At 40.2% G+C, this 116876-nt stretch overlaps 10 protein-coding genes and 1 long non-coding RNA gene across 21 annotated transcripts; 8 read left to right on the top strand and 3 right to left on the bottom strand.

Annotated features, from left to right (window-relative positions):
• The first annotated feature begins 17946 nt into the window (after positions 1-17946).
• Positions 17947-22127, top strand: LOC129762835 (uncharacterized). The gene is made up of 3 exons (XR_008740721.1): positions 17947-18223; positions 18290-18415; positions 18481-22127. It is a non-coding gene; the product is annotated as an uncharacterized LOC129762835 (long non-coding RNA).
• A 4911-nt stretch (positions 22128-27038) lies between these two features.
• Positions 27039-31460, top strand: LOC129762086 (dnaJ homolog dnj-5). 2 transcript variants are annotated; one of them, XM_055760072.1, is made up of 5 exons: positions 27039-28958; positions 29049-29859; positions 29922-30024; positions 30086-30351; positions 30407-31460. In XM_055760072.1, exons 1-5 carry the CDS (start codon positions 27473-27475, stop codon positions 30525-30527), a joined length of 2787 nt encoding a protein of 928 aa, XP_055616047.1. In that variant the 5' UTR covers positions 27039-27472; the 3' UTR covers positions 30528-31460. The 2 variants fall into 2 exon arrangements, with proteins under 2 accessions (XP_055616047.1, XP_055616046.1); XM_055760071.1 differs by having other exon boundaries at positions 27039-29859.
• An 887-nt stretch (positions 31461-32347) lies between these two features.
• On the bottom strand, positions 32348-32869 carry LOC129779980 (transposable element Tcb1 transposase). Its single transcript, XM_055787805.1, has 2 exons — positions 32612-32869; positions 32348-32557 (listed from the first exon to the last, which is right to left on the bottom strand). Exons 1-2 carry the CDS (start codon positions 32867-32869, stop codon positions 32348-32350), a joined length of 468 nt encoding a protein of 155 aa, XP_055643780.1.
• Positions 32870-36220: 3351 nt separating this feature from the next.
• On the top strand, positions 36221-42634 carry LOC129779977 (uncharacterized). Its single transcript, XM_055787796.1, has 4 exons — positions 36221-36430; positions 36488-36547; positions 36602-41369; positions 41424-42634. The coding sequence occupies exons 3-4, from the start codon at positions 36704-36706 to the stop codon at positions 42632-42634; spliced, it is 5877 nt and encodes a 1958-aa protein (XP_055643771.1). The 5' UTR covers positions 36221-36430; positions 36488-36547; positions 36602-36703.
• Positions 42635-43948: 1314 nt separating this feature from the next.
• Positions 43949-44734, top strand: LOC129770627 (trafficking protein particle complex subunit 6b). 2 transcript variants are annotated; one of them, XM_055773588.1, is made up of 3 exons: positions 43949-44179; positions 44237-44500; positions 44552-44734. In XM_055773588.1, the coding sequence occupies exons 1-3, from the start codon at positions 44105-44107 to the stop codon at positions 44693-44695; spliced, it is 483 nt and encodes a 160-aa protein (XP_055629563.1). In that variant the 5' UTR covers positions 43949-44104; the 3' UTR covers positions 44696-44734. The 2 variants fall into 2 exon arrangements, with proteins under 2 accessions (XP_055629563.1, XP_055629570.1); XM_055773595.1 differs by having other exon boundaries at positions 43956-44179; positions 44570-44734.
• Positions 44735-44828: 94 nt separating this feature from the next.
• Positions 44829-46625, top strand: LOC129770620 (tRNA (guanine(10)-N2)-methyltransferase homolog). Its single transcript, XM_055773575.1, has 4 exons — positions 44829-44929; positions 44984-45845; positions 45901-46099; positions 46159-46625. Exons 1-4 carry the CDS (start codon positions 44864-44866, stop codon positions 46502-46504), a joined length of 1473 nt encoding a protein of 490 aa, XP_055629550.1. The 5' UTR covers positions 44829-44863; the 3' UTR covers positions 46505-46625.
• Positions 46515-51164, bottom strand: LOC129770558 (ADAM 17-like protease). 2 transcript variants are annotated; one of them, XM_055773475.1, is made up of 7 exons: positions 50958-51164; positions 50120-50889; positions 49871-50065; positions 49614-49752; positions 48632-49537; positions 48404-48563; positions 46515-46635 (listed from the first exon to the last, which is right to left on the bottom strand). In XM_055773475.1, the coding sequence occupies exons 1-7, from the start codon at positions 51016-51018 to the stop codon at positions 46599-46601; spliced, it is 2268 nt and encodes a 755-aa protein (XP_055629450.1). In that variant the 5' UTR covers positions 51019-51164; the 3' UTR covers positions 46515-46598. The 2 variants fall into 2 exon arrangements, with proteins under 2 accessions (XP_055629450.1, XP_055629459.1); XM_055773484.1 differs by lacking the exons at positions 46515-46635; positions 48404-48563; positions 49614-49752 and having other exon boundaries at positions 49346-49537.
• A 14-nt stretch (positions 51165-51178) lies between these two features.
• On the top strand, positions 51179-55288 carry LOC129770571 (methionine--tRNA ligase, mitochondrial). The gene is made up of 4 exons (XM_055773495.1): positions 51179-51430; positions 53340-54320; positions 54384-54578; positions 54636-55288. Exons 1-4 carry the CDS (start codon positions 51337-51339, stop codon positions 55043-55045), a joined length of 1680 nt encoding a protein of 559 aa, XP_055629470.1. The 5' UTR covers positions 51179-51336; the 3' UTR covers positions 55046-55288.
• Positions 55289-57778: 2490 nt separating this feature from the next.
• On the bottom strand, positions 57779-93497 carry LOC129770580 (Y+L amino acid transporter 2). Of its 8 annotated transcripts, none has more exons than XM_055773540.1 (7): positions 93413-93497; positions 92200-92631; positions 82706-82901; positions 59853-60223; positions 59465-59789; positions 59279-59403; positions 57779-59215 (listed from the first exon to the last, which is right to left on the bottom strand). In XM_055773540.1, the coding sequence occupies exons 2-7, from the start codon at positions 92373-92375 to the stop codon at positions 58879-58881; spliced, it is 1530 nt and encodes a 509-aa protein (XP_055629515.1). In that variant the 5' UTR covers positions 92376-92631; positions 93413-93497; the 3' UTR covers positions 57779-58878. The 8 variants fall into 8 exon arrangements, with proteins under 8 accessions (XP_055629515.1, XP_055629523.1, XP_055629481.1 ...); XM_055773548.1 differs by having other exon boundaries at positions 93417-93459; XM_055773506.1 differs by having other exon boundaries at positions 93321-93452.
• Positions 93498-101473: 7976 nt separating this feature from the next.
• LOC129762308 (uncharacterized) lies at positions 101474-102079 on the top strand. Its single transcript, XM_055760474.1, has one exon. It carries the CDS (start codon positions 101667-101669, stop codon positions 102036-102038), a length of 372 nt encoding a protein of 123 aa, XP_055616449.1. The 5' UTR covers positions 101474-101666; the 3' UTR covers positions 102039-102079.
• A 4386-nt stretch (positions 102080-106465) lies between these two features.
• Positions 106466-108687, top strand: LOC129772354 (hydroxylysine kinase). Its single transcript, XM_055776202.1, has 4 exons — positions 106466-106598; positions 106666-107055; positions 107485-107809; positions 107868-108687. Exons 2-4 carry the CDS (start codon positions 106805-106807, stop codon positions 108489-108491), a joined length of 1200 nt encoding a protein of 399 aa, XP_055632177.1. The 5' UTR covers positions 106466-106598; positions 106666-106804; the 3' UTR covers positions 108492-108687.
• The last annotated feature ends 8189 nt before the right edge of the window (positions 108688-116876 follow it).

The raw sequence follows: 116876 nt of genomic DNA, 5'->3' as shown, positions 1-116876 counted from the left end.
CAATACAAAACGGCTCTAACTGAGTGCAGCAGAGAACTGAGACGATCCCAACGAAAATCCTGGGTGTATAACTGCGAAAGCATTGAAAATACTCCAACCGTTGCTAGACTCAATAAGACTCTGGCAAAAGACCACTCAAACGGGCTAGGTTCCCTTAAAAAAGGACGATGGTTCGTTTACAAAAACTCCCTCAGAAGTACTAGACATACTGATGAAGACTCACTTTCCGGGATCTACATCTACTCGAATACAAATCCTGGCTATAATAGCGACACAAAAAGTTCCCGAAGGTACCTCACAAGACCTGAAAGTGCAAAGGATGTCGCTAACATAGTGGCTGGGTTAGTCTTCATGAGGGCCAGAGTAGTAAACGCGGTGAGATCCTTTCTGCCTTACAAATCTGCAGGTGCAGATGGGATTTTTCCAGCCCTGATTTAAAATGGATAATCAAAACTAATTCCACCTCTAATCGAGATTTTTAAGGCAAGTCTGATACTAGAGCACATTCCTTCATAATGGAGACTTATTGAAGTAGTTTTCATTCCAGAAGCGGGGAAACGTGACAAATCACTCCCAAAGGCATTCAGACCAATTAGTTTATCATCAATATTGCTGAAAACAATGGAAAAAGTATTATACGAATACATAAAGTCAGTATTCATGTCCAAATGTTTGCCTACCAATCAGGCAAATCCACAGTAACAGCGCTACACACGCTTGTAAGAAAAATTAAAAAAATCTCTCTCTTCAAAAGAAACCGCTCTATGCGCGTTTCTTGACATCGAAGGTGCTTCATAATGCTTCTTATCTAACAATGGCACAAGCTATGAGAAAAAGACATGCCCTATGGGCATGTTCTAAAATGATAGGAAGAACATTAACCTTAAACCAAAAATGGTTATGTGGGTCTACACTGCAATTGTGCGGCCTAGGATAACCTATGTCTCACTTGTATGGTGGCCAAAGACTAAGGAGACTGTAGCTACAAAAAAGCTAAACAAACTCCAACGACTAGCATGCGTTGCAATTACTGGAGCAATGCGAAGCACTCCTTCAAATGCATTGGAGGCTGTCCAATTATCTAGTATTCAAACCAGACTTCATGAGTGACCGTTTTCAACTGATTTTATTGTTCCATTTATTTCTTCGCGCACCCATGGTTAGCGATCGTTGCTTATCTTAGTAAGCTAAACAAAAGATAGCATGCTAACGCGGATTCCGCATTTGTTATTGTTACAGATCGTATTTCGATCTCGGTCTGATCGTTCTATTGCGGATGTTTGTAATGCTTTTATGTTAGCTACCGTAGGGTGGCGTTATATTGATATTCGGTACATTATAATTTGTAAATACAAATCTAAAGATGTATGTGTGTGATATACAGTGTAGGGATACATATGTATGTGTAATCTATAGGTGTGTGTGAACTCCGCCTGCGAATGACGGATCTCAATAATAGCATGTCCGAATAAGAACCTGAAATTATTGAGAAACCAGAGCAGTGGGTCCAAAGCCCCAGAAAAGGAGGATGGTTGTAATAGCTGTTATCCATGGTTATTATGGAAAGGAAGTAATGGATAAACCCCTAAACCAAGGTGTGAAGCGACCCGTGCCGAGGGATGAATGGTAGGGGGGGTTTTAAACCTTGCCGTTAACGGAGCCCGTGGAGCACCAGGGCTCCCTCCACAGTATCGTCTGCCTTTGCTGCATTAAGCCGGTCACTGATGCAGTGGACCTTCTTTACCGCGAGACTCGTGGGACTTCTATGAATAATCCACATCCAAATGAACAAAACGAGCGGTCGAAAATAACGCAGAACACTAAGGTTCTGCAAATAAATCTCCATCACGCTAAAGCAGCATCTAGCGTGCTGTCTAGGAGGTTTATTGAAGACGCTATGGATTTAGCTTTAATTCAAGAGCCTTGGGTCCACAAAGGAAGAATACTTGGTATTCATACTGGTTCATGCAAGTTATTCTACGACGACAAGCATGACTCCCCAAGAACTGCTGTTCTAGTAAAAGCAAATATTAAATGCTTTCCTATAACAGAGTTCATTCAAAGGGACATCGTCGCGATCAGAGTTGAGATACCAACCGCCAAGGGAAGATCCGACATAATAATTGCGTCGGCGTATTTCCCTGGTGACGTACCTGAGGCACCTCCCCAAGAGGTTGCGGCGTTCGTAAATTATTGCAGAGAAATCAAAAAAGACTTTATCATCGGCTGTGATGCCAATGCTCATCACACTTTGTGGGGTAGTACTGACATAAACAGTCGAGGTGACTGTCTTTTAGAATTTCTCTCTTCAAACAACATTGACATTGCCAATATAGGCAATGAACCAACGTTTATAAACGCTATCAGACAAGAAGTCCTGGACCTAACACTGTGCAGTCCGGTAATTTCTTCAAAAATACACAACTGGCACGTTTCGGAAGAGGCGTCTTTGTCTGATCACAGACACATTATCTTCGAATGGGATGGTGGCTTGACAGTACAGAGAGAATATCGTGATCCAAGAAAAACCAACTGGGAACGATATTCACTTGAACTCGAGTCAGAAACTCTTAACACAAGAATAAGGTCGATTCAACAGCTCGAATCAACTTCAAAAGAATTAAATGATACGATAGTTTCTGTCTACAACAGTAATTGTCCACTTAAGAGAGTTTCTTCGACAAGAAACGTTCCATGGTGGAACAAAAGGCTCGAGCGGCTACGTAAAACAGCGCGGAAGCTGTTCAACAGAGCTAAAATTAATTCGGATTGGTCTCAATATAGGAGCGCCCTAACCGAATATAATAGAGAACTAAGACGATCTAAACGAAAATCTTGGGTAAATAACTGCGAAAGCATTGAAAGTACCCCAATCGTTGCAAGACTAAGTAAGACTCTTGCAAAAGACCACTCGAACGGGCTAGGTTCCCTCAAAAAGGACGACGGTTCGTTCACAAAATCTCCCTCAGAAGTATTAGACTTACTGATGAAAACTCACTTCCCGGGATCTACATCGGTTCATTCTGATACCAGTCCTAACTACAACCGCGACATGAAATGCTCTCGAAGGAATTCTCAAAGTGCAAAGGATGTCGCAAAGATAGTTGCTGGAATGGTTTTCACGAGGGCCAGAGTAGAAAGCGCGGTGAGATCCTTTCAACCGTACAAATCCGCAGGTGCAGATGGAATTTTTCCAGCCCTGATTCAAAAAGGAGAATCTAAGCTGATTCCATCACTAATCGAGATTTTTAAGGCAAGTCTGATACTAGAGCACATTCCTTCCACATGGAGACTCGTTAAAGTGGTCTTCATTCCAAAAGCTGGGAAACGTGATAAATCACTCCCAAAATCATTCAGACCAATTAGTTTATCATCAATACTGCTGAAAACTATGGAAAAAGTATTATATGAATACATAAAGCCTGTATTCATGTCCAAATGCCCTTTATCTAAATACCAGTTTGCCTATCAATCAGGCAAATCCACAGTCACAGCGTTACACACGCTTGTGACTAAAATTGAAAAATCTCTTGCGTCAAAAGAAACTGCATTATGTGCGTTTCTTGATATCGAAGGGGCTTTCGACAATGCTTCCTATGTATCAATGGCACAGGCTATGAGAAGAAGACATTTCGATGACTGCATAGTCGAATGGATCAAAGGCATGCTCACAAATAGACAAATCACCTCGGAGCTGGGTGGGTCATCGACATCTGTGATTGCAACGAAAGGTTGCCCACAAGGAGGGGTTCTATCACCACTACTTTGGTCACTGGTGGTTGACGACCTTCTGATTAGTTTGGAGGCGAATGGTTTCGAAACCGTGGGTTTTGCTGATGATTTAGTCATAATGGTACGTGGCAAATTCGACGATGTGATATCGAGTAGGATGCAGATGGCCTTAAACCTTACACAATCATGGTGTATCAAAGAAGGTCTGAGCATAAATCCCTCAAAAACAACAATTGTTCCTTTCACCAAAAAGAAGAAACTGCATCTGCAGACTCTAAATCTTGGAGGAGAGGAAATAAAATTCAGCGTTTCAGTGAAATATCTAGGCGTAATCCTAGATGCTAAACTAAACTGGAACGCACACTTAGATGCAATTATCAGTAAGGCCAACATTGCCCTATGGGCATGTTCTAAAATGATAGGTAGAACATGGGGCTTGAAACCAAAAATGGTTATGTGGGTCTATACAGCAATTGTGCGGCCTAGGATAACCTATGCCTCATTAGTATGGTGGCCAAAGACTAAGGAGACTGTAGCTACAAAAAAGCTAAACAAACTCCAACGACTGGCATGCGTTGCTGTAACAGGAGCAATGCGAAGCACACCCTCAAAGGCATTGGAGGCTATCCTTCACTTGTTACCTTTGGGTCAACATGTTCAGCTGGAGGCCAATAGAAGCGCTCTAAAGCTAAAAAGATATAAAAAAATATTAGACGGGGACAAAACTGGTCATTTGAGCATCCTGAATCTCTTACCCGTTGGACCAACCTCAGAGATGAACAGCGATTGGATGGAGCCAAGGACCAATTATGACATTCCATACACAGTGATCGAACTTTCTCGTTCAGTATGGGATGAGGGTGGTCCCGATGTTCGTAATGGTTCAATCCTGTTCTATACCGATGGGTCGAAAATGGGTAACAGAACAGGTGCTGGAGTGTATGGTCCCAGAATAAAAATTTCTGTAGCTATGGGGAACTGGCCAACAGTTTTCCAGGCAGAAGTAGCTGCAATATTAGAATGTATAAATGTCTGCCTTAAAAGAAATTATAGACATGCTAACATTTGTATCTTCTCAGACAGTCAAGCAGCACTTAAAGCCCTCAATGCTTTCAAGTGCTATTCAAAAATTGTCTGGGAATGCATTTGCCTTTTACGACAACTGTGTCAGAGAAGTTCGGTACAACTGTACTGGATTCCTGGCCATTGCGGTATAGAGGGAAATGAACAAGCAGATGAACTCGCAAGACGCGGCTCAAGCTCACCCTTCACTGGTCCAGAACCATTCTGTGGAATTTCTGAATGTGTGTTGAAGAGTGAGCTGAAGAAATGGGAAGACCGGGAAGTAATGGCCAACTGGATGGCTGTACAACTCAACCAGTCAAAAAAATTTATCACGCCGAGTATTAAAATTACTCAACAATTGCTGAGTCTTAATAAGAAAGACTTCAGCACATTCACTGGTCTTATAACAGGACACTGTCCGAGTAAATACCATCTCAAAAACATAGGTTTAGTGCAAGATGATATTTGTCGCTTTTGTAATGCCGAAAGCGAAACCTCGGAACATTTGCTCTGCAAATGCGGAGCACTAACAAGACGCAGACTTCAACACCTCGATAAGGCTATTCTGGAGCCCAAGGAAGTTTGGTCTGTGTCGCCGATCAGGACTATAAATTTTATCAAACAGATTATTCCTGATTGGCACCTATCTCGCTATAGCTTTCAGTCTACTTCTTCATCAATAAGCAGTAGATAAGCTTGAAGCGTAGTACAAAAAATGGGGCATACCACAATAGTTCAAACTAATGGACGCAGTGGTTCACACCCAACAAGGGAAAAAAAAAATAGGTGTGTGTGTGTGTGTGTGTTCTAACTCCTCCCCATTTAGATTGGCGAATCCTCCTGGCATTCGTCTATTCCTCTTATTCGTCTAATTTTTGTATTTAGATCTTTCAGTTTTATAGTAGTCTCTATTTTTGTGCGTCCAAATTTTATTTTAATTATAATAATTGTGACGATTAGACACACTATTATGGTTGTCAAACTAAATGATACGATGTGAAATTTAAAATGAAGGCTCTCTTTTTTAGTTTAATATAATTTAGTTTCTCTCTTTCAATTTCTTTTTCATTGATTATTTTGTTATAGGTTGTGTTTTTGTTCGATTGTATTATTTTAAATTGATATTGTGCCTCGTGTACGATAAATGTCTTGTTTTCAATACACATTTCTTCTGTTATTTTCAGTATTTTAGGTGGAAAAATTGTAATTTGACCTTGAATGGTTGTAATGTTTGTAGGTTTTCTTATAATAATCAATGTGTCAGTATAAATATTTTCATTGATTTCTTCGTCCTCAGTACATTTAGGGGCTAGTAAATATTGGTTACATTCATATTTTTCCTGTGGTGTACAACTATTCCATAGTGTACCATTTTTGTCAATCAATCTGTACTCTCTTTTCATATTTTCGATAGGTAAAATTCTATAAAGTTGAACTTTATTTATTTCCCTTGGAACTTTGTTTATAAAGAGCATATTTCTGTTGTTAGAAGTAATTTTGGCTGTTCCAAAGTGAATTATCTCTGAGATTGATAAATTACTCTTATTTTCTATTTTCAATAATTCATTTTTTGTAAATATGTCTGGATATATTATTTCTTGTTTTGCGAATGAAATTGCTTGTGTTATATAAACTAATTCCTGTATCAAATATTCCAGATTGTGGCTCAGCTTGAGATAAAAATATATCATGTTTTTTTCTTGTATAACTTCATCTATTTGTGTCTGTAAGCCATTTATTCTTATCGTCAATTGATCGTTGATTATAACTTGTTTAATTTCTTCTGTTATTATGTTGTTCATTGTATTATTGATGATTCTTAGGTCATTGGCATCAGGTGAACCTGATAGCCATTTCCAAACTTGTCCTAAAATTTCCCATCTTTTGAATCTGGGGGTGTATATTTTGAAAAATAAATCTTTTAATTTTGAAAGTTTATCCTGTAGTTCATAACTAAATGTTGAATTAATACCTCGTGTCATTGTTACGTATTCGTATTCCCCGATTAAATGTTTTATTTGTGTAATGTTGATTTGATGGATAAGAATAACTTCACCATTTGAGACGATACATTCCTTTTCTTTATAAAGTAGATACGCCTTATCCTTGACGTCGATTATTTCTATTCCTAGGATGGCGGTTATTAAGAATATCCACGTGAGTTTCACTGAAAAGATTTTGAATTTATTAGTCGTTTATGGATTTTACGGTTATTCGTATCAACTATATATGAGGGGTGATTTTCCTTTACATAATTAATCCTGTATCTGGGTTTATTTTTGTCTATATCGTTTGTTTTTTCCCATATTTCTTGTCCTTGATCTAAATTTGGATATTCTTCTAATACTTTCTTGTACTGCTCTTGTAGCTTTTCTAAGTCCTCTTTTGTCATGTTATTGAACCATAACTCGATCGGTTTATGTCCGGTGACTTTATGAATCGTGTGATTGTATTTTCGATAAGCTTGTGCAATTTCCATTTTACTTGGTTTATTTTCTTTCTTTGTACAGCGTAGAATCTCCCTTACTGTAGAGTGGACTCTCTCTATTTGACCGTTGGTTTCACTTCTATGCACTGGTGTTGTTGTATGATTAATTCCAAGCTCTCTGAATAGAAGTTGAACTTTTTGTGTTAAGAATGATGATTCGTTGTCTGTCATGATATGTTCAGCTTGAGGAAACTCATTTAACATTTCTATGAAAGCTACTTCAACATCCTGTGTGTTACGTGTGTTTAGAAATCTGAATGTAACATATTTTGTCAATTTATCAATTACATTCATTATAATGTTGTTGTCAATGAAGACTAAATCAGCATGTAAATGTGTTCCTTTCATTGGTACTGGTGTATTTGTAAGTTTCTCCTGTATTGGATTACGATCATATTTTTGTAGTACACATATTTTACATGTTTTTACATATTTTTCAAATAGTGTCCTCATTTTTGGGAAGTAATAGTGCTCGAGTGCCTGTTGAACATTTTCTCTTGCATTGCGATGAGCGTAATCGTGGATTTCTTTAATTTTTTTCAATTGGTCTTCTTCATCAAATATTTCTTTTACTTCCATTGGTGCGTAGTATATTTTTGTTTTGCTATTAGAGAGATGTTCCTTGTAAGTTTCTTGTAATAATCCAATAATTCTCGTAGGTGCTTTGATTCCAGTTTTTATTCTGTCTTGTATGATCATTAAAAATTCTTCCTGTATTTGTTTATCTGTTTTTCCTTCAAAATTCACATAGATGCGTGTTCTGCCATCTTGTGTTGTATACGTAGCTTTTTCACCCTCAATATACACGATTTGTAATTTATAGACATTAATAGGAGCAGTAGAACTTGGAAAAAAATATTCGTCTGAGTCTTCTGCGCTATGAGCAGTCATTGTATTAACAGAAACTCTACTCAATGCATCTGCGACTTTGTTAGTATTGCCTGGTTTGTATTTTATTTCTGTCTTATATGTTTCAATTGTCGATTTCCATCTTCTTAACTTACTGTTATCATTATTTTGTGATATTGTATAAGTTAATGGTTGATGGTCAGTGAAAACAATTATTTTTTGACCATAAATATAATTCCTTAAATTTTTCAAACTCCATTTTATTGCTAATAACTCCTTCTCTATTGTGGAATAATTTTGTTCACTAGAGCTCAATGTTCTACTGATAAATGTTATGGGCTTTTCGCCTTGCTCTGTTTTTTGTGAAAGTACAGCGCCTATAGCAATGTTGCTCGCGTCTGTCGTTAATAAGAATTCTTTCGTATAGTCTGGATATTCTAATGTAGCATCGTTAGAGATAGCGTTTTTAATTGTTTCGATAGCTTGTCTAGCTTCATGGGTGAGATCTATTCTTGTGTTATTATCTCTTCTGTTGTCAATACCTTTCAAGTAATTGGTTAGTGGTTTGCAAATATGTGCATATCTGTGGATGAATTTTCTGTAATATCCACTAAATCCTAAAAATGCTCTGAGTTCCTTAATTGTCTTTGGTTCGGGATACTCATTTAATGCTTGTAGTTTCTTTGGGTCCGGTCTAATTCCGTCAGTAGAAATAATGTGTCCTAGGAAATTTACTTCTTTCTGTAAAAATTGAGATTTGTCAATTTGAATAGTAACTTTGTGCTCAACCAAAGTTTGGAATATTTTACGTATATTTTGTATATGTTCCTCCAATGTTTTTCCATATATGATGATATCGTCAATATATGCAAAGCATATTCTATTCAGATGTTCGCCCAATATTTGGTTGATTGCGTGTTGAAAGATCGCCGGCGCACTCTTCAAGCCGAACGGCAATCTTAAAAATTCGTATTTCTCAGTTCCTGTGCTAAATGCTGTTTTTTCAATATCTCTTGTATCTAGTTTAATTTGATGAAACCCATTTTTTAGATCAATAACTGTAAAATATTTTTGTCCTTTCAACTGAGACAATATACTATTTATATCTGGCATTGGAAATTTATATTCGATTGTATTATCGTTTAACTTTCGATAGTCGATGACCATTCTATATTTTTGAATCTGACTGGTATCGATCTTCTTAGGAACGATCCATAACGGGGAATTATATGGTGATTGAGATTTTCTAATGATTCCTTTGTCTAATAGTTCTTGACTTTGTTCTTTAGCTTCGTTTCTCATATTGTGTGGTGGATTATAAGGTCTCGTATAGATAGGAAAATCGTCCTTAGTTCGAATTTTTGCTGGAATGGTTTTCATAGGTTCATTATTATCTTGAAATAATTTGAAATTTTCGCTAATTACTTCTTGCAGTTTATACTTCTCTTCCTCATTTAAATGGGAAGTTTGGATCATATGTATTGCATCAGAGTCATTTTCGTCGTATTTGAGGTATAATTTTGTTTTGGGGAGTATAATAGTGTTATTAACGGTGTTAATAATTGCACCAATTCTTTGTAAGGTTTGAATTCCTATAATCCCGTCATATTTAGTTAAAAGTGGAAGTATATAATATTTTTGATTCTCGTTAACAGAAGGTATAATATTTAAATTTGCAAATTCATTTATAACATTTACACCATTTATGGATTCAACATGAAATCTATTTCGTAGTAGAAATGTTTTATCAACAATTCCTGGTTTGATAAAATTATATTTTGATCCTGTATCAATTAGAAATTTTCTTGTTTTTATTTTTCCTTGAATTTCCAAATATGGAAGGCCCTTTTTATTTAGGGTAAATAGTTGACATGAACTTGCCTCATTTCCGTGTTCCTCGCATTCTTCTATATTATTTATTAGCTGGTTTCTGTTTTCATAATTCACATGTCGTGATCGTGTTGAACGATCGATTTCCATCGGCTCCCCTCTCGGATTATTTCTTAGCTCTCGATCACGCTGAAGTTGTTGCTGGAACTGTTGGTTCTCATGTTGCTGTTGTTGGAATGGTTGGACTTCTCGTTGTTGTTGTAATTGTTGTAAATCTCGCAGTTGATGTGGTTGAAATTCTCGTTGTTCAAAACCTCGTTGTCTTTGAAATGGTTGAAATTCTCGTTGCTCAAAACTTCGTTGTTGTCTTTGAAATGGTTGAAATTCTCGTAGCTCAAAACTGTGTTGTTGTCTTTGAAACGGTTGGAAATCTCGTTGGTGTTGTCGTTGTTGGTATAAAGTACCTTGTTGTTGATACTGAAATCTTTGATCTTGTCTTTGTTGTTGAAAATTGTTATTCGGTTGGTTGGATGATCTTCTTTGATAATTTCTTGCTGGTACTTGTGGAACGTTCGTAATTTCGTTCTTGAATCTTGTGTTAGCTTCCATTGTAATTACATGATGATATGCTTCTTCAAGTGTCTTTGGGTCATTCCCAGTAATAATTAATCCATTTATGCCATTTAATCCACGAAGATATGCCGATACAGCTTGCATTTTGTATTGTTCAATTAATGGCTTTGCATTTTGATTGCCGTATTTCAGAATTGTAGAAGATATAAGTTGGTTTAGTCGAGTCGTAATGTATTCATAAAAATCGTGATTACTTTTTCCATGTTGCTCCGCTGTAATAATATCATATAATAAATGCTCAATTTTCTTTTTTTCACCGAACGCCTCAATAAGTAACTTCTCCATTAGTGAGAAATTTGCTTCGTAATTATTTTTTGCAAGCACTTCCTGTGCAGGTCCAATAATTTTGGATTCTAGTCCAAGCAGAAATGTGTAATAATGACCCTGTTTTTGTTGAGTATCCGAATCCGTTGCAAAAAAAATTTGGTTGATCCTCCTCGCTTTATTCAGCCAATGGTTAAGGAGATTCGGGTTTCCATCGTAGTCGTTTATAGTTTTTAGAAGAGCCAACGGATCCTCGTGCGACACCTGAGCAATGTGCCCCTTCGTGGGGTTTCTAATTTCGAATGGCGCGAAATTAGCTTCCGGCGTTGGGTTAACTTGGTTATTTAGTTGTGTCACTTGTTGTGCTAGGACACTGATTGCTGCGTTCAAACTTTCAAGTGATAGTGGTGTCGACATTTTTTTTCTTTTTGAACTTACTTGTTCCTCTCAGAGTGATGTCGTTGTCGCTTTCGCTGGCTTGCTACTAATGAGACCTTCACCCGGCTTCCGATTGGGATTAGAACAATGCAGTATTTTTTTAATTGCACTGTATCTGGATTGCAGTACCTCCAGATTGCACTTAAATTTTCACACTTTCACTTTCGGGCGCCAATTATCTAGTATTCAAACCAGACTTCATGAGTGACCGTTTTCAACTGATTTTATTGTTCCATTTATTTCTTCGCGCACCCATGGTTAGCGATCGTTGCTTATCTTAGTAAGCTAAACAAAAGATAGCATGCTAACGTGGATTCCGCATTTGTTAGGGCGATTACACATTATCCGGTTTCAGCCGGACCGGTTTCAAAAAGCGCCGCTGGGTTTGGACGGATAACCGGATAACAATGAGAAAGAGACCACGCGCTACACAAAACCGTACATCTTTCACATACACATACATGCATTTATTTATATGTGGATTTGACAGATAAACATTGCTGTAAAAATTCCTGTTACACACAACGAATTTACGGAAAACCTTGAGAAAATACGAGAGCCGAATTATATTCCGGACAATAATGTCGATTTTGTGAGCAGTAAACTTCCAGTCATGCACGAAACGGTCGAGCTAGTGAAAAAACTTGCCTTTCGTAGCATCCGTAGCGAAGTGAGTTCCCTTCCTGGCGGCAGTGGTAACAGTGATGGTGGAGTGGTACCATGGTTCAAATCGATTGGAAAAGCTAGATAACGGAAGACGAAACGTATCAAATCGATGAGCGAATGAACAATATACAAGGCCTCGAATGAATGTAGGATAATTAATCTGAATCAAGGAGCGGTGTCACCGTATATGTACGTCGAAATCATGTGAATTGATTTGGTAGACGATCGGGATAAGGATATCGTGGGTTTCTGTGTTTGGAAAGGTGGTTTGCCTTCGAGATGTAGAAAGATTTTGGATAGAATTGAAAAACCGAGAGAAATACCTTTGTTTTTTACAGCGCCAAAGATGCTTCAAAAAATAACAAGAATTGGCGATGAGGAACTCTTCACTGATTTTGTTCTGGACAAACACTTGCGAGGCTTGATTGAGGAGTGGTAAAAGTATAAAAAGTCTTTGAAAATGGTCCGTTGCAAACATTTATATGGGTTTCTTTCTATGTTCCAGCAAAGTGATCTGTATTCGAAAGATGAGCTCCAGACAGAAAGTAACCAAGATAAAGCGAATAATGGACATCCAGCCACCGGACCAAACCCTAATCATATTCAAACCAATACAAGCGTTCTATTGGTTCTTGAAACCACAGCTGCTGCGGCAACCACGAGCCTTCTCAAGTTTGCGTCCCTTGGAGAATACATACGGCCAAGTGATGGAGTGTGGAACTGAAGATGCTACTAAAATTCCAGAAAAACTGTTTTCATCATTTACCTTGTTGAATTGATTACGACGTTGAAAATGAATTGGAATTTGTTCCTAAGACTGTGTGTATTTCACTGTTGCAGTAATAATTTTTACGATTAAAATAACATCGTAGTTTTCCTTCAAACACTATCTCATTTATGCTTCCGCAGATCCTTGTTCAGAAACGCGATTAGCATAATCCGCAGCAGAGCAGCTTGTCAAGCGCCTTTCGTATCAACGCACAGCTGTTAATACGCGGATCCTGAGCGAAGAATACCGAATCTGATATGCCAACCGCTGGGTGTCGAAGAGCCGGTGCCGGTGCTTCGGCGTCGGACAGGGGAATTCTTGATCACTGGGCACAGATCGGACAGTTTGTACTTGAGCTCCTCGAGCTGAGCCTCCACTACCCCGTAGTCGATAGCGTCCCGGGTCAGGTCGAACTGTGTGGAATACTGAATAAGAATATTAGGAGAGAGCTATTTTTGTTCAAAATAACATAATCTGACCTTCACATTCAGCTCGATATAGTTGCTCAAAATCTGCCCCGTTGGGCAGCGGAACATCTTGACCACCGAGTACCGAACCGAACAGTTTGGTCTTGAATTCCTCGAGCCGAGCCTTGACTACCTCTTCGTTGATCGCGTTCCGGGTGAACTGTGTGGAATATAGAATAAGAATATTATGAGGGAGAGCTATTTTTAATGTGTTCAAATTAACAAAAACTGACCTTCACATTCAGCTCGATAAAGTCTCTCAAAATTTATCCCTTGATGAACCAGTTGGAGATTTGATTGACATCATCGAACTCATTTAGTAGCAATTTCAAATAAGGGATCTTATCTATGAACAAAACAAAAACAGAAGTTAGTTAATCCCGGTCAATTTGTCGAAACACTACCCACCGTTCACCCACAGTCCACGACAATATGCTCCATAATGCCCTCGTGCGCCTTTGCAGAAACTTTTATCACTGAACTTGTTCCACAGCAGCTGAATAAAGAAGCGAAATAAAAATTTCGGTATCCATATCACCTGCAAATTCTGATTGATTTCAAAATCAACAAACAAACGTCAATAGTACTCACATATTAATACATGGGGCGAAAAATTGCCTGAATTGTACTAATACTAACAGACATGATAAAAAACTGTCAATTCGCTTTCATGGCATGGAGCTTCGTGCTCCGCTTTTGGGAAATGATAGTGATAATGGATTTTCAGGTGTATTAAACACATATCTTAAAATAAAAATTATGAATGAAAATTAACTTCTTCTTCTAAAATGTGTTCTTTGTGTAATAGAGTAATACGTTCTTTTGCAAGTTGGGAAACCTTCCGAACAATAATTGTGTTTGATATTGATTGTATATTACAATGATGAGTTTTAGTGAAAAAATGGTTAAGGAAGAATCAGTACCTCGAGTTTTAATCAATCAAATAACATGAAGTAAAAATTTTCATTCAAAATTTTAACAACTTAAAACTGTCTTGAGGTGTGATAATCTTATAGAGAATGATTTGCCTTCCCAAACCGATGTCTCCACCAGACGTCGATACAATACTACTGTGATCGCTTATAATGCTTGTCCGGTCACCGGACATTGTAGTCGCAGTAGACGGCTGCATCACGGCGCCGTAAAGAGGTTGGTACGGTCGAAATTTGCCATTTGGGTTTCAGACCGGTCCGGCAGAAACCGGATAATGTGTAATCGGCCTTATTGTTACAGATCGTATTTCGATCTCGGTCTGACCGTTCTATTGCGGATGTTTGTAATGCTTTTATGTTAGCTACCGTAGGGTGGCGTTATATTGATATTCGGTACATTATAATTTGTAAATACAAATCTAAAGATGTATGTGTGTGATATACAGTGTAGGGATTCATATGTATGTGTAATCTATAGGTGTGTGTGTGTGTGTTCTAACTGTCCTTCACCTGGTACCTTTGAACCAATATGTTCAGCTAGAGGCTAGAAAAAGCGCTCTAAAGCTTAAAAGATGAAAAAAAAATACTAGACGGGGACAAAACTGGTCACTTGAGTATCCTGAATCTCTTACCCATTGGACCAGCCTCAGAGATGAATAGTGATTGGATGGAACCAAGGACTAATTATGACATTCCATACAGAGCGATCGAAAATTCTCCTTCAGTATGGGATGAAGGTGGCCCCAACGTTTGTAATGGTTCAATCATGTTCAGTGATGGGTCGAAAATGGGAATCAGAGCAGGTGCCGGAGTGTATGTGTAGGGTTCATCATTATATACATTCTTTTCATATCCACACAGTTTCTATGAATCTTGATAATCGATTAGATTCATACCTGCGAGTGTTGACTCTTGGTTTAAGGGGCTTGAGAAATACGGGAGGATGGAGAAAAATGGAAGACTGAATAAGGAGCCGTAAATAGCCGTTAGAGAACTAGGATGGCTAGGATTGATTGAGAAATAGCTACGATAAACTCTACAGTATGGTCCCAGAACAAAAATCTCTGTGGCTATTGGAAACTGGCAGACAGTTTTTCAGGCAGAAATAACTGTAATAATAGAATGTTTAAATGTCTGCCTCGAAAGAAAATATAGACATGCTAACATCTGCATATTCTCAGACTGTCAGGCGGAACTTAAAGCTCTAAATGCTTTTGAATGCTCTTTAAAAATTGTCTGGGAATGCATTCCCCTTTTACGGCAATTAAGTCAGAAGTTCGATACAATTGTACTGGATTCCTGGCCATTGCGGTATAGAACGCAACGAGCGAGCAGATGAACTTGCCAGGAACGGCTCAATTCGCGGCCCATTCGCTAATCCAGAACCATTCTGTGGACTTTCTGACTGTGTGTTGAAAGCTGAGATGAATAAATGGGAAGACCGGGAAGTGACAGCCAATTGGATGGCTGCAAAACTTAAACAGGTGAAAAAAATATTAGGCCGAGTATTAAAATTACTCAGCAGCTGCTAAGCCTTGATAAGAAAGACTGCCCGAGTAAATACCATTTAAAAACGTAGGTTCTGCACAAGATAATATTTGTCGCTTTTATAATGCCGAAAGCGAAACCTCGGAACATTTGCTCTGTAACTGCGCAGCTCTAATTAGACGCAGATTTCAACACCTTGATAAAGCTATTCTGGAGCCCAAAGAAAATTTGGTCTGCGTCGACGATCAGGATTATAAATTTTATCAAACAGATTATTCCTGATTGGCACCTATCTCACTATAGCTTTCAGTCTACTCCTTCATCAATAAGTAGTAGATAAGCTAGAAGTGTAGTATAAAAAAGGGGTATACCACAATAGTTCAAAATAATGGACGCAGTGGTTCACTCCCAACAGGGGAAAAAAGACCCCAGACGAACTGTCTCTGCATGAAAAAATACTGTTATAACCATCAATTTTGTACAACGCAGAGTTTCCTTCTTTCATCCACGTTTCTCCTGAACGATCACATCAATAGGAACCACCAACTGATCAATTGATATTAAAATATCGTCAAATTTGTGTAAATCATTCAGGGTGTCAACTCAAAATCCGAAAATAAATTCCCTGATATTCCCTGATTTCCCAGTATTTTTTCAGAAAAATGCCAGGTGTAGACTAGTAATTAAATTCTCTAAATGTATTTTAGCTGTAGCTCCTAAAACATTTAGTTAGCTTAAACATTGAAATTTAAGAACGTCTGTCGATATTTTCCAATAAATGAATTGTTTGTGATTTTTAATTGAGTTTAACGACGACTGATAAGTGTCGTAAAAGATTTAAAAAATGGATATACCAATACAGTTTAAAGTTATTTTGAAGGAGTCTCAAATACTAGTACAGAATGAGACATTTCCATTTTGATTCGGATCAATTTCATGAAACTGTTACGATTTTAACGAAATGCTTTATCTCGCAATCTTTCGGTCCTCTACTGTACGTTTTACCTCCAGAGATTCCACTTTTGTTTCCCGTAGCCGTTTTATCAACTTTGATTCATATGACGACAAAAAGAGCTCAACATCTTTATTGATGCTATCTTCCAAAGTGAAGTATAGCATCATAAACTTGTCGCATAGCACAACCGTTTCCTCCCACATATTTTCATAAAAACTTTCGCTAATGTAAAAGCATTCTCAACGTTGAGGTTTCTAACGAGAGACAGAAGACCATTTTGGGTAACAACTTCCCTAAACCGTAATGGTCCAGTCGTCATTTTTCGGATCATAGTGAGCAAACTTGTTTGAGTTGCTAGCAATATTCTTTCAATGATAAATCTGCTGGAGCTCCACTGATACGACCAAAATCCGTCAAATATCAAAAAGCCAATAGTCAAAAGCCTCTCAAATCGTTTTCCCTCCATTTTCTATCGGAATCAATGATGGAAACATCAAGGATACATCAACGCAGTGCTTCGCATCTCAGACGAAATTTCAAGATTTGTCGGTCGTAATTTTTTCTTAATCCTTTGATGAACCGTACCTGAATTCAAGAGCTTTTTTTTCTTCATTTTGAAAAATCAGTTGCCATCAGTGGACACAAAAAGAAGTTTGTTCAAATATATAATTCCCATGCCTTCTTCAAAAGCTGCAAGTTCATTCGTGATGCTCAAGAATTCGTGAATGTCCCAAGAACATTGACGTCATTCAACGATTCACCAAAACCAACCACTTCTTCAACCCAAAATCTGACATTCAGATCCATCTGTAGCCTCTTTGTAGTCTTGTTCAAAGACTCGCGGAAACCAACGACAATGTATAGCTTACAAAGTTTCATCGAACCAAAAATCATCATAAACCTCATTTTATCACGCCCTGGTTAGACCTTCTCAGCTTCCTGGTTGTCATTCACATTCACCATGTAACATTCTTCTCAATACAACCATGTATTTTTCAGCAGTGTGGAGTGATTTGTGCTACATAACTGTTTCCAGGCACCACAGGAGCTCAGCTTTCATAGTATGATTTTCAAGCATTAATTTATCGATAGTTTTCGAAGAAAAAAGGAAAGGAATTGGTTGAAGGTGAATGGCAGATACTGATGCCAAAAATGCCAGAAAAACATCGCGAATGTAAAAGTCGTCTACTTTTGTGCTGTTTACCCGTCGGAAGGGCTAAGTTCACCTACAAGCAAAAGCAAACTGAAAAACCTACAGAAGAGTCAAACTAGTCAAATACCAGGGGTATGACTAAAACGTCAAATCGCTCATATTGCCAGTGTACCCAATATTGCTGCGGTTCACTGACATTTTGGTTCTGTCAATTACTGTTGTTTACAGCTCGGTCCGGTTATATAGTCGAATAGTTGCTAACTTTAAACTCCATGTTAAATGTGAACACCTCCATGTGCAACCGAAATATGAAAATCGCTCATGCAGTTAGAAATAAAGCAGCGCATTTTTCTTTATTTTTACTATCTCCGTGATTTCAACGATTTCAATCCTCGCAAATGATATGTTGGTAAACAAATGACGCCATATTGATTTTGATTTTGGGTAGCCTATATTCAATTGATGTCTAACCCCTGTCAAATACAACTTCTTTGGTATCATTAACCTTCTAATTACTACAATAATCAAAATTCTAATTGACGGAATTTCATTTTTTCCAGATTGGTGACGAACTTCTCTGATATTCCCTGACATTGTTTGAATTCCCTGATTTTCAAGGTAGTCGACACCCTGTCATTGATTCCACGGACAAAACACGCAGGTGTTCGACTGATCTTTCCTCATAGGTTGTATTGAAATCATCAATGCTTTCGTGGTAATGATTTAATATTGTATCCATTTCTATACTGAGGCATTACACATCTTTCGCTTCGGTGATGGCGAGAAAGTGAGAAACTATCAGAAGAGTCAGGCGAGGCGTTTCAAGGATGGGATAATGCCCTAGCTGCGGTGGAACCAGTGTGTTTTAGTGGTCGGCATGATACTTGAGTTCTAAGAAATTCAAAGAAAAACAACACTCGAAGAGATTTATACGATTTAATCATAACATTCAATATTATTTCCAGGATGATTTATTTCACTCATCTATCTCAGCTGACTTCTGCATTAACACACTATAAATGCCATTTGTCATAAATTTTATAAACATACTCTTACAACAAGCAACGGTCATTTTGATAAAAAGTTAGACTATCAATACAATACATCGGATGCAGTAAATGTTGTCCATCATACATCAACCTCCTCGTTGTCTTCCAACTCCTCCTCCATCACGAGAGCCGACTCTAGCAGGAGCCGTCCTCCTCCGGGGGTACCACTGACCCCCGGTCATTATCCGTCGATACGCAGGTACCACTTATCATTGTGATATCCACTGCGGCGCCTTCTGTACACTGCCAACACGAGCAGCATCACGAGGATGGCTGTCGTCGCAAGGATCATAATGCTGATCATGCTGGTGGACGACCGTACGTCCGCCTCGACATAGGTTAGCGATAGGAACGACACCTGGCACTCGCGATCCCAGTTCTCCGGGATGACATCCGCGTACACTTCGAACATTCGACGGAGAGGACACCGGGTGCCACAGTTGGGTATATTCATGGCCACGGGCTCAGCGGTGGTATTTTTGTAGTATACGGAAACGTACGGATCCCCGGATGAGGGTTGACGGAGCTCCAGCATTACGCACGCAGCGAACGGTGGATTGTGGAGCTCGAAAAGACGCAATCCATTCAGAAGGCTCGCTACGGTGGTGTCATGGGCGCTGTAAACCCAAAGGACCCGATTTGGGGTTAGTTTTCGATCCAATTTCGCCTGGAAGCGCAGAAGCATATCCTTGATGAGGGGGCCTACTTTGAGTCGTGCCAGTAGAGGTGTGTTGGTTTTCGTTGTAAACGACCGCGCAGAGATTTCCCACAGGGGCTGTGGAAAAACCTGTTTGGTCCATTCAGGCAGTGTAAAATTGTTCAACCGCTCAATGTTCAGACAGCTGTAAATGTTCTGAGCTACGGTCATGGAATCAACCTTCCTACCGGTGTGGTTAGTTAGGTATCGAAAGAGTGGTTCCAGTGATTTGTTGTACGCTTGATATTCCTCCGTCTGTTTATACTGCCTGAGGGCATAGTCGAATGCAGGACAGGGTTTCTTGGCCGACAGCAGTGGATCTAACGCTTCTGGAATGGTGTGCACCGGGATTGGTTGCCACTGGATGGCGGAATCCCACACATCGCTGGCAACCGGGGGATATAGTCCCGCAAGGTTAGCTTCGGCGCTCATCAGAGTCCGATCGACGTCGGTCGAGCGAACGTAGATGTCGTTGTTTGAGTAGGTCGCACCCAGTAGAGTGCTGTAACGTTTGCGTAGCCACCGTCCCAGCTCCAGATGACGCAGTTTACCCTCCTGGAGAGCAGAAAGATGGCAGGTATTAATTTACATAACTTGTTACGCCTTTGACGATAACTATCTCGTGTTACCGAGAAATTCAATATTTATTGCTTGATTGGGCTACGGTAGCATATATTTTCAGATTTTAGAGCACCAGACAAAGACGTCACCACTCTTTAAATTATCGCTGCGCAAAGGAAGTAGCATAAGCGTGTAAACAATAATAAAAAAAATAACAACTTCAAACGCATCATGTCTGCGATAATAGCATGCTCTGAACTAAAACAAACCGGCTCCAATTGGTTATTTGAGACGCGGCTATTTGGTAGTGTAACGAAAACGCACTATAATTTCATTGTCGAGGTCAGTTTGCCGGTTGTTATGTGTCAGTTGCAATTAGTGTTATGTGCTACTTTGTGCTACGGTACTTACGTTAACCAATTGTCCCCACCCAGCGGTCCAGTGGCTCGGATCCTTCCAGGGGTCATTAGGATAGGGATCGATTGGTGTTCGATCTCCGTGACGATACAACTTTGAAACAAAACACAGATTAATTATTAGCAATAAGCCTGAAACTATCGCAAATAGCCCAACTCACCACATGTGCGAAAACTAGCTCTCCCTCTTCCTGGGTCTCCTGCTGTGCCCGAACATGGCCGGAATTGAGTAGCGTCACAATTACCACTGTAAACAGCAGCAGCCAGCTGTTGCTACTGGTGCTACCCTTACTACGGCGAGAGAAAAACATTTTCCACACCGCTTTTACTGTGTTTCTTTCCTCTTATGTATATACGTCTGTAAGACTTGTGTCCTCCCCGGAGAGCGTAAATGCACTGATGTGCTTCGCCAGCTTCTCTCGCTCAGTCTTCTCAATCTGCACAGAATCTTGACCTCATGGATGAACAAAAGCAAAAATAACTCTACTAGGCGAAAATTATTGGATGCTCCTTTTTGTTCCGTTCCGCTATTGATATTGTCCGAACAAAAGCGTGCGTCATATGAGTTCTCGCTCCTTGACTAGCTAATCTTCGGATTTGTCGAAACAATCACGATAATTCGGGAAAACACAAATACGCACAGCCTTTTTACTTTTCGTCTCCTTTATGTTGCTTTGTTCTATGATGATCTGAGCTCCCTCATCAAGCTGGTAAACGACCCGTATTTATGTAATCTCTCACAGCCGTGGGCAGAGCATTGAAATCGATGCAAAACACAAAACAAAATACATTATCCTAATGAGCTCAAGGAGGTCCATCAAGCAGCATATCACCGACCGCTTAGTGATAACACGAAATACGACAGACAACTAGTTTGGAACACAACTAAAGTTTGTTTCTCCGTTTACCATTCAGGTGTGTGCAGGGCGAGAAGACTGGTTTTGTGTTTTTCTCTAACCTCCATCTCTCTCAGGTAGTGTACGAGGGGGTACCGATAATTTCTAAGCGAAAAATATCAAAAAATATAAATAAAGAGAGATTTAAATTGAGTATAATTTTCAACGTTGAGCTTTGAGGCACCCCCAAATCATGTCTGAGGGTGCTCATACACTGTTTGACCGAAGCCAAATATTTGACTCTTTTTGACAGATAAAATTTGGTCACCGTGTACTGATCAAATATTTTCTACACAAAACACGACAAGCAAATATTCAATTATTGGATGCCTAGAATATTTTTTCAGTCTGTTCTTCGAACTTGTCGGTACATGGTTAGGTTACCTTGAATATTTCAGTTGATTTTTTCCATGTTCGGTGTTTGATATTGTTTACTACTGTTGAAAATTGAAGAGTGGCAAACTAGTGTTTGTACAATTATCAAATCAAACCTTATCTGTCAAAAAATATCAAATATTTGACCTCCGGGCAAACAGTGTACGGCCACCTTGATTGATTCGATAATAATTTTTTTACAAGCCTTTCTTGCCTCTCAGGCTGTCCCAAAAGGTCGATTTTTTTGCCAAAATTTGTTTTTCGAGATGACACCAGACGTTTCATGCATTTTTAAGTAATTTGGCATCGAAAAAAAATATCGATTTTCCAAATTTCCTTTACTTCCCCCTTGGAAGATTTTCTAGGATCCAAAAATTTAAAACTTTGAGCGCTATGAGGTACCCCTAAATAATGTCCGATTGAGCTGAAACTTTGCACAGGTCATTTTTTTAGGCCAATAAACAAAATGTACATGGTCGGTTTTTGAAATTTAACATGATTATTTTCGCTGCCACCCTAATATACACTAGACAAAAAAATTAGAGGAACAGAGTGCGAAGTAGGAAATTTTAAGTGATTTTTGACATGCTGTATCTTCGTGAAAAATCAACGCATAACGATGGAAGGTGCATCATTTTGAAGCTACAACTTTCAGGTATTAGAATATTTTTTTGTATATATTTTTATATTGGTGTGTACAGGTGTAGTGGGCAAGAATATTGGGAAGAAATGAAAAATCAATTTTTCTTTATTTTTTCAAGAATATTCTTGACTAACCCATTTTTTTGCCAACCAACTCAACAGCAAATCCAATTAACCTCATCAATCAGCTCTTTTGGTTCCAACAACGTTCCTGTAGGACCATCCCAAACAGAGATAGTTCAGTTTGAATGAAAAATCACCCCTTCGTTTTGATGATGAATAATTCAATAAGCAACCATCGCATCGCAAATCGAAAGGCAGTTTTAAAAACTCCAATAAATTTTGCACAAGGATACCCAGCAAACATTAAATTGTATAACTTTGCACATGATAAGTTACATATAATTTCGTATCAAATCACAATCGCATAAAATATGAATCAAAATATCGATCATATATATCTAAAATCGCATAAAATGCAAAAACACGATTTTCCATGTCATCGATGGATTGAGTGGTAACGTTGTCGTATCAAATCGCATATCAGTCCAAAAAGCATCGCATATCGTTATATACGGCTTTATATTCGTACAAAATATGGCATATACGTATATCGCCTCCACTTTTGTGTGTATATGCAAGCTATCTGCATCATATATCATACAAATGTGTCTTGGTTGTATGTTTATCGCCTCCAATTATGGCTATTCATACGACTTAATGTTTGCTGGGTAATTTCCCAGCAAACATTAAATCGTATAATTTTGCACGTGCCAAGTCTTACAAGAAATCCGAAAAAATCATAATCGCATATAATATCAATCAAAGTATGTATCGTGTATATTTGAAATCGCATAAAATGTGAAAACTCGATTTTATATACCATTATCAAATTAAATCGCATATCGGTATAATAAACATCAATTCTATGATGTACATTGTCGTAAAATATATTTAATCCGCATCATATGCGTATATTACGCTGATGCAGTTTGTGTGTCGTATAAGCGTATAATTTAAATTGATTCAGTACTGGAGTAAATCGGAGTTCGAACCCACATCGGAGTAGTTTTCACCAAACATCAATCTGTGCCATTTGAAACATTCATATTCCACTCCCAACACAAGTCAATCAAACAATTATTATTTCTACAAGCATAAATAACGTGTGCACAATGGCGATTCGTGAGGCTATAATAAACATTTTACGAAAATATTTTGCGCCATTTGTTTTTTTATATGTCTGTAATAAATCGTATATGAGTATGGCAAAAGTCGTATTTGGTGCTTTGACAATTCATGAATATATTCATATTTAGATCGCAATTTAATTTCAACATAATCGCTATTATAGCCGGTCAAAGTTGCATATTCATCCAAACAAATTCGGTAAGCATTTGCCATGTATGTATATAGCCTCCACTTTTGCATGCATATGCCAGTTAGGCGCATTATATGTCAACCAAATTTTGTGGTTCCATGGTTCCGCTTGTTATGCGATTTAATGTTTGCTGGGTTGTTACTTCGACGAAAAAAAAAATATTTAAATTTTTTGTATCGATTTAAAAAAAGTGTCAAAAAATGATTTTCATAGTGTTTTACAAAATTCACTGTAGTTGTGCAAATATCACAGTAAGTTCTAATGTTTGCAGGCAAATTTTTAGCCTAGTGTATTCCCTAAACATCTGTGAATGTTTCATATTGATACGTTCAGCGGTTTTTTTCTAGCCGATTTTTCAAAGTTTGGAGTTAATTAGATGACGATTCGATCGCAATCGTGTCAGAAGTACAAAATCCTACGCGACTCTCTGAACGAATGGTTCGCAACTCGCTTATTGAATCATTCATCATCAAAGACAAAAAGTTGTGTTAGTCAGGAATATTCTTGTAAAAATAAAGAAAAATCGATTTTTCATTTCTTCCCGATATTGTTGCCCACTACACGTACACACACCAAGATAAAAAAATATATACGAAGAATATTCTAATACCTGAAAGTTGTAGCTCCAAAGTGATGCGCCTTCCATCGATATGCGTTGATTTTTCACGAAGATACAGCATGTCAAAAATCACTTAAAATTTCCGACTTCGCACTCTGTTCCTCTATTTTTTTTGTCGAGTGTATATATATGAAACATATATGACGAATTTCATGCCAACTCGTCTTAGGAGTTGGCAGCACTATTTCAGATAGTACTGAAACGTTGTGGGTGTAAAGACATGAGTCATTTAGGCAACTTTGCATACTTTACATATTCGAAAAAGAATTAGACTACTTTTTGGAAAAAGCCAAATTTGTTTTCTTAATTTTTTACAAAAAATTATAACTCAAAAACTATGATACCTGCAAAGTTCTTGTCAAAGGATGAATTGTTTAAATTTTCACAAAAAAACACCAAACATTGTTTGGAAAAAAAATCGCTGACAAAAAGCTTATTTTAAAAATCAAAATTCATTTTTCTCGAAAACATTTTTTTTTAAATTCCCAAAATTATATATATGAATAGCCCTTAAAATTTCCAACACCGGAAGATGGGTACTTTTACAGGGAAAACGTTTTTCGAACAACAACTTTTTCATGTTTTCTTTGAAAAAAATACAACTTATCCTAATTTTGTTTAAAGTCAGGATGGCGATATAGTGTATTCGACACAGATTTAGATCTTGTTAAAATATGAGCTTTTGTCGAAGACATCAACTTTTTATCTTTTATAGTTTTTGGAATATAAGTCATTTTTGTATGAAGACTCCTGAAAAAAAAAGTGTTTTGCTCGTAACATTTTTGTGTGTGAATTCTCACGTTTGACAAGTTCTTGAGAGAAAAGTTAGCAGAGCATTCAGAATGCGATAATTTATACATAAAAATGTAACGAAATTGAACATTAATAGCATTTTTTAAAAGAAAAACATGATAAAGTTGTTGTTCGAAAAACTTTTTCCATGTAAATGTGCCCATCGTCCGATGTATGGACAACTTGTTGGAAATTTTAAGGGCTATTTATATCTTTTTTTTTTTATTTTAAAAGCATATTTTTTTCGAGATAAATGAATTTGAATTTTCAAATTTTTTTTTTTCAATGAACTTTTTTTTGAAAAAGAATCTTTGATAATTTTTAATGAAAACCAAAATAATTCTTTGACTAAAATTCCGTAGATCTGATAGATGTTTTTTTCAATTTTGAGTTTTTTCAACTTTTTTTCGAAAAATCTTAATTTTGTAAGTTCTGGTTAGCTCAGTGGTACTGGTTTGTATATCTACCTCAGGGTCAGCTCTTACCTAGGAACGAGGTGGACTCACGAATACAACGGAAGCTTTTGGTGATGGATATGATGAGAATATAATCGTAATAAAAACAGAATGGTAAGTATATTTTTTAAATTTATTATACATTTTTTCTTTTCTTTTCAGGTTAGTAGGTTAGATGATCGTGGCGGCCGAACAGGAACAGGTTGACTCCAGGTAAGTATGTTGGTTTTGTGGGAGAGAGAGAGAGGGGGTTTTGGTGTTATTTTTTTCTACTCACGGTGCCCGCACACGGGGATCAGTCTCATCGGTCTAAGTGACAATGAGCGAGAGCTAGGCTCGACCGGACCTCACCACACTGCGACCTCCGAAACGTTCGACCGACTCACCCGTATACGTGTTGAGCAGCGATAACGTTGGGTGCTCGCTGACCACCGACGTTTTCTCCGAGGTACCTTCCTTCGTCGTCTGATTCCTGCGAGGAGTGTGAATGTTGACCGGCTCGTGCGGTTCCTAGGACTCAGCAACTTATTTCTCCCTTAATTTTCCTCGCACTTCACCCAAAAAGCACAACTTGAATTTTGAATTTTCTCCGATCGGTCTATATTTTTTGACGGTTCGTGAGCTAAGACCGATTCGAGCCTCCCGAATCTTCCTTCACGGCTCGAATCCCTCTTTTACCTCTCTCTCTCTCTCTCTCTCTCTCTCTCTTCCATCCTATCTCTCTATCCGCTTTCTCTCTCTTCCTTATGCATCTTCTACTCTTTTTTGTCGTCTTTTAGGAAAAGGAAAAGATCCAAATTCGTTGAAAGAATTAATTGTGGTCATTGTTAGATTTTACAATAATTCTTTTTTGAATTTGCATTGGCAGCATGCATTGCCTTACAGGTAGGTAGGTGATGAGAGGATTTGGGTAAGTATTAGTAGGGTGTATGATTATGGGAGGTACACTCACTCTTCGGTACTTATCACCATATGATTTATGATTATATTTTGTCGCGGTTTTTTTTTGAACCGTAACAATTTAAAAACTATAAGCAACAGGCAACATGATTTGTTTTACTTCGTATACCAAAGCAATAATAACGCCTGACATTCTGCAAACAATCTGCTTAATGAACGAAACTTGTCAAAATATGGGCGATAAGTTGCTCTTCAACCGACATGTCGTGTTGCTAGCGATATGTGTTGCGATAGCGATATCGTATTGCGTCGGTATGCGAGATCAACAAAAATTAAATGGACAAACCCCTTGGCGATAATTTTGCTTATTGCATGTTGCTAGTTGCTTATTGCTCCGGTGTGCGAGCCGCCTAAAACATTTTTCATTGAACTTCGTTTTTAAATATTGCCATTCATCAACCAACCATTCCTTCCCCTCGAAGACCCCATTATCAATCAGGGCCATCTGGTGCCATTTATGTGAAACAGTTGCACTGTCATCCACTGCCTGCGTAAAATTCGATAGCCATCGAGGACAAACCGCAGTTCGTAGAGCGATTTTACTTCGATTTTTGCACGGCTTTTCGAATTCTAAGTAGCAAAAAAGCGGTCATAACTGCGACCGCGGTCGTTGAACAACAAGCTCTGTACCGCGCAAAGCCGCTTCCGTGGGAATAAATCTGTGAACGATTCAGGCTTGAGAGAAAAAGAACACCGAAAGTGAAGCAGAAAACTTCCACATCAAAATTCCAATAATATCGGTTCGTTTTATGTTCTGTCACTGAGTGTATAGTGGAACTGTGCATGTAGGGGTATATATTCGTTCTTACTGAATGCATGTGCATATCGGTATTGAACCGGACATAAACATTTTCTTCCGTGACGGGACTGACCTTGCCCGAAGTGTTTCGCGAGTGGATAATGTCGGGTAATGGAAATGAGCAGAATGAGGGTTTTTGGACACCGGAACAGTCTCATCCAGCTGCCCAGCAACCACAATACATCGCTCCGGATGGACCAGTTCCAGGAACTTCCAACAGTTATTTTCATCCGAATACGGGTAGCGATGCGCCACCTACCCATGGATTAAACTACGGACATCCTCCGCTGGGGGATAATTTCACCGTCCTCAGGGATGGTTATGGAAATTTCATTAAAGTTTACCATCAACCCAATGAGGATCTGAATTTGAACAATCCGGTCGGGAAGTATGAGTATGAACTGTTTTCCGGTACTAACAACTTTATGCATCCCGCCCCTGGCTTTGGACTTCTGTTCCATCAGCAGCAACCTCAGCCAGACGCATCTGCGAGTGCCCCAAAGGTTCAGCAGAGCGGCCCAGTTGGGAACGACGGAAGCAACACAAATATGTTGATTAATCAGCTGGTAGGAAATTGGGCCCCAACCATATCTGGAACATATTCTCCTTTCGGTGGAGTTGGTCCATCGCTCCTAGCCGAGGGTTTGCCTCGTTCTTCCGACATTTACGTGCAGCCTCAACAACCGCCTCAGCAGCAACAGCAGCCTCATCCGCATCAACCACAACAACAGAAATCTCCTATTCACCAACCTTTGGCGCCATCGATGAACAATTCGCCGCCAGCTGCGGTGCATCTTCCACATAGTCAGCCCCAACAGCAGAGCACGTCACCGACTGCCAGCGGCGCGGTCAGTAGCAGTGCAACTAGCTACAACCAACTAAACGACGATAACAGCGCTAAGTTGAATCAGAACGTTAAAAAACAGCGAATCGTCGCCGAGGTGAAACCAATGCGGATGTCCTATTCGGATGTGCTGAGCAAGAACGTAGCTCCGTCGGGCCTCTCGACGCCGCCACCCACTCAATCGAATGGTGGTTCCGGTAATTCTGCTGCTGCTACCATCACCACCACGAAACTCAATACTGCGCCTTCCAGTAGCTCTACTGGTGCGACTTCCAGTGGCGGTGGGAAGCAGAGTAAGGCAGAAAAAGGCCACACTAAAAAGTCTTCACAGCAGCAGCAGCAGCTTGGTGGTTCGGAGGTTGGCAGAAGAACCGAACGTGCTGCTGCCGGGTCTGGCCAGAAAAAGGGTACACCGCTCAATAGCTCCAATCCGGCAGCTCATCAAGCGAATGGGGAGATTATGAGCGGTTCGAAGCAAAACGGGAATGGTTCCGACAGGGTGGCCAAAAAATTGGACAAATCGAAAGCGAAACTCTCGAAGGATCGGTTTTTGAGTGAGGGGGGTGGGAGTGCTTCCGGGGGAAAGCGAAACCGTTCTCGTAATCTTATTGACGCGTATTCGGTGGAAGATTTGCAAGGCCCGTCGGGAAGTGAAGGTCACCAAGAAGAAATGGAAGAGTTGGAAGAAGATGATGATGAAGAAGAGGAAGAGGACGACGCTGAAGAAGAAGAAGAAGAGTATGGTGAGTACGAAGATGATTCACTGCCACAGCAACAGCAATCATTCGTGTACAATGTGAAAAAGAATAATAACCCTAACGATACTCATATAGAGAAGATTATCGTCTCGCGATCGTCGTACAAACGAGGAAATCGCACCGCCGGCGCTAACCGTTCAAAGGCGGACAAATCCTACCAGCAAGCGAACGGCAAGCGAGGTCTTCGGCCGAAGAAGAATCAGAAGTATGTTATGATTCAAAAAGTAGTCAACGCCTGGATCGAGTATACGGTAATCGCGCTGATGTGGCTGTGGTCTTTGGTCAGCGACGTGGTTTATCTCAGTCTGCGACTCGTTTGGGATTATCTGGTGGCCGCGTATCAATACTCTGAACAACACCTCGGTAATGTGAAGCGCGAACTGCAACAGAATCGTCCGGGAACATGGCTAAAGGGCATCTGGAAATCGTTCGACAGTCGATTCGCAAAAGATTCGAAGTGGGCCTTTTGGCGAGGCAAGAAAAAGACTGTCCCTACAGAAGAGCAAGCGACATCCGGCGCAAATTACTACAAAGACGGACGGTTGCCATCGACAGCTGACGAAGCGATGTCATCTCTGTTGAACTGTAAGGGAAAGGACGCGTACAGTATTCTGGGCGTCAGACTCGACTGCTCGCAGGAGCAGATTCGGAAACACTACAAGAAAATTGCTGTGCTCGTCCATCCGGACAAAAACAAGCAACCTGGCGCGGAGGAAGCCTTCAAGGTGCTGCAGCGATCGTTCGAACTCATCGGTGAACCGGAAAATCGAAAAGCATACGATCAGAGCCTGGCGGAGGCGCTGAATGCCGAGAAAGCCTGGTCGGAGATCAACGATTTGCTTACTCAGCTGCATACGAAGATTTCGGAAGCCGCTAACACTATCAGGTAAGTGAGGCGAACCGCCTTGCCCTTTCTGTGCGTTGATTATGACACACTTTACGATACAGATGCAGCAGTTGTTGTCTGAGACACCCCCGCAAGCCGACTGGTCGCCCTCAGTATGCTGCCAGAGAGTGCAACTCTTGCAAGATACGACATTCCGCCAGAGAGGTACATCATGTGAAATCACATCGAATCCAATGTTGTGACCATTTTCTTTTCTTTCCTCCAGGGTGACATCTGGGCAGAAACGACTTTCTTCGGGCTGCGTTGGAAATATCTCGCCATGATGGAGGGTAACGTCTATGATATCACCGAATGGGCTAACTGTCAGAAGGGGGCACTGTCCCACCTGCAACCAAACTCGCACATTGTTCAGTATCGCATCGTTCTCGGTGGAAACTCGCAACAACAACAACAGCAACAGCAGCAGCAGCAGGGCAATCAGTCACAGAGTGAGAAGGACGCAGCACGTATTCGCAAGGATGCACCCTCAAGGTGAATCGATGGCATATTTCCTGAGACCCCCAATTCAAATATCAATATTTTGCAGTGAGCCCAGTTTGGACGATTTTCTGAATAATATTTACGCGGGTCAGAACCAGCAACAGCACCAGCAGCAGCAGCAACAGCAATCACAGAGCGGCTCACGTCGGCGGCATCGTCGCAATTAGACATCCTTGCTCTGTGTATACATGAAATCTAGAGATTATTAATCAGTGTTTAAGCGCTTTTAGTTTGTCTGCGTTTACCGTTCTCGTCACTGACGGTAGAATATAGTAGTCGTTCGCTATTTGGTCTATTTTAACCGAACTGCTCTTCAGCTGGGTGTGCGTAAAACCCAGTCATTAATAATAAACGGCATATTCAATTTGATGTTTTGCTGTTAATAGATGTTCGAATATGATTTGAGATGTTATATAAATTGACATTTTTTTTTTCGCATGACGAAGACTTGATGAAATCGCATGCAATTTTTGTGAAAACCTTTTGTATATTCAATTTCATGAAGTTGAACGCTGAGAAAATGGTTGCTTGCACTACTTTGGGACTCCAAATTGGAACGTTCCCAAGAGTTTTTCCTCTGTGCCAATCAAACAATTCACGCTTAACTTTTCAATAGGACTTATCTGTTTCAAACGATTCTCTTTATTGACTTTCTCTTTCAATTACCACGGACTTGCAGACAAATTTTGCGCCAGTTTTGCCACATAGTTTGATAATCGAGATTCCCTTCTACACTCCTGATCATCGGACAGATCAGGAAACGCTTTTATCGCTGCGTTATTAACGACAGAGAATGTCAATGAAGAGAATCGATAAAACAGATAGGTAGTTCCCCTCAGCTTTATTTGACGTTTGCCATGTCAACCCAGTTAGCGAACAACTACTGTATATTTATCCGATGTCCTCAGCAGCAGATACGCGAGCCAAGGCCGCTGTACAAACCCCACTTGGACATAGCTTGCCAAGGCACGCATTAGAGGAAAAATTTCCCACTGAACCAGGCCGAGCACCAGGAAGAATCAATATTGTGTGAAGACGCGTTGAAATATCTCAAGCAGGAAAATAAACTCACTGACGCTGATGTAATTTGATTAGTAGAATGCCGTAACAATTATAACGAGATGAATGTTAAATTCGATGAGTTTCTTTTTTTTAAGCCGATTCCGTTTTTTCTACACTATGTATTTTATTAACGCATTCAAGCGTGGTACATAAATTACGTAACGCTAAAAATTTGGTTTTTGGGATATTCGAGATACATTAAGGAGGGAGCCCGGTCTAAAAGGTCGAAAAAATGGAATTTTTGGTTTTTCCATTTTTGGGCAGTTTATGCCCTCAGAATAGTTGTCCTACAAGGATTTTTCAATATTTGATTTTGCTGGAAAGTCACAGCCAAAAGTATGAAATCACCTCAAGGAATATAGGGCCCTTTTCCAGAAAACGAGATGAGAAGACGAGCGTTCGTCTCGTTTATTTTCATACTCCAGAAGCCGAGCTCGACTAAAAACAGACGAGTAGCACGTCTGAACTGACGGTTAGGCCGCCCTCGCTGAAGCATCAGTCAAGTCGTCGTCTGGGTTGGTTTGATGTGTTTTCACCTTGTTGATTTAATCCTTTAGCGGGCCGTGAGAACCAGGCATGGTATCAACGCCACCTGCCCGTAAAAGGGCTAGTGTTAGATGTTGGTGGCAATATACAGTCAATCGCAAAATTGATCGTACACCCATTATTCATTCTTAAATTTTGAGTTTTTCGGGGATTAACAGTAAATAAGTAAAAACAACTTTAACCCGTAAAAAATACCTCCTTTTAACTATCTAACTGTGAAAAGAAAAATACAAATTGTTTACATTTTCACTTCATGTTTTGAAAAACATAAAAAAACACCATTTCAGGCGTGGCAAAATTGATCGTACAGTACAAGTTTTTATTAAAATACCAATGAAAATCAATTCATACAAAAAACAAATAACGAAAAACAACCAAATTAGTATTTGGTATGACCGCCTTTGGCATCTAGCACTGCTTGCAAGCGTCGTGACATCGATTCGACGCGGTTTATGGTCACACTGGATGGAAAGTTCTCCCAGATCTCCTTAATCGCCATTCTGAGCTCTGCCTTGTTCTTGGGATTTTTATTTTTCAGCCGATTCTTGACCTCCCACCAGAGGTGTTCTATCAGGTTCAGATCCGGCGACTGCGGAGGCGTTTTCAGTTGTTTGGGGGTATTGTACAGCAACTACTCCCGTACGACAAAAGCGGTATGCTTGGGGTCATTATCTTTTTGGAACCAGTAATCACGAGGTAGACCCAATTTATCCACGAAAGCCTGCAGGTTATGCTTGAGGATGTTCAAATAACCCATCTTGTTCATCGTTGAATCAATAAATTCCATGGTTCCAGGTCCAGAGGCCACCATTGAACCCCACATCTGGTTGCCGCCACCGTGTTTTACGGTTGGGACCAAATTCTGTGGCTGGAGCTCCGTTCCCGATTTTCTCCACACCATTTGCCGTCCATCCGATCAAAAAAGGTTTATTTTTGTTTCGTCGGTAAATAGTACTTTGTTCCAGAACTCGTTAGGCTTATTAACATAAGCCTTAGCGAACTCCAGTCGTTTTTTCATATTTACCTTTGAGATGAAGGACTTTTTACGGGCTACACGACCTCTCAAACCGCTCCTGTGTGCTACCCTCCGGAAAGTATCTGCACTGACAGGTCTTCCGATGGTCCCAGCGACTTCAGTGGCCAATTTCAGAATTCTAGTTTTGGGATTTCTTTGTATGTCCGCTTCCTTACGTTCGTTTGCCATTTTGATCACAACTTTTTGAGTTCAGCAAATAAACAAAAACAAACACTGTCCAAGTAGCTGCTAGGTGTTGACATGCCACACTGAAAAAATTTTTAACACCAAATAAAAAAAAAAATCGATAAACCATGTGCGTACGGTCAATCTTGCGATTGACTGTAGCTGCCACCTGCCCGGCTATCGTAAAATGTTGGTGGCAATATAGATGCCACCTGCCTGTCTAGCGTAAAACACTTGATGGTAAAAATGTTGTTTTTGTATTTGAAATTTTGATGTCAGTTTCAACAAAAACAACTAATAACATTCATGATCAGACTCAGCAGGTCCTAAACAGTTCATATATATTGAAAACTTAAACAAAATGACTGTTTCTCAAAAACTTTACGGGAAATTTGCTCTTGCTGCTCTAAATTGGGAATTGTTGACACAAAAATGGCTCAAAACAAATAGTTTTTGATTTTTCCACGCTCAAAAAAATCAGGCATGTTGCTAGACATTAGAACAAGTTACCACATAAGGTTAGAAGTGATAATTTATTGTTAAAGAACAGAAAAAAATAAAATCGTTTGTGGCAATATAGATGCCGGTACCCGTTAAAGGGTTAAATCATCGGTGTAGATTTGTTCCACTTTCATCTTCACAAATTGTCTATAGCTAAACTAGAATTACATAAGCAATGTGTGTGACATCATCGAATTCTTTACATCGAGTCTCTCTTTTGGTCATAACATAGTTGCAAACTCATTCCCAGCTGTATTTGACAATGCGGAAGATAGGTCAGAACCTCATCTATCGGATTCTATAGCAAACTCAAATTGGAACGTTTTTGCAGTTGAGTTACTAACGAAGGGAGAAGTTGATGAAGAGAAATCGATCAAATCACCTGCACCCCTTTCATTCTAAGCCCCTCAAATGTAAACATTGAATGTGGGGGCACTATCCGCGTTGAGGGCATTTCGGGACATAGAAGGTACGGTGTCGCCATCTACCGGATTTCATGGTTGTATGAAGGAAATTTTTGAGTGCCGTTTTTTCATCGATTCTATTGCAGTTTATGGAACATACGAATACGTTATGGTAGAGTCGAGCTTACTGAAACAGCTCTCACCTCATAAACCATTGTTTTGTATCAGAAAACCGAAAAAACAGAACCGAAAAAGTGTACCTTCTTTGAGATTAGCATGCTCGAATGCAGTTATAAAATTTCAAACATTGAATGAAAATCCCTACTAAAAGAACTCCAGAATCTTTTCACTAGAGCTTATGAAAAGTTGGACAAATTGCTCTAACAGTAAGGAAAATTGCTTATATTTGTGAAACTGAAAACTATGAAAACTGAAAACTATGATCATAACGTTGTACATAACTGTCGCTCGATTTGTATCGTCATTCCTGATGAAAAATTAGGATATTAACCAGAAATATCGTAACCTTACATCGAAAACGGGTGAAACTCGGTACCTCGAATGGCTTCAACGCCTTAGGAAAGAGATTGAGCCGTTGATAATCAACAGTGACAGAAATCTTCATATCAACGCGTTGCATTTCCTTCCACGAAGTAAGTAAAATTACCCTCAACGACCAAACAATTTCCTTCGGCAGCGAAATTGAAAATATCTGCAAGGCCCACAATATATTACAGGTTACATTCCCTCCCAATAATGGCTCCTGAAAAAACGCGACAAAATCATTACTAGATACTATTTTCGCTCACGATTTTTTGACCACTTGTAGAAAACTCGTTACACTTTTACATAGAATATTCATTTGATACGAAAAGAAAGATTTTCATAGAAAATTTTGTTCCTGAAAATGCGTTTATTTTTCCCACCGCAGATATAGTGTCATTTTATACAGCAAAAAAACGCTTTTATGGTTGCACACTTCTATATTTCAACCTAATTATCACAAAAAAACATTCTACTTTCATTAAATGCTCACCATTATAAAAATTAAATTTATTATTCGTGCAAAACTGCTTGTTCAAATCCACTACTTTTCACTTTCCGTTTTGTTTATATTTGCTTCATATAAACTCGCTGTCAAACTCAGCTTCGATGTCCGGAATTGAACTTCGTATTACGAAATGAACACACTTTCAATATAAAAATTATGAATACCTGCGGAGGCTCTTAATTGACGAATTTACGCAAAACTAAATCAGCCCATGCGATATCTACATTAGAACTCAGAACCACAAAAGTGAGGGTGTTTGTTTATTTTACGCACTGAAAAGCAAGATTCGGTGGTGATTATTCAATTTATTTCAATTTAGATTCATTTCAGCCATTGAATGTCGTCAGTATATGGTAAGAGAGTTGGAGTTTTGTATATTTACGATGGTTTCAACACGCGATTTGACCAAAGTCATAGATAATCTTCGAAAATTTCAAGTTTGATAATGCATACCGGTTATTGATACTATGGATAATTGCGATGAATCGATATCATATCAAATTGGCTGATATCATTGATTATGTAGGGGTCGATACGAGAAGGATTTGCAGTATTGTTAGCGCAAAACACCCTATTCATCGTTTACTTAGTTGAAAAAAATTAAAGTTACAATACTTATAACAAGCCATTCCTCGTAATATACATAGCACATTGTAAAATGATGATTTTCTAACCTTTTCAGCGTGGAAAGAATACATGAAACCGGGAAATTTGAAGATAAATTCTGATTTGTTTAGAAAATTTGAACGAATTTCATACCAAAAAAACAAAACATCCTCATTTTACTCGCTGCGCCATCTGGTTGTAAATCCAACGTAAATTCGTCAATTGTAAAGGTGGCCGTACACTGTTTGCCCGGAGGTCAAATATTTCATATTTTTTGACAGATAAGGTTTGATTTGATATTTGTACAAACACTATTTTGTTTGCCACTCTTCAATTTTCAACAGTAGTAAACAATATCAAACACCGAACATGGAAAAAATCCACTGAAATATTCAAGGTAACCTAACCATGTACCGACAGGTTCGAAGAACAGACTGAAAAAATATTTTAGGCATCCAATAATTGAATATTTGCTTGTCGTGTGTTGCCACTGGGAGCACTGTTTGGGAAACGAGCGAAAAAGCTCAGCATGGAAAGCTCGAGAACCGAGAACTGTCAGCGGTACACAAACAGAAAACAAAGCGAAGGTGTATAGCAGAATAGCGGAGAAATTATTAGATTATTTGGAAAGTATAGTAGAATAGTTAGTAGAGATTGAAATTGATTTGATTAGATAGGGATTATTGAGTGACTGGCACAGTAAGTACATATAAATAAGATTTGGAAGCTGACAATAATGAATTGTAATTTGAATAGGATTGTCAGCCGAAGCATTGCCGTCACGTATTTGAATTCAAAGATAGAAGACCGAAAAATGTAAGATGAAAATGCATATTGTTATTACATGAAATAAATATTTGAAAATTGCAGTTTAAAGCTGCTTCGCAACCACAAAAAGAGTTTTTAACTCGCACTGCGATCAGCTCGGAAAATCGGCCATTGTTCTCGCTAACAAATCTTTAAAATTTTTCGATGGCGGCCAATGCAGAAAATACGTCCCGACCACTAGAAGATGCGGAAAGAGGAAACTGCGCGAATTGTTCCTTGTCGGATTCATTCGACAATTTCGTGCAATGTGACCAATGCGATGCATGGTGGCACATGCAGTGCGCGGGAGTCGATGCTTCGATTGCAAACCAGAGTTTTGTGTGCAAAAATTGCACCCCGCACAGCGTTTCATCTCACAGTTCTTCGAACCGTATTTCAGCCAGGGTGGCTCTCAAATTGAAGCTATTGGAGGAGCAAAATGCAATCGAGCTACGAGAGATTGAGATTCGGAAGGAGTTTTTGCGGCAAAAATATGCATTGATAGAGCAACAGATAGATGACATGTGTGACAATACGAGCCAACGCAGCAAGGTTAGTCGGAGGTCCAGTCGTAAACGAGTAGAGCAGTGGATTCAGGATGCCGACCAAGTAGAAGGCGCCGATGTTCGAGAGAAACCCGAGCGGGGAGCAGCCTCACTGGAGCAGCCGAAAGACACACGCATTTCGAGAACGACTGATGGGAAACCACCATACCCTGAAGGCCAACCACGTCGGACATTGCTCGAATCACAGCTACAACACGAATTTGTCGAGAGGAATCAGCAGAGCTACAGCGGCGCGATTCCTAAGGCGCATCCGAAAACACATCAGACAACAGCAGATCAGGTCTGGCCTCTGAAGCCTATTGTAGGTAACCCCTCCTTACTTACCCCTCCTGTACCGCATCAAGGTAAGCCGCTCCATGACAACAATAAAATGGATTCCGCTCATCCGAATTTTGATACTGGTCTACAAGAGTTATACAAACAATTCGGGACACTTGGCCTTGCTCAAACATCAACGAGTAAAGTGCCTTACAGTGGGACAGTTCCTGTTACATACGGACTCCCAACTATTTCTGGTGTGAATCCCGGCCTTTTTCCTACTGGGAACCACCAGCAACATTGCATTCCCCCCCTTGGAACAGTTCCTATCGTTCCGACAACTTATAATGCAAATCCCGCAAGTGATATGAACGGAAGACATCCGTTTGGGAATGCCCAAAGCGAATATGTTCCAACACCCTCACAATTAGCTGCCAGACAAGTCATGCCACGTGATTTGCCTACGTTTTCGGGCAACCCTGTCGATTGGCCTATATTTATAAGCAGCTTCATTAACACAACTCAAGTTTGTGGATATAGTAGTGCCGAGAACCTCTCCCGTATACAAAGATGTTTGAAAGGAGCCGCGTATGAAGCGGTAAAAAGCCGTTTATTATTACCTGAAACAGTTCCCCAGGTGCTAAATACACTTCAACTACTTTATGGACGGCCAGAATTACTGATCAACGCCCTTTTGGACAAAGTTCGTTCGGTTCCCGCACCGAAATCAGATAAACTAGAAACACTCATCGATTTCGGGATGGCAGTCCAGAGTCTATGTGATCACTTGGAAGCAGCGGGTCAACGGGATCACCTTTCCAATCCATCGTTGCTTATGGAGTTGGTGACCAAATTGCCAGCACACATCAAAATGGAGTGGGCGAGTTTCTCATTGCGATATCAAGTTGTAAACCTGAAGACCTTTGGAGAATTCATGACAGGTATAGTGTCATCCGTTAGTAGAGTCACCTTGTACTCCGGGAGCTACGGCGCAAATTCTATGGTGGAGAAACCCAGATCGAGTCAGAGAGGAACAATCAATGCACACGTCGATGAAAAGGAAATAAATCGAGAACCAATAAAGCTGTGCTGCATCTGCAAGAGGGGTGATCATCGTGTATATGATTGCGGACTATTCAAGTCATTTTCAGTGGATGGACGTTGGAAGAGTGTACAGCGTAATGCTCTGTGTCGAAGCTGCCTGAATGCACATGGGAGAAGAAGCTGCCGCACGGCGAGTCGTTGTGGAATTGGTGGCTGCGAGTTTCGCCATCATAAACTTCTACATTCGGATCGATCGAGTCATCCCGAGAATGAGCCATCGCTCAGAGCTACTGTGTCCGGAAATTACTCCCACGGTTCCTTCGAACAATCCTTGTTGTTTCGCATAGTTCCGGTCAAACTGTACGGTTCTCGTTCCAGTATCACTACCTTCGCATTCCTCGATGAAGGATCGTCGATCACTCTAATTGAAGAGAAATTAGTGAATGAACTCGGCGTTAAAGGCAGGAGAGCACCGCTCTGTCTCTCATGGACAGGAGACGTGACACGAATGGAATCGGAATCAAAGAAAGTGGAGTTGAAGATATCCGGTTTGAACAATGAGAGGAAGTTGCAGTTGGAAGATGCACGTACAGTAAAGAAGTTGGCCTTACATGGTCAGAGTCTATGTTTTGATGATCTCGCGGCTAGGTATGGTTACCTTCGCGGATTACCAGTGGCCAGCTATGAGAACGCAAGTCCACGACTGCTGATCGGCATCGACAACTTGAGTCTGACCGTTCCGTTAAAAATGAGAGAAGGAAAAATACATGAACCTGTTGCAGTAAAAACCAGGCTAGGATGGTGTGTCTACGGTGGCAAAGGTTCTAAGCATACCCGTTGTTCATTGAACTACCATGCCTGTGATTGTGCCTGTGATCGGCAACTACACGATGAAGTGAAGGAATACTTCGCACTGGAAGATGTCGGTACGAAGGTAATCGGAGACTTGGAGTCTGCTGAAGACAGACGAGCTCGGAACTTAATGGAACAAACCACCCGGCGAGTCAATGGGAGGTTCCAGACGGGCCTGCTATGGAGATACGATGTAATTGAGTTTCCGGACAGTTTTAATATGGCGTTACGTCGGCTTGAATGTCTTGAACGAAGAATGGCACGGGATCCGCTGCTGAAAGAAAATCTTCAGAAGCAGCTGGTGGAGTACCAAGAGAAAGGCTATGCGCATCGGGCTTGTCGAGCCGATTTAGCACGATCAGACACGAAACGAGTATGGTACCTGCCGCTTGGAGCGGTGAGAAATCCCAAGAAACCTGAGAAAATACGACTTATATGGGATGCTGCAGCAACTGTGAACGGAGTGTCACTCAACTCAATGCTTCTCAAAGGGCCTGATCAGCTAACGTCTTTGCCCGCCGTTCTATCGCGATTCCGACAATTTTCAGTTGGAGTTTCAGCAGATATAAAAGAGATGTTCCATCAGATAATCATATGTGAAGCCGATAGACATTCTCAACGATTCCTATGGCGTACGGATCCCACGTGTGCGCCAGAGATATATTTAATGAATGTAGCTACGTTTGGAGCAACTTGTTCCCCAGCATCCGCTCAGTATATTAAAAATACAAATGCGAAGGAGTTCGTCGATCGCTTTCCACGGGCAGTACAAGGTATCCTCCATAATCATTACGTCGACGACTTCCTGGACAGTTTCGAGAATGAAGAAACCGCGGCGCAAGTATCGGCGGAAGTTAGAATGATTCATAGTCAAGCTGGATTTCAATTACGGAACTGGCAGTCAAATAGTAAAAATGTTCTAGCACGTCTCGGAGAACCTGCTTCATCAGGGAGTAAAACGCTGAGCACTGACAAAACGAAGAATCACGAACGAGTACTGGGCATGCTTTGGCTGACAGAAGATGATGAACTTGGGTATTCCACTCATATGTTAGACGAGATCGAGAAATTAATCATGGAAGGTGAACGTCCAACCAAACGACAGATGTTGAAATGTCTGATGGGCTTCTTCGATCCACTGGGGTTGCTGAGTATGCTATTGGTCCATGGCAAAGTGTTACTCCAAGACGTATGGCGGGCGGGCACTCAGTGGGACCAGAAAGTAGACGGCGACATTTTTGAGCGTTGGAATAGATGGATCTGTCGTTTGCAGAGTGTCGCTGATTTTCGTGTCCCACGATGTTATTTTCTGGGAGCTACGACTCAGTGTTATAATCAGCTCCAACTACACATATTTGTGGATGCAAGTGAGGTTGCCTATTCTGCACTGGCATATTTTCGGATTATAAACGATCATGGAGTTCCTCAATGTACTTTAGTAGCTGCGAAGACGAAGGTGGCACCTCTGAAGCAGCTATCGATACCACGTCTTGAATTGCAGGCGGCGGTTCTAGGTACTCGGTTGATGCTTTTCGTAATGGAAAGCCATACAGTCGCTGTAACAAGGAAATATCTATGGAGTGACTCCGCAACAGTACTGGCATGGATACGATCAGATCATCGCAGGTATAAACAATTTGTGGCCTGCAGAATAGGAGAGATTCTGACCGCATCTAACGTTGACGAATGGAAATGGGTGCCTTCAAAACAGAATCCAGCGGATCAGGCAACAAAATGGGGGAAAAGTACTGGTCTAGATTCTGAGAGTGTTTGGTTCCGTGGGCCTGAATTCTTGAGACAATCAGAAACCAACTGGCCGCAGTTTGAAATCGGGCCAGCAGTTACGGAGGAAGAACTACGTCCTTGCCATCTTCATCGAACCATGAAGACGTGGGAACCAGTGATCGACTGCCATCGTTTTTCGAAGTGGGAGCGGTTGTTGAGAAGTACGGCATACGTTTGGCGCTTCATTGCCAACCGAAAGCGAGAGCAGAAGAAATGCGGTATCCTATCCAGTGAAGAGCTTCAGAAAGCAGAAATAACCTTGCTAAGAATGGCGCAGTGGCAGGTGTTTCCTGATGAAATAGCTCTATTGGAAGATGGTCATCAAAGTCAGAAACGGTTAGACGGTAATAGTAGTATATTCCACCTTACACCTTTTTTAGACGAAGCAGGCGTCTTACGAATGGACGGTCGAATTGGAGCGGCAATCCATGCTCCCGAAGAAATGAAGTTTCCGGTAATTTTGCCAAGGAACCACCGAATCACTTTGCTACTTGTGAACGAATTCCATCGAAGATTCCGACACGCAAACGCAGAAACCGTAGTGAACGAACTTCGTCAACGTTTCTATATACCACAAATAAGGTCAGTCGTGAGGAAGGAAACAAAAAATTGCCAGTGGTGTAAAATAAGGAATGCCACCCCAAGGATGCCTCGAATGGCTCCTCTACCATCCGCTAGATTGGCTTCATGTGTTCGACCGTTTACCTACACAGGGTTAGATTTCTTTGGACCATTAATGGTGAAGGTCGGCCGAAGTAGCGTCAAGAGATGGATTGCGTTATTCACCTGTCTCACCGTTCGTGCAGTGCACGTTGAAGTTGCCCACAGCCTTTCTACAGATTCGTGTGTGAAGGGCGTTCGACGATTCCTGTGTCGGCGGGGATTCCCCGCAGAAATTTACAGTGACAATGGGACGAACTTCCAAGGAGCGGAACGAATATTAAAAGAACAACTCCGAGCAGTGCACGAAGGATTAGCAGCCACATTTACCAGTACAACAACCAAGTGGATATTCATTCCACCCGCTGCGCCTCATATGGGTGGGGCATGGGAGAGAATGGTGAGATCCGTCAAAACCGCCATGATAACTGCTTATAATAATGATAGAAAACTCGACGAGGAATCGTTGCAAACATTCGTGATTGAAGCTGAGTCCATAGTAAACAGTCGACCGTTAACATACTTGCCGTTAGATTCCGGAGAGAGTGAAGCTCTGACTCCGAATCATTTGCTCTTGGGAAGCTCGACTGGTGTACGTCAACCTTCGATACTGCCGACAGATTCTGCAGCTGCCATTAGGAACACATGGAACCAGATTCAACATCAACTGGATATTTTTTGGAGAAGGTGGATTCGGGAGTATCTTCCCACATTGACCAAGCGAACTAAATGGTTCGGAGATACTAGACCATTGGCCGTAGGAGATCTAGTTCTTGTGGTGGATGAGGCAAAAAGGAATAGCTGGGAACGTGGGCGTGTGTTGGAGATTGTAACAGCTAGCGATGGAAGGGTACGACAGGCTACAATCCAAACATTGAGAGGGCTCTTGAGAAGACCAGTGTCCAAGCTTGCGGTTCTAGATGTTGCATGAGGTAAAACTGCACCAGTGAGCAGTGTTACGGGGGGGAGGATGTTGCCACTGGGAGCACTGTTTGGGAAACGAGCGAAAAAGCTCAGCATGGAAAGCTCGAGAACCGAGAACTGTCAGCGGTACACAAACAGAAAACAAAGCGAAGGTGTATAGCAGAATAGCGGAGAAATTATTAGATTATTTGGAAAGTATAGTAGAATAGTTAGTAGAGATTGAAATTGATTTGATTAGATAGGGATTATTGAGTGACTGGCACAGTAAGTACATATAAATAAGATTTGGAAGCTGACAATAATGAATTGTAATTTGAATAGGATTGTCAGCCGAAGCATTGCCGTCACGTATTTGAATTCAAAGATAGAAGACCGAAAAATGTAAGATGAAAATGCATATTGTTATTACATGAAATAAATATTTGAAAATTGCAGTTTAAAGCTGCTTCGCAACCACAAAAAGAGTTTTTAACTCGCACTGCGATCAGCTCGGAAAATCGGCCATTGTTCTCGCTAACATCGTGTTTTGTGTAGAATATATTTGATCAGTCCACGTTGACCAAATTTTATCTGTCAAAAAGAGTCAAATATTTGGCTTCGGTCAAACAGTGTATGAGCACCCTAAGTAGCGAAAATTTATCATACACAAATTGTGTCTGAAGATAATTCTATATTATAATGACAAGTTTTGGTGAGAATATCTGAAAATTCATACGAAATAATTTAAATTAGGGTCAGAGCAACGTACTTCTAGTAGGTAAATAACGTCAAGAAAAAAATTTCATACAAATTTTAGCAATTTAAAATTGCCTTAGGGCCGGCCAAGGCGCCTCTATATATACCAGGTGAAACAATCATATGAAATGAACTTTCAGCCATATTGGAATTGCTGTCGGTATTGTTTACAAACAACATCAGAACGCTGCCGGCGGCTCTCTAAAAGCTGCTACGACGCTTATTCGAACGTTGCCTACTATGTTCGGCATTCGCGAATTTATGTGAAAAAGAAGGGATGATTTTGTGGAATTTCATTCTCATTTCCACTACTCTCGCATGTGAAAATGCAAAAATGGTGTATCCTAGCAATGAAAAAACAAACAACCCCCGCTCCACAAACCGTAATCCCTTTCTTATTGAAGTGATGGTGTTGCTTCACCTGTTATACATTGATATAAGCGCCTTGGGGCCGGCTAATCAGATAGAGAATAGTTGGCTTCATACAAGCTAATGTAGTATCCAGATGTCGACACCATTCCGTCGTCAACGCGAATCGTGACTTTCAAAATGTTTCAATCTGGCAACTTGGTTACATTTCCAATATCAAAACAAACTTCGCCACATAGGAACATTGCGACAAATTGCAAAGCAAAAACAGAAACAAGCAGAGACAACACGGTGATAACCAGCTCAAGAGAAAATCCGTCGTAAATAAATACTGACTTATTTTCACATCATCAAAATCATTCCGGTACATCAAATGGCAGAGGAAGCAATATTTGAATATCTGCACTCAGAAATAGTTAACTACACGCTCTCCAAGGAGAACAGCAAGGTTTGTGACATCCTGCCAAGTTCTGCGATTCGTTTCTGATTTGGCATCTCTTCACAGGAGAATGACCTAACGGCCCTCGAGTACATGGGCTACTCGACCGGCTATCGGATTATAGAACGGCTAACGCGCGAGTGGCCCCGATTCAAGGACGAGCTAGACACGATGAAATTTATCTGTACCGATTTTTGGAGCTCGATCTACCGCAAGCAGATCGACAACCTTCGGACGAATCACCAGGGTGTGTACGTCCTGCAGGATAACGCCTTCCGCTTTTTGACTAAACTGTCGTCTACCTCGCAGTACCTGGAGCATGCCCCCAAGGTTCGAAGATTTGTGTTCAGACGTGTGATTTTTTTGTAACAATAATTTAAGATGATTTGTTTTCCACAGTTCGTCGCTTTTACGTGTGGATTGGTGCGGGGCAGCTTGGCGAATCTTGGCATCAACAGCACCGTGACCGCCGAGGTGCAACAGATGCCCTTCTGCAAGTTTCACATTCAAGTTAATCGCGGATAAGTTTCGGTTTCCAGTCTTTCCACGAAGTTCAATAAAGATGTATGTATTTGAAATTAGTCGTGTTTTGTTTATTTGACGTCTTTAGCTGTCAAAATGGGTTTGGTTTGTAAACATATTTGAATTCAAGGCGGCGTGCTTTCGCATTTCCATTATATAGTGCGACTAGAAATGTGTCCTCCTGAGAAAAAGTATGTTTTATGGTTCGCCCAGGAGCATGTGGACTTTCGGCAAGCTGTAAGCAGAACTGGCATTTTATTAGAATCTATATTATGAAATTGTATCTATCAGGAAATCGACTCCTTGCTACAATTGTGGAACATTCAAATGACCACCCAGGTGGGACACAAACCGGAAAATCCATTCTGGATTGTAGGATTACCAAACGATGAAGCAGCCAGGAAGCTTGCCTCCCGATCGATGTCGTTGCGGTGCATTTTCGAGCTGTGGTCCCACGCCAATCAGATCGGCACTTTCCACGAGCGACTGGAGCAGTACATTCAATCGAATCGAACCGCATTGGATCCACTGTTTGGGGCGGATCGTAGCTTCAAGGTGACGATAGAGACGTACAATAAGCATTTTTCGCAGGCGGAAAAAGTCGCCAAGATTGAAACGCTGCAGTACCTGCCGAACAAAGGTCCGGTTAATTTGAAAACACCGGATGTGCACTTTTGGTACATCGAGTTTTGGGGGCTAGACCCGATGGACGTGCCGGAGGAACCGTTGGATGTGTTGTTCGGGTGCTGGGTGGCCGACGCGCGACGGGATATGATAAATGAAATTTCGCTCAAACGGCGAAAGTTTATCGGAAATACATCGATGGATCCGCAGCTGTCGCTGCTGATGGCAAATCAGGGACTGGCGAAGGCTGGGGATCTTGTGTTTGATCCGTTCGTGGGATCTGGTTCGCTGCTGGTTGCGGCGGCCAAGTTTGGGGCGTACGTTTTGGGGGGCGACATTGATTATATGACGCTTCATGGGAAGTCGAAGCCGACGCGGGTGAATCAGAAAGTCCGGGAGGCGGACGAGAGCATTTATGCAAACTTGAAGCAATACGGGTGCGAGGGGTGCTATGTGGATGTTCTAATTTCGGACTTTTCCAGAAGTATTTGGAATGAAAGCATACAATTTGACAGCGTTATTACGGATCGTGAGTATGATTGCAAATTTTAGCCTCGATAGTAATTAATTTGAGAGTGTTATAGCCCCGTACGGTATACGGGAAGCAACCGAAAGGATTGAGTTCAAGACGCAGAAGAGAGCGACCTGTTTGAACGAGAATGCCATCCATTATCCCTCCACTTCGCCTTATCAATTTGATATGTTGTATCGAGATTTGCTGAACTTTTCCGCGCGCTATCTGAAGATGGGGGGAAGGCTTGTGTGCTGGTTTCCGATTCTTAGGTAGATGATGTTTATTGGGATATCCTCCAAAAGGTTTTACTGTTGCATTTCGTTTACAGGAAAGATGCCACTCCGGATATGTTGCCACGACACAAGTGTCTGGAGCTGGTGGCTAATTCAGAGCAGCCACTGTCCGTTTACAGCGCCCGTCGTTTGCTAACTTATGAGAAAGTATCCGATCTGGAGGAAGATATGGACTCTTACGAGTTGTCCCCAGTGATGGTTGAAAACTTCCGCCAGAGGTACATGAATACGGTGTTGAAAAACAGCGGCACACGGAAGGAGCGTCGGTCAGCTCTACGAGATGTGGGTCGCGAGGAAGCTATAAAGCGAGGGAAGCAACAGGATATCGATGGGAAGTGGAAATATATAAAGGCTGGTGATAATGAGCATTCAAAACAATAAAACGCGGATCTTCCAAGAAAACTTTAATCGTATTTATTTCAAATTCTCGCGTTGATGTGGTTTATCCTTTGTGTTTCTACAGTTTTGATCCGATTCACATACGAGCGACGGTGATTTTCTGGCGCGGAACCCTAAAATACAAACATTGTGGTTAGATTACAGTTAATACAGTGACGTCTCGATTATATCACTGGGCGTTTTTATCACGTCTCGTTTATATCACTCGAATTTATCACTGAAAATGTTTCGTTTATATCACGTTTTTCGAAACAAAATAAATAATAATAAAAAAATTTCAATTCGTCGTTGAATTTTTGAATAAAAAAAAGAGGATCAAGCGGAAAAAAATGATTTTGAAGTGTTCATACCGCCTCCAGTGATCTTACAGTGGAATTTGTAGCGAATATTGCGCATTTCTTTTGAAAGTCTCTCGTACTTTTTCCATATGCTCAGAATCAACAACTATGGATGATTCTGAACAACTTTCTCTTTGATTGTTTGGAATGCGATGTACGGCCTGTGCCATTTTCCAAGTTTGATCCGAGTAAGAATCAGTAGTACGAAATTGATGTTGTACAAATGATTCCCGTGTGCTTTCGCTCTCTTTTTGCGGGCTCAATGAAATGCGCAGCAATAACGGTACGGGGCTCGGCGTTTTAATAATGTCTGACCCATTGTTGACCGCAGATTTTCAATTAATTTCAACTTTGATAACTCTAAAGACTAATTGACACGGTTAGAAACAGCTCCAAAGTCACTGTAAGATTTTGAACCGATTCTTGGAAGTGTTCATGATGAACTGTAACACATCCAATGCAATCTAATGATTTACATCATTAGAATTAATTTCAGCGGCCTTCAAATGTCTACGGAGTCTTGGTATCTCTAGCAAAAGCTGCCTTTCCGAAACTTTGTAGTTGCCAGTTTGTCAAATCGACTATTTTAGTTCGCTGTCAGGTACTCATAACATGTGTCGAGCTTGAATTGCTTCAAAAATTTCGGGGTTTCATATGTAACTCTTAAACTGCCATTGATAGTAATTTGAAGGTCAAATAATCTTCGATGTTTCGAACACTGGTTGTACCAGCGACTTTTTGTGAATGATTTCAAAATCAAGTTGTTTCGGAAGCTTGTCAGTTTTTAACAAAAAAAAACAACCTAAACCCGTTTTATTAATAAGATGGATACCTGCTCTGTGCACATTTGAGGGGATTAAATTTTCTCTGATATGAGATTAACATGAGCTTTTTCTACAAATGCCGAATGCAGTATCTATTGCTCAACCAATGGACCAGGGAATAATTCGAAATATAGAAGTAATCTATCGAAAAAATTAAAAATCATCAATCATGTTCAATTCAGAAACACTGAATAAGGCACTAAACAACGTTGAAAGATGTATTATATTGGATTTTTTTTTAATATTCGAGTCTCGGCACCATGTTTCTGATTCCATGTCAAACATGTTAATGATTCCTGTTCCTGAGACTCGAATAGTTGTACTGGAACTCGAAGTAGAAAGAATATGTCACAGTGTCACATGTTGTCAGTATAGAGAATGACCAATTAGAAAGGATTGAAGATGTTGATTTTCAGGAAATGAAGGAGTAAGTGAATGCATTCAGATATCAACTGGAAATAACAACTCTGAAATATGTGATCATATAACATCAGCATAGACAATTTACACAGAATGACAGAAAAAACTTCGAGTTAAAAGATTGAACTCGCAGAACAAGTCATTTTTATAGTATACGAGCGTATTTGAGAAATATATTAGAAATTGATATCTGAAAAGCTTTGCAACAATAATCTCGACGTTTCCATTATATCACGCGAATTTTTTTTTGAGCCTGATATAATCGAGACGTTACTGTATAACAAATTTCCGAATCAAACCTAATGTGAATCACCCTGCGGCGATCGCTTGGGTGAATCAAATCCAGCTTCTGGCTCCACTCATACTCCTTCCAGTCCTCTTTCCGCTTTTTCCGGTCGAAATATGAAATGATGCAACTGACGGGGATCCAAAACAGGGCGGTCAACATCACCACTGCCACTAAAAAAGTTTCAAGATTTGAAGTGTGAGGGTCTGATCATAGAATTGTCGCAATTTCAAGTACTTACTGACAATATTGTCCCGCAGGAAGCGCAGCACCTTGTTGATATTAATCTCCTCGATTATATCCCAAAACCGTTCGACCACATCCTGAATCGTTTTTTCACACATTCCCTTATTGCAGAACCCCTGAATGCACGGTGTTCCATCCGGCAGGACGTCCGGGGGCTCCACAGGGAAACACGTCTCATTGATACTCTGCCGGCAGCATCTTTTGCACGCATCCGTCATTGTGTCACACATACAGCTCTGCAGACCCTGTGTCTCGCAGTACGGAATACACTTCCCGTTCCGACACTGGCCCCTTTCCTGACACATCGTGCCATCTCCCATCGGTGGACTTTTCGGACAGTCGGCATGATTGCCGGTGCATCGCGCTTCCTGCTCACAGGTCGCGTACTGCGCTTCCCGACATTTCACCCCTGCCATCATGTACTGACAATTCTGGCAACAGGGTGAATTCTTATCGCTACATACCGCTCCCTGATTCCTCCGCAACTTACAGTTCTTATCGCAGCATGCGTCGTTGTCCTCCGTTCCGAGCAGCCCGGCGTCACACTGTTCATCGCCTTCCACCCGCAGATTCCCACAGAAGGACTCCTCCGGCTCCGAGAAACACCTACCCGATTTGGCCTGCAGAACCTTGCGAATCGAGCGCAGCGAACAGGGCGAAAACTTTTTGTTGTTCACATCGTAGCCACTAACCGAGTACGTGTACATCAGAAAGCTGCCCCCTTGGGAGGCACTGGGTGAACATTCCGGAATGTCCGGATCATGCTCGGAGCCCCAGTTGTGCCCGAACTCGTGAGCCGTCACCAGATCCGCCTCCCGGGTAATCACCCGCTGACCGTAGTGATTGCGCGAGCTGCTCAGCCCCGAATTGAGGTAAAGCGTGTAACCGTTTTTAAAATACTCTGAATAAAAAGGGGGAAAGGGGGGAAATTCAATGTTAAAGCACGTGCACGAATGATAAAGGACTACGAGAAGCACCTGGCGTACAGATGCCACCGACGGAATTCCGTCGGGGCGACCCGACATACGCTAGTCCGAGAATGCCACCCTCGAACTTGAGGTCTGTGAACAAGTGTGCGAGACAAAAATCTTTGTGACTGTATTCTCGGGAAAATACCTTTCGAATGTTTTAACAAATTACCCATCATCCCGAGCAGCGTGTTAAGAATGATTTTGAAGATGATTTGGTTTGATTTGAAGTTTACGGGTGGAAAACCACAAAGTACTGTACCTACCTCGAGCAAATTCCGAACATCCCACTTCTCACGGACCATGTTGTAGTGCGCTTCTCCTCCACGAACGCGAGTCGGTTCCGAATGAACAACAATCTTCTTGATAACGAAGCCCATCCCCTTGAAACCCTCCTGATCCGAGCGATCCTGCCAAATGGTATCGTTATATATTTTATGAACACGATCGATTAAGCTTATCTGAAATATAAGATTTATTTAGCTGACATTTTGGAATTAATTCCGAAGTGTTACCAAATAATTGATAGTGGTTTTAGTATTACTTCCTCCCATCTCTTGAAAGAACCTGTAGTCCGCTACTAGAAGCAGCGGGCATCTGGTCTTTGTCGGTGTATACTCATACTGATCTGCTTGACGCCTTCGTCTCTTGGTTTTACTTTGGCTTTCGCTCTCTGTAGCCTCGGTCCAAACCGATAGCATTTCATCAAACCCCATTTTTTGCTCCTCTTTCCGGTCATCCTCATTATCATCGCCATCGTCTCCTTCCAGCTCCAGCCCCTCCTTCACATATCCGCAAGTTTTCGGCACCCCACCCATTTCCCCACCAACGGCCTCGACGTTATCCCAGCTGAACTTAATATCCGAAGCCCTGTACGCTATCATGTGCCTATCGCTCCGGTGCCCCAAATGTCTCCAGCTTGGTTCGATATGGTAGGTCTCATCCGGCAGTACCACCGATGCGGTCAGGATTCCATCCTCCAGGTGGGCATTCACCAGCGAGTTCATTTCTCCGAAAACCCGCCCCTTGAAGAAACTATCGTGATCCAGGTGGACCACCGATTCCGCTCCGCTTCCGTCCACAGAGTACGCCCGGAAGTTGCTGTGCAGGACATCTTTGTGCGGGTGCAGTATCAAGCGGAAGTTACGCCCCAAAATGCTGAACTCCACCTCTTTGATGGTGTTGAACGGATGGTTGCTGTGCTTCGCTCCACGCTTGGTGATCCGATGCGTAAGATCGTTCACGTGCAGCGTTTCATAGTGCTTTAGGTTCTTTTCGAGTTGTGCTGAAAATAAAAACGAGAGGAAAATTAGTTTTCATTGGACGCGAAAAGTGGGTGAAAAATTTCAGTACCGTTTGTCGCGTGCGAAATGAGAAAAACCGTCAGAATGATACTTATCGTGATGAAGTACATGGCGAGTAGGTAGATACGATTATAAAACTTTTGTTTTGATACAGTTTACAGCAAAAATCTGCGAGTTTTCATACATCAATGAAACACTTTTCACCATTTTCACTGAGCCGCCATCTTTGTTTTGGGATTTCCTGTTTTTCATACGAATATACGTACAACTGTCAAACGCGAACCAAATCAGTTCAATCAGCTGTTTGTTTGTCAACAACAGCTGAGTCGATGTTGATTTTCGCTGTGATTTTTTCCAAGCGCCGGTGGGCGTTTTGTTGATGTTTTCATCTGAAAGCCGTCGCAATCGTGCGTCCAACCGTAGTCGATATGTGGAAAAACCTCCACCAAATTCGAGCCTTCCGCAGCGGCAGCAATGATCGTTTTTCGTTTGTGACCACTCCGATTTTCTACGTAAATGCCGGTAAGTGGATATAATTTTCAAATGTCCCAGGAATATTCTATTAAGATTAAACAAACGAAAAGATTCGCTGGTTTTTTAGTCGTGTAAATGAGTCGTTTATCTAGTCGCCTCTAGCAATGTTCCAGCACATCCATATCTTGAACATACAGTGTATCGCAAAATTGAGTGTACAATGCTACTTGACGATACTTTCCATTTATTTGGTATAAAATATTTTGTATACATTGATTCTTTTGATACATATTTATTACTCACACATTTGACTAGCTGTACGTGCAATAAAATTCCGAGAAAAGCTTTCTGTTGATTGTTCCTAAAAATTTAAAATAATCTCTAATCTGTACGCTCGATTTTGCGATGGCTAGCAAAATCGAGCGTACACCTTAAATTTCTCCGAACAAATTAGTCTTGTAAGTAAGTTTCTTTGCGAATTAGCGTACTTTTTATCATCAGTGATAGGTGTCAACACTTAACCATTGCTTGGGCAGTATTGGTTTTTGCTTTTTATTGATGTTTGATTTTTCTTATCATATCAATGATAATAAGTATGAATTGTCGTCTAAAGACATTGCAGGAAATAGCAGCTGCTGTCGGAAGAACCCAATCTACAATAAAAAAAAAAATCATAAATAAGTGGAAATACGAAGGAACCATGGAAAATCTCCCGGTAGAGAACGCAAACGGACCCATTATCTGATGATGACTGGGTAATTATTCGAACATTGCGAAAGAATCCTAAAACAAACATTCCTAAATTGACTGCCGAAGTGGCCGGCATCATTGGGAGTCCTGTCAGCGCAGACACTGTCCGGAGAGTAGCATACTGGAACAATCTAAGAGGTCGTGTTGGCCGTAAAAAGTATTACATCTCAAAGGTGAATATGAAAAAACGATTACAGCTTGCTAAGGCATATGTAAACAGACTTAAGGAGTTCTGGAACAAGGTCTTTTTTACGGATGAGCCAAAAACCAATATCTTTGAATCGAATGGAAGACAGATGGCGTAGAGGTAATCAGGATCGGTGCTTCAGATTCAGCATTTGGTTATAACAGTAAAGCACAACGGCGGTACTCAGATGATGCATGGTACATTGGCGGCTTCTGGAACTGGAACCATGGTGTTTATCGATTCGTCGATCATCTTGTCGATGGCTTAAACGTTCTTCCTGAAACGTAACCTGCAGACTCCCGTTCAGAAATTCGGTCTTTCTCGTGATTACTACTTTCAACAGAATAATGACTCGAAACAAACTGACTTCGTGGTGCTGGAATGCCTGCTCCATTATGTCCCAATCAACTCAAAACACCTCCGGAATCACCGAACTTGAACACTATTGAGTATATATGGTGGGAAATCAAGAATCAACTACCCTTCAAAATCCAGGGAACGAAGCGAAACTCAAAACGACGATTACGGATATCTGGGAGCTACTTCCGTCTACAGTAACCAAAAATCTCGCCTTGGTGCTTGCAGGACGTGCTGGACGCCAAATACTAGGGGATTGATTTTTGTTATCTATTAACATTTCTGAACTGATTTCAATTTTCGTTCAAAGAAAAACTTGAACTGTACACTCAATTTTGCAACGTCTTAATTGGAGATTTTTTGTTTGTATTTTAAACATGAAGTAGAAATGTAACCATTTTAATTTTTTTCTTATCGCTACATGAGAGTAAAATGGATCGATTTTACGCTGAATATAAGTCGCATTTAATTATTTATTTTTTAACCCCGAAAAACTCAACAATAACAAACCAGCACGAGTTGTATACTCAATTTTGCGATTGACTGTATGTTTGTTTGATGAGTCGGTAATTGAGTATCACATTTCACGGTACCACGAAAAACCGCAACATGAATGGAGAAATCCACTTCATTCTCTTCTTCATATATATCTTACTTTTTCAGCACCACACATCGGCCACCTCTATTCTGCGATAATCGCAGACGCCATACACCGTTTCAACGTTCTCACCAGTCCGGCGGCGTCTCACTTGGAGCCCCCAATCTTTAGCACCGGCACGGACGAACATGGCACAAAGATTCAGCTGGCGGCCCAAGCGCACGCCGTCCCGGTGGCAACCTACTGCGGCCAAATTTCCGACCAGTATCGCAAGCTGTTCCGCAATTTTGGCGTCGATTACACGCGCTTCATCCGCACAACGGATCCGGACCACGTGTCGGCCGTCCAATGCTTCTGGCAAGCTTTGGAACGCAGTGGAAGCGTGTACTCGGCCAACTATGCCGGCTGGTACTGTGTGCCGGATGAGACATTCCTGACGGACAGTCAGTTGAAGGAAAACGACAGCGGAGTGAAGGTTTCCGTTGAGTCTGGCCACCCCGTTGAATGGACAGAGGAAACGAACTATATGTTCAAGCTAAATCGCCACCAGGACGATGTTTTGTACTGGATCAAACACTGTGAAGATCGAATCGTACCGCTGAAGTTCCGAAAGATTTGTCTCGACTTCCTTCAGGAGCCGCTCCCGGATATCTCGATTTCTCGTCCAAAATCACGTGTTTCGTGGGGTGTCGAGGTTCCATCTGACTCCACCCAGTCCGTGTACGTGTGGTTGGATGCGTTGGTGAATTATTTAACCGTGACAGGCTTTCCTCACATTGAGCACCAGCGATGCTGGCCCCCTACCGTGCAGGTGCTAGGGAAGGACATTCTGAAGTTCCACGGAATATATTGGCCCGCATTTTTGATCGCTGCGCGATTGGAGCCTCCGAAGCAGCTGCTCGTTCATTCACACTGGACGGTGGACAACCAGAAGATGTCCAAAAGCAAACTGAACGTGGTAGATCCAAACGAGAGAGCTGCTCTTTATACTCATGAAGGGATGCGATACTTCCTGTTGAGAGAAGGTGTTGCACATAGTGACGGAAGTAATGTATTCAATACCATTAGTCATGAATTTAATTATTCTTAATCATCCGGCGATTTTTCAGATTACAGCGATACGAAAATCATTCGTATTTTGAACGCGGAGCTAGCGGACACCCTGGGTAATCTTCTATCTCGATGCTGTGGGAAAGCTCTCAACCCGGAAGCAGTAGTCCCCTCGTTCGATCAAGAAACATTCCAAGAGCTTAAATCTTTGGATACGACAAAACGATTGCTGGACTTGTTGCAAGCGCTACCGGGTTAATTTCAATCACACACTCAAACTTTCTTCCTATTAACCGATTCTCTACCTGCAGAGAAATGTCACCTTCACTATCGAGAGTATAACTTCTACCTGGTCGTGGACAGCGTCATTCAGTTGCTCCATGCCGCGAACGGCTTCTTCGAAGGGACCACTCCCTGGACGCTGAAGAAATCGGAGGACAAACCGAGGCTCCGAACTATTCTTAACATAACGATGGAAGTTTTGCGCCAAGCGGGAATTATTTTGCAACCAATCGTTCCCGTTATGAGCGGACAACTTTTGGATAAACTGAGTGTTCCCCGGAAGCGGAGGCTTTGGAGCGATCTGAGGGTGAATTTCGCCATAACGGAGCGGTCTCTAATGGGTTCGGAAGCGATACTGTTCAGAAGGATAGTGGCACCGAAAGAGGAGAATGTCGTCAAGAAAGAACCCAAGATGAAGAAGATCAAACAAAAAAATTAGAAATTATTGTACAAAGAGTTAACAATAAATTTATTTGTACAAAAACGTAGGAGAATAATGTTAGAAAACTGGTTGAATTATCAACTAGGGGAAGACAGGGTAAGACCGCCCCCTAAGAAAACCAAATTTCAGTTAAACGTCCTTTAGGATTTCCCCTATTTGTTGTGCTACATTTAATTGAGTATATGATCATTTACTACTGAAAAAATGTGTAACTGTTGATTGTATAACTTTTTTTGGCGTTTTTTCATCAATTTTTGAAATGATAAAAAGTACTTTTTATTTTGCTGGCGGGGTAAGAAGCCACCCGCGGGGTAGACGGAGCGATACTATTTTCAAACAGTTCAGTCTAGTAAAAACAACAGATGTTGTGTTGTGTTGTCAGTGTTGTGATTTAGTACCTTAGACAGTGTTGTCTAAGGTACTGAAGACAGTGTTAGTCTAAGGTACTAAATGTTTAGGGTTGTTCATAAACTACACAAACTTCTGAAAAGGCCATCTATATTCCATTTGCAGAGTTTTCAAAAAATCGTGAAAAAATTACCGATTATCTACGTGGGACTAAAATCTCTCACAATCTATTCACATGAAGTCTTAATGACTCCGAAGTAGGTATTTCTAGTTCCGATACGATATGTTGTTTGGTTCAGCCAGCTCGAATGCCAATTCCTTGACATCTCGCATTGTGATGGCGTAGAATCGATTCTCCAGCTGCAGCAAATGCTCCACCAGTTCTTGTTCCTGAGTAGTGGTAAAAACTTGATCAATGGATCCGAGCTTCATCATCGGAGATTTATTGCCTTTGATTTGTTGGTGGTTCTAGGAATTTCAAAACTGACTGTCCATCAGGACAGACATTCCGTTATCCACTGTCGCTTTAACCATTTTCAGCTTATCCGCATCCGCGACGACTTCTTTATGTACTTTCGGGGCATATGTGTGTAAAGAGACGAGCAAAAAGATGGTATTTTATTTGATATTCAAAACATTCAATATCACAACATGTGGAGCTTTTACCCCGTCGAAAATGGTCCGTCTTCCCCCCAGAGCACCTTTTGCATTACATTAACATACCTTTTCACGCAGACAGAACCGGAACAATCTACTGAAGGACTGGGATACTGGCAACTAACGGAATATACAGTTCCTTATTTCGGTTACCTTGAAAATTAGATCGCTTGCAACCGCAATAGACGAAAACTTTGTTTTATTTACAATTTCGATATTACGAGAGCTCAATTGTTGCAAGGTGTTTCGGAATGACAAAAATATGCTCTAAATGTTTCTTGCGTCGCATATTTGCCAAAATACTGAGGATTTCTTATAAAACTAGAAGTGGTCCGCCTTACCCCGCCGGGCGGTCTGACCCTACTCACAAAAACGTCAGAGTTTATTTAATTAGGCTCAAGTGGATAAAGAGCCATCATCAAGTAGTACATTTTTAAACTAATTGAATATATTATAACTACATAATCATTAACTTAAGTCTAATTAGCTAAAAGATGTTAAATCCTCATCAATACCCGCCGTCGGAAACGGCGGTGTCTCGCACGCAAACCTGGGATCCACTGACTGCCCGGTTAGTTTAAAATATAGGATACGATCCTTTAGCAATGTCCGACCGAGTTTAAGCGAGCGTCGGACGGCATACGTCTGGCCAGGGCGATACGTTTGCCTGTTTAATTCTTGTTCTGAAATACAATACCACGCCATAATATTTCTAGCTTAATACACTTTTTCTGAGAGGTCGTTTTTTTGCAGTCGCTTTCTGCAGAGTTTTATTTAGGGAACCGTTGTACACAAAGAACAAACACGGTTTTATCGTACACGTACCGGTTCGTGCTCATGACAAATCAGTCAAATTCTCCCGACACTAAGCTTGGACGATATTAGCCGTGTGGGCCGTTGCGCCGTTCTGTTGAAAGACGTAATGATCCTTCCCGTAGAGGTCCTGAAGTGCCGGGGTACTAGTACCTTCTCCAGAACCTCGGTCTTATAGTGGGCGGCGTCGATTTTCACTGTTTTCTCTATAAACATCAGAGGGAGCTTCTCACGCCTGGATACGAACCCCCAAACCATCACTGACGCGGCCCTCTGGAACCGTGGGATGTTTATGTGGGACGGGGGTATGCTGGCCAACGCAGGCGCCCACAACCGATCATTTTGGACATTGTGCGGCTGTTGTAAGACAAAGAGTTTCTCAACAGAAAACACGAACTCCTGACCGGCGTAGAGAGTAATTTTCCTCCCAAGCACGATTGTCGCCATCAGACGTCGACACTACATTTCCCATCGCGAATATAAGCAACGCACACCAATAAATCGCCTCATTCATGAAACCGAAAACGTTTTTCTATAACAGAATCATAGCGAATACGTTTTTGTCCAGTTTCAACCCCAGTGCCAAACTAACTGCTGTCAAAACGTTTTTTTATTCACTCAGTTTCAAGTTTGGAAGGCGAGAATAATGATGGATATTCAGGTGGAATGAACATCCTTTTAAAATCAAAATTATGAATGAAAATTCACTTTAACGTATCGTTTTTTTTTATTTTATGTGATGAAATAAGAGGTTTTTTTTCCGAAATTGAAAAAACATATTGAATGAAAGCTGTGTCTGATGATGATTTTATATTATAATAGTAATTGTTTGTGGAACAAACAGAAAATGCATCAACAATAGGTTAAGTGAGTGTCAGGACTACATGTGTTAGGTAATCAAACAATATGAAGTAGAAATTTTCATTCAAACTTTTATATTTTTACACTGCTCTTGGCCCTTCTGATCTGATAGAGAATAATTTACCTCCCAACCACTAATGTCGCCACTGTACATTTTTCATCGCAAATATACACAAATCAGGCTATATAACGCACACCAACAAACCGCCGCATTCGTGAAACTGAAAACGTTTTTTATTACAGAGTCAGTTTGGGTCAGTTTTAAAAATGAATTCACTATCAGTTTGGAACTAGCCCAGGTTCAAAAACTAATTCGCTATATATATGAGGTTAAGGCTGACTCCTATACTAATACACAGAATGCACATGGTGCGCACCTAAACAACGGTGAAAGTTTTTTTCAAAAATTTTGATGCATTCTAAAATAATATCCGAAGTGAAAAACAAGTGGATTGCACAATATAATTTCGTAGTTCTACGTCGAAAATGCGGTCGCTCGTGACACAACCGCGTGTTGATAAGAGTGATGATACGATAGTTGCATCATTCCAGCCTCCTCTCAGATCTTTGAAATATCCCAGGAAATAACCTAACGAGTGGTCCTCTCCCATGTTTGCAGAGCTCGTCCGGCAATCCGTACTGGTATAATGAGATCGTAATTTTCATTTTTGTAACATTTTTCTCATAATTTCTTTGAGTGAGTAATTTTCACCTGTATCTCTTTATTCATATATGACATACATTATTTTGGCCTGTAGTGCAGAAGACATTGTATATTCATTCTGATATTTTTATCTTAAGTACACTGATATTTGTAAATCTGAGTACAGCTATGATTCATCAAATGCAACGAGCTTGAATACGCTCTTTATTTAAGAATAAGTTTATGATCAGATCTCGTATCAGTATTTTTTATCTTAAAGTACTCCTGTGATTGCTTCTCTGCATAACAAAAATATACAAAAAAAATCTCCAGACGAAAACGTCCCATCTATGCTACGCAAAAAATGTAAGCAAATGTGTTCGTTTAAATTTCCCTCGAGTTTACAGCGCAAAAACATTCATATAAATGCTACACCAGTTCTCGACGGGAAATCAATACAACCAGAGCAACAAAAAATGCACCGGCTCGAATCGCACTACAACTCGCTCTAATCGAAAACGTTCTTCTCGTCAACGATACTGGTCTGCATGTCGGACATCTCCCGCTCGCTCTTCCGATCGTGATGGCAATCTACGAAAGCCGCGTTGAACAGAATCTGGCAGCCGCGTTCGATCCATGCCATCAGGAAGTTTCGGCTGCGTTTGCCTCCTCTGCTCCACACCACGCAAATGTAGTACACGGGAACACCGGATAGAGTGATTGCGAGGCCGATGATAAGGTTCAGCGGTTCGCTGAACGATGGCAGCAGCACTAGCACTAGACAGCAGACCAGGAAGATGATTGGGACCGCCAGGTTCACCCGAATTGGCCGGGGCATGTTTGGTCTGAGCGTAGGTGTAAGATGGGTTAAGGTTTAACATTTTATTTGCAACGAAATGCGTACTTACTTGGCTACTCGAAGCCAGAGAAGTCCTGCTACGCAGGCCGCCACGGAGAGCCAAAGAATCTGACTAAAGTAATTAATTAACAAGACGACATTGGCAGACATCAGCATGATGATCGATGTTGCGCACTGAATTGAAACAATCAATTGTGAGTTAATCAAACAATGTATTCAATGTGGCTAACCATACCGTAAAAATCAGCGCTGGTATCGGAGTTTGTCGGTTCACGTGTACCAATGAAAACCAAGCCGGTAGATGTCCTTCCTGGGCTCCGGTGGAGAACAGTCGTGCCGATGTGAATAAAATACCGTTGACCCCTCCGAAACAACTAAGCGCAACGAATATGGGAATCAACCAAGCGACGGAGCCAAACATACGGTTACCGAAGTTCACCGCAACGGCGATCGATGCCAGCATGTCGTGCCGCGGAACTACGGCAAAGTAGGCCAAGTTAACGAACACGTAGATGGCGGTGACCAGCGGCATAGCGATCCAAATGGCGCGAGGAAGATTTCTGGCGAAAAAAAAATGTCGATGTTAAACAGAAGCGTTCCGAATTCTGATACAATCTACCTACTTGTATGGGTTCTCCAGCTCTTCGGTAACAAAGTTCAAATAATTCCACCCTCCGAAGGCGAACAGTCCCGAGTAAAAAGCGTACGCCAGGCTCGAAAGCGCGTAGTCCCCTTCCCATGCGTTATCGAAATTGTCCGACTTTTCAGTGGCGATGAACCAAACTCCCGCCAGGATGATCGAAATCAGCGCCGTCAGTTTGGCCAGCGTGAACACATCCTGAATCTTCATAGCCCACTTGGTAGAGATGCAGTTGACCGCCGTCAGGAAGCAGAGACAGCCGGCCGCGAGTAGTCGCACTGCGTTCGCCGGTGGGTCGCATTCGGGGAAAAACGGTTTCACGGCATACTGGGCGAAGGTCAGCGCAACGATGGCCTGGAATGAAGCAGAAATCGGGAAAGGCAGAAAGTTAGCCGAGCTCCTCATACAATAACGTGTTACGGCGATTGATTGAGCGTCGGAAAATATAGCAGTAAATTGTTCTTAATTAATGTCAGCTTGATTGCGTCTCATAAGCTGTTATAAATAATCTTCCGTAGAATTGCCACCACTTGGTAGGAACAATTTGTTTACATTTCAACGTATTGAATAATTGAGACTGGTATACAACGCCAACGAAGGCCTTCTGCCTTCGTTAGGAGCTGGTACTTGCATCAGTAATTTGTTTTTTTTCAGTTTGTATGCATAATATTATTATATATCGAGTTGGATGAAATTCGAATGTTATCTGTTCAATTCGCGTAATGGCAACAAAGTAGGTTCTTGTTACGGCTTCGCAATACAGCCGGGGAATTAAAGATACATTCAAATAACTGGTTGATGAACAAATTATCCGTTAGAATTTGTTTGGCTTAGAGTGAATACAAAGTCGTTTGGATGGAAACAAGCTGCATTTCTAATTGTTTACGGAAATGATAACACAGATAAATTCCTATGTAAAAAGCATACGTTCAGAATGTTGAGAAAGATGACACAATCTGAAAATTCAATTCTGCAGCTGTTCAGCCAAATTTACTTAGTTTCTGCGTCACATTTGCAAATAACCCAAATATCTTTGGAGTTAGTGATCAAAAGTGGTTTAGTCTGAAACGAAACAGTGCTCCAACCCATAATTCAGTCATCCACAGGAAATGGGGGCACCCGGAGGAATATGCCTATTTCATGCGTGCACATGCCGCTACAATTCCCGTTTTTTGAAGAATATTGTAGCTCAAATTATTGTTCAAGTGCTAAATGGGACAAATTTATGCGTTGTTTCTTTACCAAATTTGTTAAAATCATATTTGAAATAGTACTCCCAAGATGAACATTTTGCACATTTATGACATACTCATATATTACGTTAAATGAGCTTAAAAGTTTCATAAATGTGATATCCACCAATACCGGTACATTATTTACTCAAGCAACAGACGAGTTTGTGTAAAATATATATGTCATAGCAAAATAAGAGACACTTTGCAAATAAGCACGCCTTAAGGGGGGCCCCGGTCTGGTAAGTCGAAAAAATCTAATTTTTGTTTTTTGCAATTTTGGGAAGCTTTTATGGAAGCTTAAGCTTAAAAATGTAGTCCTAAAAGGATTTTTGATATTTGAATTCGTTGAAAAGTTACAGCCAAAAGTATGAAGTCACCTCAAGGGATATAGTATTGCTGTTCGAATTTTTAAATGCATTTTTTTCGAAACCAGGTTTATTTCAACTGGTGGTATCGATATCTCAGGATCTACTCGACCGTTTGGCTGACATTTTTTATCAGCATGTAAAATTGAATTATCTAAAGCGTTATATTGTTTTTTTTAATATCTCATTTTTTAGATTTTTTATGAGTTTCCCGGTTTTTCATAAAAAAATAACTCATTTTTAACAAAAAAGGCCGCCATTTTGGCAATTTTTCGAATTCTCAAAAACTTCTATGTAATGCTTTGGGTATTGTCCAAAATTTTCAATATATTCATTGCAATTCGTTCTGCGACACCCCGTTGCTTCAGAACCGATACCACCAGCAAGGCACCGATTTTCAGACAGCATCTACGCATCAAAAAATGAAAAATACATATTCAAATATTCCTTAAACAATAACCAAAATACCCGAACACTTCACTTTATCCGAAAAAAATCACAAAAATTCATTATTTTTCGACCTTCCAGACAGGGATTCTCCCTTAAAGGGGAAAAAAAAGTTGTTTACGCTCTCCGTTTTACTTTCAGCAGAAAAAAGCTCTCTTTCGTGCTTTTTTTTTATAAGATCCAATTTCATTTTATAAGGGGCTGTTCACATACCACGTGGACAACTTTAAGGGGGGTAGGGGTTTCGAAAACGCTCACGCTTGTCCACGGAAAGGGGTGAGCTAATGTCCACGTGGACACTCTGAATACATAATCTGTATTTAATAATACATGAAATTTATTCTGCATTTCCGAGAAATTTATCGGTATTTATCAAGAAAAGGTTGAGCTGTCTGATTGTGCTTCCCGGACGAAAATCCATATTTTTCATATCGTTGAACTTCTTTGCTAAAATGTGTATCCTGATAGTAACGTACATTAACCGAGAGCGATCAATTTATTTTCATTGGTTTAAGATGACAATGCCGAAATGACAAGATAAAGACACCGTCAAAGCATGTTCGATTGTTGTAATATTAGAAATACACGACTTTGTTTTTCTAGATGGGGTTTTCGGTTCATATTTTGAAAACACCGAAGGCGAAAATGAAATACAAATAACAAATACTTTTATGGATGCACGAACTGTCTTGCGAGAAGTGTTCTTAGCAGCGATGCTCTTCTTCGTTCTGAAATATGCATCTATTGGGTTGCCGAGAAAGTTCATGCCGTCTTGTAATGATAATCGAATCGAGACGCCGATCAAAAATAATCCTCAGTACACGACATATGAATTAGCAGCTTAATTACAGATACAGTAGAACTCCGATTATCTTCGTATTATTCTGGCAAGGTCATCGCGAATAACGAACATCGCAGATTACGAGTTAATGGACTAAAAGTGAGGTGCAAACACGGAATACAGAAATCATTAAATTATCCATCTGTAAGGTCGTGAACATCAGTGGTCAAATAAAATGAAAGCGACCAAAACAACCGGGCAAGTGCCATTCTCTCACTGACAAATCGGATCATCCGTTCGCGGATAACCGGGGTTCTACAGTTTCTATGCTCACCTGGTGAAGCCTGGTTACGTAAAACGCAAAGTCATTCTTTGTATATGAGTGATTGAAAAGAAATTCGGTATTATGAGTTCCTATCAAGTAACCAGTCGATAGATTCCAACAAGCACAGTTCGCAACTGAAACTCATGATAGGCGTCCTGTTTCATCAGAATAATGCCAAACCTCATGTATTTTTGACAGCCCGAAAGAATTCTAGGAGTCCGGCTGCGATGGGATTCTTCACCCACCCTATTTCCCAAATATTGCATCTTCAGATCATCATTTGTCTAGGTCGGAGGGAAAAATAATTAAACTACAAGAACTTCGACTTATTGGATATAATGAGAAGCACGTTGCGCAGTCTTTCGGCAAAAAAAACAGAAGTTCTGCGATGATGGAATTTGCAAGTTGCGCAAAGGACTACATCACACCACACAGCATATTATTATCTTGATCAGCGTGATTTTTTTTTATCCCATTTATTTATTTAAGGCTCATTAGCATTTTAGCTGTAACAGAGCCGAATTTTAATCGTGTACATGTCACATGGTTATCATATCTATAATTAGCACATTACACAGTTGCCATTCGCCAGTATTTCTTCTATACCATTACATATGGTACATTCACACAGTAGCCATTTAGGCGTAAGAGTATTCTTTCTGTTCTTCCATTATCCAGTTGGACCACCGGACAGCGGAGACAGTTGATTGATCATTGTTGAGTTATTTATAGAACAGCAGCCCGATGTGTCTTGCAGAGCAGAGCAGTTGTATGGATGAATCGATCTTATTTCGACCGTGGATCGATCTCCATCGCTGATGATTGTTGCGTGGGCGTAGCTATTCTGTAACAACACAAAGATGGTCAATGAGGGCCCTGAGTTTTGAACTCACGATCGATCACTTACTAAGCGAACGCGCAACCAATGTGGCTACGGAGACCCCCTGATCAGCGGGATGATGGATGTCAATTTTTTTATACCACTATACCACTCAGCTTTTCATCGATGATTTCGACTAACTGAATTCAGCTAACGATTGTTTGATTTTCTCCAAAACCTAAACAGCTCAGCCAGTTTTCGTCAGTTTACGCTACAAAATGTCCGAGAAAAGAATCATAAGCGATGCTTCGATATAACGTAATAACAACGTAAATGGAATTTGGATGAAACTAAGGAGTTATACAAAGAATTTCACGAACAATGTTGCGAAACAAATCAACAAATTGTGTTCAAACCGCTACTATTAACCCTTTCCCGTACAACATCGAGTCTCACTCGTGGGGTGCTTGGATAACATAGGCGCTAGAACGCTCAGCAGAGTTGTGAAATCACATGATGTGTGACGTATTAAATAATACGGGAAGGGGTTAATAAACTATTCTTATCAATGTTAAAACATAGCATAGAAAATAGAAACAAACTTAAAAGGGAATTTACCCACAGTTCAATTACTTTCCCGATTTGTATTAAAAAAAAAATGAACAAATGTCCACGTGGACAACGGGAGGAGGGGTATAGAAAATGTTCACGCTTTCACGGAGGGTGTCTAAAATTGTGCTTTTTCTCTCCACTAGGTATGTGAACAGCCCCTAATTTGGTGTAATATTCTCGTGCGTTGGTACGATAGCACCAGTGGTTATGCGGATAGCATGGTTGGGTGGAACAGTATTGCAACCCAGCCGGCTTTAGTTCAATCCCTGCTTGGAATCGTTTGAATTTTTTTTTCGTTACGAAGTTCATAGTCTGGTATTTCCAATTTGTAGCAGGAGTCCCGTATAGCTCCCGTATGGTGCTCCTGTGGTCGAGTCGTTAGCGTCCCACATTATAATGCCGAGAGTTCGGGTTGATAATTCCCATTCTGGCCGGGGGGATTTTTCGTCAAAGAAATTTCTTCCGACTTGCACTGTGGTCACGCGTATTCTAGAGCTTGCCACTCCAGAATACATTCAACGCGTATTATTCGGCATAGAAATCTTAATTAAGTACTACTAATAAAAGTGACGCAAGTAATACCTACGTTGAGAAGGCAAAAATTTCACTGGGAACGTTAGTGCCATTCAAGAAGCATCACAAGCTTAAATTAGCGCATAAGGTACGCTGTCGCCATCTAGCGGATGTTAGGAATGTATGAGGAAAAAGTAAACAAACCGTGTGTTTTTCAACTATATTTTGAGTGCTATTTTTTCTCGAATTCTTTTGTAGTTTATAAAAGAAACCAATGCGTAGTGATAGACTGAAGCTTAGGTAAGCAGTTTTTACTTCAGGAACCATTTATTTATTGCATTGACACACAATACAGACTCGAATTAGAGTACCTTCATCGAGACTAGCATGCTCAAATGGACTTGAAAATTTTCATACATTGAATGAAAATTATTTTTAAATATTGTTTGTATGGTCAGGTTACATAGTCAAGATCCGTGTATAATCATCACTAGAAGAACTCCTAAATCTTTTCACCAGAAACTTTGAAAAGTGGACATCAAAAGTTGGAGGAATTGCCTTTATAATAAGGAAATTGCTCTTGTTAGTAATACTGAAAAATATATTCATATAGCTGAACCTAACTGTCGCTCGATTTGTGTAGTCGTTCCAGATTATAAATTAAGATATTGGCCCAGAATAGTATAACCTTTCATCGAAAACAGATGAAACCTGATACCACGAATAGCTTAACATTGATAAACAACCGTACCTGAAATCTTCATATCAACGCGTTGCATTTCTTTCCACCAGGTATGTAAAATTACCCTCGACGACCAAACGATTTCCTCCGGCAGTGAAATTAAAAATATCTCCCAGGCCCACAAATAATTTGCATGTTGCGTTTTTTAAATTGCAACGGCCATTCATCACATAAAACTCTCGTATTTTAGCGACTCCGGCATTGAAATGAATACTATCACTCTATGTTTTATACTGGTCGGTGTGGTTCATGAGTGCTAAAAAAGTGGAAAACAGAGGTCAAATCGGAAGTCCATTTTCTCGACACCGTCAAAAATGGTGGTCTTAAACCGACTTTTCATTTTTTTGCAGCGAATCTACTCTAAATTGGCCGGAAATAACATACACCCGCAGTTATAAAGGTAATGGGTGAAAATAACTGACGAGTGGAGGGCGAATAGAATCTTGTTTTGACTTCCGGTTTGCTGATAATGGCAAACCGGAAGTCAAAACAAGATTCTATTCAAAACAAGATTCTATTCCAACAATGATGGATACCCCCTACGCTATAAGTATTGGGTGCAAGGGCTATAGCAGAGGAAGTCGAATATCGTATTTCGATGCCGTTTTGGAAACGAGAATGGTGGAATTTTGAAAACGGCACTATAAGACCGGAAATGATGTTATGGGAGTTGAGTTAGACAAAGAAAGTGTTTGAGCGAAACGGCGGTAGTGAAAGAACACATGCACGAACGGAAACGGAAACAAATGCAACGTCAACGCTCAACGCTTAACGCTCAATGCTTAAGGCTCAACGCTCAACGGTCAACAGGCAAATACAAACGCCCATAACAAAACAAACAAAGAGTCGGTTTAGGACCACCCTGACTTTTTTTCAATTAGCGGAATGCCGTGTACTACAGGTAACAGGTAAATTCAATGTATATAGCCTGTTTTGATGAGAGCAAACCATAAGCAATCGAAATTGCCTAGTTTTGTAATTTTTCGTCATCTACAAGATCTTTTCCTTTTTTGAAGCATTGAAAACACAAAACGGCACCAAAACGCTAAAATGAAAGGAGCAGAAAAAAGGTCCCCATACAACCAAATTGTCAGCGTATTGACACCTTCCATTTGACACTACTAAACATTCGGTAGGTAGCGCCGAGAGCCAAGGGGTGGTCAGTTCATTACAACCTTCCCCTATAATTTTTATATCATGCCGCGTTAAGTGCGATTCACATACAACATCCCGTCAATTATTCCATCCCGTCACGTTGCGTCAATTATTCTTCCTTGGAATTCCTATTGAAGCATTCACATACACCAGCAACGGCAAGTCGAAGTTCCCGTTGCCGGTGTATGTGAATGTTTGCATAAGAACTGCTTGGAAGAATAATTGACGCAACGTGACGGGACGGAACGTGAACGTGACGTGAATGTTGTATGTGAATCGCCCTTTATCGAATCTTCCCTCATCTCACTCTATCCCCAACGAAAGGCAGAGCTCAACCGCAACGGGCACGTGCTCTGCACCATAAACCCGCTGTTTTGTTATTTGATTTTACCTGCACGTATTCAGATGACTTTACTTGCGCTTCTCGTAACATGATCCCCAATTAGTAAACTAGTAGAACCCATAAAAGCGTTGCAGAGTAGCAGAGCGTAAAATTTTCTGCCGATTTTTACCTGCTGCGGACGATGTTCGCAAATTATTTCCCAACGTCATAAACTAAAGATAGAGGACGCACTCAGCAGTAATTCAGCAAACATTAAGGCTATAATTGGAGGCGATATACATACAACCAAGACAAATTTGTATGATATATGATGCAGATAACTAGCATATACACACAAAAGTGGAGGCGATATACGTATATGCCATATTTTGTACGCATATAAAGCCGTATATAACGATATGCGATGCTTTTTGGACTGATATGCGATTTGATACGACAACGTTACTACTCAATCCATCGATGGAAAATCGTGTTTTTGCATTTTATGCGATTTTAGATATATATGATCGATATTTTGATTGATATTTTATGCGATTGTGATTTGATACGAAATTATATGTGACTTATCATGTGCAAAGTTATACGATTTAATGTTTGCTGAGAATCATTGATCGACATGTTCAGAAGATGCCATGAGTCAACCAAAATTGCCCGTGCAGAGAGTGCTCGATAGTTTGTTTAGTCCAGATAAACAAAAAACCCAAACTCGTCGGGATGTTTCAAAGAAAGTTGTTTTTCCACTAGAATCGTACCGATCCGTGTGGAATCGGTAGATAAAGCATTGTTTTCCTCTCCACGAAACACTGCGTCACTGGAAACTATCAATCAATCCGGATTCGTTAAGTAAATATGGGCAAAGAGAAGTGATTGAACACAATGGTGTGCATATCGTCAAACAGGACAAACGTTGATTATATAGTTACATAGAATTCAATGGAACGGCACCCTTTAAACGCATGGGAACAATTGATTTTCCACTCGCTGAAGAATGGACACACCCCATCCAAGCCGTCACAGATGGGTTGTGCTAGATAATATTGATGCACGGCTGAGGCATAGCTGTGCAGAATCAACAGAACGGAAAATGAACCCCTGCCATCAGTTTTCGCAGAGCATTACTTAAAGCTACTGTTGACCGACTCCGATGGGAATACCATCCATTCACTAGTAGTAATCAAGATTTTCGACTGCCTTGTGTTGTGCAGTATACATATGTCCACGATTTCACAACGTTCATTCGCACAGGAGAAACACTTCTCGTGAGCCGCACCCACTTGCTTCCGGAAAGCAAAAACACTCGCTCGTAGCAGCTGTTGATTCACATTTGTTTCATGCTGGAAACGGGACCTCTATCTCATTTGGTGTGATTGTTTGAATCCGCTCCATTCCTCGTGGAACTTGCACATGGGTACCAACGTCGTATTGGTAAAGCTTGATTGCAATTAGAACATATACGCACTGCCCATTTTACCTCAATATCGTACAGATCGGTTCTGGATGAAATTTTTCACACCATGATATTAAATTACTTGAAATACGTATTCCTGATTCTTATTTAACCATTTGTCTTGTAAGTAGCGGTTAGCTCAGAGGCTATTGTTACCTCAGGGTCGGCACTTCACCAGAAACGCGAAACGGACTCACGACTTAAGCGGTAGAAGGTAGAATAACTATATCATAGGATTTGTGCATAATAAGAAAAGAATGGTAAGTATTATATGCATATATATATATATATATATATATATATATATATATATATATATTTTTATTTTTTTTTTCAGGTTAGTAGGATTAATTCAACGATGCGGCCGAACAGGAGCTGCTGGAATGCAGGTAAGTTGTCGGATACGGAGAAGACAGAGAGAGGTTGGTTTGTGGTTTCTTGGGTTACCCACGCACGGTGCCCGCAGACGGTGGTCGATCTCATCGGCTCAGCCCGATTTTCACCGCACTGTTACCTACAAAACTTCCGATCGACCAACCCGAACGCGTGTGGATTAACGTTGACGTTTGGGGCTCGTTACCTATCGGCACTTTTTCGAGGTACCTCCACCATCGGATATCTGCGAGGAGGGCGGATGTCACTCGGTGTGGACGGTTCCTAGGAGCTGCGACTTTCCGGCCCCTATTTTCTCTCGCACTTCTACTTTCAACTTCCAAGTAACTTCAACTTTACTTTTTTCTTTAAATCTAAATCGATCTGATTTCTTCGACGGTCCGTGAGCCAAGAAGGAGTCGAGTCATCCTTCTTTCCTTCAAAGCTCGAATCCTTCTTTCTTCTCTTCATTTTCATCTCTCTTCTCTTAGATATTTTCTCCTCCCTCACTTTTTCTCTCCTCCTTCTCTTCCTTTTCCGGCCGGTAATTAGCCGACCAGTCAATATATGTTAGAATAAGCGCTTTTATTAATTTTACAGAGGGTTTTCGATCGACAGCATGTGGTGTCTTCATAGGTAGGTATTAATGCTGAGTAGGTAAGTATGAGTGTTATTTTATTTAACTTTCAAATTCTTTTCTTATTTTTATTTTTTTTGTTCCGGTTTCGCTAGCAAACCGTAACAGTGTATACATTTCCAACATTTTTACTGAGACTTTTCATTATAATATAAAGTTGTTTTCAAAAAAAAATTTCTAATGAGATTCTTTCACCGCCTACAAAGTGTTTTTCATTTAAATAGAATACTAATTTGATACAAAAAAGTTAATTTTCATTCATAATTTTAGTTTAAAAAACTGGTTTATTCTGCATGAAAATCAATTATTATCCACCGCGCCCACTAAACTAGTAAAGAAAGCTCAATGCCGCCAACGCGGATATAACAGTTGAAAAGGTGGAGAACAAATGAAACTGAACTGATGTCATAACAAGAAGAGCGAGAGGCGCTCAGTTCATTTGAATGTTACAGCTCACACACTCTCTGCTATTCTACAGCTCTTTCCTCTTCTGCATCATTATCAAGTGAGCTGAAGAGCTGTTTGTTTTTTTTTGCAAGCTGTTCTGTGTCAATTCACTTCGAAGAGTCGATCTTCAGAACAGCTCATGAGCGGATGGCTTATCTATAGAATCAACCATCCATTGCGATCTCGAACATTTCAAGTACATTTTGAATATATCTATATCACTGCGAAAACAATCGTAGCTATCCACCGTGCATATCATTCTGTCTACAGGAAATAAGTAAACGAAGCCACCATGTAAATATTAGATTCGTTCTAGTCAACCTCAGCCTCGCACTAGATAGCGAGCCGACAGCAATTTTTCCTAATGCTGAAATCACATACAACGGTATTGCTCGATACAAAGGAAGGATGGAAGACACACGCTGTTCAGTTCCTGAAGAGGAACGAAACATTACGTCCCACCCCTATGTGATTCTCCTGCCAACCAATATGCATAAAAAAAAGCTGTTCCGCTGCAGAAACGATCAGCCTGTGAAGTTGTTAACATCATCAAACAAAAGAAAGAAGAACGCAAAAAGAAGCAGATTAATCAAACTTAAGATCATCAAAAGGAGTGGTAGCAATGCAGCAAAACCAACAACAACAATTTCAGCAGCAGCAGGAAACGAGTTTCAATTTTCCTGTTTCAATCCGAAAATACAACGTGTGTGTTTATAATTCACTCCTGTCGCAACGTGTTTCACTTCACGTTTATCAAGCAGGAGGGGTTTATTCATCAGTTCTTTTCAGGACTGTTTTCCAAGTGTTTCCTTCGCTCCCGTGCTATCGGTCCAACACATCGATCCGTCTGGTGAAGAGTGGCTCTGTGGCTTTGTGGCTTTTTGGATCACACACAACACATTGCCGTTGTTATCATGCGTTGACAAAGGCAGACTAAGGAGATTAAGAAATGTTAAATAATTGTGCTGGTGGAACAAACTATAATCCTGCCTTATTCCCGTACAAAGTACCAAGCCTCTATAATAGAAACAAATAATACTCAACCTCAGTTTCTATTTTGTGTTGAAAGGAGTGCAATTTTGTTCAGTTCAGTTTGCTTCAAAGTGCATTCTCAGAATATGCATAAAGCAAGCATAGCGCAAAGCTTGCACTGGCGCGCAGATGCAAAGCAGAGAAAGATTATTGTTCTGTCCCAACGGAAGAGAAAAACCACGATCATATAACACGCCTACGAACGTCGTATGCCACGCTACCAACGGAGTAAATTGATAACAACGCAATTCGCGCTCGCTTTTATAGCGAGGTGCGCTGCCCGAAAACCATCACTTTTACTCCGACGACAACATCACAGAAAAGCAGCAACACCAAACGAAGAAGAAGTAGTCGAACACCGAAGAAACAAGAGTTGTAGAGATAGAAAGAAATATACGTATTAGAGTAAAAGTTTTCTGCCATCTTTCTTCTCTGCAACCATTCCGAAAGAGTATTCAACCTTTCTCAAGGCTTCCGATCCAGTAAATCAACCCACATCCGATCCCCGACGAGAGCTCCACCCGTTCAGACAATTGGTCCCGAGCTCAGAAGTTCTCGAATATACAGTCCACAACAACCTAGTCTTTGTTCCCAAACTGAACAATTATCATAAATTTCAATTGCGAAAAACACTTATTCTTAAGGGGGGACCACGGTCTGGGAGGTCCAAAAAATAGAATTTTTCTTTTTTGCATTTTCGGGAAGCTGTTGTTGAATGTTGTCCTGAAAGGTTTGTTCGATATTTGATTTCGTTGAAAAGTTACATCCGAAAGTACACGGTTTTCCAACTTTAAATTCCGGAAGTAAATTGAAATAAAACACACTTAGAATTAGAATTTCGATGAAACTTTTATTTCAAATCAAAGTTTGGTTTATGCCATTATGTGTGAAATACAACATCATTCAAATGTCCACCTAGGGCTTCCTCGCACACCTTGATCCGGAACAGGTAATTTTCGATGACTTTTCGGCACATATGGGGCGGTATCTCGGTCATAACTTCACGAATGTTGTCTTTCAAATGTTCATGAGTTTGCGGAGAGTTGGCATAGACACGGTCTTTCGCATAACCCCTCAAAAAAAAGTCTAGCGGGTTCAAATCGCATGATCTGGACGGCCAATGGGCAAACAACGTTATTACCAAATGGGCAAACAACGTTATTACCAAAACGCGAAATTATACGTCCCTCAAATTTCGTTCGCAATATGGCCATGTTCGGTCGTGTTGTGTGGCACGTGGTGCCGTCCTGCTGAAACCACATGTCATCCGTATCCATATCTTCAATTTGTAGCAAAAAAAATTGGTTGACATGCGGCCATAGCGCTCACCATTCACAGTTACTGTCTCGCCGTCATCATTTTCATAGAAATACGGCCCGATGACTCCACCAGACCATAATGCGCACACTGGCAGCAACAGCTGCAATATTTTCGGCCGAACGCACATTACGATGATGCACAGATTTCACAATATCCGCTACGGATCCAGTTTGTTCGAATTTACGCACTACATTAGCGATTGTGTGCTCTGTAAGCCGTCCATGACGACCAAAATCCGTCCGTAATGCTCGAAAAACATTTGCCGGTTTTTCATCATTTTTATAGTATAATTTAACAAAATTAACACGTTGTGCGATGCTAAAACGATTCATATTGTAAAATGGCAGACATTCAACTAACGATATGACGCTTTGGTTGACAGCTATGTCAAACGATTGTCAGCGCAGGGCTGTATACTTTCGGAAGCCCGAAATGGAAAACCCTGTATAAAGTCACCTCAAGGGATATATTATTGCTGTGCGTATTACCGATTTTCAGACTGCATCTGTGCATTCAGCTGTCAACAGCGTAATAATAATTATTCGTGCACTCATAGAATGGAAAATACATCTTCAAATATACTTTAAACCATAACCACCGAACACTCCACTTTATTCCTAACATCCGAAAAAAATCACGAAAGATCATTATTTTTCGGCCTTCCAGACAGGGGTCCCCCCTTAAGCCAACAAGCACAAGTTTTTCTTGACGCGGAATAGCTTCGCCGCAGTGGCGTTGCGTGACCGGGTGACACTCGGAGCGATTGCCTTGAGTGTTACCCCTCCAATCGAATTTTGGTATCCTTTGTTTTCAAAGAAGTACGGGCCAATGATTCGTCCGGAACACAAACCGCACCGAACAGCTCATTTTCCGGGATGTATTGACAGCTCTTGTATTGCTGTGGCTGCTTATCGGATTCTTCGGATTTGTATTCAATTGTCAACGTATCCGTTGAACCAAAAATTTACTTTATCGCATTTTTACCAGAGAATTGGTTTTGATAATAAAATGCAGTGATTTTTAAGCGATTTCATTATAGAAAGATTACCAAAGGATCAAGTGGGTCTTCGTAGCCACTTGGTTACGCGTTCGCTTACCAAGCGATCGATCGTGAGTTCACACTCAGGGCCCTCAATTGACCATCTTTGTGTTGCTATAGAATAACTACGTCCACGTAACCATCATCAGCGATGGCGATCGATCCACGGTGGAACAAAGATCGATTCATCCATACAGCTGCTCTGTTCTGCAAGAAACATCGGGCTCCCCAACAATGATCAATATCAACTGTCTCCGTCTGCTGAACAATGGAAGAACAGAAAGAATACCCTAACGCCTAAATGATTACTACTGTGTAATTTACCATAATATAATGAAACAGAAAACGTAACGCCTAAATTGCTACTACTACTGTGTAATTTACAATTTATAGAGACATAAACATATGTACATGTACACGATTAAAACCAGGCTCTGTTACAGCTATAATGCTAATGAGCTTAATAAATAAATAAATGGGATGAAAAAAAACAAACGATCAATGTTTGATAGTTTGTAAATCTTTCCATAATGAAACGGCTACGAACACTACACAATTTCAGTTTTGACACATGGCACGAATCATGCGTTTCACATTTCTCGACTTAAACGAAGCAAATTATTCGCACACATCGTCAAAGTACAAAACCAATCCATTTAAGCATGCTGGTCCCATCATGGACCGCCAAAAATGTTTAATTGATTTCAACTTTGATAAACCTCTTTAACTAGGTGCCCCAGAAACGCAAATCGGTAGTAATAGCTTCAAATTCTCTGTAAGATTTGGAAGCGTTTCATAGAAGTCCAATTTCACGATGAACAGAGTAATGACGCGTTTTTTTGCTTTCTCAAAAAAACCTGAACTCTTCCTGACATAGTTGAAGCGTTGTTGAAAAATGAGAACAGCACATCTAGAGACGTCGGTTAATCGTTAATTCAAATAATCGAATATCTGAAATCATAATTGAGTAATTTTGTATCGAATAATTTAAAATCAAAATATAAATACATCGAATAATTGTCACTGTAATCGCGATTAATGAAAAATGGAATCTTTCTCAAGGTTAATGCATTTCTAGGTTAAGAATTAGGCTATATAATTTTTTTTATCCAACATTTTTGTTCAGTATAGTCATCGTATAATCATTCATTACTTGTGGGTATTGGATTTTTAATTCGTCCTGGGATGTTCTGCTTGATTGATAAGGTTCAAATTTCCTGCTTCTGTGCAATTGAAGCTGTGCGAAACTGACAAAAATTCCACGAAAAAAAAAAACAAAAAAAGATTACTATTATCTTGTAATGAAAGTGGAAGTGGTCTTTTTTTCATACAATCATATTCAGAGAGCACTCATTTCTCTTGTCAATCTTGTCAAATTCAATCTCTCTCACTACAATCGCACTTGAAAAGTGGAACACATGGCTGTGTTCACATCGTACAACCAACCTGTTGAATTGCAGTGCGAGCACATTTTCTGTTGGCTTTCCGTAGAATAAATAAAACACTGGCTCGATCGACATAAGCCTTCAACAATCTCCACAATATAATCCTGGGGCTGACCCTCATAAGCACAGTGCAATCGAAACCGGCAGCAGGAAATAAATTAGATTCTTATACCTCTCTAATTCCTTTGGAAGTCCTTTTTCCGGAATTGAATCCTGTCGTTCAATCGTCCATACGTCCATTACTCACGCACACGTGCATCCACCCACACTTCCCAAGGAATACTAAAGATTTTATTGCTTCCTGGAGGAGACACGCGGAAAGGGTGTTAATCAAATATCATCGTATAGAAATCAGATTCTCCTTTCAATCGGAAGCCATCTCTTGTCAGCTCGAGTGTCCTCTCTCATTGAATGCTTTGGGGGAGGTGAAAAACGAAAAAAAAACAAAGAAAAAGGCAGTTCGAAAGCGAATAAATGTTGGAGCTTATCCTACTGAATACTGACTTTGCCAGCACAGACAGATGCTTCATCTCGTCGGTTTGATGTTAAATCGTGCGTGGGTCGTAGCAGAGGAAAAGTGGATGAAACTGATTCCCCGTCGGGTATCCTTGATGGACCAATTCAATTTTGAACTGGCTTTCCAGGGTGGTAGCTGAATTATCTATGTATAGAGTATTTTTATCGGTATAGAACTTTGAATTGAAATGAATTTTGGGTTTATACATGACCATTTTTATTTGAATACATTGACTCTACCGGCATCAAATGCGCCAGTCATGACTTTGATGGAAGATTATGTCTTTCGTTAAATGCAATGTTTCCATGGAAATGAACCTTGGTTTCGTTCCAAATCTACACAATTTACAGGTATTGTTCGGACGTCAATCTGTTCATGACGAAATGGCACTTCAAATTCAACGAAAATCAAGTGACAGCTGTCAGAACGACGCACATATCATAAAGGGCTGCTAACTTAAACTTCTATAGCTCTATCAAACAAATATTTGAATATTGTTAAATTCAAAACATTTTTAAGGATGCTTCGGATTGTCCGATTTGGGTCAAACTATCATCGTTTTGTTGTATAATTTGTTGGCATTTTGAAGGTAGTCTCATAATACCTCTCTCATAGAAGTCTTGGTCCTTATTGGCGAAAAACTGTAATATTCGATTTCCACAATCTTGTCTTGATCCCAATTTTTTATCACTCAGGAAATTTTACAATGCGAGAAAAAGGTGGTAATCGCTTCGTGCCAGGACAGTATAGTGGATGCATTAGAACTTCCCAACCAAGCTCCCGGAGTTTCTGGCGAGGCACTACAGACGTGTGTGGCCTTGCGTTGTTTTGATGGAACACAACACCTTTTCTGTTGGCTAATTCTGGCCGTTTCTGGTCAATCGTTAGCTTAAAGCGGCCTATTTGTTGACAGTAGAGATCTGAATTTAGTGTTTGGCCATACGAAGCCAACTCATAATAAATTATCCCTTCAAGTACCACCAAATACACAACAGATCCGTCCCGGCAGTCAGTCCTGGTTAGCTAGTCCTCCGTTTGAGTTGCTTCTCACCGTTTTCGCTCAATATTATCGTATGTGACCCATCTCTAATCGCCAGTCACCATTCTTTTAACACTTTGGCGTCCGGCGACACCACAGTGGTTACGTGCGCATAGTATCTCAGTGGCCGGCGAAAGCACTTTAGTATCGTTTGCATTCTGTTGGGGTTTTGTTTAGGTAACAATAACTCACACACGCTATCAAATTTTATGTTTTTATTAGTAAGGGAGGTGGGGAAAAACAGACATATTAATAAGAACTTTAATTATATCTTTCGAAACTCATGTTTTTCCTTACTTAAATGCCGTTTCTTGCATTTCAATATACTTTTTTTCGAATTAATCGACCGAATATTTTTCAATGTTTTTACTAAAATTAAAACAGACATTTTTTCGATGGTTACCCGCATGGACATATAGAGGAGGGAATATGGACAGGTTTGTAATATTTAGGTATGTATATCTTCGCAAAATCATGAAAGTAGGGGAACAGGGTTGAGAACTTATGAAAACTAACGATAAGGTTAGTAAAACTTAACAATTTCTAATTTCCTGATAATGTCAAGAACGGGCCGCGACAAGCGAAGTAGGGGTAGTGGGGGCAAAGTGGTCGGTCACCTGCTTGTCTGGTAGTATAACTATTGAATATAGATGCCGTATTGATAGTCACCCTATGTTTGAAGAATTTAATGACTTTTGAGTCACCCTGTACTTCAGTAGAGCTGTCCTATGGCAAAATACAAATAAAAACAGAAATTGCTCTCTCGATAGCCATTCGGCCGTAGTTCTGTGCGCATGGTATCTAAGGAATTTCACGTAAAATTTAGTTTATTCAATCTGATATATTGGACAAATCATCAGTTTGGACACATATTCTAGGGGAGGTGAACAGATATTTTGTTTGGTCTCAGCGATTATTTAGCATAGATATTACTTTGATGCTTGGGGGCAAAGTGGTCATAGACGAATAACGAATTACAATATTCTGTTTACTAAAGCCGATATACCGCATCACATTCTGCTCTTGAAGATGATCCATTTGTGGCTTTGACCCTGAATAACGCCACTCCAACTAAACCAAGCCTCATTATGCGGAACGTTATGTGTTTCTTACTACGATTTTGTATGCATGAGAAGATTTAAATTGAGACTATTGGCGATCTAACGCAAAAAGTAAACGATCGGTGAGACATCTGGATTTTGTTTTTGAACTAAGGAATGATGCTTATGTAACCTAAAACTCAAAAACAAATCACGAATATTTTACTTCCGGGCTTTCCAAGGTAGTTCTCACATGCAGGAATTATACATTTTTCTACTTGTTTTTGATTGTGCTCTCTAATTTCCTTCATTAATTCAACCATTGTCAATATTTATACAGTTTTCACTACTTGTTCGCGACCAAAGCGCGAAGTTTGAGCAAATGTTCCGAATTCCCAAATTCCCAGGTCCATCCCTATTCTTTTTCCATCCAATCCCTTTCCCATCCGACCCACTCTCTTCCTTCCAGAACGCAGTGTGTGGTGGTATACCCCGACGCAATGCAGAAGAAACGAATGCATACAAACAAATAAGTGTAGACATAATATCCTTCCCAATAAAATATCATTCTAATTCCAACCTTTTCACGTGTAACGTCGCCATTAATAAATCCTGTTAGTGTTTAGAAGTTTTCCAAAGTGTCTTAATTTTCCACGCAAGTAAAATCCAAATGGGCTTCCAACAGACCAGAATTCGACAACCTGAGCTATCAACATCCCGGCCTCCTTCATCCGAAGGATCCGCTACATTCCTCAATGGTGTGATCCACCACTACTGAAAGAGGTAAACAAATAACATGTTATATAAAAAATTGCGCAGAATTAAATTTCTTCCAAACTCATCGCAATCAAATAATCTTTTATGATTATAACATTGTATTTTATGGAAAGAACTACAAACCTCCCATAAAGTCACATTGTAAATTTTAAAACCATCATAATTTTTACCGCAGCGCCGCCTAGGATTATATTTGTACGTTAGATCCCCAATAAGTGAATAGACCAAATTTTTTTATACATGTACCTACTATATCATATATGATTTTAACAAATTTGGACTAAAAAAACGCATAAATCTATCCTTTTTAGCTTGATATGTGCGAATGACCACTTTGCCCCCACTAGATGACCCTTTTACCTCCAAGCAAAATAAATGTTCGATTTTTCACCTTTTTTTTAATGATGAAAATTTTTATAGTAAAAGCCGTTTACTATCTTGAAGAACAATAAGTTGAACCATAATATTCTTCGAGAAACGGGAATTGAATCGGTATGTGGACGCTGGAAATGGGGATATTCCTTAGGGTCACCACTATGCCCCCACTATCCTTAATCCGAGTTAGCGCTGCCGGCGTTTTTTTTCGAACCGTGCGGACGTCAAAGTGTTAAGAAATGGGTCGATTTCATTCCGTTTGGCCAAGGCTTCGTAGTAGTGTTAATTCCGCAGCAGTTGCTGGTACCGTCACACCACCGATTCGGTTCCAATTTTCTTTTACTGTTCTGCGAAAGATGCTGCATAGCACCCGTAGATTATTTACTTAGGAAATGCTGAGTATTAATTTGGGAAGCTGCTCAAATTGGTTTTCAATTGCTTAGCGTTCGCGCCCCTCAGTGAAAGCATTCATTTATCAGCCCTTGCCAGAGCTACAAAATATATGTAGGGTAACACGGGGTGAGTTGGACATACTGGGTGATTTGGACCACCCCTTTATCTCAAAAAGTACGGCTCAACTTGGATTTTTTTTGTCATTTTCTTTTATTATTGAACCGTATGTAACTAACGTAAAAAAACTTTGGTAAAATTCGACAGGTGGTAGGAAACGGTAGCATGAACACAACAAGCACTTTGATTGTCCAAAAATTTGAGTTTTCTGATCGTGGTTTCAAGGTTTTTCCCGCTGATTAAACAAACTTTTCGTGTATTGTGCAGTAAATTTCTGTTCGCCTACAGAAGAACAATTTTATGCAGCGAAACTGTAAGTTTGATAACAATAAATGAAATTAATTGCATTTTAATTTTTGCATGTTGTGTGGGGTAACATGGACACGTTTCTGTGGGGTGAATTGGTCCTACAGGTTTGAGGCTTTTCTTTGGTCTAATTGATTCCAGATGTCACATAATTACGTAAAGAGGATGGGCAAACAACGTTGGAAGAAGGAGGAGTTTGATACAGCAACTCATACCATCAATGACGGATTTTCTTTAACCAACAACGAAAGAGTTTGAAAATGCTCAAACAACAGTGAAAAGATTCATGCAGAATTCGAGAAGGTGTCAATCCAATTTTTCTGGGCTAGAATCTGGCCAAGACACCTGGTATCGATCCCAAAACATTGTTACTGGTTGTAACATTATCCCAAAATACTTTACATAAACATAAGTATGTTTTTTTCGATGAAACACACACTGGACCAAATCACCCCGCATCAAATTTTAGTGTCCAAAAATCATCTCTTTTATTTTGAGATATATTTGGTAGTTTGAAGCTTGTTACAATGATTAAACATTATTGATTGAGAGAAAACAAGTGTAGCTCACATTTTTTATTTAGACCGTATTGGTTTGGAAATATTAGGCGATTTGCTTAGGTGGTCCAAATTCCCCCTTTTCCCCAACTGAAAGGTCCATTCTTATTTTTTTTAAATGCGCCACCCAGCAAAAATTAAATCATATAACTGGCATATTCTTAGTCATATATAAAGTCGGATCCAATAACAGTCGTATATAGTTCCGACCAAAAAATATATCGCGTATAGCTAAAATCGCATAAAATGCGAATAGTCCGATTTTAGTCATCACGCCAGATTGAGTCGTAATATGATATAACAAGAATCGGTTTTATGATACACGCTATTGTTCAACTAATCGACATCATATATGTATATTAGGGTGGCAATGGATGTATGGGAAAAATTTCATCATCGAATTTCAAAAACCGACCATGTACATTTTGTTTATTGACCCAAAAACAATGATCTGTGCAAAGTTTCAGCTCGATCGGACCTGGTTTTGGGGGTGCCTCAAAGGGCTCAAAGTTTTGTTTTTTTTATCCTTGGAAATCTTCCCAGGGGGGAGTGAAGGAAATTTGGAAAATCGATTTTTTTCGATGCCAAATGACTTAAAAATGCGTGAAACGTCGAGATCTGGCGTAATCTCGAAAAAAAATTTTCGGCCAAAAATCGACCTTTTGGGACCTTAGCCTTGAGAGGCAATAAAGGTATGGAAAAAAAACTATCGAATTTAAAGAACCGACCATGTACATTTTGTTTATTGGTCCAAAAAATGACCTGTGCGAAATTTCAGCTCAATCGGACATGATTTAGGGGTGCCTCAAAGCACTCAAAGTTTCTACAGGTAAACTTCGATATAACGTACATTTCACTTTCAAAATTGTACGTTGTATCGAATTGTACGTTATATCGAAGCATAATAAAGTACTCACAAACGTAGTCTATAATACATTATTGTGTTGCTGTTTTAGTAAAGTTAATGAATAACTTCAATCAGAAGACGAAGCCAGCCTTTCACATGATGTTTCCCTTCGTACTGTTGATTAAAGCTTGATTCATTTAGAATCCGGAATAACAAAACCAGCTGTATTTCGGAATTGATTGAAGATACAAAACTTGTTTTAGCATCACAATACAGATAATTAATTGTTCTATCAGAAAAAAAAATATTGAAAATTTTTTTTCTTTTATACTTTGGAAATGTGTACGTTATATCGAGGTAAAATGTACGTTATATCGAGTGACGTTATATCGAGGGTACGTTATAACAAGGGTACGTTATATCGAAGTTTCCCTGTATTTTTTGGCCACTCAGGCTAAATCTCAAAAAGTCGATTTTCGGCCAAAAATTTGTTTTGTGATAATACCAGATCTCGACGTTTTATGCCTTTTTAAGTTTGGCATCGAAAAAAAATTTCGATTTTCCAAATTTCCCTCTTGGAAGATTTTCGAGGATCAAAATTAAAAACTTTGAGCGCTTTGAGGCACCCCTAAATCATGTCCGATGGTGCTGAAACTTTGCACAGCTCATTTTTTTTGGGCCGATAAACAAAATGTCGGTTCTTTAAATTCGACAATTATATTTTTACCTACACCTCCATTGCCTCTCAGGTCGATTTTCGGCCAAAAATTTTTTTTCGAGATGACACCAGATCTCGACGAAAAAAAAATTCGATTTCCCAAATTTCTTTTACTCCCCCCTTGGAAGATTTTCGAGGATCAAAAAATCAAAATTTTGAGCGCTTTGAGGCACCCCTAAATCATGTCCGATGGTGCTGAAACTTTGCACAGATCATTTTTTTGGGCCAATAAACAAAATGTACATGGTCGGTTTTTGAAATTTGACATGACCATTTTCGCCGCCACCATAATGTATATCAAGCAGATGCATCATATTCGACCGTAAATGGTGACATATTACCAATGGATGTATGGAAAAAAAATCATCATCGAGTCTGCTTTCTCATTCACCTGAACCGAGCAAAGGAAGGGGATGCAAATATATTTTTATGACAAGTTTAAGTCTTTAAACAAATATTTTAACTAAATAATTGAGGTGTTTTACAAAATGGAGTTATAGCTACTCTAAACAAGATAACTGCTGAAATATTGTGATAGCAATCTTCAGTCAAAATATCAAATGGGCTGAGCGACAAGTCTGGCTAAAAGAGTTAAGATTATACGCTTCGAAAATATATTCAGCGCTTTTGACAACATCCTTTAATCAGTCATAAATTGTACATCGATTCAAATTTCATGAAACTTTGGTAGCTGGAAAAAATGGTTAGTCCTACCAGCACGAATCTGTGCCACAACCATCCGATTCAATTAGCATCAGCCTACCGAGAGGACCACAGCACTCCGGATAATATGGAGCAACAAGTTGCTCTTTTTGACGATGTTTGTAGGACACACCACGGAAATCAACTTCGCAATACAGCCCTGTTCCAAACGCTCTGATCACCAGCATAAACCATGAAACTCTATGTTTTGCCCTAGTGGTGAAGGTGGCTCGGTTGTTCATGCGATACACATTTAAAAAATGGGGGCGAGAGAACAAAACCGATTCTCGAGCGTGAAATGAATAAACATTTTCATTTGTAAAGGAACAGTAACACCAGCAGTGGAGGAATGACAGTGATAAACTACCAACCTGGGTGGTAGGTCGAATGATGAGCAGGGCCATCCAGAGCCGCAGGAAGCCAACAAGTGGCCCGAACGCAACAAGTAGATACGCATAGTCGCCTCCGGAGCGGGTGATACAGGTGCCGAGCTCGGCATAGCATAGCGCACCCAGCGTCGACAGGATGCCGCTTAGCATCCAAATGATCAGCGAGGAGCCGACGGATCTGGAAAGGAAGCGAAAGGGGGAAGTGGGTTAGTAACAAAAATGAGCAAAATTTGTTCTGGATCGATTATTGTTATTAGTACGAAAGGGCTGCAGAGAGACGAACTGGTCTGACCAGTTTGATTCGGGCTTGTATCGCGGGGAGGTGAGGGGATAAAAAGGCACAATCAATTTGAGTTATTTCGTTTGCATTTTTTCTCTGCTTTCGGCATCGAGCGTTCCTGCAAGCGGAAACAAGGTTCAATGCGTGGAGGAACTGGTGTAGAACTGGAAGAAGTACAAGAGCAGGAACATGGGGTAATGGGTTTTCAAATGCCAGTTTTACGATCCAACAGATAGGGTGGTAACTGAGAGCTAGATTTTTGAGGCCTTTTTTGCGCAACACGTTTACAAGACGAAAGCCGAAACACTGATAAAGACATTGGACGAGTAGTGATGGAATCACCACAAGAAAAAGAGTTCGAATCAATTAAGATAACGGTGCTCGGTAATCATTTCACGATTGGCACTGAGTGGAAGTTTGAAAAGGCACCGCTTATTTTTCGCTGACCATCCCGGCAGTTTCTGTTTAATAGATTTTTGCATTGATTGAGACATAGGTAACTATCAAATATTTGATCAAATATAAAAAAGTAAAAGAAAAACAGTTCAATGTACCAAGCAAACTAAAATCTACATTCTCAATATTTGAGCAAAAATTTCTCGTTTTGGTATAGGACTTATTATAAATTGTTTGGATATTAATTTGTATTGAAGCGCTCACGGAAGCAATGCAATTACTGACGAAATATGTGCCTTCTATTTATGCTTGGCATTATAGGGGTTCTAAACTTTGAAGTGCATTCGTTTATAGCAGCTATACTCAACCTGCGGCCCTCCAGGCTCTTTTGGTTTGCCCGTCTTCTTCTTCTTTCTTTGTTTTTAAGAGGCTTTAAACTTTCAAGTTCATTCTCTATAGACCCGCCTGGCCCGTTATCATTTTTTATGTGTGACAATCACGAAAACGTTAGTTAGTTGTCTAGTTAAGTGGTATTAGTAGATTAAATCTCCATTAAATACATTTAATCCGATCGTTAGGGCTAATCCTGTCGACATTAGTGAATAAAAATGAAAATATCGATATGAAATTCTTACTAATGGTACCAAATCAGAAAACTGGTCACGGTGTTCTATGAAATAGTTTTACCGTTAATATTTATTTTAACTATGAATGATTTTTTATGGTTTGCATTCCAATCGAATCTGAAATTCTATTACTTTTTTCGGTAATACATTACGGTTCCCTAACCCATTTGATTGATTGATTGATGATGATGATGATTTAAATTAAGGAAAATTGAAATACACATTTTCCTGTCGTGTTCTTGTGGCCGAGTATGTATGAGGGAGGTACAATATTCAAATATCACTGCTAATAAGACAGGCGTGAATTGGTCGCTTGAAATTGCAGTATTCGTTCTACGGATAATGTTGATAGAGATAGTATTGCAATCTAAGCTCCCCCGTATTCTATTCATTGAGTATCAACAAGTCATTCGCGATTTCAAAACACAGTATTCATAATTCGTCAGTCATCTAGCTAGCGACCAGGCGGCAGCGAGTCTTTCGAATAACCTTTCTTAAGACCGAGTACTTAGTTGAGTTTTCCAAATTGGTCTTTTTCAAGACTAGAGGCGAATGAACTGATGAATCAGAAAGCCTCTATAATTCAAAACATCATCATCATCATTCAAGTCGTCTCGCTCCAGCTATCAAACAGCAGTCTTTCTCAATGCAAAGGTTTTGTTCGATTCTAAGGAAGGATGAATGATAGATATCGCAAATTATGGTGCAATATTTTGTTCGGTGGGGACACCACAACGTGTACCAAAGAAGTTTAATCTGTACTGGGGTGTAGGATTGAAATCACAAAATTCTATGAATATGAGTACCTGCTCGAAAGTCCATCTTAGTCAAGATTTGTCGATGCATGTCGTTGGTTGTAAGCCATGGCCAATCTTAGTTTCTATTTTGCTACGGTGTTGAACAATTTTTTTCGCCACAGAATGCATCTTCACAATAAGCTAGAAGCAACCAAATTGTAGAGCGGAATCAAAGCACAAGAGAAATATTAAATAAGAGGTACATCGTCGGTTTTCATACACTGGAGATTGTACGAACTGCTGATTTTATGAGTTATGCGTTATCAAATATGTATATGTTGGACAGTGTGGTAGTGTGGGACAAATATATAATCGCCTGGAACCGCACTGTATGTAATACGGGAAAAATGCCGCGATACATACTGAATGCGTTACGTGTATTTTTCTGAGTGCGTGTACTGTTCTCGCGAGAACAAGAATGAATAATGAATCAACCATTTTTAGCTACGTGTACGTGTACAACACAAGCCCGCGGCAACTCTCGGTTGAGACAACAATACCTCATATCCATATCCCTAACCTGACCCGTCCCACAAAAATGTTGCCCTTTTAACCTCGAGTAAACCGCGAGTATTCGGTCGAATCCTACTAAACATAGCAATTAGTTGAAACTTTGTATAAACAGCGGCTCCTTGAATTAGCGGCTCCGCAAAGCTTATGCGATTGAGCCTTACAAATAAATGAATTGGAAAAAAAAAACACAAGCCCATCGGTCCTTTTCAGGGCCACTAATACTTTCGACTAAAGAGTTATTTAAGAATTTTCGATGCATTCTAAAAATCTATTTAATATTTATGTTTGCCTGTAGAGAGCTCCTGTGAATTCAGGAGTGTGTTTGGATTTATTGGTTTAATGATGTTGTTTCGAATTGTAATGGGTTTAAGCTTTCTCAGTTTATTCACCTCTAGTCTTGAAAAAGACCAATTAAAAATACTAAAATAAACATCCCGGCCTTGAGAAATATTATTTGGAAAGCCTTGCTGCTTGGATGACTGATAAATCGTGAATGACTGATTTGTAATTTTTTCAATCGATCATTCAACTTTCGTGATTTTATTGTTTTCGGGTTGAAAGTGACGTAGAATATTTTTCAACGTTGAGAGTTGTGTTCTTCAGTGAAAAACTGAAGTTCCGATGGTATTGCTTTCGCTTCTGCAGCCAATCGCTGCCAGCCATCACACAATAGGTTCGGTTCGGATTTTCTGTTACTGTTCTGCGTCTGCTGAGATGGTTCGTTCTGCGTTGAAGGTGTAATTTTGCTGGAGATACTATAATTTAAAATTCGATATAAAATAAGTGCCTCGTCGCAACGTTAGGTGCTCGCTATTGACTGCTACGTTTTGAAGGCACAGAACAAATGTATGGAAAAATAGAAATGCTTTAAAATTTCGTCAATTTAAGCTGGTCACTGTGCGAGAAGTTTAGGGCAGTCAATCCATCATTGCATTATGTCAAGTTATATTAGCTGGATCCAAGGTTGTCACATTCAATTCTGTAAAATTTTCCTAAAAAAATCTTTAAATCTGTATTTTTAGCCAAAAAATCTGTATCGAAAAGTTAAGGGAAAAAAATGAAAATAAAGGTTTATTTTCACTTTGAACTTAATTTTCTTATTCATGGGTTTAACTAGTCGTGTCAATAAAACAAAACAAATCACAGAAAAAAACTCCTCGATCCGATACATAGTTCTTCGCTTTCAAAATAGCGTCCATAATTGTGGGAGCCAACAGACTTCCGGATTTTGTTTTATTTGCATTATAAAGCGAAAATATTCGCTCAACACACGCTGATGATTGTCATCAAAAAAATGTCTTACAAACGACCTTAGCAATGGATGCAAAAATTTCCCATCACGCCTATTAACATCCAACAGCTGGGACCATATCTCAGTCACTCAATTTTTGTCCAGTAAGACACGACTTATGTAGCCTGAATTCGTTATCCAAGCCTTATCTAATACCTGCTTCAGCGGTTTGAGGAAATTGATGCATCAAATCATCAAGGTTTGGGGTAGCTTGACGATATTTTAAGGGTTTATCAAGACCGCAATTATGTTCCACGGGTTCAATATAAATGTCACGCCAAATCGATTTGAAGGTGAATTTTCTGCTTCTTCTGCATCGATACGAACGCAAACATCCTCAGGCTTCTTCAGAATGATTTCAAAATCTTGCACATCAAGGTCAGCATCAGCGAATCGTTGCCTATAGCTCTCCAAACATAAGTTACCCAACAAGATCAACAATAACATTCTTGTCTCATTTTAAGGTTCGCAAAATTGAGAACTTTCTGATTGAAAAGTGCGATTGACGGTATTGATGAGCAGTAGAACAAAGTTTAAGAACAGTATAATAAGTTTAGTCATAGGATCGTTTAATTGAGACAATATACGATTGATGAATTGATCATGGTGATATTCAACTCGGAACGAAAAGAATAGTTTAAGCTCTCCAACAGAAGCCATCTCGTTGCGTTACGTTCAATATTTAAAAAAATCAAGGTACTATGTAAGCACTGCAATAAATTCAATATTTAAAATTGGATTTTAAAAAAATCTATAAATTCTGTATCTTTGCTGGAAATCTGTAATTCTGTATATACGAATTATGTATCTGAGATTTGGCGAAAAATCTGTAAAATACAGAATTTTCTGTATATATGGCAACCCTGAGTGGATCGTTCCATGGAAGCTGTTCCAGAGTAAGCCGTAAAAAACATTTCTACACCTGTTCGTTCGACAAGGCATGGACTACGTGATAGGTGGACCAGACAGGAATAGCATGGTCAGTTCTGAAACAATTTGTTCCTCAATCCAGTGTTTTTTTTTATCCAAAATATATATTTTTATTGAGGCTCATATGGCGTCAGTCTAACGGGGCCGGGAGTTCAATATTTCGACAATGTTTGCTTATAACTATGTTAGTAATATGTAACCGATTACTCGCGGTTGGCTCGAGGTTAGTTTTACAAGTGTTCTCATAATTGGTATGTTGCAGTCTTCGATGCTCTGTACGTGTGCCCGACACGGGAAAACTGCTATTGGGATGCAGCTGACCATTAATCAGCAACGCCCCCCTAGTCTGTACCCCATATCTAGCGTGGTGCGTCTTTCTCGACTCGAGGAATCCAGGATAGAATGGTCACTAGCCGGCGCAATCATCAGCTCGTGTAGAGTTGTCATGAGCGGTACAACCTTTGGCTCTTGTTGAATGATCAGTGGACTGCACAACCTTTGGCCCGTGTATCTGTAAAGAGTGTGTGTATGTATTGCCGCGACTAAGTAAAAGTTTATCGTTTGGATAGGAGGGATATGAAACGGGGACACAACGAAGGAAACATCATTAAACGTTGACATCGGCGTTTCTGAGGAACAGGTATAGATGAAGCAGAAGATCAGGATCACGGCTACCTAAGATATCCCGGACGGGGATATCCGATTGTCTGCCTTGTGCTCTCAGTGCTCTAGAGAGCTGAGAGCGAGCAGCATGGAACCGGATACACGACCAGACAACATGCTCGATGTCGTGGTAGCCATCGCCACAATCACAAAGATTGTTTGCTGCGAGCCCAATGCGATAGAGATGCGCGTTTAGGTTGTAGTGATTGGACATAAGCCGAGATATCACGCGAATGAAATCACGACCTACATTCAATCCCTTAAACCAAGCTTTCGTCGAAACCTTAGGGATAATCGTGTGTAACCAACGACCGAACTCATCTTCACTCCACATGCGCTGCCAACTTACGAGAGTATACTGACGAGGAATGTGGAAAAATTCATTATAATCAATTTGCCTTTCAAAAAGTGTTCCTTCTGAAGCGCCCACCTTAGCTAGCGAGTCCGCTTTCTCATTGCCCGGTATCGAGCAATGAGAGGGAACCCATGCTAAGGGAACCCATGTAATCTTGAATAATTTTTCGACCAAAACACTCAATAGTTGTCTTATTCTTGTTAGGAAATAAGATGAGCATTCATCAACTTTCATTGAGCGGATTGCCTCTATTGAGCTGAGACTGTCTGAAAAAATAAAATAGTGGTCGATGTGTAATGTTTCAATGATCCCTAATGCGTAATATATCGCACCCAGTTCAGCGACATACACGGAACAAGGATCTTTGAGTTTGAAAGAGGCACTGGAATTTTCATTGAAGATGCCGAAGCCAGTGGACCCGTTTATGAATGAACCGTCAGTAAAGAACATTTTATCAGATCTAACTTTCTCATATTCTGCTGAAAATATCGGCGGAATAGAATCGGAGCGTAGGTGATCTGGGATTCCATGGATTTTTTGTCGCATGGACAGATCAAAAATTACAGAGGAATTGCAGAAGTATGGGAAGCAAACTTGGTTGGAGATGCCTGGTGAAGGGTGCACGTCGTGGGTAAGGTACTCATGGTATAAAGACATAAAACTTGACTGAGGAGTCAGTTGGAGTAGATTTTCGAAGTTATCAATCACCAATGGATTCATGATCTTGCAACGGATGAGAAATCTGGATAATTCTATTCACATATCTATTCTGTGAACCGAAGAGTAAGCGGGGGTACTCCTGCCAAAACTTCGAGACTCGTCGTATGTGTCGAATGCAAACACCCCATGGCTATACGCAAGCAACGATATTGTATTCTCTCCAGCTTGAGAATATGAATCCTGGCGACCATTTCAGTTTTCTCCGTAGAGAATTCGATACCCAGCTTGAGGGCCCACGTGAACAGATTGTTCAGGGTATCTTGCAACGACTTTTGCAGAACGACGGGATTAGTACCCGTTTTATGCTTCGAACTGATATTTATGCTTCGAACTGATATTCTGGACTGCACAGTGACTAATGCCATTCGACTATTATCTGTTTAGATTTGGTTCCTCGGCAATGATGAAAAATGTACTCTTTTCTTTTTTTTAATATTGAATGTGCAATATAATACGTTACGTTTCTTTTGCAGGAAAAACAAATTTTTTGATTAATAATATGAATAAGCCCTATATACAAAGTATTTATCATCGCTAGCCACTACTTTTTTCCCATCTTTCTGGTGATTTACCGTTTCCTTCGCGGAAGAAGTGTTCATCTCTTAAAGCCAACCATGAATCCAGCCAATTTTTGATACCCTGTTCTGAAGTAAAGCGTATTCTTCTCAAAGCGTCAAGGTCTGGACTATAAGGCGGATGGGCCAAAATTTCCCATCCACTATTTTCCAAATAGTCGAATAGCAACATGAGGCCAAGCGGTGTCATGATGGTACATTTTCGACTCGTGTCTAGTCTTATAATCTGGACATTTTTCGCTTTCATTTCGTATGGAACATAATTTCCTTACATTTGGATGTATCCTGCGGCCTTGGGTTATTTAGCAATAGGTGGTCGAGTTACTTCCAATAGTTCTGCAAGTTTTGTTTGTGTTTGACACGAATCTTGATCGAGCAATGACTCTACTTCTTCGTTTTCAAACTTTTATCTGTTGACTCGGAAGCTTTTTGTCATTAGTACTAGAATCACTACTTTTAAATTGTCCCAACCATTTCCTATAAAATCTATCCGATCGTGCAGAGCCAGCTTAAAACTCTACAAGCATTCGGAGCGCTTCAGCTGCACAGGAAATCAAACTTACCACTAATGGTGCAACGAAACTCGAAATTTTCAACGCAGTAAAAATTTAACATGTTGCGCAAAACTTAAAGACTTTTAAAAATATTTGGTTGACACTTCACGATTCAACAAAAATCAGCTACCGCCGTCGACTATTTATAGTACCTTGAGCCGTCTTGTGGAAACGGAACGGATAAGGTTGCACTTCCAATAGTAAACACCGTTTGCTATTTTAAACAACAAAGAGATGAACTACAATATTATTTGAAAAACGGGAATTGTCGCGGTATGTGGATGCAGGAAATGGGTATATTATTTAGGGTGACCACTTCAGTCCGACTTCCCCTACCAGCCGATATGCTCGGAAAGGAACTCAAAATTAGACTTCACGTATGGATTACCTATAAGTGGTCATGGCAACATTTTTCATAATCTCTATTAACATATTAAAGACCGCTCACGAGTTTTCTCGTGTTTCGCATTCCGTCTATTACGGATGGATCACGAAATAACCCGTGTTTTCTACACTTGATGGTTGAATCTTTGCCATGAATCCAAGCCAAGATGCCAAGAACCCAACAAGTCCTACCGATGGCTCGCCTTCGTCTCATCCACACCGAAGGAAACGATCTCATTCGTTGAGTTCGAACAAATGAAGCGTACAAGTTTGCCCCAAAACAGACTCTTTAGCACGCTCCCTGATATCCTTTTTTCTGAAATGATCCTGATTTTTGTACTCTTTACATTATTCGTAATAAATATACTGGTTCCCATGTCAAAGTTTTCTGTCATGATAGTTCTCCGGTTCACACTTGTATAAATCTTACATTAAGTTAAATTCTCTAGACGCAAAGCTGTTACTTAACTTTTTTTATATCTACCCTCAATTGTTCCGTGGCTTTCCAAAACAGTGCTAGAAAATTTCACGAAACCAGATTATCTGACGAATTTATGAAATTACAACGAGATTTGGTTTGAGGAACAATATTGCTTTATTGAGGATAATGTGTGTGTAGAGGTATCCCCAGAGTTATTAATGTAGGAATACCGTTCAAAGTGTAAAATTACTCAGAAGAAAATTTTCAAATCCACAGTCAGTATAAAAAAAAAATATGTAAATTGTTCGTCTGATTCAAAGTAGAATCAACTTTAATGATGGGACTATGGTAAATATATCTATAACCGTACTGAATATCATAAAAATTAATTCAACAAGTCTTCCACTGTTGATATGCTTTCTTCATTTGTTTAGTGAAGATTCATTCCAAAGCATGGACGATGAGTTCAGTGAAAATTTGAATATTGATTTCTCTGCAGTTGACTGTAATGATGCTGCAGGTTTTTCGGAAAAAATATAAACGATCAAAAGGTCAGGCGAAACACTAGCATTTCCGCTTATGCGATTGATTCTTTGTTTTTAAGAGGCTTTAAACTTTGCAGTTCATTCGCCTCTAGCTTATGCGAGGATTTATACGATCCTTATTAATTGTTTTACATATCCGGTCTTCGCCCGAAGAAAGATATACTTTGTTTCTAGTGGGATTTGGAATGGATTCTGTATTATGAGCCACTACAAAGCAAAGCAAAGCAATTTTAATTTTCATTCTTCCTTTTTTTTTAAATTAGTTGGCAACCCTGTTCACACCCAATAATTAATTTTAATTTTTTCACGATTTTCCTTTGTTTTTTTTCTCTTGATCTCTCAATCGGTCTTAATCTCTCTATAGAGTTATGTGCGGCAATTGTTACAAAACGTTTTACCCCGTTTTACTCAGGATTGTATACTTACTTCGTATACAGAAAAACTCCAGCGGGTGAAACGAAAATGCCGGATCCTATGATGGTACCGACAATGATTGTAATCCCATTGATTAGCGTTATCTTGCGCTTCAGCACGACTTTTTCACCACCCCCAGCGCCGCCGGCATCCTTTTCAGCCAGCTGATCATTGTCGTTGGCCGTCATGGTTGGGTCGGAATATCAGAATTTCTTATAACTTCCGCCTTTCTCGGACGGAAATTAGCTAAATCACTCCCGCCACACGTTCACTTTACGTTTCACTGCAATATATTTTCCCGCACGTTTTGTTCTATTTATGCCGCACGCACGCACATATTCACCTGGTTTCACGGTCACACACGACCCTGTCTGCGACGCAACAATGTGCTTCGGAACCACACGTCAATATCGAAGCTCGTGAGGAGCGCCGAAAATTTATGACCTATAAATAAAAAAAAACTGCACAATAACAAATGTTCTAGTTTCCCAAGACCGAACTGTGGGTACGATCGGGAATGTTTTCTGAATGAAAACCGACTATACACAACCGTTCGCAGCAAGGCAGAACTTATCACTGAAAATTTACCGCGCTCAAGCAATGGAGAATCTATGCTTCTGTCTGTGCTGGGAAACCTATGCGAAGGAACTCATAGCATAATGTTCCGCACGCACACATGCTACCATGGGGGTGTGTTTACGTTTTCGGCAACATAAGAACAAGTCCCAAGTGGTGGTCACTACTTGTGGTTTTCGGCAAATACGACTGACGCAATAAACCTTTTCTATTTCCCAATTCCAAATGATGGTAACCAAAACCGGATACAATTTCCTTTACTCAAAATGTTCATAGGTCACTTTTGCCATCTGTATGATTGATCCGACGTCACCGATTCACTCAGTTCCAAAAGTGACTGTAGCACCGTAAACAACTTTCCGTCTGGCCATGTTTTCAATGAAAAATGCATCCAGCAGAGCCAATTTTCCGCTCGATTGGACGATATCTCCCCGAACAAACCCCCGAAACATAAACAGACAACGGTCCGGAAACGCACCAATGCAAAAATATTAACAGAACCTTCGCCGCTTATAGATATCACAGCGGATGCGAAAATTGAAACAGAAGACACATACACACTCAGAACAGTCGCTTCAAAAACGTGCCTATCGATCCAGAACCACCGCGCACCAATAAGTAGAAACTTTACAATCAAATATCTACGTACGTACTGTCACTCCACAGTTCCCCGGTTCCTTGGGAAGCTATTCCACGCCACGCGTCGAAAGTATCCGCTCTCGCAATGATGTTTTGAGCGATTTCTACGATATCTGGCTTTTTTTAGCGTCGTTGCTCTCATTCTCTCTCTGGAAGACGGTTCTCACCTTTTTTGTTGTATGGGAAATTAATAGAAAGTCACTCACAAAGCGGTGACTTTTCGGTGAAGTGAAAATGAGAAAAATCTGTATTCTGTAGCCTCAAGAAATGGATAAACAAATGTATATTAAACTGGAAATATATGTTAATTATATCCTATTAACAGAGTGAATGGCTACCAACGAAAAACAAAATGTTGAAACAAATTTCAAGTTTTTATTTGCTTATATAGTTTTAATTTTACTTTATTTTATATTATACAGACTCACAAATGACAGGCATATTTTCAAGATAAATGCAAGCCCTAGTAGAACACTTGGGCTAATTAGTTACACTTGATCAATGGTTGGTTGGTCGGTCTGATGCTAAAACACATCAAACCCTATACTGCAGAACACTATTCATTCTGTTCAATGCGGTAAACTTTTGCCGGAAATGTGTGTACCACGTCTCGCTATTACTGAAAGTTTGCTCTTTTCATAGTATGGTTAGGACAGCAACAAAAACTGTGTGAATTTAACTAGAACATGAAGAATTTTTTAAAGAAACCGGTCAAGCATTCAAACTATGAAGCAACATTCATGAACGAATGGCTCGTATTGTCTCGATTTCGTTGAACAGATAGAGATATCGATGCATGAAAACACTTGCTTGTCAACTCGGGAACGATTGGTTGTATGTGTATCGTCTCAAACTTCGTTATCACTTGATTCAATGTTTTACTAGAACAGTATTCTTATTTTTTTTGCCACTAGGAATTCAGAAATTTGAGCATTCACACTACATGTTCCATTTCCTGGTTAAACCATTACCATCGGTTTGTCATTAACGGAAACCCTTAGAGTGTCATCCCTCACCCCCCTTCGACGATAAGTTAAAAAATTGTAATGGGTTGTATCTAGGACACGACCGTAATTTTCGACGTAGAACTACGGAATTATATTATTCAATCCACTTGTTTATCACTTCGGATATTATTTTAGAATGCATCGAAATTTTTGTAATATCTTTTTAGCTATTTATATTTTTTTTACTTCAGTAGACCCGAAAGAGTCGAGTAGAGTCGAAAGCTATCAGCATTTCTCGTTATTTGGTTGAACTCGCATCAGACTTTCTCCTTCCCACTCAGATATCGATCACAAACTATGAACTCTTTTGCTCCTATATTCCGCTTGAGATGTGATCGAACCCCACAACATGCAACAGTAAGGTTACCCTACTGGAATTTGAATGCATACTCTCATGAATTATACGTTTATCTAAATAAATGCAGTGTATATCTATATTACAAAATATCCTCGTATGCTGCTTTTCTTTGTTGTAGCACACCTCGATACAGAGGGCTTCCTCTCCTTGTATCGAGCTGTGTGTGTATGTGTGTGAAATCAGCATTAGGCATGAATGATATCCGCTCGTTGTGTTGTGCCCTTGTGGAAAGAAACTCTATTCCATACTCCTCCTTCACCCGACAAGAAAACAATCCTCTCCCGCTCGACGCTCGGCGGCAACCATGTTGCTTCGATGACCACCAAACGAGAAGTGGTGTGGCTTCAAATCGTGGATGGCTTATTTAAACCAAATATGTTGAAAACGGGCAGAAACAAATGTATCAGTTGCTCGTTATTGCAGACATATCGGCAGAACAAATGTATGGGAATATGAGAATGCTTCTAGTTTTCATTAATTTAAACTGTTTAGGCATGAGTGGATTGTACTGTATAGTATATCAAACGGATCTTAGAGAATTTCAAAAACGTGCAATTTGTTCGCTGTGAAAATAGTTATTAACATTAACTTTATTTCACAAAAACGTGACCTGTTTTCTGATTTGGCACCCTTCCTGAAAGACGCAGTTCTACGTCAAAAAAACCTTCAAGTTTTTGAACGAACATCACGCGTCAGTGATTGATGATATTATTCACTGGAAAAGTATAAGGGTCTGGTACTAAGGGCACTAACAAAAGCTTAATGTAGGACTGTGATCGTTTGATAATATTGTTCACTGGAAAAGTATAAGGGTCTGGGACTAAGGGCACTTGAAAAATTTGTTTGAATTTTATTCTTTTGATTGTTCCGAAATTCGTGGATTTTACTAGTCTCATATTCCAAATGAAGGATCTGGAAAGATTCGTTTCTTACATGGATTGGTTTCTGTGAACGAGTTGTAAGAGTAGAAGTGGTATTGAAACGGACAAGTGAGTTTCATGAAGTTAAGCGGAAATGAAGACGTGGTCCTAAGTCCAAAATTTCACCATGGTTCATGCATAAGATTCCGTCTTGGTTTTTTTCGTTTTGGATGGAAAAAATCTTCTAGTACTTTGATCTTACTTTGTACTTGCCTAATTATTTTCTAGCTTTTAGTACATTATTATGTTTAATCACAATTAAACCGTATAGACGGCGCCAGTGGTTGTATGGTTAGCGTAACAGCCTCACAATCCGATCGGCCTGGGTTCAATCCCAGCTGGCGTCGTTGGGATTTTCTGAGGCGAAAAATCTCTGGTTACGTCTTCCTTCGGAGGGGAAGTAAAAGAAGTTGGCCTGGCTCATGAGTTGTTGAGTCTGATAGGTAGGAACAGGTGGAGTCGCCTCCCTGATGTCGGTGATTGGCACTAAAGTGGCGGAAAATAGGCCGACGAAAAAAAAGCGAAGATAAAAAAAAAATTAAACCGTTTAACTTAAAAAGTTTGTTTTACTTATTTTATTTTATAGTTTTTAGTACATTATCTGCTTCATTAGAATATTTCTCTATAATAAAACCATTGAACTGTATTCTATCAGTCAAATAATTTCATTTGATACCGATATTGAGTGGATTGCAGAAAATACATAGTGTGTTCTCCAAGTCAAGTTCGTTCGTTTTATACACATATCTCAATCAACCTTTTTTTTGAAATGATATGGAATCAGCTATTTTGTAGCGGCGGCCAAATTGGATTTTTCAAGATAAGCAGTTTTAAAATGACAGCATAGATAATGGTGTTTTATTAATTCGGTCAGTTCCTATTGGTCAAATTTCTGTTAATGTGGGACAACCCTACAGACATACCAACAGTTCAAGCTAAATCAAACCGTTTAATAAAGTAATTTGCTATTTTGTGATTGCGGCCATCTTGGATTTGGATTTTTCATGATCTACCATTCAAGCCCTTTCATTTTGTTACAATTGATAGTAGATACAGAGCTTAAACAGAACCAGGACCCAGCCAGGAGAAGTAACACTATTCCATCTTAGTAGTAAAAAGTAGTAGTAGTAGGAATTCATTCTCTCAGCACGGCCATCGTTGAACACAGTCTTTTATTATCCTCAATAGTTTAAGAAATATTTTTAGTTTAGTAGTTTGTCTAATAAAATATTTGTACTTTGTGAATAAAATACGTCTTCGTTTGCTACGTGTCGGTGTTATTCGTCATCCTATGTCTCTTATCGCTGCCCGTATCACGTAACGCATTCCGTACGTAACGCAACGTCCCCTGTTGGAATGAGAAAATATTCAAATCACGGGGACGTCCAGGAATTAGTACCACTATTGGATCCGATGAATTGAAGAATTCGGAAAGGGTTGCAACACATTTGATACCCATATTAATCGGGTTTTGAGAAAATATGTAGCCCGCCATTTGGTAGGGGCAGCCATCTTGGATTTGCATTTTTCTTAAATAACTGTGTTCTACTAGTTAACCCCTTTCATTTGATACCCATATTAATAGGGTTTTGACATAATATGTAGTCCGCCATTTTGTAGGATTTCGATGGATTTGCATTTTTCATAAATAACCGTGTTCTACTAGTCAAGCTCTTTCATAATAATAGGGTTTTGAGAAAATATGTAGTCCGCCATTTTGTAGTGGCAGCCATCTTGGATTTGCATTGTTTATGAATAAAAAAAAGTTGTCAAGAAATACAAATGTTCATTTTTTACTTTCAAGGTGAATACCATTCAAACTGAATGTGATCGGAACTGCGTGTTGTCCTTCTTTTATAGGTATGTAATAGCCACAATGGAGAGGCTCAAATTTTGCTGCGAAAAACTGAAGTTATATTTGAAAATTCGTTTTTTACATATTAAACTTGTTTAATCTTATCAATAAATGGGCTTTACTGAAGCGATTTCTTTAAAAGTACTAATTTAGCATAGCGCTTTGAAGGCCTTCTACCTCTTCAATTTAGCCCTGATTCCTTCAATATTTTCTGAGCTGCCTCCATGTTAGTACCTTCAGTCGTACAGCCAGTGGGGCTTTGAGTCCGATTGTTTAGGAAGCATTACCAATTCCGTTAGCAATAGTGGCACTGTTTACAATCCCATCGAAAACATTCACCAAAATCGGATTTACGTTTTGATCTGAGGCTAAAATTTGAAACGGCTTTAATATTTGCTCTTCCTTCACATTACCGCTTACATCTAGGATATTTGTCGGGTTGCCTCCGTTCAATTTGATAAAGTCCATTATTGCCATTACCAAGCCGGCTCCATTCACCAAACAACCAATGTTACCCTCCATGGCGATATAGTTGAGATTCTATAGCTTGGTTCCACCTCCTTCGGGTCTTCGTGAACGTCCATTGCGAAAATATCTCTCAGTCGAAACTCGACGTTGTCATCAAAATTTAACTTAGCATAAATTGAAATTATTCGTCCGTCATAGATTTTCAACAGTGAGTTAATCTCCTGCTCCTTTAAACTCCAGGAAACGGGTCACGTTTCCCCGTCTGGAAGAATATATAGAAAAACAACAATAAACAACATTCATCTTTTCGCCTTATACGATCGATACTCACTGCTCGGAGATATGGACGCCCCTCTTGAAACTATTAATGATCTTTGCCTCGGCCGCCGTTACAGGTGTTGCGCTCGCAAACGCATAAAAGGGATATGAACTTACTGAAATCCTTTAAAATGCCCTCAAAAATAACATAAGTAAACAGCTTAACGAATATGGATAAATTATTTTGACGTTTGTTTCAAGTCAAGGCAATGTTGCCACTTTTGAGTTTGTCGATTAGGTTTGAATCTCGGACGGATTGTAGAATCTAGAAGTCGATCTCGTTCGGGTTGCAGAATGTAAAAGTCGATCCCGATCGGATTGTGAAATCCAATCGCCGATCGTGAACCGGAATAGAGGTGAATATGTAGTCCGCCATTTTGTAGTAGCAGCCATCTTGGATTTGTATTTTTCATAAATAACTGTGTTCTATTAGTGAAGCCCTTTCCATACAAACGAAACACAAATTTCTGCATTACTGCATGATAATCGTCAAATGATTCTACAAGAAAAAAATATTTCAGAGCGACCAAACTAGTAGAATGGTTATTTCTAAAATTTCGTAGCATTATAAAATAATATTCGCAGTTATAAACTAGCGACTTGAATTAAACTACAGCGTAGTTCTACGTCAACAATGCGGTCGTGTCTTTGACACAACCTCCTATAATTTTTTTTCTCCCAAAAATTAATGCAATACTAAAAGGACAGTTCTGACGACATGAAGGCCATTCGAACGCCTTTGACCAAAGCGTTGAACGCCATTTCTCAAAATATACTCTGGAGTCAATGAATAACACACATCACCTGTACGCCCCAAGCTTTAGATCATCACGCATAATACGAATTAGGCTGCATTTGTAAACGTTCACCTCGACTGATAAACAATTTTCTTTGCGAAGAGGATTGCGCCAAACGCGTTTACAACCGGCATGGACGACACTGTGCAGCCTCTATGGGTCTATCTCCCACATCAGCTGTTTCATTGTAACGTTGTAGTGTATGGAACACGAATCGTTCATTGGTCGAAAGCGGTTTGAGCAGTGCCTAAATAACTCGATAGTATAGAGTATTTACTCTCCATTAGAAAGGATCACCAACCTGAAAAGGATTAATTGTTTTGTTTACGAACAAAACACATAATACTTTTAAGATGGTTGCCAGTCTTCCATGTTTCACAATAAACACTGCGTCCGGAATAAACATGTCCACGCTGCTGTTCACAGTTTTGTGTTTGAGTACAAACATGATTTTTTCGTACCTATGTTAGAAAATGTGACAAGTTTGTATACGTGGTATGTTTGGTTATACGATGTTTAATCCCAATGTTTCACATGATGTTCGAACATGGTGTACAGTTTCTCTTGCATTTTCACCCCAAGCACCGGCAGTGCGTAGAGTAGAAGAAGCGAATCGGACACCACACCACCACCACTCAACGCGTGGTGTGTTGGTATGTTGACATGTAAAAAATGCTTTCCTTTCATGACAATGGATGCTTCGTCTAAAATATTGGGCAAATAAAATAAACCTCTTTTTCTGTTCTGAACAAAATAAACATCGATTGATATGAGAGTTTTTCACATTTGATATCATTATTTAGTGCACGCATAAATTTATATATTGAATTCATGTAACATTCGCTATTATTAGCTATTTGAACAAGTACTAAAATTGAATTATTCAGCAGTGACATGTTAGGCGTGATGCTAACCACTCGACCACGGGAGCAACTATTTTGGCTGGATCTTTGAATACAAATGGCCAATACTGCTTGTTCGCGACGATCGTGACCCGAGCTATAAAACGAGCGGAGAAGAGGAGAAGAAAGGATGATGCAATCGCATGCACACATAGCATATGTAGTGCAGTGTAAGTGTAGCTTTTAGTTTTTTCCTTCATTCAGTTTGTGATAACATCGAGAAATTAATGGTGTGTTTTAGCCGCTGAAATTTCTCTGCTGGTTCTGCTTTGTGCCGCTGAAGGTTGCATCTAAAACTAATTTTTGGGTATTTATTTTTTTGGTCAGCATTTGTACGACGTCGCCCGCTATGCAGTCGGCTCCCCAGACTTTAATTGCCAACATGCACGCAAAAAAAAATAGAAAGCTTCTTTCTATTCAGAGAATGTTTTCTTTGAACGAAACCAAGGATTATTTAATCAGACTTGCAAAATGTGCATGAACGATCTATTAACTTTTACTTAGTCGCGGCAATACATACACACACTCTTTACAGATACACGGGCCGAAGGTTGTGCAGTCCACTGATGATTCAACAAGAGCCAAAGGTTGTACCGCTCATGACAACTCTACACGAGCTGATGATTGCGCCGGCTAGTGATCATTCTATCCTGGATTCCTCGAGTCGAAAAAGACGCACCACGCTAGATATGGGGTACAGACTAGGGGGTCGTTGCTGATTAACGGTCAGCTGCATCCCAATAGGAAGTATCCCATGTCGGGCACACGTACAGAGCACTGAAGACTGCAACATCCCAATTATGAGAACACTTGTAATACTAACCTCGAGCCAACCGCGAGTAATCGGTTACATATTACTAACATAGTTGTAAGCAAACATTGTCAAAATATTGAACTCCCGGCCCGTTAGACTGACGCCATATGAGCCTTAATAAAAATATATATTTTGGTGCATGAACTTATAGCCTCTTAGTTCGTGCAATTTTTGAAATGCGAACTAAATTTCAAGTTCGTTTCTGTGGAAAAGTATTCTACGAAGAAATGTTTTGGGATGAATAATTTCTGTCCGTGTATGAAAAGAAACGAAACGAAAGCAATGAATACTGCGACATCGGGTGATATGTTTGTACATGATGTTCTTGAATTATAAACATCGTGTTTGTTTTCACATGTCTATGTTTGTGTATCATTGTTCGTGTTGGGGATAGACACTCAACACTAGCGAGAATCATGTTCGAATTCAAACAAAAACATGGAATTTTCATATCGCGTGGACATGTGTAAGTGTTTTTCGGAAGACTGATGGTTGCAGAGTGATTTCGATATATTGGCCCACCTTAGGATATACTTATAAGTGCTTTGCAAACGACTTCTTTACTATTCAGTACAGTGATATCCCTCGTTTCAACCGTTTCAACCGCACACACTCGAAGGTATGGGCAGAACAAACGCTTGCTCATTGGCAAAGGGGCAGACTGAAGCGTATTACGAAGAGGAATAACAGCCAAAGGAGACAAAAACATTCCAGTGCGAATGCATTATACGCCGTATTCGTCATTCGTTAAATATTCGAACTGATTATCAATGCGCATCAGTTTTGTATTGATTTAATCTAAACTTAAGAAAAACTGACTCAGGAATGCCATCGGCGGAACCACCAGTGAAACAAGGGGACCAAAATCAATCCTCGTCGGAACCAGCAGCGGAAGTGCATGCAAATTGTAATCTCAGTGGCCAGAGCCTGACGGGCGTGAACGGTGCTTCCGGTCACCACCATGGCCAACAATCGGCTCTCGATCCAGATCGTCAACTCATTCCGGCGGATCGTATTGAACACGTCGAGGATTCCGCGGCGCCCATCGAATTACCCACGGTGCGGGAATTTACCCAAAACGATAAAATCAACAAGTTTCTGCTGAACTCCTTCCTGCAACGGATTAACGAGACGGACCTGACACAGTTCCAAGATGTTGACGAGCAGGTTGAACCCGAGCAGGATTTTGAGGCGTGAATTTTTTGCTAACATAACATGATTAAAATATTCCAATTTTATATCAGTTGTTTACATTGCGCAACGAAAGAAAAAATACGCAGTATTCCCGTGTTTGGGTAGGATTCCGCGATTGCATGTGGTATCTTTTGATAAAATGTATAATTATAAGAACGAGAAGCAGTGCATTCTATACATGTGTCCATTTGCTTATCTCAATAAACTTTTTTGCGATTTGTAAATAATTGCGTTTGTTTTCCGAACGGCATGTTTTAGACTTGCCTTTCATGAACTAATCCCGTTGCAATAAGTATACGAGATTTGATTTCAAGCAAACAAAAGTTGCTTTTTGTGTAAATAAATTGAGAACGGAGACTTTTTTTCAATCAAAAGACATATTTATGATTACTATGCTAGTGTCAGCAGCGTCTGCAGCCTTTTTTTTTATCGTAAATCCACCGATTAATCGTCTGGTGGTGACATTCGAGTTTAGGACCTAAACTATTCTCTATCAGATTAGAAGGTCCGAAAGTAGTTTTAAATTGCTAAAATTTGAATGAAACTAGCAGAGAAGACGATTGTCATTTACAGAGAGTTAGTTCCACCTGAAAATCCATTTTCGCTTCCCAAATTCGGAGTACAAAGTTCAATGTTCCGTCGGGGTCCCGACCGAACTAGGGGATCTGGCCCACGTTGGTCTTTGTTGACCTACAGCGGACTGTTTGATAAATCATTTTTTAGTCATCAGCTGTTCCTCTACTATCAGAATTACAGAATTGAATGAACTGTTTATGTAGCTCAAGTAGTTCACAAAAGCAAAAATAATTTAATTTTCTACAAAGTTTTCTTCTTTCTCATTGTCATCGTTGCTACGCACTGTTTCCTCCAAATCGGCTACACTGCACCAACGTTTCATCCGGTCCGAATAAACGGTAGTGAACTTTCTCGCCGCCTCAAAACCCGGAACAGTCTTGATCTCGTAACGATCATTAGCACATACCTTGGCCATGATGAATGGACCTTTGAACGGGGGCTCCAATCCTTAGCCACCAGGACCAAATTGTTTACCTGGTGTCTTTCTGCTTCATTTCGATGATCGTCGAAGTATCTTTTCTGCCACGCTTCATTCATCTGCACTCATAAATGTAGCTCCCTTGTAGGCACCCGGACATCTTCACTTTCCACCGTCACCGTCCACCACCGTCTGAACGTCATCATTAGGCCGGTACGATAATACTAAAGAAGTTGGCGAAACTCCGGTCATTGCGTTCGGCGCCGTATTTATTGCACTTTGCACTGTTTTCACCTTTTCATCCCACTTTCGATCGGCTTCATTCACGATGGACGATTGGCGGTCACAGATTAGCACCAGAATATGTTGGAAGACATTCGAGACTTAAGACTGTCTTGCCGCTGCACACTGATGAGAAAATTCGTGTTTAACAGCTCCAGAACCATAGTACACTCGGCCATGATTTCGATTTCTTGCGGCTCTTCAATTGGCGACCGGCTCAGGGCATCGACACGCTGCAGCTTTGGGCCCACTCGGTGCTCGATCCGGAAATTACACTCAAGCAATTTCAAGAAGTATCGAGCCTTTCTTTCCTTCAATTCTATATAGCCTATAATTCTATATATCTGCCAACTAGATACTGACGAAAACGCTCAACGCTCGCCACCACCGCTAAACATTTCGAACTCATAACTGACCGCTTCTGTCTGTAACCCGTGACGCTGGGAAAGCGTGCAAGCCAGTCGCTACCGGGGCTTTTACGCAGATAAGCGGCTGGCTTATGCGCCACTCCTGCGAAAAGGAGACCAGCCGACGTGTTTGCTGTCGTTGCCCGGCTTTGAGACACTCAACATCTGAGGGCGGTCACTAAACCCGGTTTGTTCCGCGACTGTTGGCTGCGCTCCAAAGAGAGACCCGCGACACCGTTTGTCCGCGTTCCGAACCTAAAAAGCAACAGAAATCCACTCCGGTGGTGTTCAATGTTCAATGAACACCGTTTATACTGAAATTCTCATCGCTGGATCTACCTCAATGATGATCGGTCCCACCCACCTTGAAACTTGCTTCAGGAGAGGAAGCGGGGGTTGAAGCTGTATGCCAACAACAGAAACGAGTCTTAACCCTGGACTCGTGACCTCACACTGAAAAATCTATTCGGTTTGACGGGTTTTAGGCCACACCGTGAGCCAGTAAATATACCCATAGTTTTCCTTGCCTAACAATCGAGAACTACATAAACATTTATTTACAATAATAATCTTTGAACAAATTAATTATATATTTTCCCCAGAGCGATTCATTTTATATATTCTAGACAACATAAATTACAAACATTATTTCCTTAAACATCTATAACATTTTATTTGGTAATTTAGGTTTCGTTCCTCGGACCCATCGATTCTCCGAACGGCGCGTTTCCTAACTACTCTATCGCCTCATCTCATCCATGCTTTTCTTTATGTCGACGGGCTTGCGCTCACCGTCGGTAATTCTACCGTATAGAACACGCTTCAAAAATAGTGTGGCATTGGTTAGTTGTGTTTTGTCTCTATTTAATTCTATTTATTCATGCGCATGTGTTAATTATGGAAATAAATAGGTTTGTACTCACGACCTAGGATTTTACTTGGTTCTACTTTACCGTCGTTCGCTGCAGACGATGAACGGGACGATGAATTTCGAGTCCACACACGGGCGAGTGATGGCTCCGTGCTGCGTACTGTGTGCTGTTCCTCCTTCTTACGCGAGTGCTGTCTTGCGTAAGCGCACCGCGCGGCCTCCAGAAACGACAGGGGTGGCGGCAAATTCCTGACTTCGGACGTGGGGTCAGTAGCGGTACTTCCTAAACGCAGAAACAGCAGAACGAAACATCACACAGATGCCACATATATAATAATACATTTAGCCACATGCCACGTGATTGAGCTTACCTCCAATTTCATTTGATTGTGCTCTGGAGAGTATTAAACCTTTTCAGCATAACTACACTAACGCTTATCACACCAATCTAATCTCACTAACATGGAAATAACGAAAGAAAAGGAAAACTTCAAAAATACTGACTGCGATATAACTTATTTTCACCACTTTTGTCTTTAAGATGGGTAGCACGCGGTACTAAATCACTAACCGCTTCTACCTTCTTCCACGGACATAGTCGGAATGGGCGATCACACTTTTCGATCCTCAGATCAACCATTTATTCATTGGAACGATGTTAACAATTCCGTAGTCGTTCCGAAGTTCCTTCTGTGCTTGGATTCGTCCCGCTTTTTAACATTCGCGGGCAATTGTCTTTTCATCTCCCGAGCACAGTTTAAGTCGAGTCGCTGGCCGGTTTTAGGTTTCCAAGAACAAGAAAACCCTCCGGAAGACTCTTTCATTTGCGGGAAAAACAGAAAGCGAATAAAGTCTTCGAGGCATGTGTTGGTGCTCTGCGTCCTGGCTAAATTGAGCCGCCGAGTATGGTTAGGCGCCCAAATCGAAAATAAGAATGGCACTCGCATTGCCATGCATCGCATGCATCTCATTCTACACAGAGAAAGACGCTCAGAAGCACATATCGTTGTTGATTCTGAGCTGTAGAAAATAATACGAGGGGTTCTCCAAAGTAATTTGTGGTACACGCTACATATCTTTGAGTTCTTCTTGCTCTTCTTGCTTTTTGCAGCAGAATCCCCTCCACTCCTGCACTCGAAGTATCCCACTATGCAACTCTACTTCTGCATTCTGATCGTATAGCACCAGTATGGGTCTCAAGCTCTTTATTCGCTCAAACGCCTGCTGTTGTTCTGCTGCCCACACAAAATAAACATCTTTTCGCAGTAAGTGAAACAGGGATTCCGCAATAATGATGTAGTTCTGCACAAATCTTCTGAAAAACCCTGACAGTCCCAGTCAGTGACTGCTGGACCGTATGCACATTCCCCGGAACACGGAACTCAGAAACAGCTCTAAACTTCTTCTTACCCGGCTGTACATCTTCCGCACTCACTTCAAATCCCAGAGATTCCACTTGACACTTCATGATTTTGATGAACAAGAAAGCTAGGCGATTCAGTTACCTTCAAAGGGTGAATGGTGAATAATGTTTATTTGCACAGTTTTCCCTAAGCACGCAGCATGAACTATTCGCGATTGCGATGATGACTATCAAGAAAGGAAAACCCTGATGACTATCAAGGAAAAGATGTCACCAGTAACTAGTATTGTATTCATGAATCCCTGTTTGATGGAGGCGATCTGGCGTAGTGGTAACATCCATACCTCTCACGCAGAGATCACAGGTTCAATTCTCACTCCCGACATTCTTCCAAATATGGAAGTAAAAGTGAGTAACCAGCTGGTAATATAATAGAGATAAAAAATTGAATCCATATTTTAAGTTCCGTGCATATCTATTCCCACGGTTTTAAGCTTCGCACACCATTAACTTAATAAATTTAGCGGAGCATTGTATTCGTGTTTGTATACGTCTTGTTGCACTCTTCTTCCAGTCCATGTTGATTTCAAAACTCAATTTACATTCCATCTTTGGTTCAATCAAAAGTGAAGCAAGCACAAACAACGTGAGGGAAAAGTTTTATTTATCGTCTCACTTTATCAGTCCTCCTGTGGTCTTCTTCTTCTTCCTAGCCTCACCGACCCATCAGTGCAGTCAGTGGGCAAATCGTTTGGATGTTTCGCGGCGTACTTCTATGGTCGTACCGCGATAGCTTCTGCTTAATCGTGTTTTACACTGCCTCGAAGCAGGAGGCATCCTCACGGTTGCAGCATGGAGATGAAAACATTGCACAATAAGCGCTCCTCGCTCGTCAAGACTGAGCTGCCTGAAAATGGTTCGGACGAAAATGGTTACAAAGGTGAAAGTGGACCGGAAACGCTGAAGCCAGGCTCGAAGATTCGACCCATCGTGACCGAGGAAGGTGTTCGGAAGCTGGCGGAGCGACTCTATGGGATCATTGTGCTGGAGATGTGCGAACTGGACTCGTACGATGATAAGAACTTCCTCATTCAGGCTGACAGGTTAGTAGTGATTGGGGGGAAGACAGAGGGTGTGGTCTCATGCTTCTATAGTTCATCCAGAGTTGATGTGAGAATGTCGTGATTAGGCGACTTGAGCTATTGCCTCGTATATGTGAAATTTGTTTTCTTAATTCCGAGTTGCATAATACTTTTTTAAGCGTAAGTGACATCAGCTGAGGCCACGTGATACGATGAAATCCACGATCGGCTTTGAATGAATCATTGAACTGTTCGCCTTGCTTTGTGATGATTTAATTTGCGGAATTAGTATATATTAGAGATCGAATATCACCACCGCATGAGGTATCTCCGCAGTATTCCCTTATTGGATATCATTCTCTAACGATAGGATATATATTTTACAGCCAAGTGCGACATTTATTAAGATTGTTTTTTTTGCATCACGAATAATTCTTGTGCTATTTTTAGACATATCAAGAACCCAATTCTCAAAACGGTCAGCCCCAATGGTTATGTGCTCAAAATCGCCAACACGTTGGACTCCAAGGATGAGAGCTTCTTCGATGCACAGTCGGAGGTTATGATGCTGCTGGACAAACGAAACATTAGCTGCCCTCGGCCAGTGCAAAATATCTTTGGGAAGTATCATTCGGTTGAAACACTCGGCGAAAGCAAGCATGTGGTTCGGTTGCTCGAATACATTCCCGGGAAGGAGTTCCACGGGGTGCCCCATCCGGATCATATGTTCTATCAGGCGGGAATGTTCATCGCCAGAGTGGATGCTGCTTTGAAGGTATTTTGAATCCATCGGATCATCGATCATTTAAACACCCTTACTTTCATCCACACAGAATTTCACACACGAGGGTATCCTCAAGCGTAAATCCATCTGGATGTTGGATAATTTCCTGCAGCTGAAGGACTTCCTGTATGTGGTGAAAGATGAACAGCACAAAGATATGATTGAGTCTATTCTGGAGGCCTACGAAAAACGCATTGTTCCCAACCTTGACCAATTCGAGCGTGGCGTTATCTATGGAGATTTCAACGAGCACAACATCATCGTTAGCCGAAAGGAGGATAATCCCAAAGAGTACAATATCGCCGGCATAATTGACTTCGGTGATGTTTGCTATTCATTGTACGTGTTTGAGCTTGCAATCGCGATGACTTACATGATGCTCGAAGCGAATGATCTGGACACTGGTGGGCTGGTGATTGCCGGATACAATATGCTACGAATGGTTCCGCAGCATGAGAAGGACGTTCTCAGGGTTGCAATCGCTGCTCGGCTTAGCCAGAGTTTGGTTCTGGGGCTGTATACCGCTACGGTCGATGAGAACAATCAGTACATTCTGTCCACACAGGCCCGCGGTTGGACTTTGCTCGAAGATCTGTGGCGCGAGGAGGATAAGGCGATGCTGGAGCGGTGGGATAAAGTGGCCGATGAGTATCTGACTCGGAGTGAGAAATAATGCGATGAGGACACGTACAGATTTCCAAATATATGCTGAAACAAAATGCCTTTTTTAAAGCAAAATAATGTAGAAAATGGATGCAATTACCACAGCTTTAACAATATAAGTGTATACGGTCAATTAGTCAGTGAACGGCAAGCTATTTTTACGTATTTAGTGTGTAGTTAAGTGAATATACAATTATTTCTGAAAAGAGTAATCATTCTTATTTCATACGAATACTGGTGAATCCGGTAATCAATCGAAACTGACACTTTCGCACCGAGTGCGAAAGCTCCACGGTCTACTCGACGTCACTGAGCAGAAAATTTGAAAACAAATTTAAGAAGTATCCAAAATTAACATTTTTATGAACTATTCGTTCCTCTTTTTCACGCATCTTGATCATCTTGTCCCAAAGTGAACAATGCAGTAAATTAAAGTCTGGGCTACCGGGCGGCCAATCATTTGCGAACATGAAGTCTGGTAGGTTTGCTATTAAATTTTTGAATCGTTTTAGGACTTGTTTGCACCGCTCCAACCATTTTGATTTCAAACTGGGCGTCAATGAACCGCTCGCAGATCACCTGTACTCACCAAGCTGCAAATCTTCTCGCAAAATACGACTAAAGCGATTACCATCCATCATCCATTTAATTCACCGTATTCTGATAGACATACCAACAAGTGGTACGTGGTTAGAAAAAACGATATTCTAAACTTTCTCTTCCCTCGGGACCAAGCGCGGACATTAGAATACCACTCGCCGTTATGTCCACGTGGTCATTTTTCTTCCGTTTTTTCGTATACTCTGTAATACTGCTATTGTGTATTTTCAGGCTTCAGGCAGGAAACGAAAAAAAACTTCTGAAAATATTTTTTCTCCAACTCTATTCGGTTTTAACAGACATTTAATTCAAACTCATCAAAACAATATTATTGATTTTCGGTCTGTGAGGTCGTATACGCGAGTATAGGAGGTTTAATCCGAGATGAAGAATAGAAGGTGGGAAGATTCACGGGTTTTGGTTGTGTTGAACTTTGATTGTGTTAGTAGCCAGGAATATAGGAAATTCACATACCAGGCATACCAGTCAGTTGCTCAAATGGTACAAAATTGAATGTCAACGAATAACGTTGAAAGAGAATGTACAGAAGCTAATTACAGATTTCCAAATCATATTTTTCGCATTATGAAAAAAAAAAAACAGAACATATCATGAACTAAAATGTTTAATTTTTTCTTTGATTTCAGAAAAAGTATTCTTATGTCTACTATGTTTGAATTCTAGAGCAACTTCATGGATGTTTGACTTTTGTCAGCAATTGTAATTACTTTTTTCACAATTAGGGTGCTGAAAACTTCAGTTGTCTAGAACTAAGACGCAAGCGGAAAACTTCGTCTTCTTTCTAAGTCAAACGGAGTCAATTAAGTTTATTTTTCAAGTTTATTTTACATGAAAAAAATGGGTTATATCTATGATATAACCGCAAGGTTGACGTGGGACTACCTTAGCTTAACAATCATTTGTATTGTTAGCTTAGCAATTGTTTGTATTGATTAAATTTTTGATTGAATGAAACAATTTCCGAATTCAATTGAATTCAATATATTTACTTTGTGAGTAAAAAGATTGAACAAATGCCATCCAAGGCATCATACCAAACGTAAAGGACTGTATTAAATTTACTTGTAACGAAGAACATAATCTATCACAATGCATGAACTCACCTTCATGCATTGTGATAGATTATGTTTTTCGTTACAAGTAAATTTAATACAATCCTTTTCGTTTGGTATGATGCCTTGGATAAAATATGTGAACGGAAAAATTATCAAACGATTATTTTATTTTACTCTCTGAAGTTTGCATCTCTCAAGTGTACTTACTTCCCGAAACGCGAATTTGCTTGATTTGATGAACTTCAGGCACTCATTTTTGATATTGACATGTACGTCGAACGTACGTACGTATGTCATACGTCAATCTTGAATAACCGAGCCAAAGCGGTGTGTTCGTACCCGCTTTTGTAATCCGTCTTAGGAAAACGCTTTTCGGAGTGAATAAAAACCCCGGCTTGCATGAATCAACAACTTCAACTTCTACTTTTTATACTACATATGTTTTAAACTTGAAAGTTCATTCGCCTCTAGTGTCTGCACGATTTTCCCAGGATCCTAAGTTTAGAAGACCTCCAAGGTTCCTAAGTAAACAAAGGCAAGTGAATATAAAAGTTCTCACAGTTTGCATTTATTTGCAAAGTCGATTTCCCCACACACCTTGGTTTTGAAATCTGTATCAGGAAAATATATTTCAGTAGGAACAAACGACCTACATGAATTTGAAATGCCAATTTCCCGAGACCCCTTGATTTTGAAGTCTGTGTTGGGGAAACACACTTCAGTCAGAACCAAAACAATCCCGATTTGCATGAATTGGCAATGCCAATTTCTCCACGCTTTATGGATTTGAAGTCTGTGTTAGGGAAACACATTTCAATCAGAACAAAAATGCCCCCGACTTACATGTATTTGCAATGCCTACTTCCCCACGCTCCATTGATTAGAAGTCTGTGTTAGGGAAACACATTTTAGTCGGAACAAAAATACTCCCAACTTTCATGTACTTGCAATGCCGATTCCCCCCAGGCGTATTAGTTTTGAAATCTCTGTTAGGGAACACATTACGATGGGAAAAAAAGCTCCACCTACTTTCATGTATTTGCAATGTCGATTTCTCCAATACTGCTTGATTTTGAAGCCTGTGTTAGAGGACATATTTCGGTGAGAACAAAAGTCCCCCTACTTCCATGTACTTGCAATGCTAGTTTCCCTAAGACTGCTTGGTTTTGATGGCTGCGTTGGGGAAACCGTAAATCGGGCCAATCAAAACGAGGCAGTTAGGGCGTTTAGATAACGCTTAACATTTTACAGTTTTTCAATTGTTTATCTGATAAAAAAAACATTTTATTAATTGCGATAGATGCGTAGAAATATTCCCTATCAATTGATGCAAACATCTTTCCGATCCAGTAATAAATGTTCGTGTTATAAGCATTCGAAATCTTGCATTTTTTGACGTAGAACTACGTCTTTCATTAAGGCTGTCAAATCAGAAAACAGATCACGTTTTTATGAAATAAAGTTAACGTTAATAACTATTTTCGCCGCGAACGGATTTTGGCGATTTACATACTAAACGAATCGGAAATTGCGTAAGATTTGTTTAATATGCCATACAATAGAATCCCCTGGTTAGTAAATGGTTAAAATTCATGAAAACTTTAAGTGTTTCTATTTTCCCATACATTTGTTCTGTCCATTTGAGTGCATATCAATAACGAGCAACTTATCGACGACCAACGGAGGGGGAATCGCAGGATTTAAAGTCTCCGTGATCAAGAGAAAAGAAGAAGGATGAAGGGGAATACTTGGCTAGAGTATAAACAGTGGATCTCGCTGATGCAAACTTTCATTCGGCATCGGACTGTTGAACAATCCAGTTCACTTTGCTTTCGCTGCGCTTCGATCTAAGATTGGACCCCACCAGTGGTAATCCAACTTGGAAATCGTCGTTTGATTTTTCTGTTCGTTTTTCGCGTTATTCGTATCGTATGTTCTTCTTTCCGCATCATAAATTGGACGCTTCGCGTAGTGTGCGATGAGCAAGAAGAAGAGGAAGGCAGACTCGAGCCTTGCAAAAAACGAACGCATTGCCAGGGGCAATAAAATTTCGAGGTAAGCGTCATCTAATGATGCACGCGGTGTTGGTGCAGTGAAAAGCGCTCGCACTGAACCAAGCCTTCGCAAATGTGACACCGCACCGAACAACAGCGAAGTAGGCGATTTCGGCGCGTCGGTCATAAATGTAAACGCCCAGGCAGCAACCAAAATCAAGCTCCCCCCGCTGGTGGTGAAGGCGGTCGCTCTTGACAAACTCATCAGCGAATTCGCATCGATGGGTGTTACAACAGAGTACAAGCTGTGTGGCATAATTCAGTCTTTTTCCAAGCAATTAACATTGTTTATTTTCCGTCTTCATAAGGGCTTCGTTGGTGCTTTTGAGAATGCATCAATGCATTAAACTGACGTTATGGCGAAGCAGACTTTAAGGTTGTGCACCTAAAAATTATTTGGGAATACCAAGCATCTTGAATGTCTTACTGGAATGTTATAAGTTATTTGGGTTCGCGTGCCAGTCGCAAAACTGCCTTCAACTAGGATTGCATTTGCGCTAATATTGATCATAATGAAGAATTGCTACTATTTTCGAGGTTGTTATTAACAAAAAGAGTTTATTTCTCTTGTTTAGTCATCAAGAAAGTAAATGTTCTGGAATTTTGTATGTCATTAGGTTTTGCTTGCCAGTAGCAAAACTTCCTCCACTAAGGGTGACAGCTGAGCTTCTCTCGAGCATGAGAAAGTAATGCAACTCTTTTCGAGGCCAGTAATATTAACAGAAGCGTTTCTTTTGAGAATAGCGCAAAATGATGAGAAATGTTTATATTGCTAGTAGTTTCAAGCCACCAATGTATAGCTCTGTATGCATGCTATGGTGAACGCTTGTTTGGCGCTTGGTTTACGCTTAGACGATATCTAGAGGTGCGATTCCTTTGAGGCAATACTAAATAACATGTAGCATGAAATTTGATGCTTGCAAGTGTTGTCATTGTTGTTGTTTACATGCGGTGCCAAAGATATATTGATGTAGTTTTGAGATATGGAATAATGGTGCTGGTGCAATATGTATATAATCGACTGTATCCGAGTCTATGTCAATTTCGAAAAAGGCCACCGGAATAGCCTTCGAGGTAAATTTTCAATGCATTGAGATGAAATAAATTGCGACATACGATTGTTTTGCGAGGGCAAGAATGAATCATCAATCAATTATCGTCAACTGATTCTACAATGAAAAAATCATTTCAGAGATTATTCTACTAAGCAGTTGTTTCTAAAATTTCACAGCATTATAGAATAATATCCGAAGGTATAAACAAGCGACTTATATAAAATAACAGCGTAGTTCTACGTCAATAATGCGGTCGTATCTTGGACACAACCTCCTATAATTTTTTCTGCATGTTCTGTGTTTAGGTTTTCATTTTACCCCCCCTATATTCCGGTTAGACGTAGTCTTGCAACCTTTTTTCCCACGCACTGTCAAATGTTTATCCGTAAAATGAACAAAAGATTGTATAACTCTGACTTTGTTCGTTCACGTTTGTAGTCGACGTAACGAGAAGTAAAATTGAATTGAAATTAAGTTTAGAACACTTCAAAAATACTGAAATTTCAGTTTCTGTTAAAATGTTGGGCCCTCATAATTTTGAACGGAAAAACATTGATTTAGGAAAAAAAACTTATTTCATTTGCTTATTTTTACTTTTAATAACAACACTTTTCCTATGTAGTGGACTATTATAAGAAAAGTAACATACATAAACAAAATCTTAAAAAATCTTCCCAACTTTAATTTTCCATCTCGGGTTTAATCAATGTTCCAACACATGGACAATGCGCAATGACAGTAGGGCTCTTGTTACACATACATGCAGAGCATCTGTTGGGCACACATAACTTGTTTATATTCGTAATTTCTTTGTAGAAGCAGATAATTTCTTTCCAATTTAATTTTTTAAATTTCAATTAAATTTTAATTTTTCTCAATTTAAATATAGATGCAGTATTTCTACTATCGCGTGATTTTTAACAGTACTAATATTAACCTAGTGAAACAGTTAGGCACGTAATTTCCTAGACAAGAGTTTTTGTGTGACGCATATTACTATATTTACTAGCACTCATTTCGCAATGTTCATTGAGCGGCTTTCCCTAGATTTGGATCGAAAAATTGGCAGAAAAGGATTATCAACATGTTTGGATCAATTTCAAAGTCACAGCTTTTTGACGTAGGACTACGTCTAACCGGAAGATATAGGGGGTGAAATGGAAATCTAGGCACTGAATAAGTAGGAAAAAATGCAAGATTTGGAACGCTTATAACTCGAGCATTTCTCAATAGATCGCAATGGTTTTGGCATCAATTGATAGGAAATATATCTACGCATCTATCATAAATATTTTTCATTTTTCTTGAGATAAATAATCATTTTTCTTGAGATAAATAATTGAATAATTGTGAAATATCAAGCATTGTCCAAATGCACTATGTGCCTATTTTTGATTGGTCCATTTTGTGCTCCTCAAATCGTACCGACCAAAACGGGCAACCAGAGCAGCAGCGAAATAGAATGAAGCACCATTGGAAAGGAAAAAGAAAAAAATGAACGAAACATTGGTCGCTGTCTCACACATGCGTAATTCTCGAGCCAGCCAGTCAGCTTAAAAATCCCCGCTCCGCTGCCGTAACGATCATTCTCATTCAAACCGTACACCACATCGGTTCGCATCACAACACATCAACAAACCAACCCAAGCAGCCATGTCTGGACATGGTAAAGGAGGAAAAGTGAAGGGAAAGGCAAAATCCCGCTCGAACCGTGTTGATCTGGAGTTCCCCGCAAGGGTAGCTAGGCCGAGCGCGTTAGTACCAGTGCACCAGTCCACCTAGCCGGCGTTATATAGTTTCGGCCGTCGAAATGATCGAGTTGGCTGGTAAAGCTGCTCGCGACGATAAGAAAACCCGCATTCGGAACAGAACACATTCGGTTCGGTGGACATCAAGACAACAGGCAGTTGCAGCGAGTGGCAAACGCAATCGCAAAACGGCATCAGGTAGCAGAAGAAAAAAGTTTGTTCTTTGGTGGCAAATCCAGAATAAGACGGCATCGAGGGCGTTCGAAATGGTTTTTCTTCAAAACCACGAGTACTAAGTTTTCTAAAATTCCATAAAACACGGCGCTTATCAGGGCCATTAAACCTTTCAAAAAAGAGTTTACGAAATACAGTTCAATGCTTTCTAAAATAATATCCAAAATAATAATAAAACACAAATTGATTTATTCATAATTTGTTTGCCAGTATATGATGAGTATGTGAATTTGGCAGTTGTTCTGAGCTTATTTATGGTTGGGGACTTTCCCGATTATTCAATATTCATTAATTTTTAAATTGCTTCTAGATTGAAAGTACAGTAATTTACATTTAGCTCGACATTAAGCTAATTGGACGGACCTGTAATGCGACATATTTAGTTGGACATTTTTGTAAACATAAAGTTCGAGGTCCAAATTATGACCCCACATCGAAAGTCGACACTGTACCACTGTCATCGCAAATGTTCAATTACAGGTTAAAATCGCCTCCAATGCGACACTGAGTGGTGTTTCGGCACGTCGCATTAAATGTAATTTACTGTACAACATGTCACAAGCTGGATGGGAAGAAATTTTCCAACTGTGAAAGCTGTGGCGAGTGGCAAACGCAATCGCTAAACAGGAAGGTTTAGCCGAACAAGATGGGGATATCGAGTGATAACAAAACAATAAACTCTTTAGATTAAAGATAATTTTGTGATCCTGGAAAGGACCCTTTTTAGCCTGCATGTGAATCCAACGAGCGAACAAATCGTAATGAATGTATTTTTTTGCCATCGCTGCCTTTTAACGCTCTTTCGTTCGTCTCGTTGGACTCGTCCCTTTGGCTTAGTCTGCTGATTTGTCTCTATCCTGTGAGTGTGTACCGCTAGAGTACAAAAGGCGCGGATCCGCTGAAAAATATATCATTCTCTTTCAAACCGTAAATCAGTGTGGTTGTGTGGCATCGTTTCACATCACATCGGATCAACGGATTGGTGCCGGAGCACCAGTATACCTAATAGCGGTTATAGAATTTCGGCCGCCGGAGTGCTCGAGTTGGCTTGCAAAGCTGCTCACAACAATAAAAAAAAACCCGCAAAACCGAACAGAACAGAGCACATTCGGTTCGGTGGCAACAACTAGTTTCAGCGAGTGGCAAACGCAATCGCAAAACGGAAGCAGGTAGAAGAAGGAAAAAAGTTTGTTTATACAGACTGCTTTGGTGGCAAAACCAGCCACCGTAAAACACGGCGCTTTTCAGGGCCATTAAACCTTTCAAAGAAGAGTTATTGAAAGTTTTTCACAATACCAATGCATTCTAAAGAGACATAATATGACATATAATATAAACTGATTTATTTTGTTTATCTTGTTCTTGAACTTATTGGTGGTTGGGGTCTTTTAAATTGATCATTCAGTTTTCACAAACCCATGCATGGTTTCCGAATTAAAAATGGCTTCAAATTACAACACATTGTATGCAGGATGGCATTAACGAATTTTCTCGGTAGCAAGAACTGCTTTCTTTGGTTGATAACTGATGTTGAAAAATGAATGACATTACATCTGCATTGTATAGAAAAATAACTAAGGAGCAACATGATGAGCTATGTATTTCCTTATTCTTCTTTCTTTGTTTTT

Source organism: Toxorhynchites rutilus, chromosome 1 (genome assembly GCF_029784135.1).
Source record: "Toxorhynchites rutilus septentrionalis strain SRP chromosome 1, ASM2978413v1, whole genome shotgun sequence".
Lineage (NCBI taxonomy): Eukaryota > Metazoa > Arthropoda > Insecta > Diptera > Culicidae > Toxorhynchites > Toxorhynchites rutilus.
This window is presented reverse-complemented; position numbering and strand designations above follow the sequence as displayed.

Coding starts and splice junctions, on each gene's coding strand:
- LOC129762086 (XM_055760071.1), top strand. CDS start 27,473: ATGTCGGGTAATGGAAATGAGCAGAATGAGGGTTTTTGGACACCGGAA. Junction 29,860..29,921: donor GAAGCCGCTAACACTATCAG/GTAAGTGAGGCG, acceptor TTTACGATACAG/ATGCAGCAGTTGTTGTCTGA. Junction 30,352..30,406: donor CGCAAGGATGCACCCTCAAG/GTGAATCGATGG, acceptor AATATTTTGCAG/TGAGCCCAGTTTGGACGATT.
- LOC129779980 (XM_055787805.1), bottom strand. CDS start 32,869: ATGGTGTGGAGAAAATCGGGAACGGAGCTCCAGCCACAGAATTTGGTC. Junction 32,558..32,611: donor CCAAGCATACCGCTTTTGTC/GTACGGGAGTAG, acceptor ACGCCTCCGCAG/TCGCCGGATCTGAACCTGAT.
- LOC129779977 (XM_055787796.1), top strand. CDS start 36,704: ATGGCGGCCAATGCAGAAAATACGTCCCGACCACTAGAAGATGCGGAA. Junction 41,370..41,423: donor ATTGGAAGATGGTCATCAAA/GTCAGAAACGGT, acceptor CACCTTTTTTAG/ACGAAGCAGGCGTCTTACGA.
- LOC129770627 (XM_055773588.1), top strand. CDS start 44,105: ATGGCAGAGGAAGCAATATTTGAATATCTGCACTCAGAAATAGTTAAC. Junction 44,180..44,236: donor TCTCCAAGGAGAACAGCAAG/GTTTGTGACATC, acceptor ATCTCTTCACAG/GAGAATGACCTAACGGCCCT. Junction 44,501..44,551: donor ACCTGGAGCATGCCCCCAAG/GTTCGAAGATTT, acceptor CAATAATTTAAG/ATGATTTGTTTTCCACAGTT.
- LOC129770620 (XM_055773575.1), top strand. CDS start 44,864: ATGTGTCCTCCTGAGAAAAAGTATGTTTTATGGTTCGCCCAGGAGCAT. Junction 45,846..45,900: donor TGACAGCGTTATTACGGATC/GTGAGTATGATT, acceptor AGAGTGTTATAG/CCCCGTACGGTATACGGGAA. Junction 46,100..46,158: donor TGCTGGTTTCCGATTCTTAG/GTAGATGATGTT, acceptor TTTCGTTTACAG/GAAAGATGCCACTCCGGATA.
- LOC129770558 (XM_055773475.1), bottom strand. CDS start 51,018: ATGTACTTCATCACGATAAGTATCATTCTGACGGTTTTTCTCATTTCG. Junction 49,753..49,870: donor ATGTTCGGAATTTGCTCGAG/GTAGGTACAGTA, acceptor AACATTCGAAAG/GTATTTTCCCGAGAATACAG. Junction 49,538..49,613: donor CGGTGGCATCTGTACGCCAG/GTGCTTCTCGTA, acceptor CTTTTTATTCAG/AGTATTTTAAAAACGGTTAC.
- LOC129770571 (XM_055773495.1), top strand. CDS start 51,337: ATGTGGAAAAACCTCCACCAAATTCGAGCCTTCCGCAGCGGCAGCAAT. Junction 51,431..53,339: donor GATTTTCTACGTAAATGCCG/GTAAGTGGATAT, acceptor TTACTTTTTCAG/CACCACACATCGGCCACCTC. Junction 54,321..54,383: donor TGTTGCACATAGTGACGGAA/GTAATGTATTCA, acceptor GCGATTTTTCAG/ATTACAGCGATACGAAAATC.
- LOC129770580 (XM_055773540.1), bottom strand. CDS start 92,375: ATGACGGCCAACGACAATGATCAGCTGGCTGAAAAGGATGCCGGCGGC. Junction 60,224..82,705: donor TCATTCGACCTACCACCCAG/GTTGGTAGTTTA, acceptor GCTTCATTCCAG/GCCATCGTTGCGCTGACCTT. Junction 59,216..59,278: donor CTCTGGCTTCGAGTAGCCAA/GTAAGTACGCAT, acceptor ACCTACGCTCAG/ACCAAACATGCCCCGGCCAA.
- LOC129762308 (XM_055760474.1), top strand. CDS start 101,667: ATGCCATCGGCGGAACCACCAGTGAAACAAGGGGACCAAAATCAATCC.
- LOC129772354 (XM_055776202.1), top strand. CDS start 106,805: ATGGAGATGAAAACATTGCACAATAAGCGCTCCTCGCTCGTCAAGACT. Junction 107,056..107,484: donor TTCCTCATTCAGGCTGACAG/GTTAGTAGTGAT, acceptor TGCTATTTTTAG/ACATATCAAGAACCCAATTC. Junction 107,810..107,867: donor GAGTGGATGCTGCTTTGAAG/GTATTTTGAATC, acceptor TCATCCACACAG/AATTTCACACACGAGGGTAT.